General features: G+C 39.3%; 6 protein-coding genes and 1 long non-coding RNA gene across 11 annotated transcripts; 4 read left to right on the forward strand and 3 right to left on the reverse strand.

The window, feature by feature from the left end:
* The first annotated feature begins 283 nt into the window (after nucleotides 1-283).
* Nucleotides 284-36,391, forward strand: rab11fip5a (RAB11 family interacting protein 5a (class I)). 3 transcript variants are annotated; one of them, XM_044374720.1, is made up of 7 exons: nucleotides 284-386; nucleotides 4,150-4,876; nucleotides 23,019-23,530; nucleotides 24,818-25,403; nucleotides 28,475-30,811; nucleotides 32,819-32,975; nucleotides 33,563-36,391. In XM_044374720.1, exons 2-7 carry the CDS (start codon nucleotides 4,500-4,502, stop codon nucleotides 33,818-33,820), a joined length of 4,227 nt encoding a protein of 1,408 aa, XP_044230655.1. In that variant the 5' UTR covers nucleotides 284-386; nucleotides 4,150-4,499; the 3' UTR covers nucleotides 33,821-36,391. The 3 variants fall into 3 exon arrangements, with proteins under 3 accessions (XP_044230655.1, XP_044230654.1, XP_044230656.1); XM_044374719.1 differs by having other exon boundaries at nucleotides 285-386; nucleotides 28,211-30,811; XM_044374721.1 differs by lacking the exons at nucleotides 284-386; nucleotides 4,150-4,876 and adding an exon at nucleotides 6,998-7,141 and having other exon boundaries at nucleotides 28,211-30,811.
* Nucleotides 36,392-37,764: 1,373 nt separating this feature from the next.
* On the forward strand, nucleotides 37,765-61,128 carry sfxn5a (sideroflexin 5a). Of its 2 annotated transcripts, XM_044376029.1 has the most exons (14): nucleotides 37,765-37,946; nucleotides 40,439-40,507; nucleotides 43,024-43,101; nucleotides 43,513-43,539; nucleotides 48,000-48,054; nucleotides 48,667-48,692; nucleotides 48,904-48,957; nucleotides 49,720-49,776; nucleotides 49,869-49,934; nucleotides 50,994-51,084; nucleotides 54,552-54,667; nucleotides 54,817-54,902; nucleotides 59,250-59,367; nucleotides 60,882-61,128. In XM_044376029.1, the coding sequence occupies exons 1-14, from the start codon at nucleotides 37,899-37,901 to the stop codon at nucleotides 60,957-60,959; spliced, it is 969 nt and encodes a 322-aa protein (XP_044231964.1). In that variant the 5' UTR covers nucleotides 37,765-37,898; the 3' UTR covers nucleotides 60,960-61,128. The 2 variants fall into 2 exon arrangements, with proteins under 2 accessions (XP_044231964.1, XP_044231965.1); XM_044376030.1 differs by lacking the exons at nucleotides 37,765-37,946; nucleotides 40,439-40,507; nucleotides 43,024-43,101 and adding an exon at nucleotides 43,270-43,292.
* A 1,042-nt stretch (nucleotides 61,129-62,170) lies between these two features.
* emx1 (empty spiracles homeobox 1) lies at nucleotides 62,171-72,485 on the reverse strand. Its single transcript, XM_044375025.1, has 3 exons — nucleotides 71,037-72,485; nucleotides 68,262-68,446; nucleotides 62,171-66,148 (listed from the first exon to the last, which is right to left on the reverse strand). Exons 1-3 carry the CDS (start codon nucleotides 71,383-71,385, stop codon nucleotides 65,981-65,983), a joined length of 702 nt encoding a protein of 233 aa, XP_044230960.1. The 5' UTR covers nucleotides 71,386-72,485; the 3' UTR covers nucleotides 62,171-65,980.
* Nucleotides 72,486-82,588: 10,103 nt separating this feature from the next.
* Nucleotides 82,589-84,623, reverse strand: noto (notochord homeobox). The gene is made up of 3 exons (XM_044375024.1): nucleotides 83,270-84,623; nucleotides 82,973-83,160; nucleotides 82,589-82,851 (listed from the first exon to the last, which is right to left on the reverse strand). Exons 1-3 carry the CDS (start codon nucleotides 83,658-83,660, stop codon nucleotides 82,642-82,644), a joined length of 789 nt encoding a protein of 262 aa, XP_044230959.1. The 5' UTR covers nucleotides 83,661-84,623; the 3' UTR covers nucleotides 82,589-82,641.
* Nucleotides 84,624-100,214: 15,591 nt separating this feature from the next.
* Nucleotides 100,215-118,800, reverse strand: LOC122998250. Of its 2 annotated transcripts, none has more exons than XR_006407373.1 (3): nucleotides 118,758-118,800; nucleotides 107,204-107,284; nucleotides 100,215-102,318 (listed from the first exon to the last, which is right to left on the reverse strand). It is a non-coding gene; the product is annotated as an uncharacterized LOC122998250 (long non-coding RNA). The 2 variants fall into 2 exon arrangements; XR_006407374.1 differs by lacking the exon at nucleotides 118,758-118,800 and adding an exon at nucleotides 113,575-113,662.
* cdc25b (cell division cycle 25B) lies at nucleotides 109,979-118,063 on the forward strand. The gene is made up of 15 exons (XM_044375023.1): nucleotides 109,979-110,532; nucleotides 110,722-110,804; nucleotides 111,578-111,629; nucleotides 112,971-113,012; nucleotides 113,175-113,208; nucleotides 113,639-113,776; nucleotides 114,195-114,314; nucleotides 114,567-114,704; nucleotides 114,907-114,984; nucleotides 115,125-115,313; nucleotides 115,723-115,827; nucleotides 115,925-115,987; nucleotides 116,080-116,178; nucleotides 116,394-116,639; nucleotides 117,082-118,063. The coding sequence occupies exons 1-15, from the start codon at nucleotides 110,318-110,320 to the stop codon at nucleotides 117,220-117,222; spliced, it is 1,743 nt and encodes a 580-aa protein (XP_044230958.1). The 5' UTR covers nucleotides 109,979-110,317; the 3' UTR covers nucleotides 117,223-118,063.
* An 8,680-nt stretch (nucleotides 118,801-127,480) lies between the features above and the next one.
* ap5s1 (adaptor related protein complex 5 subunit sigma 1) lies at nucleotides 127,481-132,210 on the forward strand. The gene is made up of 3 exons (XM_044375979.1): nucleotides 127,481-127,772; nucleotides 129,523-129,814; nucleotides 131,314-132,210. Exons 1-3 carry the CDS (start codon nucleotides 127,591-127,593, stop codon nucleotides 131,440-131,442), a joined length of 603 nt encoding a protein of 200 aa, XP_044231914.1. The 5' UTR covers nucleotides 127,481-127,590; the 3' UTR covers nucleotides 131,443-132,210.
* Nucleotides 132,211-144,179: the final 11,969 nt, after the last annotated feature.

Raw genomic sequence — 144,179 nt, forward strand, 5'->3', positions numbered from 1 at the left:
AGCGTCTGCTGGTTGCTTGGCAACAGCTCCCGACCAAAAAATATGCCTACATAGTGGTAAATCTCCTGTAAAATGACGAATTGACGTTTTTACACTTTGGTTTTGTACAGATTAAACAAACAAAAATATAATGATCTTGAGGTGGGTTTAAAAGTGCAAGAGGATTTCAAATAACCTTTGGACAGAGAACGTTAGGTAACGTTAGCTGTTCCCTCCTGTTTCCAGTCTTCATGCTAGGCTAGCATGAAGACTGGAAACATGCTAGGCTAGCATGAAGACTGGCTAACTAGCTGCTAATTTTTGCTTCTCTTCTAATAACTATTTTCCCACTCAGAGGCATCATCCTTGTTTTTTTTTTTGTTTGGAGGAACTGCATCAGTAATAAGGTGGGTAATATTCCATATACAGTACTGTAACAAGATACATATTGTATTTTGACAAAATAACCTTAAGTCAAGGTCCACTCACTAGCTTTTTCTTCTTTGAACATTTTTTTCTGTAAGAATGACTCCAAACGATTAATCAATCATCAAAATAGTTGGCAATTAATTTAATAGTTGGCAACTACTTGGCAACTAGTTGGCAATTACTTGATTAATCAAGTAATCATTGCAGCTCAAATTTTAATATTTAATCTGTATATAAATGTATCTCTGGCCTCTTTATAATAATGCTACCGTATCTGTTCTTTCACCATTGAGTATGAGAGACTTAGTCAGTTAGTCGATTAATCAATTAGTTGATCAAAGGAAAATTAATCAGTTGGTGTATTCCACCTGTTCAGTGAATGTACAACATACTTAGTTGCTCAAAAACTGCAGAAGTGTCCTTGGGCAAGGTGGTGAACATCCAACTACTCCAGAGCTGCTGCTTTGCTTCCACACCTTCACTCTTGTGAGACTGTGAGATGATGTACATTTACTGTAGGAAGGATTCAAATACAGTTACTGTGTGTAAATTAATCAATTAAGAACTCTTAATCTAAATGAGTTATCCCTTTAAACCGTTTGTCAACAAACAGGCTCGGATATGAAGTACAAGTATAGTAAAGGGCATCCACTTTCTTCTGGTCAAGCAGTGGCAAATTCTTAACTACTTATTGATTTTCTCACATGTAATCTGTGCACAGTTCAGCGCTACATCACCAATACCAGCAGCAACGTTAACTGGCCCACTCCTCCCATCAGTCACTCCCATGGCGGACATAACCTCACACGCATCCCGGGTCATATGAGGACTTTCACAGCAGCAGGTCAGCTAAGTTCAGCCGGGCTGAACGAGGGCAAGTCAACTGGGAACGAATTCTTCTTCACTTTGACAGCTGGCGAGAGGCGAACAGGGTCTTCATAGAGAGGGAGGGACAAAAACAAAACCAGGAGGAGAGAGAACAAGAGTACCAGTTTGCGGATTTTAAAAAAAGAAAGAGCTGAAGACAGGAAACAGCTTGACATTTGACATAAGCAACCACAAGGACACGAACAAATCAAATAGCCTATGTGACAAATATAAGGCAGCGCTGACAGAGAACTTGACTTTCAGGGAAACAGTTTAATCTTTTCCTATAAGCTGTACACCAAAGTGAATTATTTAAGAAAAACTCTGCAACATGTGATAATCAGCTATCATGATGTTTGCTGTCATGTACTGGAAACCACTAATATAGCCCAGTCATCATGTGAGAACACTGACAGGATGTACCAAAAATATCTCAATATGTGGTTGACTTAATGTCGTGGCCATTGGTTCTTTTCATCCAGAATATGCTGCCTGCAGTGCTGCTGAAGAACTCAGAGTGAATGACAGTCATATTAAGCTTCGTAGATTCATCTTTAACCTTCTGCACCACACAGTCCATGGTTGTAATGGTAATATCAAAAACAAAGTGATTTGCCAACAATATAAATACAATCCGAGGCAAAAAACGTGACCTAAACGTGTAAAAGAAAGGAGAGAGAACAACCAATTGCTCCTTGTTGTGAGTTTACATGTTTTAATAGCCAGTGCAGGTTACATTTATTCACACAAGTGCTACAAGGTTTGCAGGTTTGCATGACGTGAAGCGAGACATTGGTGTGTAGAAACTGAAACGTGTTTTTTTTTAATAATAGGGAACTGATTCTTGGTTGTCACCTAACTTACTGATAATTACAAATTTAGGGTGTGGACTTTATGCTCAGAAACAGAGGAGGCTAAAACTAGTCAAGTTATTGCAAGAAAATAGCAAAAATGGCTGCCAATTACTCTGTTTGAGACATTTGGCCCATTGACAGAGCTTTAAGGAACTGGATGTTGCTGTATATTTAACCTCCACATATACAACAGCATCAGCAGATCCACTCACAGAGAACAAAGACTGCAGTACATCTTCACTGGGTAAATGTGTTGTAAAGGTGCAGAGTTTAACATCCTAGGAGATGTATCAGGATCAGAAAAAGTGGCAAAAGTCTGCGTATCTTCTTTAAATTGTCCAGATAAAGAAAATCAATCAGAAATACACTGATGATGACCATGTGATATGGTTAAAAGCTACTGAGTGGACCTTGAGATGAGATTGTTTTGTCAAACTGCTTTTTCCAAGGTGATGACTGATTGTCAAACCAACACAGACAGAAGCCTGAAAAGTGCTGTGGATGAAATTATAACAGCTACTAAGCTTGCATGTTAACAGATCCGTCTCCATGACAACTGAGTAAACTCTGCAGATAAAAACCATGTAATGCAATTGAAAGCTCTGGAAAAAGATAGTAATTGGACCTTGAGTTGGGACGGTTTTGTTAGTTTTCTGTCAATTTCCTTCCGAAATAAAAACTAGGCCCAGCTTAATCTAGATGTATGAAAACATGTACAGTTTATATGGTGGAAAGTAACTAAGTACATTTACTCAAATACTATACTCAAGTAAGATTTAATGGCACTTGTACTTTACTTGAACATTTCCATTTGATGCTATTTTATACTTCCACTCTACTACATTTCAGAGGGAAATATTTTACTTTCTACTCCACTACATTTATCTGACAGCTTTAATTACTTTTCAGATGAAGATGTGACACAAAGGATAATATAACAAGCTTTTAAAATACAACACATAGTTAAAGATGAAACCAGTGGTTTCAAACCTTTTTGGCTTTTGACGTCTTACAAAAAGCAGTGTGTAGTCGGGGTCATATTTCAGATGTCTATGAGTTGTTAACAGCTCCACCAAATAGTGATTTTTCCCTCTAAACTTCTCACATGGTTTCATTTCAATTAATGTTCAAATGATCCAATATTTCACCAAAAAGCAAAGATTAGAGAAAAAGTCCAAAAACTAAAAACAGATTTGTGTATCAGAACTTTGTTTTTTCTTCTTTCCTCTCCCATTAATCATCTCATGACCCCTCAGATTTATCTGGTGACCCTTTGGAGGGGCCCGACCCCTAGGTTGGGAACCACTGGACTTAACTAGCTAACTGTATATAAAGTAGTTGAAACTAGCTCCACCTCCAGCAGCTACAACAGTAACATGCTGCTCTAACACTGATGCTTCAGTATTAGTCAGTATTATCAGTCAGAGGGATGAAACGAGTACTTTTACTAGAATACTTTAAGTAGGCTACATTTTGCTGTTAATACTTCGTGCAGGACTTTTACTTGACCTGAAATGTTATGAATACTTTTTCACCATTGTATACGTGTATATATTATACACACACACACACACACACACACACACACACACACACACACACACACACACGCACACAAACACATCAGTGTGAGACTGATGCATCTCAGGTTTCACACATTATCAACACATTGCAAGTGTTGTGTGAGGATGTGGGGTTTATTTGAAACTGCATTAAAAAAAAAAAAACTACATGAAAGCCTCATTTGGCTTTCATGTAGTTCATGCCTTTCAACTACGGCATGTTTTTATAGATTATAATTCAGAGGCCTTTATTGGTGCAACGTGGACAATCACCACAGCCAAATAGAAACGAGTTTTACATTCCTTTCTTTTTTTGGGAGGAGTGCTGTTGATCTGGATGGGTATAAGTCGAGGGAAAACAGAGATATTACACCCTACATTCCAGCACATTTGTGTATTGTAGTCTGTGTACATAAAGCCCATGTGTTGTGGCGGTGCTGAACTTCCTTGTCCTGCAGAAGAAGGAGGACAGAGGCGTGACGTCGCTGCCCGCAGAGAGGCCCATACGGCAGGAGGAGAGAGGCAGGGACGCGCCGTGCGGGGACGGACGCTGCTGCTGCCGCAGAGCAGACTTGCTGCGAGACGTAAGAGCGGCCAGGGCACAAAACAACCGGCAACCACGGCAACTTTGCAGAGACAACAGACAGCCATAATGCGGCACAGCCCGCCAACCCCGGAGCTGATGTGACTGTTCACACCCAGAGCAGGGAGGAAGCGGCGGACACCACCACCACCTCTCCCCGGCGTTTGCCTCGCCTCGTCTCGGGTGTGCGCGGCAGGTCGCTCGGTCTGTCTGGAGGGGGGGGACATGTCCTCGCTAACCGTAGACGAAGACCAGAAATGGGTACCGACACACGTTCAGGTGACGGTGCTAAGAGGCAGGGGATTACGGGGCAAGGGCAAGCACGGTACCAGCGACGTGTACACCATCATCCAGCTGGGGAAGGAGAAATACTCGACCTGCGTGGTGGAGAAGACCACCGAGCCGGATTGGAGGGAGGAGTGCTGCTTCGAGCTGCAGCCCGGCGTGCTGGAGAGAGGCGGGCGGAGCGCATACCCGGCCGCGAGCAGCGAACTCATCCTCACCGTGATGCACCGGGCGCTCATCGGGCTCGACGTGTTCCTCGGACAGGCAGTGATCCAGCTGGATAAGGTGTTCCACGAAAGTAGATGCCTGAAAAACGAGTAGGTTAATCAGTTCACTGTCTATACGTATGTGCGTGTGCGTGTGTGTGTGTGTGTGGTTTCAGCATGTAGATGAGGGTTACTATGTGATCAGCTGCATGCATGTAGCTTTATCTGCAGCAGCTTCATCTGTTTTCCCATGTTCATTGAACTCATCAGGGTGTTTTTGTTCTTTTGTAGTTGCTACACAGTTTGTTCTGAGGTAAAAATACAGCTGTCACATTTCTGGTGCTGCATCAGGGCCCTGCAGACACACCCTCCCTCCTCCCACAGATATCAAACTAACTCCGAGCACATCTGACCACTACAGAGCAAAACTGAAGCTTAAGGTTTCCCCCTGAAACCAGACCTTCTAGAAACCTCACTTTCTCCTCCTCCAGGGGGTCAACCACATGGTTTGATTTGTTTGTTTTGTTGAAGGTTCTCAAAATGTTGTTGCCCAATAGCCGAGGCATGACGTAGAGCAGGGGGATTACTGCCTGTCCCAATTCCAGGGATTATCTGACAGTATCATGATCCGAAAGCTTCAAGGTATTTTTAGCATAACATGTTGTTTTACAGAAGCCCAGCAGCTGTAGGACAGGCCTGGCTGTAAAGAAGTTTCATGATGCATAGGTTCAACTTAAACATTGGCCAAATCTTAGATGGAATTTCCACCTTCAGATAAGTTTTATTTATGACCAGTATGTGATTTCCTGTGTTATTTAGTGGTAAACAATAACTGTGTTTTGTTGGTGCACCAACTTTCCCTTAATGTTAGCAAACACTGAGATGCTGAATGACTGTTGTTTGAATGTCCAATCAAGACGTCCCATAATGGTTCAAAAATACTTACAAAATGGAAGTTGTGTCCATGTCTGCGTCCCAGCAACGTTGAAATATGTCATCACCATCATCAATGGGCCTCTTCTACTAAAGTTTATTTACACAGTTTGTATTCAGCAGCTTTATATCCAGATTAACAACTTAATATGCTACACTTAATCCTGATAATAAATGATATATAAGCTAACACACAAGTACCTTAGTTAATACAAGACATATGCATATTGACGTGCAACAGTATATTATTTGGATAAACAGAAAAAGATGATCATCAAAAGTACAGCTTCTTGTAGGCAATCTAACAGTTTGAACTTTTAACTCTTTTAATTCCATCTGATGCACTTTTCTCCAGTTTCCACTGTAGCTGGAGCAGGCTAATGCTAATGCTAATGCTAACTCCAGGATGTAAACAGTCGCTGACAGTCCTCGTCAGAACTCTGTGAGGAAAACAGAGGCTCTAAATCTTTTAATTCTTCATCAACATCAGCATTATTCACATGAGATGACGCTTCGCTCATATCAAACATAAATGATCAAAAGTATGAAGATAATACGTTCATGATGAAGATAGGTAACTTAATAATAAACGCTTCATAACTTTTATTAACCCAGATAAAGCTCACATCATTGCTAAACAGTTAAAAACGTATAATGTCCAATGATGTTGATTTTTATGTGCGGAGGGCGTCTCTTTAGGACAATCAAAAAGGTGTCTGTATGAAAAATACAAAACGAAACACCCATAGATGTGTTGCACAGCGAAACTTTGAAGAATTGTAAGTGTTTTTGAAGTCAGGTCCAGGTGGATCTTTACTGAGCGTGGAAAGGACGACACCCTGTGACCCTCCGCTCACACCAGTTTAAACCAAAATTGGACCAGATCTGATTTATTTGATTTAGAAACATTTACAGTTGATGTTTTAGATAGCTAAAACATTTCCTGCTCTCAAAGTACACTGAGATGCGATGGCACTTTGTTTACATACGTGCGTATAATTACTCTGCTTCATCTTTGTTTACATATTTCCAGACATTTGTTGATAAAGGTAAATTACACCACCAATCATCAGATTTTAGCTGTCAATGGAATGGCATTGCCGAGTCCCAAATTGATTTTTGGGTAGATTTGTCCTTCAAGTAACATCACTCCAGTATTAATCCCAATTTTTACATAATCTCAAGCGTCTCTGCTCATATGACAGCCTGTCCCACCATCCTGACCCCCTGTTGACTGAGCACAGATTGAACATTTTGTCTAGATGATGAACACAAATGTTCTTCTCACCATCTTTTCATTTCTGTGTCCTTTTTTTTGAAGATTGATAGAAATGACTACCAGCTGACTCGACTGTTCTTTCACTCAGATAGACCTTTTGAATGTGAGATGAAAGGGGAACCAGTCTCCTCCTGATGGCCCCTGTTGAAGCTGGTCACTTGAAGGTTAGAGTCAGCTTGTGATGGTGATGTGTCAGCAGTTTGGTGTCTTGGTACATTCAATGTCTCCATGTGGTATTCAGTGAATCTGGGCTGGTCAATAGCAACGCTTCCTATGGCGAGCACAGCTTGTATATGTTTATGCTTCTCAAAAAACATCCTTGGTTGGACAAAGAACGTCCGACAGAATATAAACATTATTTTAGGAGAATGTTGTTCTCATGCTACATGATGCTAGTGCTACACTATTAGATGTTAAACCATACCCAGTCACAATCTCCCTACCGTTTAAGTTGTCAGTAAGCTTTTAAACCCGGCTTAATGTTGATTGATAAATTGAAATGTCAGCCAAATACATTGTACATGTGACAAGTGCAAAATCTGCACTATGTCATGTCTTTGAGCTCTAAACACAAGCAGTGTGGCTCTGATATTGTGAACAACGTTATTCCATTAGTTTAACATTTTTTAAGTAAAGACAGTTGTTATTGTGCTGCTGTCTGTGGGCTGAACTTGTTGCACTTTGGTCACACCTCAGTCAGTAATGAGTTGGGCTGCATGGGTATCGTTCAAAATGTTTCATACCAATGCCAACATGATGCCCGAGGTTTTGTACCAATACCAAGATTTTTTACTCATAATGTGTTTTTTTAGGTTAGAAATGTATCTTTTACTGCACAGTGACCACATGCAGCAATTATGGGATAATGGTAAATGAAAAAATGTAGTGTACAGTAACAGCAGCACAAGTTAAGAAGAGTTAAAATGTTTGTGAACTGACTCAGGAATATTTCTTATGCAGCAATATGTATTTAAAATGAGCTAACATTAGCTAGCATTCGCCACTAGAAGCTACTGCACATACCAGACCAAATAAGGCAGTAGCAATAAAACCCCTGAGTGTCCTGAATTGAGCAACAGTGCATTTTATTGGTCATTAGTGTAACATAAGATGGTGCAAGAATGTTATGAGTGTGCTATTGTTTCTTTCAAAAGTTATATAGTGTCACTTTAATGCATTAGCTTACCACATATGACTGTTTTTCTACAAAACTTACCCAAGCCAACTTCTGCAAATGCACCAGTGTTTTCATAATGATATGAAATGAAGACAACGGAAGTAATGAAACAAAATGAAAATTGTCTTAATACAAACAGTTGTACAAGCACTTTAAATATAATACAGCATAAAATTAACAAAAAGGATGATTAACATCAAGTAATATAAGCCAGTAACAGAGACTGCTAGCTTTCACTATTAAACCATATTAAACCACAATCATTTTGATTATATGCAATTTTGCTGATATTCACCACATCATAATGTATATCAAAAGCAGGAAAGAAGTTCTTATAAATATTGTGATATTGATTTCAGCCATATTACCTGGCCCAAGCTGCAGACCTAATTCAGTAAAGTATTGAGATTCAATGCCCAGCCATAGTGATGACACAGCAGTCATTTTGCCTTTCGGTAGCATCAAATGTTTTTATTTAACCAGGAAAGCCTTGTTGACATCAAAAATGTCTTTTTCAATAGTAACAGAGAGCACAATATATTGCACAAATCAGAATTAGACAGAAATTGGATTGTAAAATGATGAATACAGTTTTAAATACAACCATGTAAAAGATTTCATCCTTGAAATAACCTATATAACACCTCAAAACAACCCAAAAGCGATCTAAAAACCACAAACCCCCCCCCCCCCCCCCCATAAAAAAAAAACGCAATATCTGCAACAATGATTTTAATTCACAAAGGCCATTTTTTCCTAATATAGAGATCAGAAGATAAACATTCACAAGTAGAAACGGATGATCGGTTTTATCTCACTTTCTCTCGTCTCTGAAAACTGTGAACCAGATGGAGACTGGCTCGAAACAACACGGAGCTGTACAGTGTTGCACTGTTACAGTATATTTACACTTTTGAATGATGTGTGGTTTTGGGCTGTTCCCAGCAACACCCCTAATGTAAAGCTGTGTGATATGTGTTATCTCGAGGCTCTCGTGATGGAATAATAATAGGTTCTTCAAGGTTGTCGTTTTGTTTAAGGAGAGCTGGTGATAAAACCTAGAAGGAGAGATGAATGCTGGCCGTAAAATCTGATAATAAAAACGCACAGAAAGAATAAGTGCAATCAATAAGCTGCTCAGATGAGATGGAGGAAAGAAAAACAAGTGCTTTTTTTAAAAGAAACGCACCTGAACACAAACAAAGCAACAACAAATGATTAAGATGAGGTGTGAAGGTTTATTAAAGTCACTCTATGCACAGATGACCATGTAATATTTCATTTAATAACACAGAAAATGCACTCACTGGGTTTTCAGTGACAGTAGTGTTACATTTATTATTGCAGAGGTTGTAACCGAAATGTGTGTTGGCCAAGGCCCTGCCAAACCTCTTTCACTTTGCAACTTCTAATATTTATAAAGGCCTTTACAGGAGGTGGCGGCTTCTTGGTGATATAGTGCTCTGGGTCATATTTTTCATCAAATGAAGATATGGCAGGTTGAAATGGGCCTTTTTTACCAAACTTCAGACATGTTTTATCCTCTGAAGAATTCATCACTTTCAGTACAGTGTACTTCTGAATCAGCATGTTCCAGTCACAGTCAGGGGGGGAATGAAGGATGAGGTTTGAATCTGGATGTGGTTATGTTGGATGTCGGGGAGGTTTATTCCGCACATCAGATCTTGAAAGAAACAGTGATGATTAAACCAGAGGTGTGGACTCGAGTCACATGACTTGGACTGGAGTCATGAATCATATGACTTGACAAATTTAAACAGACTTCTGACTCTACATCCACACTACCAGCTGTGTGAGGCTGTACTTTTAGGGTATTTAGGACACAATGGTGCTTCGCAGGAAAAGTCAAGGGATCAACAAAGTCAGAGGGGTTCAACCTCTGAGGACCATGAATGTCTGGACCAAATTTCATGAAAATCCATCCGATAATGGTGGAGACATTTCCCTCAAAAACGCAAATGTCAACATCTTGGTGGCACCAGAGGAAACTCACCAAAGAGGATTATGGTTCATCCTCTAGGATCTATAAATGTCTGTACAAAATATTGTGTCAACCAGAGGAGATGTCGAGATATTTCACAGGAAGTGAAAACTTTGGCTGCCAGAAAAAGTAGCGCCAATGATTTAATGATTTGGACGGCTACCAAAATCGTTAGTATTCATCCTCTGGGCACCATGAATGTCTGAGAAATTTCAGTCTGGACCAAAACGGTGGACTGACCAACAATCTGACATTGCCATCCCTAAAGTCATGCTGCTAACATGGCTAAAAATGACTTAAATGATTAATCAGTTACCGAAATAGTTGCCAAGACTTGTGACTTGCATATCCCACCAATAGGTATTGATAAAATTATTAGTCAATTAATTGCTTAGTTGATGAGCAAAAAAACAGTTTTGACAACTGATTAACCATGAACAAAACAAGCAATTTCAAAACTAGGTCTCTGGGAGATTATGAAGATTTCTGACATCTTACAGACTGACTAAATAATTTATTAAAAATGAAATAAACAGTAGGATGTTGCAGTCTTATGATGAGACAAAAACACTATGAATAACTAATGTGCTAAGCATATATTTGGGCTCACAGATTAGCAGTTATAGTAGCAGAACAGCCGTATGTTTGTGTTATTCTGAGAATGTCCCCAGATATGTCTGATCTTTACTCAGCAACTTTCAGTTGCCCTCAAATGGGTGGCATGGGAGGATGCAGTGGCCTTGATGCATTTGCATGCTGAACTATCAGTGCAGGGCAGATTCCAGGAAAGGTGGGCGTTGGGTAAATTCCCCTACAGGGTCTGTCAGGAGGAAGCTACACAAAACACTGTCAGATTAGCACACTGTGGACGAAAGCTAGCAAGCAACCCACGTTATTAACAAAAGAAATCCTTTTGCAGTGCTCTTTGGGTGGATATGGAACTTAGGCTATACATTTTGCCCTCATAATCAAAATTCTTCCCGAGAGGATCATTTAAAATTTCAGCTCTTTTTTTTCCTGCAGGTCAAGGATTCACGATATCGGCTGGGTGGTTCTTGCAGTGCTGATGTTATGATTTAGATGTTAGATTTAGTATTTTACAACCCTCCTTTATATTACACTGCTGTCTCAGGCTCACTGCCATGTTGCGTATCTATAGAAAGCAAACCTCTGTTGTTTCAGGCCTGAGTGTTACTGAGAACTGAACCTCCATCTGCTGAGTGAGGAAGAAAGACTCTGTGTGTGTGTGTGTGTGTGTGTGTGTGTGTGTGTGTGTGTGTGTGTGTGTCTGACTGATTGTGTCTGTGTGTGTGTGTGTGAGTGTGATGCACATCCAGAAAAATCCTCTGCTAGTAGCTGCAGCCTAGAGAGAGTATAGTCTAATGGACATTGTAGGTTACATAACAGTGTAACCTGACAAGTCATCCTAGATAATATAAATGTGGCTCTGCGTTTTGAAAACAATTTTCTACGGGGATTTATCAGATTAACTCATGTGAAAAACGTTTTTATAGGCAGCAGGATATACAGCATCCCACATTTTACTCATATTGTTGCTATCCTATATTCCTGAGTCATGTAGAGGCTCTGCAGTTGCATCACTAATCTCCCAGCAGCCCCTCTGGCATTATCAAGGAGGTACAATGGAGTTAATAAGAGAAGACACATTCAAATGATTACTGTGGTTTAGGTTAAAGACATTCTACCAGTGTTTTTATCAGAGCAGAACAGCCAGATGAGGTTCAGATGAATTGTTTCCAGATCTAGGTCACTGTGACACAGCAGTCTAAACTGTCTTGTCTTATGTTTGCTAGCTAATTAGCCAGAATGATAATATAAGCAAAGCAGTTATTGTTAAAGGGGGCATAACATCCACATTTCCAGGTCTATATTTATATTCTGGGGCTCTACTGGAATAACTTCACAGTTCAAAAAACTCCTTATTTATCTTATACTGACCCTTTATGCAGCCCTTCAGTTCAGCCTCTGTCCGAAACAGGCCGTTTTAGCTACTGTCTCTTTAAGGGCCCCCTCTGAGCCCGCCGTTCTGATTGGTTACGTAAACAAACAATATTAGTTGAATTTTGCTTCTTTTTCTCGTTTTTTACTCAAAATACAAACTTCTCAAATACATCTGTACATGTACGAACCTGAATGTGAAATATGCGAGTGGACAACGTTAAGAGACGGCCAGTTTGTGGTCATGAGTGTACAGTCTGATAACAATTTGATGGGGAAGTGGAGGTAACTTTGCAAACAGAGCATTCACAGCAAGCTGAATCCCTGGCTTTTGACTTGAAGGTGACATTTTTACATATGTTCACCTCAAGTTTTGGATGTTTGACCATGTTTAACATAAACGTCCAACATTGTAACCGTACATAAATGACAGAAAATCACGAAAAGCATGTTATGTCCCCTTTAAGAGATGCTAGTACTAGTCACCATTAGCTTTTTCTAGATTTAGCAATTCCACAGATCAGGTGTTAACTAGAGGACTGTGACTTTTAGCTGCCTAGGTCTTCTTCCTTGCAAACTGCAATAAATTATAACTGGATAAATTCTATAAACAACTTTTTCATTAAAATAACTTTATTCTAAATTGATTCCAGTCATCCTTAGTTATTTGTGGTAAATAACAAAGGTGTAATACAAAGGTATTAATGGTAAAGATTAATTTAAATAAGTTTACTGTTTAATCACTGTAACCACATTTTTTTATGCTTACTTTTTAATTCTAAAATTAATCCTAGTCTCAAAACCACTCTTTTCACAGTTTGAGGATTTATAAAGAGGCTTGTTGTCTTTACTTTTAAAGTAAGAAAAAGAACCAGTACCATTTTTAAATGAATTTAAATCACATTTATATGTACATTACATAAACAGCCCACACATCTCTAAACAATGCATAAACAGCTTTAAAAAATCCCCTTTACTCCCACTGCATCTATGAATCAAGCCATTAACATATCCCTCAAACACCCAGCACACTGATACAGACTATTCATAGCTGTGGGTTTTTAATGAATAGGCTAATTACTCTTGATGTGATGGGGAAATTAAGGACGTTCGAGGGATAAAATAATGTCAGTTGGTTTGTAGTGAGACTCAATCATTCAGATATTGGATTAATTGTGTTTTACAAAATGTAAGCTTGGTTGCTCGCAAAGTATCAGTGATGAATTAACCAAACTTCAGTCAATATCAGCACTTAGTTTCTGTGTATTGAATTGTGTTGAGCGAGCAAAGTCACGCTTTAGTCGTCCTTCAGTATGGCCTCCAGACCAAAACTCGTTGGTAGAGTTGGAAAGAAATAGTTTTAGTTCATGTTTTGTATTTAAATTGTCAGACTTTTGTCTCATTTTGTGTCGTCCATAAAGATTATTTGAATGCTAAACTCACTTTAACGATTGTGACATTTCCTTGAATGTGTTAGTCATGATGTAAGAGATTTAGCTTGTGGTTATGGAACATAAATTTGTAGTTGAATGAGTAAAATCTGTTAAAATAGAGAAACCCACATATTATCTACACTCCCACATAGCTTGACACTTTTGCAGACAGAAGCATTTGGACACAATGTTTACAAGAATCTGCCTTTTTTTTTAAATTCCAGAAATTGGCCTTGAACTTCACAAAAGATGGCCTTGTATTAAAAGAGCACAGTCCAGTAGAACTCATTTGCAAGTTGATTACGCTCTATTATTTGCTGCAGTCTTTGGGAGCAAACAGACCATAATAGCCTTATTCTCGGATGCTTTGCGGCTGCTTTAAGGTGATCTACTTATGCTCATTGACTGTTGTATCTTTGCTTAATACTTGTGTCTAATGCATTTTAAATTCTCAGCCCTGCTTAAATGGCTTTTCAACAGCATAGCATTACTCAGCAAAAAAATGTTTATAGGCGGTCAGACAGATATTTTCAAGGGGAGGTTTACGCAGGTTTTCCTTCATGTTGCTATCATGAAAAAAAAAGTCAGAAAATCACTCATGAGGTCTCTGATTTTCTGTAATTTTCAGATGACTTTCAGTAAATGTTCATCAAAATGTTTAACTACTCAAATTTCTATCTGTAATCTTGGCCAACAGCTGTACTTAAAGTGACATAAAAACTTAATTAGCTGGTTTTATAGGACAGTAAATAAATACAATTTACTCCTCAAACAATTTTATATGCGAGCATTTCTAGCTGATACTTATTCGATCAAGTCATTTATGGTCCTCAGTCCTCTAGCAGTTGTTTAAAACTGAGTTTTTCACATTTTTAATATACTGCACAACTGTGGCTTGTATTTACAGAAGGTTTTCTATCACTGATCGTTAATGTGTGCCTGAGGATGTGTAGTTTTTAAGATAGAATGCTCAGTTGTGTGAAAGTATTATAAGGAAAATTGGTGGTAAGGTTACAGCTCATCACATCCAGATGTGGAATGTGGTTTGGGTCTCGCAGCTATTTCTGCTGACGAGGCAGAACTCCAGGCCACATTACCAGCAGCATTCCTCCTGGAGGGTTTGTTGGCCTACTTCATTAAAAGAGATGTAACGGGAAGTGTTCACTTGGCAGCTCAAACGAAATACCTTCCACTTACCTGCCTCGCATCTTCTCTAAGGAGCATCATACGTCAGGTCGATAGTCTGCCGCTGATGGGCGTCTTTGACTGCATTCAGTAGTTTTTGCAGTATGTCCAGCACTGTTGGCTTTATTTTGGACCTTGTTAGTGACTATTCTGCCAAATCAGCATGTTGAATCAGCTGGCAAGAGACGGCTCAGCCCAGTGAATCCGAGATTGAATCCTTTTAAGAGCGCAATTATGTTTATCAAAGATCTTATGCTTGTGAGTCCATATTTTGGTACTTGCTGAGGTTTATTTTGATTTTGGTATTATGTTTACCCCCATGTCCATAGCTGGCACCAAAATCCACAAAAATGTGTGAGATGCTCATGATTTAGGTTCATAAAGGTTTTTTTAATAAAAAACTTAATCTGCTGTATTACCTGTAAATGATAATAGCAATGGATCAGGAGGATGACGTGGTTTAATCAACAATAACATCAAGGTTTCAGTCCTTGCAGTATGTTGAATATTGTGAAACGCTCAGGAAACACAGCCTACCTCTACCTGAGTAGCACGTGTGTTGCTGAACTGCGTTTGACTTTGATAATGGCCATCAATAATATAATGTTTCATATCATTTCATTCTAAATTTCATTTAGATTTAGTTTAGACAGAAAAAGGTTCAGAAGTGTGTGCTCAATTGTGAAAAATAAATAATAATATGTGAGGTGAAAGCAGCTTTCTTTCTGACAGGCATGGTGGGGTCTGGTTGGGGCTACTTCTGTGTCAGCAACATCCTCTCTGGGTTTTTTTAATTGATTATATTGATTATTCAGCCAGTTAAACCCCTGCTGTCACCGCTCCAAGTGAAGAAAACCCCTCCACGACAACACCAAAATCCCTAAATGAGCCAAACACACAACTCCAAACTAAGTGTCAGGAGGGAAACTGACAACAAATAAAGAAAATAAGAACAGCAGATCTCCACCTGGATGCAGGTCAAATAACAGACTTTGAACTTATATCACAGAAAACGAGCAGAAGCCGAGAAAAGAAGCTCAATGTGTCACCGACTCTCTGCGCTGGAGTTCCCTGCCAGAGAGGCAACACTTTATATTTTTTTCATGTCTGTGACATATTCTTCAGATTGAAACTATAGTGAAAGGTTCAATGTTGTTATCATGTCAATATAACTATCAACGGATCATTTTCACTGTCTGTTTTTGCTGAGAACCAAAAAAAATAGGCGAGACACCAAATCTCTTTCCTTTTAGTTCTGTTTAGACCTTCATCAACTCTTGAGGGAAATATCTAGATCTTTAGCAGCTTAATACTCCACTACGTTCACTAGCTAGTTGCTAACTTTGTCTGTCTGTTGTTCTGCATGGCAGGTAGCATAAAGTGGGTTTTTAGAGCTTTTTCCCTGAAAACAGATGCCTGCTGGAAATGACGCTGATGAGAGCGGTGAGAGTGAACAAAAACAATAAAGTCATGGGCTGTAATGCCAAAACAAGGAGCTGAAAGAGGCTAAAAGGGGAACCTCAAAGTTGGGTGATAATTCTCTTTGGGTTCGTCATTCCTTATGAATTACACAAATATGATGGATAACAGGGTTTTATCTGACTATTCTTTGGAAAAATTACAGCATTTGATGATTTCAATTAGGATTTGCTGAGAAAAGGTTATTTTTACAACCATGGAGGTTTAAGGTGTGCTATTTTTTTTAATTGTTAGTATAAAGTTCATGTTTCATGTCCAGTGTACTTTGAGCTGTTGGAAAACCCCTCTGACTCCTCTGGGGGAGAAAAAGAAGTGTATCTCAGAGCAATGAGCAAAAAATAACTTTAAATACCAGTGTGTTTGGTGAATCAAGGGGATTGCTAAATTCCACAGTTGATACTGATCCTGCGCCCTTGGCACCAGTTTTATTTCGGAGAGAGTCTCTTCTGTCTGGCACTGATACCACCCAGGCTCACGCAGCCCCACAGAGACTGATGCTGGATAAAATAGGTTGATAGCCTACTTGTCTTGTGTAATTTCAGCCCTGTCCTGCCTTGAAGGGTGGTTTCTGGGGATCGACTCGTTCCACGGAAGACATATACTTTGTAAGCCGAAGCCTAGAATAAGACTTCTGGAAGAGTGAATTTTCCTGTCTACTCCTCAGTGGATCAGGGAGGGAGGGAGGAGGGAAGGAGGGAGGAGGGGGGGTGGATGAGGAGACAGTGTCATGCTGGGTTGGGGTGGAGTGTTGTGATTTCCTGTTTTTGCAAGATGGGGAAGCAGATATGCAGTTATGCTCTGCAGCTCTGGAATGGGTTTGTTTATGAAAAGATGAATTCTATGTAGACTCCCACAAATCCTAAAAAATCAGGCAGAACATTTTGATTACGAAGATTGTTGTGGTTCAGAGATGTTCATGAGCTATTCAGTGGATGTCTATAGCCCAAAATGCTTTACAGTATGAAGCTTGTTGTACTATTCAGGTATCTGTGTGGGATGATGCTTTTGGGACAGTGGGTCCTCTTCAGTAACAGACTGTGCTCCGCTAGAATACGAGGGCTTCGAGATGTGGGCCGCTGCTTTTGTCTGTGTTGCAGTTTCTGTATTTAGGCCTCATGTCATTTTACTTACATTCACATTTGTTATTGTCGGACTTGTTTATGCGTCACATGACCCACAAACCCAGGTGCATGTACAGTCCATAAATAGGCCTGAAACTCTTTTGCATCGTCTTCAAAAATAAAAGATATTAGCGCAGCTTTTGAATTTTTTTTTTGAAGTCAGCAGAAGCAGATGTGTGTTGTTTTTCTTTACAACTCAACCTTTTCATTTTGGACAGAATCTTATTATAATTCTCTATGCATCATTCAACTTCATACTAAAATCTAACCGCACAAATGCAAATAAGTCACACATGTGCAGGTTTTTCGCTCCGTGCTCTTCTCGGATATGAAAAAGTTGAGGCTAGAAGGGAGGTGGTTGAAAGATCCTTTGAGAATAAGTGCCCTAAATTGCAATCCCTGGATGGTCGACTGCATGATGACAGTAGTAGTAGCTGTAGGTTTGCAAAAAAAACCCAACAACCTTACATAGCTCACCGGTGCTGTGTTTGGAATGTGAACCCCACCTTGGCTACAGGGAGTTGCCTGTCGTGTCAGGAGGAGGACTGATACTATTGTTAGAGCATCAATGTGAAATTCGAGTCCACACCTAACAGGCATTTGAGGTAGAAGCACTGTTATACAACTTTAGACACCTTTAGCAAGAGTCTACTCAAAAATCTTTGTGTTGCTTGGATGCCTCCTTAAAAAAATCTTTGGAATTTGTTTGGTTTATCTGGATGATCTGAATTTGATTGAATGAAATGCTCCAATATAAATACCTTACTGGATTAGAGGAATTCAGCCTTTGTCAAAAAATGTAATACCGCATATTTCACTGCTTTCTCCAATGCCATATTTCCTGTGTCTAATGAAAACAACAACAAAAGCAGACATTTTTCATGTCTGTTCATGTGGCACATTTCCATTGTCGTCTATTTACTGGAAATGAAATGTTTGTTGTTCCTTTAGAGCTATAAAAAGCATCAGCATTCCTTTCTCTGACCTCGGGCTCCACCTGCGAGAATCATTTTGCGATTCTCAGAGTGAAGGAGTTTGATAGCTAATTGTTTTCACTGGCATTCTTCTTGGGTGTTACCGTGTTTTCAGGGCTGAAGTTGAGGTCGGTGGCAGGATGGTGATGACTTTTCTTTTCTCTACAGCCTACAATTATGTCAGTGTTTTTGCTGGAGCAGGAAATTATCCTGCCTTTTTTTTCCTATGTAGTCAAACAGCTAGAAGCAAGAATTGAATCATGATACCAGGTTTGTTTGTGGGTGGAAAAAGTTCACACAGAACTCAATTGTATGTGTGAATCCCAAGTTTACAGCTACGAATCAAGTCTATGAGGACAAATCAAACCTACAAGTACAAATACTTTTGTCCCACATTTGAAGCTTCCTCCTGAATAGCCAATGGGGATGCTCTAAAACTCTGGGGGCTTGTCCACTGAAGGCGGCCCAACTGAACAGCCTCTGAGCCTCTGAACTTGCTCATTATAAAAATACACAATTTAAAAGAGACCTTGTGTGTAGCTGTAGGACAAACAACATGGATGATATTTTAAAAATGAAGTAACGTTAGCAGTCACTGTTTAATTCAGCACTTATTTTGTAGGTAAATGTGGACTTGTTTCAGTAAAAATGTAAATCATTATGTTAAATTGTCAGTTTTTTCAATGGAGTTCAGTGTTAATGGTGTTGCTGAGCAAAAGAAAGGGAACTGAGCAGCCACACATTTCTCTGTTCTCTATTTCTCTGCTTAGTGTCTTCAGGTTAGGCTAACCCACTGTTTCTAACTTTGGAGCTAACCCCCTTCACTTTTCTAGCAGTTGGGGAAACAACAGACGTCACTTTTGGTCTTGACAAGCCACAGCATTTATTAACTGACACACTGTAATCTGTACTGTACATTTACTGCCAGACTGACAACTTCCTGCTAACCTTTTCCTCTGCTGCGCTTGCATTCACTGTCACTTTTCTTCCGCTCGCTCAAGGGGAAACACTAGTGATACACAACTACAATACATATGACCCTAATTTTATTCCATAGATACCTCAAACTGAATTAATCAGTTTCAGACATATTAAATAATTGTAACATCAGCATGTTATGTTTGGCTAGTTTGCTAAATGTTTCATGCTAACTGCACACATTGGATGCTAACATGCTAATGGCGGCATTCACACAATCAGTAGAATAGGAAGAACAGAAAATTAGACTTGTGGCCTTGTAGTCACACCAGATAAATGTCCTATTTTAGATATTTTTTAATTATGTTACATATTTGTAAAACCAGATACAAACAATATTTAGCTTTGACACAAAATGTCTACTTAATAGCTTTTCCTTGGGCTTTCAATCGCATCTCATAATATTCATGAGTGGAAAAAGCTCTTGTCAAAGCTAGTAAATTGACCTTAAGATTATTTTGTCCAACTACTATTTCCAAGGTTTGAAATTTACTTCACGCTCACCAGTATAAAGCTCCTGTTTAACAGCATTAAATTCAATTCAGTTTTATTTAGCCACCATTGCTGGCCATTACAGCCATGTTTGCCACATGTTTGTTGACTCTTCAGTAGTTCTTATCTCCAAGTGGGAGATATTTTAGCTGCCAGAGATTCCTGATATCTCACACTCAGAATTATAACCAAGAGGCTGACATTAATGTTTAGTTCCACTCGGCTGCTTTGTAATTTGCGGTCTGTGCTCTATGATGTGAATGTGGCATAACTGTTAGTTTTCATCAGGATCAGTAAGTTCACATAACGATTAATAGCAGAGGAGGGAGGGTCATTTTTGCCTTACAAAGCTGCAAACCAAGAATTTAGAATTTCATTCATTTGGGTGTCTTTGGAGAGTTTTAGTTGTCCAAATGCTGTTCTCAGAGGTTTTATACACTGTGCAGAATAAAGGGACAACTTTAATTGTTTTAGTATGACATTTATCAAACAATATTGGCACAAATAAGGGGAACCTTAATACACAATATTAATTTACGCATCATTTTTCAAAATCACATTGTGAACTACAAAGAGATCAGCAGACAAACTGACTGGCAAATTGAATTAACATTCCAGCTGCAGCCTGTTTGTGGCTTGTGACTTGTGTTAATTTCCTGCTTGAGCTTCTGCATAGTCATACTGTAGGTTTGCAGAAAAAGGAAAAAGACTCCTGTGGGGGAAATAAAAAAAGCTTTCTGGTTTCTAAGTCAACAATGCAGTTGATGTGTCAGATTCGTTTGTCATATCGTAAATACATCAGAGGGTTTGATGTAGTTTCTGTTCTCTTTCATGTAGGAGCTTTTATCTCATGTCTTTTAAGTTTAAATCTCTGATCATGATTTTTCTTTTTTTATACACCTGCACATTTAGTGACTTTCCACAGCATGACATTTAGTTTTTCTTGTGAAATCATTCAGCAGTGCAGGATCTTGTAGCTGCCAGCTGCATTTAGGCTACTTCACCTCTAGCCTTCAACCTCTCTGACATCCTGTTTATTTGTACAATAAAACTGAAGTCAGTACAGTTGAAGATCTCTTATCACAGTTTCACAATAACATAAAGTCATTACAAATAATGACATGTAATTGCACTCATTTAAAATTCAGTTAGACACAGTTTAAACCCTATTTTCAGCAATGGTTCGTGTTTGGTAAACGTGTGAATTTTAACATTATTCACAGTTTAGTGTGACCCACTGGAGTCAGAGTGAGGTTCGTTTTGTCACGTATTTTTGACCATTTAATCGTTTTCCTCTTTAATAAGAATTACATAATGATTATGATCTTTGGGCAGGTATGTGTCACTCATTATACCTATGCTAAACAATAGAGAAAGGCACTGTGGTCAGCGTGTAAGGTGAAAATGACTTCACAGCGCAGGAAGTCAAAAGATGAAAGCAGGTCTTGGTTTCAGGTCTGGGTTTCAGTCGTTCTCCCTGCACCGACAACTTCCTGTTGGCAGTACGAAGTGTCACAAACACATGTTTGAGTGGGGAATTTTTCTCAGTCATTATCTTTTTTTTTTTTTTTTTTAAAAGAACTGTCACGGCAGACCAGATGAGATTTTCCCATGAGTCATGGTGCGATCAACTCGTTGGCGACGCTCCACCCACTGCTGCACAGCATTTCTAAGAACTGCTCCTGCCTGTTTATTAAAGGAATTTACAGTTGGGCCGGTTTGTTTTTCAGTCTGAATCCGTTACATTTATTTAGGACGGTCACTGTAAAATCATAAATGATCATTGTCTTGCTTCATTGTTCTTGCTCAGCGGGTCTGATGAGTCCCCCCCCTGCCCCCCCCACCCAAAAAAAGTATATTGTGGGATGTCTGGCCACACACAGCCCCAAACATACACAGTAACACTCACACACACACACAAACTCTTACTCTGTGTGAGGACAGATTGGCCCCATTCATAGTAACAATACAGTCATTCACATTGTTTCACGACCCCACTCAATGTTGAACTAATTGATGACTCTGTGAAGTGTTTTGGAGAGTTGATTTTGTCTTGTGTGTGTGTGTGTGTGTGTTTGTTTTGTAGTTTGAAATGGTCAAAATATGTGTATTAATTAATTAAATTATTTTAATACCTGTTGTTTCCACCCTGAACTCAGCTGAAGCAGGCAGCCATGTTTTCAAAATCACACTAAGACGACTACAGCTGCGACGATTAGTCGATCGACACAAAATTCAACAGCAACTATTTTGATAATTGATAAATTAATTAATTAATTCTCTAGTTCCAGCCTCTTAAATGTGATAATTTGTGTTTTTTTCTTAGACATATGTAACAGTTAATTGAATATCTCAAGATTGTGGACTGTTGGTTGGACAAAACAAGCAAATCAAAGGCAGCCATTTTTTTTTTTTTTTAACATTTCATAGACAACAATCAATTAATTGAGAAAATAATGGGCAGATTAATCGATAATGAAAATAATCATTAGTTGCAGCCCTGATGATGTCCCTTCTGTTGTCTTAAGGGTCAAACATGTGACAAGACAAAATAATGAGAATTTTTCAGCATGATATTTGATGACTTGTCATGGACTAACCTCATCACTAGGATTTACATTTTACCAAAGCTGCCTACCATCAGGGTACAAAGATTGTCTCTAAGTTTTCTGACCTGGCATTTATAAAATCAATTACAGACGAAGTGAAGTGTAGATAAAAGATATAGCAACTATAAGTGTAGTAAAGAACACACCCAACCTCGCCTGCAGCCCTCACACATGCAAGCAATGCATCAGTATCTCAATTTAGCCATAAGTGTCAAAGTACAGGGCGGCACCTGAACAGAAGCCCAGTTTAGATATTAAAAGAATGATAATAGAGCTACAACAATTATTTTCATTAGTGTTCAATCTGTTGCTATGTTGCTGTTTTTGAGTAGTGATGAAACATTTATGCTATGAAATATCATAAAATGATTAAAACTGGCCATCACAGAGCCTAAAGCTTAAAGATTAAAGCTGCTTGTTTTGTCCAACCAACAAACCAAAGCCTAAGATATTAAATTTACAATGATGTAAAACAGAAAACACTGGAACCAGCATTTTTTTTGCTTAATACTGTAAAAAACTTGACCAGAATGGTTGCAGATTAATTATTTATTTAATTGATTGATTAACTAATTGTATGCACAGTGTATCCATTAATGTTGCTGATGTTAATGGATGAATCTGTGTTACAGGTGGTACAGGCTCAACTCCAAGACGGGGAAGAAGGAGAAGGAACGAGGAGACATTCAAGTCACCGTGCAGTTCACCAGAAACAACCTGACAGCGAGCATGTACGACCTCGTCATGAAGGACAAGAGCGCCTCCACGTTCCGCAAGCTGAAAGAGCGCATGAAGGGGAAGAGGAGATCCAGCGAAGAGGACTCCTCGTCGGCCGTCGTACCAAGCGGCTACGGGTCCGTGTACCGCATGCGCCACCGGCTGCCCAGCGACGGAGGCGGCGAGGAGGATTACGAGGACGACGAAGGGGGTGAGGCCCGTCGGAGCAAGATGAGGAACTTTTTCCTGAGAGGGAAGCTGAGGAAGTCGTCGGACACTCGCTCCAGCACGTCACTAGGTTCAGAGAGCAGCGAGTCATCGTCGCGAGGAGGGAGTCTCAGCCCCACAGCTGGCATCAGTGTGGTGGTCTCTGACCTCTCCAACTCGCCCAGTAACAGCAGCAACCTGACAGCGGATAACAGTCCAGGTGAGAATGACCAGCAGACGAGCTGTGTTAACACTCACTAAAGAATATGTGAAGTCTTCTTTTCTTTATTTATTATTTATACTGCAATTATAAGTGCTCAGCATGTCACAAACACATCATTTATGTAAAATACAAGGAAATACAAAAAAAACCCCACTTCCTTATAATTATTTCACACCAGTCTCCAGCTCACTCTGACTGTGTGAAAACTTCACAAGTAGCTCGAGAAGTTGTTTTTGATCTGTCCTTTATGAAGCTGTCAAACGTTTTTAACTCAAAAATGAATCTACAGTCGTGCGTCTACGGCTGTAAAAAGGATGGATGACTGTGAAACTGAAACTCATCTTGTGTGTGCTGCAGCAGTGCAGAGTGTAAAACAGGAATATGTTCCGAATACTCCCTCATATTCCTTTAATTATCTCTGCCTGTGAAGCTTAATGGAGTTTGTGTTTTCACTCCGTTCTGTTTGTTTGCTTGACGATGATCTAAAAAGGTTAGGAATGCATTTGCACAACAGTTTGTGCAACAGTCGAGCACTGGGCAAGAAGAAAAAGAAATTTCACAATTAAAGGCTCAAAATGGGAGGATGACATGTGGTGAAGAGATTTTATGAACACTTTGCTTTTCTATTGGCAGAAAGAAACTTTATGACCCAGTCAAAAAAAAACAAAAAAACAAAAACAGGGCACTTTTGCACTTATTTCTAACTGGAACATTATCACCGTGCAAATGTTTCTTCTTACTTCATGCTGTGGTTGAAGGGAAGCCTTAAAACCACACAGGGCTTGGCAATAAGTCAAAAGTAAATATTGTGACATATGGATATAGAACAAATACTGTCACAATATTAATTTTGTCCATACTATCCACCAGTGTTGCCATTATAGAATTTGAGTGTAAAGTCATGAACTGTGTGCACCTCCTGATATGAAAAAAGTTGATAATGGGCCATAATTAATTAACTTGAAGGGAAAGTCCAACATGTGGAGCTGCTATACTTTGACAGTTGCACATAGAAAGCAGGACTGGAGAGATGTTACACTTGAAAGGGCAGAGCAACATTTCCTATTATACTAGAAAACATCCAGCAACAACACAGAGGTAAATTAATCTATTTCAAGTGATTCTTGCACTGACATCTACAGGTGATACTGTCCAGTGCTGCTGTGAAAAACACAAAAACATTAACCTGTATCCATTTTTCCTCGCTCTCCATCTTTTTGTCTCACTACTCTTTCTTTTCCTTTTAATTAATCTTTAATCTTTTCATTTCCTCCACTTTTGCAGAGCACACAGCAGACATATCACCCAAGTCTCCTTCTCTCAGATGTGAGTTCGGTGATGAGCCCGGTGAGATCACCATCGCAGTGCCTCAGCCCACTGTGTGCGTTAACGGAAGCCATGCTTACCACGTCCAACACCTGGACCCAGGCTCAGGAAAACCTGCAGGTTCTTTAGGCGTGGGACTGTTGCAGAAGTCGTTGCCTCTCTCAATGTCTCTACAGAACCTCAGCCCGCGAGCCGCCACAGACCTCCCCAAAGGCACCGTCGGAGACGGACGCCGCTGGTCTTTTGACAAACCCGGCGAGGAGGAGAAAGCTGCCATAGCGGCGGCCCTGGAGCAAAGCGGACCCATGGTGGGTGACGAAGAGGAGTGCTTGGAACAGACTGCTCCGCCCTCCTCTTCCTCCTCCACGGCCGAGTCGGAGAGTCAGGGGAAAAAGCAGAAGAGGAACTTGTTCTCCCATGGGAGGAGTGAGTCTGCGGGGAAAAGGACGAGTCAGTCCAAGGATGAGTCTGAACAGGCCTCCGCTGGCGCTGAGGAGAAACACAAGGGATGGTTCGGATCAAAGGACTCACACAGCAAACCTAGGTGAGATACACACTGTGATCACAGAGACGACTAATCACTCACTGACAGGTTCGTTTGTTACTACATCAAACAGATGATGAATTATCATTTCAACATGAATATGAATCGATTCAGGAAGGTCAACAGCAGCCAACATGCTCACGAGTTTGTGCCTGCTGTTTAGATTTCTGCCCATCATCTGTCATAAGTTGAGGTGTCTAATTGCGTTAAACCCGTATACTTTGGTTTATTTGGTATAAATAGGGGCATGAAAGAATGTTTTTGATGTTTATTATTTTATATATTAGCAGCAGAGTTTAATACTGAGGTGTTTTATCACTTATAAGATAAAATTCCTTATTGGTTTGTTTGTTTTCCCAAACTTTCATGCTCATAATTTAAAAGCAGGAAAAGTAGCGTGGCTGAATTTGAATGAGCCATGCAAACAAAAAAACAAGACCCTTAAACTTTTACCATGAAGTTACATCCATCACCTCACTGACAGTCTAAACAACCATTTAACTTTAAAAAAAAAAAAAAGCAGTATGTATTGTAGGATTATTGCGTTGGTTGCTTAACACTGGTGCATCTTTCTGTTATTTTGTCCATCCTTCTAGATTCCTTGTAGGGACAGTCATCACCAAAGCTGTGGTACTTTTCACTAGTTTGACTAAAAAAAAAAAAAAATTTCCACTTACTAGCTTTTTCCAGAGCTATCAACTTTATCTCAGTGTTCCTCAGTGGATGGAGATAGCTTATCATGTGACATAAGTATGGAATTTGGGTCCCGTGATAACAAGTGGTTGTATATGGGAGGAGATCATAACTGAGGAAGAAATGAACTGATTGTAAATGAGGGAGACTGTGAGATGCGACTGAAAGCTCTTGAAAAAGCTAGTAAGTGGACCTTAAATTGGTTATGATTAGTTTGACAGTTTCCAAAATCAAGAATGAACTGAGGTGAAAGTCCAGATTATCTGTCGCGTACAAACAGTTTCCAATAAAACTTAGAGAAGCTAAAACTGAAGTATTGTAAGTAAGATACATTTGAATACAGTAACATTACATGTAAACAGTCACTAGAGTAGTTGTAAGTAGTTACGCTTCACTTCCTGTCTGCCAGCATGGCTACTAGAAGTTGTTTCCAGCTCTGTACATATCCGTCCTGGTCTCAGTCTCTGGTTACAGCAGGTATCTGCATTGCAGATGGGGGTGGGGAGCTGCTCCTGTGAAATTAGCTCTATCAAGCTAAAGCCTTGTGCACGCTGTAATATGGTTCAGTAATAATGTCAATTTCATTGGAAAGATGATGATGTGAGCTGGAACAAGCCACGGTCTCTTACAGATTTTGTGTGTGTGTGTGTGGGGTTTTGTGTGTATGCATTTGTAACGTGTGTGTGTGTGTGTATGTTTGTATGTGTGGGAGCAGATAAAGGAGGGAAGGAAACCCAATCTAATTTTATTTCCACTTCTAACACAAGCACATTCTTAAGTGGGTAATTTATTTGGGGGTGTCACATGCTGCACTGTACTCTCTCTCTCTCTCAGACTGCTTGAGTGTATCGCTCCTGCGCTTTGTATTGGAGTCTTATTTCAAATGAATCTTTAACTCAGATTTACAAAAATACTTAAACAGTTACTTTTATTTTTTATTTTTTTTATCAGTACTCTACCAGGACCAAAAAAACAAGCATCATAGTATTTTCATACACTGAGCAAAAACAGAATATTGGACATATAAGCACCGGCTGATTGAAGCGAGGTCAGCTATTCTGGACCATAGTACACTCAGTACTTTTCTGCCAGCTCTGTAACTATACATTTTCACAGCCTACACATCCACATAATCTCAGATCCTTGGGGAAGAATGCCAAGTTGGCACCAGGAGCACTAAGTAATCACTACACCCAGCTGCATCAACTTTTCATGCTAAATATTACATAATGGGCCAATGACAACACAGAGGAGACGTAGAAATTCATGCTTTGGATGCAGATATCAAAACATGTGTGATTGATTCCAACTGTTAATATTGTTTTAAACTTTTAGTGTTTGCTTAGCTGCTAAAGATTTATTTAATTATAACATTTTCCCAATTACTAAGTTTTTTAGTCTATAGAAAGAAAAATCCTGGTGAAAGTTCTCAGTCCATTCATCTCAGCATTAGGGTTAAATCTGTGGGTGGCAGTGGGCTAAAATCAAAAATGTTCCAATATTATACACAGGGGCTTTAAAGCTGCATTAATCAGTATTTATATATAGATACAATGCATTAAATGGCGATCCGTAACTGAGTGCTTTAGCGTCTTTTAGCTCATTGTTTTGGTTAGACTGACCACAACTTTACTATTTTGATTCACTCCCACTGCTCTTATCAACCTTGATTCCAGCTGCAGACAGCTGTCATCATAATAAAAAGCTCTGATAAACCCTAAAACTCAGCAAGAAACAGCCAAAGACAGACTCAGCCACTAGCTGGTGAACATAAAGGAATATTTTACCTGCTGAAGAGCCAATCGATATCGTGTTAACAGCTTGTTGCCCCCAAGTGGCAAAAAAGTAATTTATGCAGGTTTAAAGGTGATTTACAGACAGTGAAGCTGCAATAAACAAAACCTCTATTATAAGCAACAAAACAGGGTTTCAAATACTAAAAAGGGCTGTATATTAAGAATAAAATGGCTAAAAACAGATGAAACACAAGCCAGTCTGTATAATGCATAATGACGATTGAATATTTGGGACGGGGAAACCTTCTGCAGGCCTTTAGTTCAGCTGTGTGAACAATCCCCACTAATCAAGAGGACTGTGTGCCCTTCCTTTCACAGCCTGGTGGTGTCACCTAAACTAAAGCCCAGCACTGACCCTCACCCTCCACCTCTCCCACCTAGTCACCACCCTCCGGGTCCCCCCGTAGATCCTGCCTCTGCACTGCATCACTCTAACCCATTCTGTCACTCACAGACCACACCACCTCCCATATCCCCCTGCAACCCTTTCTTCTCTCTCCTCCAGCACAACCCTTTCTATGAAGACATGCTAACTGCTCAGCCCCTAAAACCTCTGCTGCCTCCTCTGCCCTATCTTTCCAGTTCCCGGCCCCCTATAGCTCAACTCTTTCCGCAGGCGAGTAAGCCTAACCCCACCCTGACCCACGACAGCCCAACCACAGGGAGCTCCATCACTGGCTCTGATACAAAGGGTGACGTGATGGCTAAAGTTGCGCAACGACCCCTTCCTCCTCCTCCCACACAAGAGGACAAACCTTTAAGAAAGAAGTTGTCCAACCCTTTTATGTCTGTTGGGGAGCTGGAACCGGATTCAGAGTGGGACGAATCCTTTGAAGCGTTTGCAGCTGGCAGGCTGCAGTCTCCCGAGGATCTGGCCACGGATTGCAGAACACAGCAAAACACACCCAGTGGCCGTTCACTGGAACACTGCAATAATAAAGGAACCTCATTAGCCAGAACAGGTGCTGATCAAATCAAAAATGTAAATGACTCACTACATCAGCGACCTTTAGGAATCACTTTAAGTAGTTGCACAGAATCCTCTTTCGAAGCACATAAAGCCACTTGTGTGGTGACCAACACTAACACGCATCACTTTGACACATTTCTGCAATATCTTGACACAATCCCAGAATATGGGAGCTTTGAGGATGACAACAAAATTTTCACTACTTCGGCTAACCCGCCAGAACTCGATGCTTGCACTGAAACTTCTCAGGCTAACAGCACTACTAACACAAACGTTTTAACCGACACTAATATGCATCAAGCCCCGTGCCACGCCTCGTCTCTAAAACTCAACAGCAACTCCCCAGATCCTGGTTCTTCAGGACTCGGCAGTTCAGCAGAAGATGATTTCTTCTCCTGCCTCTCTTCGTCAGACAAGTTCTCAGCATCCTCTTCAGACGATGCCGAGACGCAGAACTTCTTCGGCTTTGAGACGTCCGCTGAGTCAACTGTGGTAAAAAATCTAAAGCCATCAGAATCTGAAGATGACATTACTGACAGGTCCAATGAGCTGTCTTTAGTTGATGTAGACCAGCAAACTGTTACTCCGCACCAGGATGGTGACGGAAAGGTAGATTCGAACAATCCGGAAGGGTCTTTGGCACCACAGTCACCAGTCCTTACATATCAGCAGCCAATAATCACTGCAAAGGAGACAGAAAGTGAAAGTGCAGATACTCAGACATCAAACTTTTCCAATGTCATGTATCTTGACCTGCTGCCAAAACTCTCAGTCTCTTCAGAATCGGAACTACAGCCGAAATCTGACGTCTCTTTACGGTCTGACAATGAAAACGGAGAGAAAAGCAAAGGTGAATCTGTAGTGGATCTTTCAAAAGAGTTAAATGATTCCTCTGTAACTGCAAATAGCAACACAGATAAGACGATATCTTCCACTCCAGATGACGAACTCTGCTCCACACATCCATCATTGTACATCATAACCTCCTCCCCCGGTGTCAGCCAGAGTTTGTCAGAGTCACCCTTTGAGAGCACTAGCTTAGGAGGGCAGGCTGCCAGCCAGCACTCTCCTGTGCCATTCGGGCTTTTTGATGATTTCCTCGACACCAGTCATATCGAGAACAGTCCTGGACATGACTTTGACAGCAGACTCTCGCACATGTCCGATCAAATCGCCAGCAGCCTTCTCCAAAGCTTGTACGTGAGCACCGACTCGCAGCATTACCAAAGCTGCCAGTCTCACCAATCCTCCAAATGCTCCAGCGTCTCAGAGCCGGCCGAGACGCTGCACTCGACGCTCTGCGGCGAGTCGAGCGAAATTCAGACACCTGCCGACACCGCTTTAGGCCTTGACGATTCCACTAGTTGCAGACCATCTAATGGAGAAATAAACCACACTGACCCCTTTGAAGAATCCCACTGCGGGGTGGAGGACAGAACGGCAACACTTGAGCCGAGTTTCACAATAGGGGATGATTTAAGTTTACAGCTACTCCCTGCGGCACCAACAGACTCTTACATTAGCTGTAATCCAAAGCTGAGTGAAGGAGTTGTGGAGAGTCAGCACGCTGTCTTAGATGACATGTTCTCGCAATGCCCGAAGGCGCAACGTGCTACACTACACCGCTCCCAGTCTGAGGGCACGCTGATGACTGCTTTTGATGAACTCCTCCTGCCCTCCTTCGGGAGTGAACCCTGTGCGCTACAAGCCCGGCCGCGCTCTGACCTCCCCTCTCTGACCTCCTTTGCTCCTTTTCTAACTCCTGAAAGTAGTAGCTCCCCTTTAGCGCTGTGCCCCCTTTCTCCCTTTGCCAATGCCTCAGCGGGGTCACCACCCAGCATGGCAAGAGCCGCCGTGCCAGCTCTCGCCAATGCAAAGCCAATGCCTCAGGAGACGCAGCAGCAGCAGCAGCAGCAGCAGCAGCAGCAGGCAGCCAATCAGCAGAACAGGTGAGGTTGCACATGCTCAGTGCTCAGTAAAACGGTGGAGGAAGCACTTTTTCCCACTTCAGGAAATTTCTATCCTGTCTTCTCGTCTCTTCGGTCTCCCTCCGCCACTCTGCTTCCACCTGCTTTTCTCCTGTGCCGCCGACTCCCAAGAGGTTTCTCTTTTGTGGTGTGACCCACCCACAACACACACACACACACACACACCGATATACACATATACACACACACATCCTGGTGTTAACAGGACTCCGCTGCAGGTGTCTTGTGTGTGTCCTGGCTCTGTGGTTACGGGAGGGGAAACAGAGCCTCAGGCCAATTAGCAGTTATTATTTTGCCCTGATTCCTACCACACAACCCCTCCCTGTAACACACATACACATTCACACACACACACACACACCACCCCCCCTCCCCACAGGGCCAGCTACTGTTCTCACACAGACACACTCATTTGCCAGACTCTCAAGCAGAAACCAGGCTTTATTCGAGACAAAATAGGTGTTGTTGTGTCACTGATAGCATTTCCTTTTCACCTCGGGGTAATAACACACTTAACACATTTCTACATGTTTGATTGCACAAAGGCATGCAATTAAGTCTTTCAGTTTCATGCTAATTTAATTTCAATTTTCACTAGTATTTCTTTTTAACGGGGAGTCTTACAACTGTCTAATCTGAGTTTCTGGGGTTTTAAAAGGTCGACCTTTGGCGTCCAAGTCTGGTGTCATCCTCGAGGTCTGTAGGATCATCTATTGTGCTCAAATTACGGGATAATCTATAATAAATGGGCTAAATATGGTATGTGATGAAGATTGAGGTTGTATGAGTGCAAGTCACTGTAGTTATCATGAAAGTGAATGGTCTGCTATATATTTCCTCGTAAATGTAGGTCACTGACACAGGAAACTGTCTTTCCTGTGTTGTTGCGTTTTTGTCAGATAAGATTCAATCAAGTTAAGCCGAACAAAGAGCTGGTTTATGATTGTTTACCAGGTAACTGACCAGCAGGTACATGATTAATTAAACAGCAAGGCAGCAGCAGCGTCTTTTTTTTTTTTTAGCTGATTTAAGATTTTCAGTGTCAAAAAAAAAGAAAACAAAATTAATTTGATGATGTGATTTGTGTGACTTTGAGATTAGAAGCTCCCCTCTGTGTCTAAACCACTAAAGCTCCCTTTTTAGTGTTTTAGCTTCTGACCTGTTTGTACACAGTAATGTTTACTTGTCACCTCACCACAGGTTATTGCATCGGTGTGGACATGACTCATGATCACTTTGGAGAGTGAATATTGTCAGATATTTTCATTTAAAGCATTATCAGGTATGACAAAGTTAAAGAATCCAGTTTTTCGTGAAAAAAAACACTTTTTTAGTAAGAAATATATGTAGAAATGTAGTTTTCAGACTACTTATCCTTTTATTATCTTGGGGCCCTCTGAGGGGCCCCAGCAACTTCTGCTATGATCAAATAACATCTGAGGTTGAGACGAAAAAAGATGAAAAATGCTTGTACTGCAGCTTGGTGGTTAACTGTAATATGAATTCATTTAAATTAATGTTTATATGAAAATTAAATGTTAATCAGCACTAAAAGAATTAAAACATTATATTCTACATTTATCAAAATGAAGTATCATGAACAGTCACAAGCATGTTTAGTCTTTTTGAGTCTTAACTATGTGCTGTCTAAAAATCACGTACTATACAAAACAGAGGAAGGAAAAAATGATCACACATCCAATTATCTTCTTCATCAAGTGAATTTTGTACAATAGTTACATACACAGGATGAGATGCCCAAAATGTACATTGCTGAAATATATCTGGCAGTTTTCAGCTATGAATGTCCAAGAGACCTCCAGAATGACAACCAGACAGGATCCCTGACTGTACATCCCCCTCAGAGTCGCTGATATAAAACCTAAAAGCAACAGAGGTGTTGCAGTTGCATGAAGAGGGACACCTGACCGTCTGTATTGTACCTGTTGTTGTTGTCATCCCGTCCAGCCCCCACCTAGTGAAGCCCCTGACCACTGCCACGCAGGCTGAGGAGAAGCGGACCGAAGGCCGATCAGTGCTGGCCACCGGCCTGGAGAAGCTCAAGTCCACCATCCACCCGGGGAGGAGCAGCCAGCTCAGCGAGCAGGAGACAGACCGGAAGAAGGTAGAGTATCTTCAAATAATAAAACTACTGCAATACTGCCTTTCAGAGGCAAAGGGCAGTAACTACTGTATGTTTTTGTATTTTAAACGGTCAGCAATCATAACTCAGGAAGAGTTTAAGTCACTTGTCTCTTGTCACTTGTTTCACTACTCACACAAATATCTGCATACATTTTAATTCAAATCAAATTATATTTATATCACATTTGTTTAAATTATCAGAGGGAGGTAACTATAATATGAGAGGTGGTGAATAAGACAAGTAAGAGGTAAACAAAAACAGTGAGTTGTTACAATGAACCACTGATGTAAACAAAAATCTGTTTTATCTTCATGAAAATGTAATGATTCACGTATTCTCTTTTGTTAAATGACCATATTCTCATAATTTACAGTTTAATGATTATAGTATGATGTCCAGCAGCTGAAGACAGTAGTTAAAACCATTAATGTCATAAGGGACAGGGAGATGCTGCTTTGTTTGTTTGTTGACTCCAATGAAATGTAATAGACATCACCCTGCTCTTATAATTTGTTATCGCTTTCCTCCTTCTCCCCTCCTGTCCATCTGTTTCTCTCTGTCGTCAGCCTCTGACAGAAGGAGCGGGCTCGTACTACCACCTCACCCACAGCGAACTGGTGGCCCTGCTGGTGCAGCGGGAGTCGGAGCTGGAGAGGCAGAAGGCTGAGTTCCAGCGTCAGAGAGCTCTGCTGGCCAAGCGGGAGGTGGAGCTGAAGAAGCTGAAGCCGCAGGTCAGAGATCTGGAGGACTACATTGACACGCTGCTGGTGCGCATCATGGAGCAGAAACCCACTCTCCTGCAAGTGCGCTCCAAGTTGAAGTGACGAAAGGGGGGGAGGGGGGAAAAAGGGTTTGCGGTTCAGTCCACATCTGTTCACTCTAACCTCCACAACAGCTCTTTAGTCTTTTCACTGCTATGCTGTCCTTTTTGATACAAATATTTAGGCACTGAGAGATGTCGAGGCGATGTTTTCCAGCCGGCATGCTTTACTGTACTGAAACACGTCCTCGTCGAAGGGTTCGGTTCGGGCTGTTCTGAATGTAGCGGGTCCTCAGGTTGTTTTCAGGTCACACAGCCAGTTGGTTTTAAGCTCACGGAGAAGTGAGCCCAGTGGGTTCGAAAAAAAAAAACCCAGATGCTTCCATTATCGGGATCGTGATTTATAGAAACCTCGATTCCTCCTTTTCACCTCACCTGTCACTTCTATCACCTTATCACAAAAGAGAGAAATTGTAGGGTTTCAGTCCATAACGCTGTATATCCAACTGACTCCTCACTCAGTTTAAAAAAAAAAAAAAAGTGTTGATATTTTGGAAAGAGCTCACGACTTAAAGGCTGCACTGGTGGTTTGTGTTTTTTAGCCCATTTATTACAAATTATGAATGCTGTACATCAATGCTGACCGTTATCCAAAGCATGCCGTCAGCTTTGAGCCTGATGTCCTTCCTTCGAGGCAGACGTCAGTTCTGTGCGGCATGAAAATCAACTGGCAGACACTTGAAGTCTGCTCAGGACAATTATTATCTATAACAGTGAACATTTTGTCGGCTTTGTTTTTCTTTTTTTTTGTCATCGTTGTGTCTTCAAGGTTGTAACGCAGTTGAGAACATGCAAGAACACAATGACAACACATCACTGACCAAAAATAAATAAAGGCAACTAAATGTTCACTTCAAATGCTTTCAAATGAAGTTACTAAATTAGTCTCTGCAAGTTAATGTTCATGCTTAACTTAACCAATGGTGTGCTTTGGAAAAAGGTCGGCATGAATGTCTATTTAATGAGGTAAAACATATAAAACAACATTTATGTTTCGTGTCTCTTTAATAACTTCTCCCTCCGTGATTAGGTGTCACTTCCAGATGGTGTATATGATGTTTTGGATTGACTCTCTAGTAAATATCGAACGCTCTGACTAGTTTTCGAAACTATAAAACCAAATGTGAGACATTATTGGGAACCGATTGTAGCTCATGAATGTTCAAAAGTGTTCTTAGCCAGCCAGCAAGTGAATGGTTCTTACTTTGACACACATGTTGAGTGCTGTTTATCTTTTGCTTGTTCCTTCTTTTTTTTTTTTTCCCTTCCCCTCCTTCTTTCTTTTCAATGGGCATGTCTTGAAATTACCCATAATGCTCAGCCACATAAGCTAACTGATTCTTGTTCAGGTGTTATCAGGTGTGAAGACAGAATCACTCAGTATCCAATCAGTATCAAGATCAGCCGTCACAGCTTCTCAGATCTCATGCTTCTGCCTTCTCACGTGTGCGTTATCAACAACGACTCCACCACGTCGAGAAGATGCCTGCGATATATTCCGGTACTTGACTTCACCCCCCCCCCCACCCTCCCCCCTCCCTCGGTGTCTCCTGCGTCACACCCACTTTGGCTCAAGCATGCGTATTTGCTACCGCTTTCAGGTGTTACAAAGGGATATATACCGCATTTACAGCATATATGCCGTATTGAAATGCCAAATGCTGCCTTATTTTTGTTTTTGTTTTGACGTTCATTAAGTTCGTTCGGATCTAGCACTTCATTTTACTCGTCAGGGCTCGACGGGGAGGGGGGGGGGAGGTTTTGAAGAAGAAAAGCCATGTGTTCACTGAAGGTTTGTTTTTTTTTTAAATTCTTCTGATGCATACTATTGTTTAGATCACTGCACAATAATAAATTGTATGCATACCAATAGAAAATTAGCCGTTACAGTGATTTCCTGTGAAATGCCAAAAAAGGAAGAAAAAAAAAACAAACAAACTAAAAAAAAAAAATAGAAAAAGAAGAAACAAAAAAAAAAAAAAGAAGCCAAGCCTTGAAACTTCCTCTACGGAGCAGATTGATACACCATAAAGTATTCTGATATGATGCCACTTTTAACAGCATTTGTGGATGTTCTTGCACTACTTAATCGTCAGAACATAACTCTACTGTACCCGTCTGTTTGATAATCGGTATAGTCAGATCTACTTCACACCATACTGCACTTTCTAATCGCTCTGTATTTTAAGCACTTGGCCTACTCCCGACAACACGACGACGATTAGCCAGTGAGCTTGAAGCATACAAAAACATCCGAAACCGTCTTCGTCATCTCAGTTCTGCTGTGTGATCGCAATATCAAGTGCATAGATGACTAGAGACATATTAAATGTGACTCGGCACTTAACGAAGCGCAAGAAATAAACGTCCTCTTCCATGTCTTCCATTTTAAATGTTTTTTTTTTTTTTTTTATTTAAGTTTAAAAGTTTGATTGTGTTTTTGTCCTCGATTTTGTAGCCGGTGGAACGTGCTTAAGGTAGTATGTAAGATTGGAAAGTTTACAATTCGTGATGCAATTCTGTTTCACAAATTTTGTATATTTAATAAAGAATATTTTGTGTTTCTTGCTCACCATATGTTTGTCTGTAAATCTTTCTTTGGGGGGTGTGTGTTTGTGTGTTTTCCTGCAGGGCTGACATGTTGCATTCAGGGTTGGATTGTAACAGTTGGCTCCGTTTTTTTGCATCCGGTTTCAAGTTAATACCTGAGTTTGTTGAGCTCAGACGAGTCTATTGTCTTATTGTTTTTTCTTTCATATTAGCAGAGAAAAATGTACAAGACATTCAGGTAATAATTTAACTAAACAAGTTATCAGATTTAGTTATTTTAATGTGAAGTTATTAATTATTATCTCAAAGCTACATGTTCCTAAAATAAAGGATCATTGTTATAGGATTTATTAAAATGCTGTATGCATCGTTTAGCTTTAACTCAGTTCTGCTGTAAAAATAGGTCCACTCAATGTTCTCACTTTGATGTTTGATGCACTGATAGGCAGACCTGTTGCAATACTGACAGTGACTGTCTGAGAAATGCTGTGATTACATCTGAGTGAAAGTTTCTTTTTTATTAGTTCTTTAGTGAGGAGGGCCGATCAAAATCAAGTCTGGTTGGGATGTTTTGACTGGAAAAAGGTGATATAAGACGTTGGGTAATATCTTTAAATTCAAGCACTCACACTAAATGAAATTTAAACCCTAACCCTACACACATACACACACACACGTATTTTTTTCAAATGTGAAAAAAACACGTTCTTGTATGAAACGTGAAAATTGTGTATTATTAAATGTGATTTTTTTTGTTTTTGTTGAAATATCAGAAAATCACTTTTTTCTCCTCGTGTGATACGTGAAATGTGTTTCACATGATATGATAATTACTGGAAATAGCCAAAATAAACTTACCTCTATATGTAAGTTTTTAATTTTATAATATAAATCCCCCCCATCAGCAGAAAACTAACCCTGTTTACAGTTGCTCCAGCATACCACTGCTGCTAATTTCTACCTACAGTACAATAAAACCTAACACAGCTTACAGTGAATGATGATAATTTGACATTTATAAATCTAGTTGAGACTGGTGGGGAGAGATGTTTAATGTACTTTGTTGTACTGTGATCATTTTTGAGGCTGTAGTTTGGAAATATTGTTAGGTGTTGAAGATATTGTGTTCACCTCCTGCAGACTTTACTATGAATGGTTTTGATCCACAACCACCACTAGGGGGCTATGTTCTCCTCTCTAAACTCAAACAGCTTCCTTCATCGCTCCTAACAACAACATTATGACTCTAAATGTCTTTTTGATCTGTCATACTCAAACTGATGCACCTTTTCCCCTTTTGATCAAATGAAAACAATGCACGTTCTCCTGGGAAATGTAGTCAACTTTCCAACGATTCAAACCGCATCCTCTCCGGTCAAAGCAGCCTGGGAAAACTACATTACCCTTCATGCACCGCGGCCACTGAACAGCTGAATGTTGGCCGCGCAGCCCTGCAGCTGCAGACTCATAAACTGTTGATGGACAGTGTTTTATAATCGTTCAAAACTGGACTTGTTTGTTTTTGCAGCAGCATGTCTGAATATCCGACCTTCCTGTTTGGCAAGTCTCGTTTCGATCAGGTATTTTTTAATTTTAACTCGACTAAAGTGTGAAACAGGAACTCCTTCATACATGTGCACAGGCAGCAGCAGACATGTTATCTGTAAAGCATAAAAAACTCACATTTAGTAGTTTGACAAGTTGGCTGCTACCGTCTGTTTTTGCCGCAAGCCGCAGCTGAGGTACTAACACTGAATAAAAGTAAAACTCTTTTGTGGTGGTACAGTTTGCCTCTCTGCAGTATCTAATCCCAGTAAACAGTCTACACTTCTCACATCAGCAGGCAGGGGCGGATTTAGTGATTTGGGGGGCCCAGTCGGGCAAATGCTGTCTTGCTTTATTTCACCCTTTCTCTAACTGGGAATGTTGGTATTTGCAGTGGTAGAAGTACTCAAAACTTTTCTCCTAAGTAAAACCATTAACTATAAGTAGTTAATCTAATAATACCGCACAGTAAAAATACTGTAAAAGTGAAAGTCCTGCATTCATTTTATACTTAAATGTGAAAAGTAAAAGGGGTATTATTAGTACCATATATTTAAAGGACCAGTGTGTAGGATTAAGTGGCAACTAGCGGTGAGGTTGCAGATACAAACCAACTGAATACCCCTCCCCTCCACTTCCAAGCGTGTAGGAGAACCTACGGTGGCTGCAAAAAAACACGAAAGGCCCTCTCTAGAGCCAGTGTTTGGTTTGTCCGTTCTGGGCTACTGTAGAAACATGGCGGCCTCCATCTCTCTATGTAGATGTAAAGGGCTCATTCTAAGGTAATAAAAACACAACAATTCTTATTTTCAGGTGATTATACACTAATTGAAACATATTTATGAATATTATATTCCATTTCTGCCAATATAGCATCCTAAATCCGACACACTGATCCTTTAAATTGCTTAACATCTGTTCAAAGTGGACCTTTTCATTCTAATTATTTTATATAATGCAGGATAGTTTCATGAATAATAATTAGGGCCTGACGGTTACTGGATTTTTGGGGCAGATTCTGACATTAGAGAATAAAAAAAAAAATTCTGTCAATATATATCAGCTGATAATCTTATATATACCGAATATATAGAAATTAGTCAAAGCAGATATCTTTCAACGTTACAGTCTTTATAGTGTCCATGTCCCTCTTTTTGTTACTATACTTCCACCGCAGCTCAACAGGGAAACACTGTCTGAGGAAACACAAAGAGAGAATTTGATGCTAAAAAGACTGTAAATGTGTCAGATATCCACTTGATACGACCAACTCAGACTGCTGAAGCCTCATATAAGCTTCAGCATCTTTGCACGAAATGACTGTGTGGACACACTGTGGATTTTGGCCTCCATCAGTTACACTGAAAGCACATTTGAAGACGATCTTTTAACAGCCAGTATGAACAGGAGGAACGATTACAGCGAGGAAAAACCTTTTCTTAGCCAAGACAATTATCAGGTTAATATCATAGTAGTGCTTAGACTTAGAGTATTCATGGAATAAACATGGAAACTGAACAACACATGTTCAAAACATAGAGCAAAGTCAGGAAGGATAAAGTCTATAATGAAATGCTAATATCAGACCAAAATTAGCATATATGAGAATGTTTTGAGCACTGAAACCACAAAGTTACATTCATCATCAATATCACATTTAAAGTTTAGCATGTATCAGTGCAGTTTGAGTGACACATATGAAGCTGCTCTCCAGCTTTGGAGTGAAGAAGGTAAGACGAGTCCCTCTCCACCACTCTCACCAGTGTCAGCTCAAACTGGTCAAACTGGAGTATCACTCATAAATAATTGATTGTAACAGCTTTAAAAAAAAACTATTAGCCCACTCCATGTTTTTACCAACCATCCATATGTTCAGAAAGTCACAAGGCGCAGCAGTGAGTCAGATACCAGATTTTCATCCAAATTAGCAGTTAGTATAATTAAACCCCAAGTTAGTGAGGAATGGGTGTCTTTCAAGCCTGCATGCTGTGTTGCTGTGTATCTGAAATGATTCCTTATGCTCAGTTATGAATAAATGATCAAAAAGATATTTCTGGCACAGTCATTATAGAAGTAATTGCGAATGGTTTGAGTGGATTTTGGGTCCCTAAAAGATGCAGATAGGAAACAGTTTGTCAGATGTATTAATGAGGAGGCTCCACCTGGTGTGTGAAAACAGCTGGCACGCTGTAATATCACTGTTTACCGGGCGACAGCTGGAATCTCTCTCACTCTCACTTAAAGAAACAACCCAGAATTTGATTTGGCTGCTTAGCAAAAAAAAATTAATTGATTCAACCTGAATAATACATTAAACGTAGCGTTTTCTGAAGTTTTTGAGCACGTACTTGTGATTCCAGTGATTACACAGAGCCCACGGTGCATCTAATATCTCATCTTTATGCTTCGTTAATAAGTTTAGATGAAAAATAATTGTTCCAAATAAATGTTTTAGTGGACTCTCATTTTTGATCAGTGTGGCTTTTATTGTAAAATGTTTCTTTGGTGTTTTTTCTTCTTCTCTTAGAACACATTTCTTGGTCGGTTCAGACACTTCCTGGATGTGATTGACCCCAGCACTCTCTTCGTGACAGAGGTACACAGAATGCATTATTCACTGCATAGATCCACTTCAATGAAAATACACCAATATTTTGCTTTTTTTTAAAAAAGAAAAAACTGTACTTCTACATCTGAGGGATTGTAGGTAGCCCCTCCAACATGTGCAAACACACACACACACACACACACAATCTTTGGGAGTATCACTTGAATATGATCAAGTTTATTATTGTTCATACATATACATTATTCAGTCATATGACATCCTCTGGTCATTGACCCTCAAATCATGAAAAGTAAAGGGAGAAACTTCAAGTAGAGCATCAGAGTAGAGATCTCTCTCTTTCAGGACGGATAGAGATGCAACAGGTGTCTCATAAACACAGTAGACAGACGTAGCAATGATTGAATTACAAAGTAGAGAAGCAGAGGTTTACAGCCAAGAACTACAAAGTCGTAGAACTACGAGTACCAGAAAAGCAGAAAAACAGGATTTTATATACAACTGAATATTATCTGTATCAATGACCTCGACCTTGAAACCAGCTCTGTACCGCTGAGGTTTGGAAAAAGGATAAAGTAACTGTTTTTTGTTTGGAAATGACATTCAGATGTTGTCATGATGAATATGGTTGATTTGGAAATATGTACTAAACTCCATGTTCATGTCAGATGAAAGACTTGTTACAGTTTGAGAGGCCACTATCTTGTCTTTTTCACTTTACCTCCAGTAATAAATGCAGCTGTGCTGAGTTTTTGAGACATTCAGATGAAACCTGCAGAGGATCAGGAAGCTTTAAGCAACTTCCTGATCATTCCTGAACTGTTGCTCATAAAATGATTCCACATTGGTTGTGACAGGAGGAAAAACAGGAATCTGATTGGTTGTTGATGGCTGATGGCAGTGAGAATCTCAGCTGAGGATGGGCTTTGATTGTGATGTATGTCATCCACACATTATTATGAACAACAGGCAGGCATTCACCCTCATTTCTGAGTTTATTTAAAGGCCCAATATGCAACTTTTCCGCGTTAAAATGTCTAAAAACGACTAGACCTATGTTTATGTTGTGTTCTTCAATTATCTCAAATGTTTCCAACGATGTTCAAACGCAGAGAAATCTGTTTTTTTAATCAAGGTAAGGGTCTGTTTCATTTGGTTGCCTGTCAATGGTGCATGTGTTAGTGTTGTGGCTGACCGCCAGAAGCGGTTGATTTCTTTTATCCAGTTTTAAGCCACATTTTTACATGACACTTTTCAGATCTTTGTCGTTTTTAACTATATCTTTTAAACGGATGAAGGATTTAGTCATCAGACATCTGGATCTTCAGTCATCAGAGGAACAAGCTGAGCAAAACGTGGGGGGGGGGCAACTGGGTTCACAGCCCCTCCGGACATCCTGCGTCCGCTGAACTGTGTGGGAGAAACACTGGTTTTTAATGTGAAACTGCTTTATTCAGTGTTTTTTTTTTTTACAGTTTTTAGTCACCAGGTCCGTTTGTTTTGGAGAGGAGGAGATCTCTGTGGATAATTCGGCTCCTGGTAAAAACCTGCTGAGTGATGAAGGAATCCAAACTGGGAGAAGCAGACTGCAATGAAGGTGGCTGTTTAACACTGAAGACAACAACTCCCGTGATCCCACGCGGCTGCGCAACGTCATCAAACTCCGTCTTCTGTTATTGTTTTGATCGAGAGACCCACAGCGGCAGAAAATGACATACATGAAACAACATTTACTGAAGAAGGAAGGCATTGAATTGTCTTAAAATGTCCTCGACCTTGATTTTAAAACCTTTAAAAGGGGTTCCTCGCTATTTTCTCTAAAAGCTGGGCTGCCGTGTAACATTTCCCAGGTCTTGGGTGTGTTGTGGTAACTCTGTTCACGGAGTCATCAGTGTTCTGGTGCTCTGGGTAATGAAGCTGTTAGCGGGCTCTTTGGTGACAGTAATAGCGGCAGTAGCTCCTGGGATGTGATGAGGTGTGGACATGTAGGGCAGCTGTGAGGTGTGGAGAGCGTGCACAGTCACACACACACACACACACACACACACACACACACACACACTTCTTGCACCCTGCTGGGCCAGGCGTAGCCTCAACTTGCCCCTAATGACGAGAGTGGAACAGGGATGGTCGGGATTTTTGCATACGATCACACACACACGACCTCGTGTGCACACCCAACTCTGTCACACATAAATGCAGAGAAAGGAACACACACACACACACACACACACACACACACACACACACACAGAGACGGCGAGCTAATTAGAACAAATTGGGCTGCACGACCTTGTGTTTTGCTCAGCATTAGACAGCGATCGCACCGCAGAAAACGCTGCTCATTACCTTTTAGGAAACTCATTTGTCAACCGAAAATCAGCATGAAAGTTTTAGTGAAACACAGTCGTCGCACGTTGAGCCGTGTGGCTTAAATAGAGACGGAAAAAATATCTAAGCTGACTAAAACTGTCCAAGGAAACTTCTTTGACTTGACTTTACATGTTACTGACTTCCCCCCCTCCTTTTTTTTTTTCCCAAATCAGAAACGACTCCAGGAGTGTGTGGAGCTGCTTGACCGTTTCAAGCAAGGAACTCTGCCTCCAGGAGTGACAGATGCTCAGGTAAAGACACAGAAACCTGAGTTGACAAACTCTTTTAGGAGCAAGTAAGTGAGTTTCATCTGTTGTGGGTAAAGATATTTTTTTCTTTAAGACCCTTTTTGATGAGTGTAGTAAGAGCTCGGCCTCTTTCTCTCCTCCCGTGTTGTTTTTGAAAAAGGACACTGTGGTGCGTTCAGGCTTTGTAGAACCAGGTGTGTGTGAAGCATTTATCAGCCAAATATTTCCTACATAGACATTTAAATGCTACAACTTCTTTTTTTTTTTTACGTATTTAACAGACCTACTGTAGATGTCCAGTTTCCTGCCTCTGAGTTCCAAGATTACAAATATAAAACTGACTAGAAATACTCTCCACTACTGACAAATTAATGTTTTTTTCTAATGGAAGATATGTGTTATTTATCTTTACAGCTATGGCAGGCTCAGAAAATAAAGCAGGTGAGATTTCTTTCACTTCCTCTGACTCTCTCACTCTCTCCGTCCCTAACACATAAAGATAGTGATCGTAAACTGTCTTTATCGCTTTCTGCTTGTTGTCGTATGGTGTCAGTGAATGGGCAAACAAATCTGACACCATTCTTTGCACTTCAGCTCAGCACTTACCTGTTTACACAACAAATACAGCTGAGTGGACAAAAGTATGCGTTAAAAAAAAGCATCAACGTTACATTAAACAGTGAAGCAGACGAGAGATGGAAACTCTCGTGCCAATTAGCGGTGCGTGTGTGAGCTTCGAAAAGATGCCCGACAGTCTCTGAACTGCAGATGCACTCGGTCAAAGCGACAGAAAATAATTTTCGGTAATATGTGACGGGCTTTAAAGTCCTGAAAATATCTGGCAAAAAACAGGAAAACAACTTTGACATTCGAGCGCTCACTAACAGATGCTTAAAGGGACGTTTGCAAGATGGCACTAAATTACAGCTTCAAAAATAACCAAAGAGTTGAATCTTTGCCACTGTAGACTATAAATACTGTATACCTTAGATTCTATATAGCTGGTGCTGCATAAAACTTTTAGTTATTTTAAATACTGAATTAATTATTTATTGAATCTACAACTATTATCTTAGGTTTTCTTAAATGTATCAGCTACTTATTTAACATGTTCAGGTGATATGATGTAATGTCTCTCTTTTCCTTTTCTACTTTTCCACTCAATCTGTTTTGTTCAGACTGTTCTTAACACTAAAAATGCATCTGAGATTATTTGATTACAAGCTCTAAATCCTTCAGTTTAACGTTACAGAAGCAGTCAGCGTGTTCTTCACAAAAAAGACCGACCTCAACACTGGATGCAGATTTCATAGTCTCTGGGAAAGAACTACAGATTGTGTCTTGAGTTTAAATACCTTGGCATCACATGTGAAAAAAAAAAGTTGCAAGGAATGTTAGATTTAATCTGGTTTATTTCAAATTCACAAGGAACTGCATGACTACTAATGCGGCTAAAATGTTCATGAATACAATGATCCTCCCGCGCATCATGTACTGTTGACACGTCAATAAAACCACACTAAAGCCAATAGAATCCGTGTACAAACAAACAATAAAAACCCCCAGACAAGAAGCCACAAGGATACCATCATTGCAATACTTTGAAAAAGCAAAGCTTATTAAACTGGGAAAACACGGTTAAATACAGTAGACTGTGTCTCATTTTCAAGGTATTACACAACATGGCTCCTCCACCACTCCGTCCTTACATCACATTAAAAACAAGCCAAACTACCAGAGCAACAACAACTAGAGGAGACTGTCTTACTCCTGGAAGACAAAGTACTTTTGGCCAATTTTTGCTTTTTCTGTCGGAGCCTCTCGGGATTGGAACAACTTGCAGAAACACGTAAGAAACTGTGCCAACTGCCATTAATTCTCCACAACATTAAGATTCTGGTTCATTAGAAATCCAACTTGTGAACGCTTGAACAGTGAGGTGTTTTCATGTTGTTTGTTGTCTTATTTGCCATTATTATGCTTAGTTTAAGAACTGCTCCTGCTTAGCATAGGTTCTGTACATAATATCCACACTTCACCGGTCCTAACATTGTGTTGTCATGCTATTTGTTGATTTAATGATTGTTGTCATGTTATTTGTTGAATGTGCTGTCATGCTATTTGTAGATTTAATGATTGTTGTCATGCTATTTGTTGATTGTTGTCATGCAATTTGTTGATTGTTGTCATACTATTGTCGATTTTGTGTCTTAAAAGCCATCTTTCTTGTCGCTATGTAGCACACGCTCTGTTTGTGTCTGCATATTTTCGCTGCTTTTGCTGTTGATTCTATTTTCAATGTTTTTATTTGTAACATCTAGGTTTCCAACTACTTGCCTGCTCAGGAACTACAGATGAAAATGAGTCTTTCTGGCTAACTCTGGGATATTTTCAGAAATGTTATTAACATGCAAAAAATAAAATAAAATAAATACAGATATGAATGCACCCAAATCACATTCAGGAAGCATTGTGAGCTGATTGTTAAAACCACATTTAGGGTTGATCTGGGATGTATTGGACCGTAAAACAGTATGTTGTGAACATAAATATGTCTGTGGCTTCAATTAAAGTGCTGCCTAGTCAACAACTTCAGTGAGTCCATACATGAAGTGACTTCTGCTCTACCAACTGCATATGGCTGAGTATAAATGTGTCATTTTTAGCCATAGTAGTGGCAATGTCGGTCTGCCGGTTAGCTGGACATTCATGGTTTCCAGATGATGTATCCCACGACTTTGGTGATCTGATGATTGTACCACATGAGCCACCATGAGGTTTAAATTTGTGGTTTTAAGTGAAATATCTCCCCAGTTTCTGGGTGGATCACCATAAAACGTGTTACAGATATTTATGTCCCTCTCAGGATGAATTGTAATAACTTTGAAGATGCTGTAACTTTTCCTCTTGCGCCATCATCAGGTACCTGATATGTATTGTTTGACGTCAAAATGATTAATCCAGCCAGTGGAGACTATCTTTTAAATAGACTAACACGTAACCTGAATGTACTGTATCTAGATTCAAGACATTAGGTTTCAATGAGGCAAATGGTAGCTGCCAACGACTAAACATGTTAGTTGATCTTTAGTGTTGTAGGTTATTTTACAATACTATGTATATCCTATGAGGAAAACCTCCCATATTCAGACATGATAAAGCCCTCATACATGCTACTTCAAGAGTGGCTCTGTGAGCGCCAGGAAGAACCCTTGCGTTCCTCTCCAAACAGCAGATCTTATCGTCACTGAAGCACTAGGGGAAACAGATTTCCATCTGTCTTATCTTATGACAGAGAGGATACTGCGTTAACCGGATGCTGCTGTCTTAAGTGCGTACGTACAGTATAAAAAGACTTAAAAAACAAGAAAAATAGGTCAAAAAACAGTCATGTAGCTGAGATTTTTTTAAAAAAACGTACGCACCTTTACTTGGCTACGCAAGTGCTCTGTTGTACAAAAAAAGAGGTTAAAATGACTACAGCATGTCAGACTTTCATCAGTTCTTATACAGTAGATTCAGGGTTTCAGGTTATTCAATTATAGAAGACACAGGTGCAACCGATTAGACAATCAGCTCTGTTAATTGGAGAGAGGAAGTACTGTAATAGCACAAATATGTACAGTGGATTTTGAATGTTTTAATAGACTTGAAAGGCCCCTATTGATCTCCCAAATTAATAATGATTGCTAAATCATGTTAAAGCGACATTGTCATAATGCTATAGATCAAAACTGGTCACGGTTGCATATGATTTTGGCTAATGGACTATTGTTACACAAAAATTTTGGAAACAGGAAGTGTACAGAGACAAATGAAACTCATATTGTAAGTTCAGCATTTAAGTGGTTTAAATTGTTTCCTTTTCAAGATGGTGAATGATTTTGTGTTTCCTGTCTGTCTAAGTGGTGCTACAAGGACCAAGAAAAGACCAGACAGAAATGGAAAATGTAATTTTCATGGGCTCTGACGTTTTATGAAAACAACTGACTAACTCAGAGCTTTCAGACGGTTCTTGCTCAGACAGTTGTGAAACCACATCAGTAGGTTGTTCAAATGTTACCACAATAGACACAACTACCAACTAAAGGCACCATTTCCCAAAGAACTGGAGGCTTCTTGAAAAAAATTTCCCAATTTCCCGCTGCATTTCAGGAGCCTTAACAGCATCAACAACAGTTGAGTTAAAGGTGCCATATACTGTACGACACTCAGCCCCACTAGACGTCAGCAAACAACTATTTGCTATGTAAAGATATAGTGGAGTAATGGCGTCCTGAGCAGAGAATGAAGTCACGCTCCCTCGGTGTGCGTTGTTATCCGAGCTTCTCTGTTCATTTTTTTGATAGCCGGCCCGGCTGTGTGTCCATGTTAGTGCATGTGAGTCCCTCTCTGTCCTCCCAGCATCCGTCTTCAACATGGTGGCCAGGTCACAAACTTTCTCCCATTACAGCTAAACAATACACTAAAATATGTTTCTGAAAACATTTGAGGCAATAAATAGGCAATGCAGTAACAGAATCTTGATCTAGTTTGACAGATTGCTCTGAGTTTCGTGAACAGTGTGTTCAGATGCCGCTGTTTTTTTTTTTCTCCAACTTTATTGAGTAAACGACGTGTGCTCTAGTGTGACATCTAGTGGGGCTGAATGTCGTATATAGTACCTTTAAGTAATAGTCTTTTTCTTTTTTTTACTCCTGTGAATATCTGACCTAGTTTTTAGAGGTTTAAATGTACTTAAGGTTATGTTAATCCATTTTCAATAGAACACAAAACCTTCCTTCAAAATTTCACCACAGCTCAGAGAGCAACACTCTCTTCCTAATCCTCTTGAAGTGAATCAGCCCAAATCATTCTGCACTCATTACAGTCTGATTCTAATCATTATGCTCTTATTACAGGCTATCATCCACCCCGACACAGGGGAGAAGATCTTCATGCCCTTTCGGATGTCAGGTACAGTATCTTGGTGTGGAAGCCTTGAGGGGGGTGGGGGGGGGTTCTAGGGGCTTGTTATGTGGTCCAATATGGAGGCGTTGTTCGCCCTGGGAACTGTCACGGCTCAACGGGGCTCTTCAGGTTGTCTCAGGTCTGGAAAAGGTCACACTCAGCTGGGCGCTGATTAAAGGCTCGTTCCCACGGTGACAGAGAAGTTTTTGAGGCCCCCGGAAGAAGCAAACATAAGTATTTTGGTCTAGTCTCAAGGCACCTTTTTCAAATTCACTTTGAAGTGTTGGGAAGAAGGTTAGAGAGAGAGAGAGAGAGAGCGAGGGAGGAAGAGACAGCAGCGATTAACATGTAAGGACCAAAATACTGTATATGACAAATGGGAGTGTAGGCGCAGAATATTAGTGTGCTTTCTAACCTGGACAGAGAAACACACAGGTTAAGACAAACAGAACTGATGTGTTTTTGAGGAACTTGTAGAATTCTGGAAAATCACTGAACAAAGACTTGAAATATCAGAACAATTAGAAGAACTGTTACAAATATTAGATGAACCTAAAAGCAAACATTTATGATCATAAGGTGGTGGTGGTGATGACATCAACTCTCATCTCTTAACAGGTTTTATTCCATTTGGCACACCTGTGGTAAGACTTCTTTACATACATTTAAATAATGCAAAGCTACTCATCATGTTCATTTTAATCAGTCCAAATTCCAACCAAAGCTACAAAGACGTTTCTCAGCATATTGCATAACATAAACTGAGGAATATATATATAAATATCTCAATTAAAAGCCAATATTGGCCATTTTTTCTTTTTTGAAAAACATATTGTACTTTTGATCTTTGTGTAGGTTGTTGGCCTCCTCCTGCCAAATCAAACCTTGATGTCAACCATCTTCTGGCAGGTACGATAAAGTAAACCTCAGACTGATGTAATATTATCAAATGATCAATTTCATGTAATTTATTTTATTTTTAAGGACAACACACATTAATCAACATTTCTGTGGATGTGCCAGTGATAGCCAGACAATTAATTTTTGAACTGCAGTCCTTTGCAACATATTCTAAAACCAATGAAGTGACAAGTTAAGAAATGCAAACATAGGAAAGAAAGATGCTAAAGTGACAACAATGGTAATGAAATTGCGACAGAAAGCACCTTTCATCCACTTGACAATGATGTTCAACACATTCATTATAATACATACTGTATATTGGCATTTTGGCAATTTTCTCTGAATGCAATTTTGAACATAGTCCATCATCGAGCAGTGGTGTTCATGGGAAATGAAGTTTTAATTCAAAAAAATGGTACTGGTGAGAGACTATGACTGCTATTTTATGAATCATGGTCTCATTTCTGTGATTTAAATGTGAAACTAAACCACACTCAAAGCTTACTTACTAACTTTCTGGGAGCTTTCAACTGTTTCATTTGTCAGAAAAGGCTGTGCAATTTAGAATATTTTATTACAGATATGTAATGATTTTCCCAAATTGTTGTTACAGTAATTATATAAAGCATCACCTTTAATCAGGAAAGGCTAACTGTTGAAAATGTTAAATGTGCCACCTGTCATCAAAGACTGAGAAGCTCCTTACAGGTGTACAAACACATTTACTATCAAGTTCCTCTACTTGTCACTCTCTCCTCTCTTTAACAGTGGTTAAACCAGAGTCACAACGCTTGTGTTAACTACAGCAACCGCAACGCCTCCAAGGTACAGAATCTGCAATAAAACGATCCAGACGAATACTGAATGACATGTTTTCATATTATAATCTCACTTCCCCTCCTCCTCTTTCACTTTAGCCGGCTCCAGTTTCCAAATTCGTCCAGGGATACCTCGGAGCGGTGACCAGTGCAGTCTCGATTGCTGTGAGTTTCTCTCTGACTGAACAGGCCTTGTGACTTGAAAGATATGATGTCATCAGCTGGCAGTTGCTGAGACACTTATTGATCCATTATGTCAGCTGATATGTCTTTGAATCTGGGGGCAGACCAATATATCACTCTGGTGCTGGAGTTTTGTCTGCTGCAAACAGAGCTGGAAGCTTCTCCTCACATAAAGTCAGCACAGCTTGCAATCAAATTGACCTATTTTGCAGACTCACTGTTATATATGCCAAAGGTTCCCCTTGTCATCCTGCTAATCCAATAAAAATGTTATTGATCTGGGCTTCAGTTGCAATTTTGGAGGTTTTACTGTTGCTTTCTAGGTGAAACGCAAAAATATTTTTACTTGATTTGACAGGAAAGTTGTCAAATTTAAAGAATTCAAATATAAGCATGAACCTTTTAATGTCGGCCTTTAAATTACTCTCATCAGTTCAACCTTTTTTCTTAACTTCATGTCATCAAAGACTCAAATGTCAAGAGTATAATACAAGTTCGCACACCTGCCTGACACAGCCTTAGTGTGGACACGGGGCTCAAACCGAGCCAATTACTGGTCCCGCTGGGCGCTCATCCGGCTGCTGCCCTCAGGCTCGACAATGACAACAAGCACAGAAAAAAATCGCGGGGTGTCTGGAGGGCGGAACGACAGGCCGGGAGGGGGGCACGAGCTCTCCAATTAAACGACCGCTCTGGTGACGAACCCCTGCCGGGCTGAGGGGAGGCAGCGGGCTGGAGTGGAGTGGTGGCGTGTTATCTGAGAGCACATTTTGACTTCAGCTCTCAAGTGTATTAAAATACAGTAAAGTCACATTATTTAATCGGTTATGCACAGTGCTAAAAATATCTGCCAATCAAACCATTTCTGACATTTGAAGTTTGCTTTCCTGTGCTGAAAGGATGTTTCACAGCATTCTGCAGGACAGAAAACCTATTTATTGACATATATATTCCAAATATTCAGTGTCTGTATCATCGGCTTTTTGAAATAGAGTCAGTGACTGATTTGTTTGTGCTATTTGTGTCTGGTTTTCCCCTCAGGTGGGGCTGAATGTTTTAATCCAGAGAGCCAGCCGCTTCAGCCCAACCACCAGGCTTTTGGTGCAGAGATTCATCCCCTTCCCAGCAGTGGGTATGTTGTTCGAAAAGCTCAGTGAAACACTTCATGGCTCTGTTTTTGAGGTTGTTATCCATGTACAAAGAAATTATATGCTGAAGCTCAAACTGCATTAGCAAGCTAAAGTTAGAATGTTGAAATGTTAAGATATTAATATGCCTGTAGTTAGTAAGTGAACTATTGGATGTTGATGTTTAATATGTATTATTTAGAATGGTTATGTTGGCAAAATACACAGTAACAAGCTCACAGTCTACATAACATTTGACAAAACTGGTGGCAAAAACCATTTTAACTCAAGGTCGTTTAGTTCAGACTGAGGTAAGATTATTTGGTGACACGACTGTTTCTAAGTTCAGGAGTGAATTTTCACGCTCAGTTTAGTGTTTAACTTTAGCGTTAACCTTTTGCTAACAATAAGCCTATTAGTAGAACATGATAATGTTAAGCATGCCATATTAATATTAATCTCAAACTACATGAGGCTCACAGGTGTTTGATCATTAATATTATACATTACCATTACCACGTGGTGCTAGATGAAGAGTCTGGGATTATTAGGTTTTATCCTCTGGAAACCCTCGATGTCTGTCCCAAATATCACAGTTTCATTATATTTCACTCTGTAAGTGATGTGATGTATTGTTTTTAAAACATTAACAGTAGTAGTAGAGTTAAAAATGCTTGTTCTCTCTTCATGATGTGCAAAATGTAAAGAAAATCATTCTAAGACAGCAAGGAAGCTTAATATTAACCCGCAGATACAGTTTATCCTCGTCCTTAGTGCTGGTAAATGTCTCGTCTATGTTTTTATAACCGCTCTGTGATCATTGTAAATCGCTGAACGAGAGCCAAACGCAGCCGAGTCATTCGCCTCACTCCGCTCCTCGCAGTCCGTTTTCCTCTCTGCAGGGTTAGAGATGTGTTATGAGCTCGCTTTGTTAGACATGTGTGTAGCCACAAAGCCGATTTTTTTATGCCACTCTCCCGCAAACACAGTCACACCCAGGGGTATAGACCCGTGTCCCACAATGCCCCGGGCTGCTGGCTCATAATTAAATTGTTTGCCTGCCCCCCCTTCCTTGCCATGGCGGTTCTTCTAATTAAATCAACAGGTTTCTACAGCGCAGCCTTTGCCTGGTAATTGGCTGCTCGTTAGAACTCTGCTGCCGCAAACAAATTGGGTAATTACCCCTAAAGTGGCGTCTATGTCAAGGCCTCATTTACCTGATTTCTGTTTGTTCATTGTTGTTGCTGTTGTTGTTTTGGTAAGCCCATATAAAAGGTAATTAAAATGGCTAATTGAAGCGGGCAAAAGCAAAGTGCTGTTTGAATTTTCACCCGCTTGATTTTGTTTGCTTACTTAAGGCTAGATTTATTTGTAATAACCTAATCAAGCAGCGGCCTGTCATTCAATTAGATTATGAAGACCTTAACTGGAGGGGAAGCCACGCCGCCAGAAATTTGTGGGGATAATTAATTTGTTGTCTTTTGAAAATATTCATCATTATTCGTGATATTTAGGAATTAATTACGCAAAAAGTTCTTGGATGCATTTCCACGATTGTACCACTAGTTATTAGATGACAATTAGAATGTACATAAATGTAATTATTTCAAATAATTACAAATTACGGCCACATATTTTAGTATTTAGCTGTGCAGACATTGAATTCATCTATTTATAATTACTTTGATGCCTTTATTAATTTCATTTTAATCAGGTTTTTGAAAATTTGATCTGTTTGCTGTAGTTTTTGTTATTCCTTGCCAAAATTCTACTATCTGTCTCTCTATTAATTGGTCTGGAGAAAAAAAATCCCTTGTAGGTAAAAAGAGCTATTTACTCAGTCAATTGAATTCCCCTCACAAAGCGACCTGCCAGCCCTGCAGCCCTTAATAAAGATAACTCTGTACGCTGTTGTCTTAAATTAAAAAGGCTTGCGGCGCCACCACTAAACTCTCTAAAATGAGTTTTTCTTATTCCTATTAGAGTCAAGGAGAAAGGTCTATCTATATTAACATGCATTTGTGTTCATTTTGGCTTTCGTGAATAAATCACAGGGTAACAACACTGCTGTTGGTCGACCTATCAGTCACCTTGGTTACGTTGTCTGTTGCTGATGTGAGGGTTACCTGTGTCAGTGGCGTCGCGTTCAGTTTTGTGGATTATAACACAAATGTGGAAATGATGTGCTACGTTTGGGTGGTATCAGTACAGAAGGCTGTTATAGGTGATTTTCACAGTATAAATGCTTTAAATCACTTCACAGCTGCAATGATATGTCGATTAATCGACTAGTTGCTAACTTTTAAATGAATCACCAGCTATTTTTATCATCGATTTATCATTTTGAGAGATTTTTTAAGAAGAAAATTCTCTGACTCCAGCTTCTCAGATGTGAATGTTTTCTGGTTTCTTTAGTCTTCCAAGACAATAAACTGAATATCTTTGGGTTGTGGACTGTTGTTAACAAAACAAGACATTTGAGGACAGTTTTGGGAAACAGTGATCAACATTTTTCACCACTTTCTGACATCTTATGGACCAAACAACAACTTGATTGATTGAGAAAATAATTGACAGATTAATCAATAATGAAAATAATTGTTAGTTGCAGCCCTAAGCCTAAGATGTTTACAAATACAATGATAACATGCTGATGTTTAGCTGATGTAATGTATACTAATTAGCATATTAACATGCTAACACTTGCTAATCAGCACTAAACTCATTTGTTTTATGGGTATTTGGTCATAAACCAAAGTGTTTATGATGGTGCTGGATGAAAAGTTAAGGGATCACCAAAAATATCACAAAAGTCAACCTCTTGTTAGCGCTGGAGGAACAGTCAAGGCATCACCGAAGTCCAGTAGGATTCATCCGCTGGGAACCATGAATGTCTGTTCAAAATATAACTGGAAACCATCCAATAGTTGTTGACATATAACAGACTGACGTACATTGCTATTCACAGAGCCGTGTAGCAAGTGTGGCTAAAAATATTTGATCTCATCATAGCAGGCTTGTTTTCTTGAAGTCACAAAATAATTATTTCATAAACACAAGAGAACATTTTGTCCTGTTATTTCTCAGCATAACAAATAGTTGTTTTGTAAGCTGTCAAACGCATTTTCTCTTGGCTAAAGAATAATTATTTTGTCAGCTCAAAATATTGCCAGAACGTTATGTCTGGAGTTCTGAATAATTACTTCATGATGACTGCAAATACAAAAAAAATGTGATGGTGAGATCATGAAATACTGTAATTACTTTGTGAAAAAATAAAATCTGCGTATCCCACATCCTTACACTACCAGCCACAGTACCCTTGAGCAAGGGACTGAATCCCCTCTCTGCACTGCACGAGCAAGAGGGTGAAAAGACAATTTGCTCATTTGTGAAATAATAAAATATCTCAAATTTTCTCGAGTTGAGACACTTCACTTTCATCTTTATACATATTCTCACCTCTCCACAGCGAGCGCAAACGTCTGCAACGTGGTGCTCATGAGACACTCCGAGCTGTCGGAGGGCATCAGCGTGCTCGACGACAACGGGAACGTGGTGGGAACGTCAAAAGTGGCTGCCAGGCATGTACGTCGCTGAGCTCTGAAAACTTAATATCTGATGTAAATTCATCACGTGCTGTTTAGTTGGTTTATTGTTGTTGATCAGTAAGAATTGTAACGTCTGTAAATGCAACATAGTTTTAACTGTAAATCATTTTTGCATTTTTCTGACAGGCGCTTCTCGAGACGGCGCTGACCAGAGTGGTCCTGCCCATGCCGATCCTGGTGCTGCCTCCCATGATCATGGCTGCACTGGAAAAGTAAGAAATACTCCATCACTTAGTTTTTACAGCCTTTGTTTTTACAGAGCAACAATATTAGAGTTAGACTGATAATTTATTGAGCAATATTAGCTTATCAATGTATACATCAGCTGATAAGTGAAGAGGAAATCCAGAAGAGAAATACCACAAAATATGTTTGAGGTCCTTTAGAAACAGTTTCCCTGTTAGGTAGTTTTTCCACCAGAGAGCACTGACAAGTTAACTCATCGCACATCTTGGTCACAAGTGATCCTTAAAAAAAACCTGACTGTATACTGATATATCGTCCTCAAGAATCCAGTATCGGTCGGGCTATAAACAACAACCAAAATCTGATGGTTACGCTCTTGATGTGCTCTTTGGAGGTGACAGAGCTTCAGTGATGGAAGACAACCCCATTTTAACCTCAATGAAATACCTCTACTGCTATTTCCTGACTGTACAATCTGGATTCAAAGTTGGTTTAAACATTTTTTGGTTTCCTTCATTTGGTGTCACTGCTGTAGAGTTCTTCTGTGTAGACAGATAAATGGAGACACTCAGTAAAGACTGTGGCTGATAAACAACAGCAGATGTACCAGAGAGATAGAGCTACGTTTGTTTCGATCCAAAGGCGACGCAGGATTTCTAGTTTAGCTCCTCAAATATGAACCCATTTACTTTCCTGTGGGTTTTCTGCTGATGGAGTTTCTGTAGGTGGCGCCTTATTTGTTTGTCCATTCAGCTGTTGGTGTCTTTTGTTACTCTTTCTGTCTGTTTCAAATACTGATGTTGCTGCTGTTTGACGCATTGAACGCATCACTTGATGCGCCCCAGAGGATTTTTACAGGACAGAGAGACCAACGATTTCATTAACTCAGTATAATCTGAGTCATTGTTTGTATCAGTCCTAGAAAGTGTCAATGTGATTTAGAGGAATAAAAAATGAATTATTGCTTTTGTGGCAGTAATAAAAAAAAGACTTCTAATTAATAAATGAATAATAAAACTTTCTTTAAAAACTTTATTAAAAAATATGAGTATTAAAGAACTTCAGCTTCCTTCATCATTGGCTTTGCTGTTGTTTAATAAACCCACATAGTCAATGAACCCTTCTCAGCACTGAGATCCAGTGTTGTGTGATATGACTGTAATGATGTCTTAATGATGCAACGTGTTTATATGGACGTCCTGTGATCGATGGCCTGAATGTGCCTGCGGTGTGTCGAGGAATGCAGCCATCTTTGTAAATCCTTGACAGCACTTGTCCCGACCGCTCCGAGCAGGCGGGCTCAGGCAGCGGGGCCGGCTGCCCAGGTGTGTTTGGGATTCCTGGCAGTTGAATGACTGAACGGCGGGCGGGGGGAGGAGATGGAGAAAGAGGTAGAGTGTGTGTGTGTGTGTGTGTGTGTGAGAGAGAGAGAGAGGGAGAGGGAGGTGGGGGAGAAGGGGGGGGGTTGTGAGGTTGTGGCTGCAGGTGAGTAGTCCTCAGCTATCCTCGATGTCAGCTCGCCTTCACTGGCTCTCAATGGAGCGAGAACAAGGGGACAGAGATGGGTGCCTGGTCGGCCCCTCAATGATGGATTACACTGCTGAGAGCAGATTCAAGGCAGTGACAGCAGGTTCTATCCTCCATGTGCTGCGGTGGGAGTAAGAGGTTACAGACCCGTAATTGTACTTCTATTTATTTATTTTGTGTGTGTGTCTTTCGCTACGTCTACGTGCGCTGAGAATCTCAAGAAACAGTCTGTGCGTTTCTGTTAACAGCTTTACAAAAGAGGAGCGGGCAATATGGAAACAATCTCACAGTAGTTTTTTTTTTATTTTATATGGTTGTTACAATATATATCATGATATAGTTTAGTAGATAAAATACAACTGGTCTGTTTTCTGCCAAATCCTGCAAATATAACACCAGAAAAATCACAATTAAGTCCTCAATCAGACCCTGGAAAAACATATATACTTCTGTAAATTCAGAAGAGTGTGAGGTCTTATCTCTTGCTGCAGAAGTATAGGCTGTTGCTCCCAAACTCCACCAATTTAGGATTCTGATCTTTAGAGTTAGAGCTATGGTCATGTGTAGGCTGATAGGCATACCTGTCTGGAAAGCCTAACTAATAGGATTGGATAAATAAAGGGAACAAAGGTTGATGAACCATGAGCTCAGTTTAGGTTGTAATTACTAGGTTAGTTTTTCTCCTTTTGGCTTAATAATGTATCAGGAAGAACCCTGAAACACTCTAAAACACTGGAGTTTTCTTTTGAACAAACAAATACTTTGTGTCTATCAGTTGAGGCCTAACAAATGTGTTGAATGCTTTGTCTTCTTCGTGACAGATTTTTAAAAAATATGTTAAATCCTACATTGTTTACATCCATGTTTGCCAGCTTGCAATTTTCTTCTTCCTCACTTTTGCTGGCACATTGTAACGCTTGTCAGTGGTTTAGTGTGTGTGGCACTGCAAATGCATAACACACAAAAAAAAAAAAACAGTTACACTCTCAACAACATCACCCCGTACTGCTACTAGTAGCCATAAACTCTGTGGGGTACCTTTTAATGTTGCATAAGCAAATAAGCAAAATAAGCTACTGAAAAGAACTCGTCTCTAAAACAACCACAACATTTGAATAACGTTTTTTTCTGCAGCCAACAAAGAAACACTTTCTGACTTTTGCGTGTCATGTTTGAATCACCACCTCCGCCTCCTTCAGGAGCTGCTGGGTTGGTGTCGAAAAGATTTACCTGGTCGACAGTGTGATTGTTCCTATTCACACACATCTGTATATATAATATAGCTGGGTCCACAAGACTAGAACATAGCTGAACTAAAGCTGAAACAAAAGTTTAAAAATCACCATATTCAATAAAGGCTTTATTTCCTCCACTTTGTTTGTTGTCATAGACTAACACTTTGTTCGCCAACAGTAGCAGAATTTGGAAAAATTAGTGTTTTGTGATGCTCATTTGTTGGCATTTTGTTGTTTCTGTGTTCAGCACAACACAAGTCAGCATTGACACTCTATTAATTGTTTTTTTCATGCTAACAGAGGCTCAGTCACAGCATCAGAGGTTCATTTAAAACAGTTAAATCAAAGTGAGACCTCAACCAGAGTGTTGCCACTAGCCAGTTTATTCAGTGCATGTGAAGGCAGCTGCACAGAATTCTGTTATTACTTTTGTATAATATCAATTTTTTTTACCTGATTGTAAGATTTTCAAACTGCCCGAACCTCACCGCTCACATCTCACATACCTCACAACTTTCTCCCATTGACTTTTCTCTTTGTAATGCGGTTCCCTCTAAGATGTGTATCTGCACGTTTTGTGTGTGTGTAGCCTAATTAAACCATGGCAGCCATATGTGTTAATGAGCTCCCTCATTAGGCAGTAGCTCTCCTCGTTAGGGGGAGAGGCGTTGCTGGTGGAGGAGCGGCTCTTTCTCAAGCTCCTGCTGAGTTCGCTGTCCCACACACTGAAGAGGGGATTATCCTACGGAGGGCAGCGAGGAGGGAGGAGAAACATGGGCTGGAGAAAACATATTCCTAGATATATATCTGTAAAACCTCCTTAAAATGTCTTTTCTGATAGAGAGAGATGAGATGTGTTTTTGAAACTGATATATTTATAAGGGATTATACAGACTAAAGAGTCAATACACAAAACAAATGGCCGTGTAAAAATCAGAAGGAATGACAATAAAAGCAAAATTGCTTTCATGATCTCTCTACCTCAGACTGGTAGTGTAGCAACAAGCACACATTGAACTCTAAACTGGGATTTTAAGAACTTAAAGACAACTTTTTTTACTGTAGTATCGTTGTGCATTTCATTGGAGGTTGGCTGTAGAAGAAAAACCAGTATGTATTTATTTTGCAAACTCTAAAAAGAAAACTTGAGCTGTACAGATCCACATTCAAGAAATGTACCATTTCCACTACACCGTGGGGCGACCATATGACTTTTCCTCACTATGGGTTGATCATCTAGGGAAGACATCCTGACTTTGAAGTGTCACTTAATGACATTAATAATTTACTGACTGGAATGTTTGATATTTCCGCAATTTGGCTTAAATGGAGGGCGTACTTTGCTCAGATGCAACATGTTCTGCCAATGACCACACCTGACTCCTGAGATTGTTCTTGGCAGATCGAGCGAATCACCTTGGTTCACTCCTTTTAATGACATCTTAACATGAAGAAAAATAATAGCTATACCCTCTGAAAGCCTTATTTTTTGAGATATTTGTCTGCCTTGATGAATGAACTTTAAAATTACGATCTCCTGAATGCACATCATCATTGATTAGTGAATCAGCCCACCATAAATTGAACTGTGTCTCCTCCTTGTCCCACCAGACTTCCTCTCCTGCAGAGACAGCGCAGGCTTGTCCTGCCCGTCCACAGCCTGGTGTGCCTCGCTGCCTTCGGCCTGGCGCTGCCTCTCGCCATCAGCCTCTTTCCACAGATGTCAGAGGTACTTCATCTCAAAACCTTTCTTCTCCAATCCGCCAGACAACAGTGAATTGTGTTGATGATGAAAGAAAGCTGATCGTAGCGATGCAGCGTTGTAGTTGTGCTGTTTTTCTGTGAGATTATTGTTTTATTTCCTGCTGTTGTGCAGCCATACTGTCTGTCAGTCCTCATACTTGCTAGTGGGCTCTTCTTTGATTCATTATAAACAACTGTTGCTATTTTTTTGTCTTTGATAAAGCTGCCAGACACTAAAAACCAAATGTAAAAGCTTTCATGAGCTGGGTGGAACTATGAGGTACAGATTTAATGAGTTTAATGAGTTTTTGTTATATCAGTTGGATATAAGGGCAGCAAACAAGACAGAATGATATTAAATGTCTTGGATTCCCACTTTGAAACAAATTAATTGTGACACCCACTGTGGTGGTTATAATTACATTTTAATTAACAGTGATGCTCAGAGAAAAATTGTCTTAAAACAATGATTTAAGGTATTAAATACCAGAATACCAAGAGCTACTTCTGTGAATTCCTTGTTGTTGCCTCTTCAGATCCTGAAGATATTGAATATCTGCTTTGCTCTCAGGTCTGCCGTGACTCGGTTTCAGTGACTGATGCTGATGACCGAAGTCTCCTGACCTTCTTTAACGTTACCCACTGAGCTTCACAGAGCCGCCCTCTTAATGAGGCGTTTCCCTCTGAGACTGAACCTGCCCTGTTATGATCTGCCCAGAGCCTCTATTGCCTTCATTCATTGATGCTATCCAGGCTAGCAGGCTGAGATCTAACTTTAGCCTTCTCGCCTCAGTATTTGTCGTTCTACTCATTAAGTGGCCGTGGCATGATTTTGTTTTTCACTCCATCTCTCTCTCTCTTTGTCCTCTCTTTGCCAAATGACTTGCTGACACAAGCCAACCAGTTCTGGCTTTAAAATGTTTAGGATTTAATTACCACTGGAAATAGCTCAGACAGCCATATGGCGAAAAACTTCAGACATATGTGCCGCCAACAGTCTTGTGAAAAGCTGCCTCCCGTTTCATGGAGGGGCCTGTTTTTCTCTCACTACTCCTTTTTGCACTTTTGCAAGGATAGCAGATGAAAAAAAAAAGAACTCCCCAAAAAGCAACATGAATGCCCCGCTCCCCCCAGACCCCCGCCTTCTCAATTTGTCCCACTTCCCCATTTCACACCTTCCAAGATGTCTGATTAGGATTCTGCCTCCAACTCCGACAGCCATCTGTCTCTGGTTCAAATATTAGGAGATGCGAACCTCAAATTAGACTTTAATCTGCCAAATTGGCTCTTTTTGCACATTAGCGGTAAATACAGAACATTTACAGCCTTTAAGAATGATTTAGTTACAAATTAAACGCTTTGAAATCTTTAAGTAGCGGTTCATGTAGATGATTATGTACAGCATACACATACAGTATGTAAGCTTGCTATATCTGTCAGCTTGTGCCAAGTATTCCCATTCGCACTATTGACCTTTTTGTTCTGCTTTGACTCCCATAGATCAGCGTGAGTCAGCTAGAGCCGGAGATCGCCATGGCAACACATTGTAAGATTGTGACATACAATAAAGGGCTTTAAATGATCTCTACTACCCGACACATGAAGATATAACCTGCTGCTCATCATGGTTCAAGCCCTCTGAAGCTGCCAGAGGAAATGGATTATGGTAAATCTGGCTAACACAATGATGTCATGTCGTAATATAAGAAAATATACATCATCTCAGAGGGCATCTCACTGTTATACTGTCACAGCTCTGATCACGTGGTACGTCATAATCACTGCGGGAGAAAATATTTTAGGAAATCAGTAACCAATGTAAAAAAAAATGGTGCTTCTCAATGACTCAGTAACTTTTTGGAGTTTGATTCACTGATATTAAATTGGTTAGAAAGTCTTCAGTCTGTCGCCCAGTTGGCCTCAGAATTGTTTATTGTTGGTGGACAAGGTGAAAACAGGACTTTCAATTATTTCTCTCAATTAATCTCATCAAACTATTTTCTATGACTTTACATTCGACTGCAGTGTTCTCTCTCAATTTGGTCTGTTTGTGTCGAACACATGTCGAATCGAGTCTAATTATCCTAGAGTCTATTCAGGTTGCATCTTACTTTCTCTCTATTTTTTGTAAATAAATTCATGCACTGTGAGTTCAAGCAGGTTTTCCATTGGTCCATTTCGGATTGGGTCCAACATTTGAGACCTGTGAAGATCTGTACTGTGTTTTTAGGTCTAAATGATTGTAGTTGTGGTCTGGACTGCATGCATAAATAATGTGAATGAAATCAGAATCAATGACTGAAATGTATTTTTGTGAATGTTGAGGTCATAAACCGGAAAATGTTGTTTTCCTGTTTATAATTTAAAGGACCAGTGTGTAGGATTTAGTGGCATCTAGTGGTGACGTGGCAGATTGCAACAAACTGAACCTATGGGGGGCCGCGAAACTCACAAAAAATGTGAAAGGCCCTCTCTAGAGCCAGTGTTTGGTTTGTCCACTCTGGGCTACTGTAGAAACATGGCGATTCTTATTTTCAGGTGATTATACACGAGTTAAAACATACTTATGAATATTATATTCCATTTCTGCCAAGTCCATTCCACTAGATGCCACTAAATTCTACACACTGCACCTTTAATTCAGGGCTTTGCAACCCTTTTTTGCTTGTTACATTAATATGAAGCAATGTTTCCTTGTGACCTAATGTCATGTCTACATTGTAAGTTGTGAGCAGTTTGTTTCAACTATGTTATTTCACAAGAAAGAAGCAATGATTAGAGATTTTTTAAAAAACCCCAACACATTTTACATAACTTTCCTTAGAAGAATTACATTTTTCTTATTTCCTACCTGGGCAATTGTCATGTGACCCACTAGATTCATCTCTTTTTGTAAGGGTCTCAACCCCCAGACTGGACCCACCAATTTAACATCATCACTTTATTATCTGTTACATGATTTAAGAGCCTGTTAAACTAATCCTTATACTTCTACTAACAGTAACTTTGCACTTAAGATATGCTGCGTGATTTTGTAATAGTGCCCGAAAATGTGAAAAATTCCATTGACTGTTGTATTGTGACTTTTACTTTTTTACTACTAAGCCAGGTGGTGAAAATTATCATCGTTGAGTAACTTCAAATCCCAATATTTGCTTTGGCCTCCAGTTGGAATCATGTCATGTAGTAAAACAACTGTGGTTGTTCCAAGTTTGGTGCCAAGTGAAAAGATTCATCTTTTACTTTAGTTTCCGCCTGTGTGGAACGTTCATTTACTGTCTATAATCTGTAATTTTTTTCTTAACCAAACAAAAATTAAGTGTATTTGTGAACAAAGAATGTAAACAAATTTATCTTTAAATTCATCTTAACCTGAAGTAAGTTGTATTTCTTCTAAGTGTCCTCTGGTAGCGCTACATTAAAAATCCTGCTCTGTCTTTGTGTTTGTATTTGCACTTGATTTATACAAATTTTCTGTCTACACGTATTATCTTTTGTCATGATCTGTATGATTAGCATGTTTGAACGGTTGCCGAGGGAACGCAGCACGGTAGGCTGCGATGTGGTGTAATTCGACAAGAAGCCACATGCAGGATCAGTGGAGGATGCTGGGTGGAAGTTGTGCCACACAACCCGCCTAAGACAAATAAAAACAAAACCTCATTCATAAAATACATGGCAGATCACATAAAGTACATCAGAAGTGTTTTCCTGTGTCTTAAGCTGATAATTATGAATATCACTTTTACCTCTACCTGAAGGATTTCGCTCTATAATGGTAATAATTAGCTTATACTTAACATATGAATCCATGGTGAGTTCAGCTTTCATTTCAATAAACGCCAGTTGATGTTTTTTGCATTTTTAAAATGATGAATATCTTGAACAAATGTGTAGTTTTAACTGAGTGGTTTCAATATTCTGTACATTTAGGTAGAAGAAATGTAACCTGGTATCTAGAGGACTATAAATCAATAATCAACATATATCTGAAGTTTTGAATTGTACTCAAATATCAGAAACAATCCATAGTGAGCTGAATTATTTAGAAACTGTTTAGACATTCATATTCAAAAGTATTTAAAATGAGAATCTTTCATATCATTAATTAGGTTGGGATTTATAATTCAGTGATCTTACTGCTGCTTGACTGAAACCGATGCAATGTGACAACTGTGACTACACTGCATGATTTATCACTCAACATGCAATTTCATAACCAACAATAAAACACGTGTAATTTTTTTTAGTGCTAGCTGAGAAAACAGAAGCACTCAATCATACCACAAAAAAAACAAGTAACCAGATAATAATGATTAAACCAGTCACTGTGTTTCAAACTCAGCCTTCCAACACCTTCGCAGCAGCAGCAGCAAGGATCAGCCGGCTCCTCTTCCCACCTCGCAGCGCTCTGCTCCTCTGGAGAGACGCTTGTTTTTCACGGCGGATTCCCGTTCTCATCCTGAACTCTCCTCTCTGCTGACTCAGGCGACAGGAGACGCAGTGTTTAGGGAGACAGGCGTGATTTTCCTCTTAATTGTTTTCTTAACAGACAACTGAGAGGTGCAGCTCCGGATAATCGAGCTGACCTTTTACCTGACCTACATGTGACTGGCCTAAACCGCACCTGCTCTTCGAGGAGATGACCGTAGAGGTACTGTACTGGTTAAAATACACCTTTGATGTTGTTTATTTAGATAATGAGGAATGCTGAATCCCCTTTTTACTATGTATTTGCACCTGCAGTGAGTGTAGGATATCCTGAAACTCAAAACAAGCCATGTGGCCCCTTTGCAACTGCAGATGTCTGACATTTTGTGCGCCTGTGCTCTTTGTAAAAAGGTGAGAATACTGCAGCGTATTTTACTTTTCCGCCTCCTCCCCCTTGTTCTTTGCTGTCTCTCCACCTCTTAGCTTACAAAACAAGACATCAGGGTCAGACGTCAGGGCTCATCTCTAAAGCCTCGGGGTCATTAGGCGGAGATTCCTTCCGTTTCTTTTGACAGGTGATTACTGAGGCGGTTGGTGAAAGGACCGCAGCACAATAGTAACTACTTTCTCTCTTTTTTTCCAGAGGTTGCACCCTCTGGATGGGAATTATTTCTACGTCCCCCTTCTGCTGGAATTCTGAGGAAATACCGGCCGATAGGTAACACACCTGACACCTGTGCAACTGTCCTGCAACATTCCTGACACCTTAGTGGTTCCCGATCAGGGGGCCAAAAACCCTCCTGAGAGGTTTTGAAATATTTTGTCATCAAACATGTGTATGCTGTTCAAATTTGTTTTTACATTTTTTTTTTTTTTCCCTGAATTTCACTTTTTTGGTGGGAGGAATTTTATTTTAATGGAAAAAAAGTGTTCATGAGGAAAGGGGGGGCCCCGATGTCTGCAGGTTTTCATTCTAATCAAACACTACAGCAGCATTTTTCACACTGATTTGCACGTGCACCTTCAGCTGGAGAGGTGGAACAAATTGGTGAAATCCGCTCCTGTAATAGCTGATTGAGATGAAAACCTCCAGATTCTCGAGCCCGGTCGACATGATGTACAAAGCACACCTGAAATATACAAAAGCATTTCCCATCAGAGAAATAGTTTTGTTTTTATTTCTAAAACATCTTTTTTGTAATTACATGTTCTGCTTGAAAATTATGTTCTTATATATGTTTTATACTACACACGGAAATCTGCAAACATTCAGCAAATGGAGAAGAACATCAGGCCATGACTTCATCCATCACCCAACGTTGACAAATGTGGCATGGCAGAAGAAGCACATAGCTGCAAACTTGCTTTCATTATGTGGCACAACTCGCCCCTAACACCAGAGGTCTCTGCAGCTTCTCATCTGTCCCACAGTCATGCACAGCTAGTCATGAATCCCCCCTTCTGTGGAGGAGCTTCATTGGGAAACATAACAGAGAACAGAGCGCCGTAATGGCTGTCAAGTCACCAAGTAAAAATAAAAATCATGCAGAGGGTGATAAATTTGGATCTCCTTTGACACATGGTTAATTTCCTGTTTTGTTCTTATGGCCAGCCTGTGCTCCGACTCACTGGGCGGACTGAAAGTGTGCGACAACACATGCTCGTCACTGAGGAGAAATTTAAATTAACATGGTACACAGGTGGCGGAGTGGGTGGGGTGAGCAATGAAGTGTTAATGACCTAAGCAGGTGGTAAAAACAGCTTTAATGAAACAAATAGCCTCTTTCAAAAACAACCTTTTTTTTAAGTGGCCTATGTACAATTAAAAAAAAAAAAAAAAACAAACACTATGATAGAGGTTGACGTTGTTTCTCTTCATCTTTGGTTGTCAGACACCAAAGATCAATAAATGATGGAAGGATCTCTCCTCATCCAGAGACATTCAGGATGGATGTCATTAAATAAGATTTTAGTTTTTTTTTCCAGTGTCACTGAGTATAGCACCTTGATGAAGAGATGTGTGGTGATCACATATTTAGTCCTCGTGTCTTCCTCTAATGTGTCTAATTATACTTAATAATATTACATAATAAATAGCGTTGGTCCTCTTATGCGTCAGAAGGGGACGCAGGGCGTGGGGCAGCATTGTCGGAGGTTGGACCGAGGTTTTAGTCCTCTGAGGTCACGTCAATGTCCTCGGAGCTGGCCTGCTTGGTGGCGATGCGCCATCTGTTGATGTGGTGGTTGCCCTTCTTCTTCTGCTGGCTCTCGGGTCCCTCCTCCTCCAGCTTCTGTCTCTTGTACTTGGTCCGTCTGTTCTGGAACCACACCTTCACCTAAACAGAGGAAGAAATAGGTTTAATAATGACAATTTCACCAGACTGTAGTGTCATTTCAGAGAAGTGAACTCAGCGGTGGAGTTAAAGGTTCAGTCTGTGACCCAAGTGTAAACAACATGCTATTTAGAGCTGGAGTCGGCTAATGGATATTTCTCAAGGTGGACTTGTCGATGTGTTTAGTGGTTAACTTTATTTTTTACCATTGCATAAGAACTCCAAACCAATATAACCACCAGAATTTTTAAGAACCTTAGTCCTCCAATCACTCCCTCAGTCTCTCCCTAATTGACCCCTCCACTGACTTATACTTTTAATTCTAAACTTATTATACTATTTTTTTTTCTCCTTGCATCATATATCACCTCATCATCCCCTTTCACATGATGTACATCCATTTAATGAATTTAAATGCTGTCAAAATCATAATTTAAATCTTAAATATCAAAGAAAGGGCTCTAGTCTTAAAACAACTCTTTACATTCATGACTGAGCATGACATTAATGCATGTCAACGTGCTAAATAGCTTCCTGATTGGCTAGTGCTGCTATTATGACCTTGGAATATGAGCTTGGCTGCCTAACCTTATGTGGCCAAGATGCATTTTTCAAATAGCAACAAGAGCACTCGGCTTCATATTATCACCTTCCGCCTCTCGCACATCTCTCCGGGCTTCGGGCTAATTTTACATTGCAATAACTTGTTTCCACTCTCAAAGAGCAGCGATACAGTAGACTTTTAGACCATGAGAATTAAAGTGATGACTAGTTACTTGCCAAAGAGTTCATTCACCAGTCAAAGAGAAGGTTGTAGCAGTATTTGATCTCTCATTTTGATGACCATTTGAATCCAATTTCACTGCATTTTATAGTGTTTTACTTTGGTATCCATTATTTTTTCTCAGTTTGACCACTCCTTTACCTACTGTACTGTTACTTTGTGCAAGTTAATTAATATTCAGTTCACTGCTGTTATAATTTGCATAGTGCAATTGGTGTTTAATTGCAAGCTTTTACTTTTGACTGGTACAAAACTTTGACCTGCAAGCAGCATTTATCCATATAAAGCTGACTCAGGAAATATCTCTTTATATTGCCTATTAGGCCTAATTGACACCCAGATAGTGTTGACTCATTAAACTTCAGCATCAATAATATTTACACTCCTTTATCCTATAGCTTGCATGAATTAAACGCCTTTAAGAGAGGCTTTGACTGATTGAACTGCATCCATGTCTGGTGTGCTTGGAGGGAGGGGACTTTTCAAATTAATTAATATTTATATCTTAAAAGGTGTCTATAAATAGCATTTGATTTGCACTGACAGCATGAATTAGCAGTAATTTTCAGTATGCATAATAACTTCACACTGTTAATTTATTATTTTCTTTGTCAGTAACTTTACAATACACCCTCACATAATATGTTTAGATGATTTATAAAGATGTTTGTAGGCTAAATATCAATTAAACTGTAAATCGAATAACTGTAGTCTTTGTAACAACTAAATAAACAATTTAAAATGTCCAACAGATGTCAACAGTGTTAAAAGTAAAAATAAAAATGACCTTTAGTTAAGCTTGCTATCATTAATGTTGCTTGTTTAAATTAAATGAACAACATGGTGGTCATATTATTATTGACATTACAGGAGTCAGGGGTTATCTGGCCTATGCCACCTTTGATGGTAAACGTTTGATGTAAAACCACTTTGTTTGAATATATTTAACTTTGGCCACAACTTTGGCTAAATATGCAAAAATAATAATAATAATAGTAAAAGATTAATTTCCCCCAACATACAGTATATTAATTGTCTCCATGATTAGAAATGATTAGAAAGATTAGGCTAATTTCCTCAACGTTGAAATATTCGCGCCGTTTTGGTTTTAACGTACAAATAAATAATACATTTTTTTGTTTGTTTGAGTTATCGCGATATTTGACCGTAACGAGAACACCAACGGTTCAATTTAAGGGTGTAAAGGAAAGTAAGGTTGTCAGTATCCTTTGGTGCTTTAAAGGTCAGCCGTTATTTTTTGTTTTTGTTTTTGAAACAATTAGCAAACAACCAATAAAACAAACATGCTAGCATAAAGTTAGCTTAACCTACCTGTGTTTCAGATAAACTCAAGCTGTTCGCCAGCTGCTTCCTCTCGGCACCGACGACATAGTGGTTCTTCTCGAAGGCTCTTTCCAGCCGGAGCAGCTGGGACGGAGAGAAGGCGGTCCGGATGCGTTTGGGCTTCCTGGCAAAAGGACCGTGGAGGAGCAGGCTGTCCTGGGACACATCATTACCTGTTGAAAGACAAAAGAAGAAGTGGCCGTCAGTTTGGACTGAAAGGTAATGTTATTTTAACACCTAATCTGGAGTGGACGGTACGGTGCTGATTGGCTGTCAGTGTGTTGAACCTGTGTTATTGTTATTATTATTATTATTATAGGCGACTCAATCAGAAACAATATTAAAAGTATAAATTCGGCTAATGTTACTCTAATGCGAAGTGTAATACTGTGCGTAAAGACCAAAGGATGTTTTCTGTGGTGGTGTCAAGCAAATGTCAAGCAAAATTTTAAAAAATCATTTGCTACTATTATTATCATTATTATTAATCAACAACAATAATCTAATAGCTTTACTTTGCCCTGAAATTTAGTCTTAATTTAGCTGGTAAGTGGCATTAGAAACAATTCTCAATTCCTGAACTGACCCCCTGTCAGCGGTTTTAACAAAGCAGAGTGTAATTAAAAGTTACTGTTCTACTGCTTTTCCTCTTTTCCACCACTGTGAATTCATGCATTTTAACCCACCGTTCATATTCTGACCCTTCACAGGATCCTCTCATAATTAGTCTCTATCACAAATGTATTTTTCATTCATAAATACCTCATCAGGCGATAATAAAATGGTGATTAATCCATAATGACGTTTTTAGAGCGTTTTACATTATTTGTTTATGGAGAGAAAAAACTATTTACTATCACACTACCGTACGGCCGTATTTAACATAAAACAGGAGAACACGACAGCCATCATGATTTCATTGAATTTTATTGGATGTGAAATTTCTCAATGGTGATTTTAGAATTTTAATAAATACAGGTCAGATTTAACCAGATTTAAGCCTACTCTATGTATGTTATAAAACTGTGAACTAGCTGCACAAAAATAAAGCTGAAATATTTAAATTTTTGTGTATTCTGGGTCATTTCAGTACGTCATCAAAAGTCCTGCTAAAAGAAGGGTGTTTGGTAGTTTTTACTGCTCTTCTTTAATGCACGTAAAGCTAAATAGAAAAACCTTCTAACAGTAAAACATTGTAAGTTTCATAACATTTTGTAACTATAGTTAAGAGTGACAAAACAAAAATATTCTTTTGATAACGTCTATTATGTATGTGTGTAAATAGGCCGGTTACTTTTTAACCTCTTGAAAGAAATTCATCCATATTCATTTATGACCTCCGTGCGTAAAACGGATTTCCAGCGGTTGAAGAAATGCACAACAGATAACAACAAGCCCATCATAAATTGTCTATATTTATACAGTAATATAAATAGTTGAAAGTACTGGAGAATACGGCGAATAAATAAAGATAAAGCGATCGACTGTCTGTTGTTTGAGCGACTTCTAAATATCCAACAGTGAACATGTTTAATTAACTGACAACTTATTTGTTTTCACCCAGATCTCTTTCATAAGATTTTGTCAGGAAGGTGTCAGAGGTGAAGCTGAGAATATGTTTGGAGATGAGAAGTTTATTGTATGATAAAATATTCCTGAGGACTTCTGTGATTTTTGAATATTACAAACGTCTTTCTCATTTGGAGACTTCTTATTTTTATATTTATTTTTGTCCTTTCTCGTGAGAAAGTCTACAACAAAATCCACCACAGGTCATTGTAGGATATTAATTAATTATCTTATATTGTAATAAGGATACATTTGTGAAAATAAACAATAATTTTGCAGTTTTATGAGTTATCATCGTTCTGCTATTATTGTAATATAAACAAATAAAAAACATGTTCTTTCTAGACCTTTAGTAATACAATAAATGTCAATAATAAATATGAGTGAAACTACAATTTGTCTCAAGCAGTAATCATGCTATAATAGACACTAGAGTTGCATTTATAGGCCAGTAGTTCCTGCACAAGAGCGCTGACATTTTGCCATTTTAGCTTTCTTCTTTTTCCTGTCTAAATAAACCACTGCAGGCTCTGTTCAAATCCTTTCCTGCTAATACCTGTGTTGGATTTTCCTTCCCATTATACTGAAATTATTATCATGGATTTGATCTGTTTTGCATCTATAGCCTGGCTGCTGTTGTGCAGGATTTTTTTTTTTCTGAATGAAATGAAAAAACTGTAGCCTAACCTAGGGCGAGTTTCCTTGTATGAGGGGGAAAAAACAGTTCTTATCTTCTCCTGGCTGTAGCTTTGAGAGAGTAGCTGCAGGGCGAACGAGAGTGGAAATATGAGAGCAGCCTGCTGCAAACTGTCGGTGGCCTTGTTGTTTAAGCTATCTTTGGCTGTAATTTATTGTTCAGTTGAAAATATATTATCAGTGTAAACAGTCGTATCTTGTTCAAAATGTCATGAACGAGAACTGTCGTCATTAAAATGAGGAGAGACTGAAGCACGCTTTTAATTATCTAGAATCACACACACGCGCCTTGTGTGTTTATGCAGTAAACCAGTGAATCTAAATCCAGTTTACTCATCATTTTACATGCAAAAAATGTTTAATTTTAAGGCAGATTATTCATGTATGAATAAGAGCAGACATCCAAATGTTCTAAGGTGTATATTAGAAGATCTAAAGTGAAATAAAAGTCAGTTTTATTATATATTGATGCACTATAATTACTGCCTCTTCACTCACCTTGAAATCTGTGTCCGAAAAACCTGTTCCTGAGGACCCACGGGTAGAAGTTCAGCGGGTCTCGGTGTTGTGTCCCGAAGAAGTGCGGATGTTGAAGGTGGGAACCTCCCAGCTGGTGAGGAGCCACGGTGAGGGAGGGGTGGTTAACCGTCTCTGGGAACACTAGATCCGGGCTCTGGTAGAGGGATCTGGCCGGCGGAGCCTGGTAACTGTTCATTAAGGCGTCTGTCGTCGGGTTGGAGTAACTTAAAGCCGTCGGACGGATGGGATCCTCAGCGGTTAGAGGGTTCTCTTTGGCGACCAGAGACTCTATCGTGAAGCAACGCTTCCCTGCAGACGAAAACATCATCTCTTGATAGAAACAGAAACCAATACGAAAAGAAAGTGATCAGTCTTTTTTTTTTTCCTTCCTTCCTCTTGCTGGAGAAGATCACCTCCCTCTCAGAGATGCATGATGATCAAATATGGAGGGGTGTGGGGGTTTGCCTACACAAGCTCGCTGCTCTGGAGATGCTGCTACAAAAGTCAACAGAGCTGCAAATTGCTCTGATCCATGGAGTCTGTGCGCACTCGGTGGGTTTCTGTGCGCCAAGTAAAGTGCCTCCAACCTTCCATGTGGCTTGACGTTGCGCATGGAGAGAGCTGATTGGATCAGAGCACCTGCCAATAAGTCTTCTCAAGTACCTGCTTCATAGATCACACACGACCGGGCAGCTTAGTTACAGAAGCACGCTGAGAAACCATGTGTGCTCCAATTAAAGGGTCATTGTGTGTCGTATTCAGCCTTAATATCTCGTTTTTTTTTCTAAAGAGAAAACAAGCTGCCGGTGGGGGTGAGAAACTTGTTTCAGTGCAGCCGTCTCAGGAATTCTCTACAAGAGTCAATATCTGCCACTAACTGCACTGATTCATGAAAATGTGTGTCTCAAAGAAAGCATTGGATTTTTTACGCAATTGGCTGACTGATTGGCTGTTTTTCCAGATGTTATAAAAACCTTTATACCATTTCTTTCACCCGTATCATATAGCGTTATCACAGCAATGAATGGCCTTTAACTAGCTGAAATACTATGCGTCAAAAATATTAGATACAATGAAGGTTGATTTGCGGAAAGGTCACTTCCTTTTTGTGTCCGCTCGGTTCTTTCTTATCAGTTATAATTTGCGAGTTAAGGTTAGAAAACATCATGTAATCCATTCATATTTTACCAACAATAATCATTTGATCTCTTAAATCCGCATAAAACAATTTAAGCACAGTTTTGTCTTTTCTTTATTGTGCAGATATTTATGTTTGTTGCACTTTGATATTGTGCATCACATGTTCGACTTTACTTCTTTTTAACAAAAGGAAAAAATAACGAAACATTTGACCTGTATGCCAAAAAAATGCTGATAAGGAGTATGCAATAAAATAATAATAACAATGCATTTATTTTACCCTTGAAAATAATTCAAATTGTCACTCACTTAAATGACGATAATACATTTGCAGCTGGTGACAATAAAAAACAAACAAAAAAATCCTTCTTTTGAAATGTGTCCAAAGTTAGCGGGATGCTGGTTGCCTGCAGAGTCCATCCCAAGATATCATCTAGTTATTTAAGATTTTATTGTGTCACAACATTTAGTTTCGACCGTAACAAGTGGAAGATAAAGAGGTAATGGAGGGAGTTTTCTCTGAGTTTAAGCACACATGGACCTCTTGTAAAATCAGCTAAATAAATCCCATCACTCCACTGGTTTTCAAGAATTCGACTCATGCCCGCTTTTCTAAAAATGACCCCTGAGTTTCTCCTTTATGAGAACACTTTCCCAGCATGTAGTCCTGCAGGAGAAAGCAGCAGTTAAGAGGCAGCTTGTAATTGTCATTGGTGCTCCACGGCCTCCTTTCCCCCCTTATCCCTCGGCGCTGCGCTTCCAGCTTGGTGCACTAACAAAGTTAATAATTAGACTCTTAATGCGCTCGTTTGCGGAAAGGTTGCATTAGAAAATCATTACCGATGGAAATTATGAGGTAAAACAAGTTGTTGATTAGGCGTTTAGAGCTAAAGGCTTCTAAAGACAGCAGTCAGTGGGTTCTGGAAATGGGTCGATGTCCAAAAAAACTGCCCATTTCTTTCTCCCCTGATGTAATTATTCATTCCAACGCAGTCATCACTTGTAAGGATTGTTTGGACAGATAAATATCTACATTTATTTTTCTGGGTGTTTCTGATCTCTGAACTCTTAAGTGCGGTTTCCCTGGAAATGTTTTCCTTTGTTGTACAATATGACTCATAGCAGCCACGGTTGATAGCAGGCCTATAAATCATTTGTAATCCATTCAAAATGCTTGTTTATGTGTCCATCACGATTGCCAAAAAAAAAAAAAAAAGCCAAAAAATAACTGTTGCGTGTAAACAGGTTCTGTTGGAGTTATTTGCTTCAGAATGCTTTTTTATTTATTTGTACAGTGTATGAATATGTTTTGTGATAAAACGCCACCTTCTATTTTTTTGCAGTGACGGATAATAAGATTACAGAAGATTGTGGGGGGGGGGGGGGGGGGGGGGGGGGGGGGGGGGGGGAATTAAAGATCGACCAAAATCTCCAGGATTTTATATTTAAACCGTCTTTAACTCAGAGTGCAGCAGCAGCAGGAACTTGAGGGCTGACCGAGCCGGTTGAAAATGCAGCAGAGTTTAATGATGAAACCCTGTGGGCCTTTACGCACTGACCCTGATCGCTGCTGGTTAATAGGTGGCCAAATCGCTGCGCATTAACAAAAACAAAGCAGAGCAGTCTACCGTTGTTCCGTAGCTGTGTTGATTTTCCCCCCGAGGCTCCAGGGGGGAGAGTCACTGAGAGTGATCTTCAGCCAAGAACACGAGAAGCTCTTCTTCTTTACTAGATTGAACTTCTTCTATTTTTGATACAGTTAAATATCCTTGAAATATTCATGTGGACTGGATGTCCTCGCTGTTTTATCAATGAGTTTATCATTTACTTTCCTTGAACATTCCTGGGGAAGAAATATAATATGTTGTAATTAGAATTGTATGTTGTATGTGTTACACACTGGATGTTATAATGTCCTCAGATTATATATTAATTGTAGAGTCACTGCAGGGAGAACGCAGGTTACACATTGTACAATTAAGTAAACTAAAAGAGAGAAAATATGGCGAAGAATAGGTGACATCCACATTTCTTCTTTATTTTCACTAAAACATAAGTGTCACTGTTTTATGGTAAAGTAATTAATAAACGTGTTAATTAAGTCGTTTTGAAATCTGAGCTTCCCCAAAACTGCTGCATGTTTTTTTTTTCTTTCATAAACACACCGTCTCATCTTTGTGTGAGAAAGCCAGACATTTATGGGAAAGAAAGGGTCTTTAAACCGTCTGATTTTACACAACAATTACGAATAATTTGAATAGTTTAACGAGGAAATAACGCTGAGAACATCGGCACAGACACAGATCACACATTTCAGGTATCTGTATTTTCCCCTCAAATGATGTTACAATCGATCCCTGGAGATGTGTGACATGTAAAACTGTTCAATTTAGCATCTTCGCACATTGTAGAAAAGACGTGTGGTTGTAATTTATAAGACTTCAATTTACTTAATTTTACCAGGATAATTAGCTCAGTACTTCATTACAGGGATTATGGATCCATATCTTAAAACAAATATAAAAAGACAACTAAAACACACTAAACAGTCACAGTCTGTTGATCAAATGAGCAAAGGTTTGATTTTTCTGCTGATTTATGTCTTCTAATATTTTAGTAAAATGTTAAAGAGTCTTACAAATTACACTGAGCTTCCTTATCAATTATTGTCAATAGGAGATAACCAAATTACAGATATGATATATGTTTCTGTAATGTAACCTAATGTAACTCTTCCACCACACAACTGTTCAAAAATATTTACACATTTAAATACATTTCATAAGTGTATTCACAGATATTCTGCAATTTGTAAACTTCAAATATCTACAATGTTTTGGGGGATAAAAAGAAAGAAACGGCTACAAACAAGAGAAGAAGGCAGATGGTTGAGTTTAATAGAGGTGCTGCCCTCTGCTGGTGCTGTCTGATCAAAGTGATTGATGATCGAGAGTTTAATGACTTTTGCAGATGTTCTTACTGATGAAAACTATAACAGTGACAGTACTACAAGTAAAAGTTGTGAATTCAAAATTTTACATAGAAGTACAAAAGGATCAGCTTCTAAATAAAGTAACAAAAGCAAAAGTACTCATTCAGAATAATGTACCGGTATAATATTATTGGGTTATAATTTCTGGTGTATTACATCACTTTGATGTTGCAGCTGGTAAAGATGGGGTTAATTTTAATAACTACTGGGAAGCTTGCAAACTTCCTCCTTGGATCAATCAAGTCTTAGCTTATAATAATACACCATAATTTATTTGTTGATTGTATTTTAATTAACATGAATCTGCAAAGTAACTATTTAATAAATGTTGTAGAGTAAAAAGTACAATATTTTCCTCTGAAAAAATGGAAATACTCAAATAAACACAATTACCTACAAATTGTACTTTTGTCTAGTGACTGTGAGTTTATAGTGACTTTACATGACTTAATTTAATCTGCTACAGTAGTGGGACTGGATGTTTCTGTGATCCTTACATCACTCCTTATGTATTACTGTATTACCTATAAATGACTGGCTATTAATAATGATGTTTACAGTTATGTCTTACACCGTCTCTTTATTTTATGATATAGTTTAGACACGACAATCTTTCTACATAACACAGAAATGTTCCTAATTACTCTAAAAAGTGGCTAAAAGTATTAAGACAAGACGCCTTGATTAACATGATTTCTAATATCAAAGGTTTGCAACTTCTGTTCAGACAGTAGGAAGAAAATCATGTCCTGCTAGTTCACCAGCAGTTAATCCACACAGTTCATTGTGTTTTTAGATCAATGCTGCCATCTGGTGGTTATACTGAGGCAGAGCATGGTTAGGTCAGTGGGAGCCTTTGACCTCACTGGTTCCAGTTTGGTGCCCCAGCTGTGTCTGAGTGAAAAGAGGGATAGTTGTTATAACCCTGATAAGACAAAAACTAGGTTAAACTAAGTTTGTACAATACAAATGAATGGAAGTCATGTTATTTTTCTTAAAATGACAGGGCCCGTACTTACCCCAACTTTAAAAACTAAACCAAAACAGCCAAAATGTCACTCCTTATTGGATATGATATCACAATTTGTAGTTTTCATATGTACAATGAGCCAATGGTCATCAGAATATGTTTATAATGTTCATGTTTTCCTGCAGACATATCAATCTCAGTGCCAAACTATGTAAAAGATGAAATCTCCAACCGAGACCTTGTTGTCAACCTCATCATCATCATCATCATCATTTTTTTTTTTTTTTAGAAAAAGGCTCTAATTGAACTAAAAAACATATTAAGCTCTCTAGGAGAAATTATATTCCACTAACAGCTGTTGAAGAAGGGAGACTAGATCATCCAAATTCACTTTAATTTATAAAGCATTTTCTCCTGCTTTGCTCAGTTAACACAAACTTCTTAGCCATGAAATAATTCTACAGCAGTATTTATTTTAATACAAGACTTAATCGTTTGATTTTGAATGTTATTATTGATGTTAGACTAGTTTTTACAAGCTGTCTGATAACCTTTGACAAGGATCAATAGGACATTACTCTTCACACTTACTCATTATGGATTTATTGGCCCGTAGATATAATTGTTTTCCTGCCTGCTCTGCCTCCATAATGCTGATTAAAGCCATCAGATGAAAATCACACTCTCAGTCTGCAAGAGACCCGCTGACTCTGCACTTCTCTCTCGCGCCTCCTGCGTTCATTAATAAACTAATTGGCCATTTTGTTTCGCATTAGCGTTGTGTGTTCAGCTAATCTGTCCCACTTAAATACTTGGAAAATTTCACCCCATTATAACGAGATGGGAAAAGTAGCACATCGCTGCGTTTGTGCCACCTGCGTGAGAAGTGGGGTCGTTTAGCCACCTGTACGGCTGCAGCTCCTCCACCGGCTGCAGCTCCTCAGCATAAACAAACATCCACATTTGAACAGGGCCTACTTATCGGCTGTTTTTATGACCAAAAGTAGTGTTTTTAACCATTTTATGGCGCTAAACCCTCATTTAAAACTAGAATTTGAAGTGTATACCACTATGGCAGCCAAATGATATCCATAATATCCCATATGAGCGATATAAGAACACTTTAGTGATACTATAAGAGATAAAATGTCGTTAAAATAGCATAAAACAAAAACTACCCATATTAAGGGATTCATTATTTAGGGATAAAATAGGATAAAGGTGGTAAAAACTCATTTCAGACGGAGTGTTTTGCCTTAAAGACGCGTCGTGGATGAATTACGCGTCATTTTGGGAACCGGTTAATTCCCGGTGAGTCAGCTGCACCTCCAGCCCTCCCAACATGCTATATGTTCGGACTTTAACTCGCTTCACGGTGTCCTCTCTCGGTGAGAACCTTGTGAACAGGAACTGCAGTTTCCTACGTTTTTTTTTCAAAAGAACGAGTCTGTTCTCCAGCAACACCAGGATGACCACTTCACTTCAGGAGAGCTCTTCCAGTCAGAGCCCGTGTCAGAAGTCATTGTGCATCTCAAATGCGGCTCTTTCACGGCGACACAAAGGGCAGCTCCTACTTCAAACGCTTGTAATGAAAGCTAATGACTATTAGATGGAGTAGAGGGGCTTTGGCCTCTGCAAATAAAATGCAAAGGAGGAGGATTTTTTTTTTTTTTTTTTTACAATCGCCTGCCCTAAAACGCGCGTTGGTCAAATGAAGTGCACTCTCCTATTGGAGCGCAGGAGGTTATTGCTCTCCATGAGAACTTTCACACCTTCTCAGAGCTGCATTACAATCTGACGGTGAAGACCAAGGACTCATCTGAGTCATATGACCAGCAGCGTTTCAATTTAGGTGGAAGAAACAGAGACTTGGAGAAGTTTTAAGTGTGTTTGTTGGTATTTAAAGACACAACTGAGTCATACAGACATTTAAGATCATCATTTATTTGCTTGGAGTGCTGATAAAGAGATAAACATTCAGAAGTATGTCCTTCATTTTGTCATTTTACAATAAAGTACACATTAGAGCTGAAACAAATTTAAACAATTAGTCAATCAACAGAAATTGAATCTATTATCAATATTCTATTTATCATTTCTGTCATTTTTCAAGCATTAGTGCCAAACATTCTCAATGGCTCCAACTTCTCTTTTGCTTTCCTTCATCATATATGATAGTAAACTGAACATCTTTTGGTTTTGTTCAGACAAAACAAGCAGTTTCAATATGGTGCCTTAAATTTTGGGGAAATTATGACAAGCATTTTTAACCCTTTTCTAACATTTTATAGGAAATCAGCAGATTAATCAATAATCAAATTAATTGTTAGTTGCAGCTCTACATTAGTGCAACTAATATTTAAGAATGTATTGATTTGCTTCTCCTTTATCCCGGGTGTTAATGCCTGTGAGCTGCATGCTTTGTGATTCTGATCAATTGCTAAAAAGCTGAATATCTATATTTATATTGTTTATAGTCTGTTGTCTTTTGCATTTACTCTGAGAATGAGGTCTTGTGTCCTGGTAGCATTTATCTGTGTGACTACATATTAATATTCTTTTAGTGTAACTACACATTCTTGCCGTAAAGGGTAGGTTCACAGTTTTTCAAGTCTGTCTTAAAACAACAGTCAGGTGTCCAAATGAACACTGACACAGGTTTTGCTTACTGTAATCATTCCTCCTGTTTATACCGACCATTAGAAGATCCTCTCCAAATGTGCTTACAATTAGTAAGTGATGGGGGACAAAATCCACAGTCTTAAAAGTTTATCTTAAGCTTATACGAGGCTTCAACAGTCTGAGTTTGTCAAATCAAGTGGATATATTCCACAGATGCAGTCTTTTTAGTAAAAAAATTCCGTCTTTGTGTCTCGATGGACAGTATTTTCCTGTTCAGCTGCAGTGGAAGTAACAAAAAGACAGACTTTGGCACTAAAAACACTGTAAGTTTGAAAGATGTTGACATGATTTGACTTATTTGGACGACTGAAGCCTCATGTAAGCTTCAAGTAAACATTTTTTCACGGAAGGAGGACTGTGGATTTTGGCTCCCATCACTTACATTTTAAGTTATGAAGGGGTCATCTAATGGTCAGTATGATCAGGAGGAATGATTAAGGCAAGAAAAACATGTTTCAGTGTTCATTTGGGCTTCTGACTGGATAGTCATTTCAGATTTTTTGAGTGTGTCTAGACCTGAATTACAGCACAATTTAGAGACAATATGAGTCAAGATAACAGAAAATAGAGTACAATCCAGCATAGACATAATATAATACACCTAATGTCTCTGCTACCACAACACATTATTGTGTTTTAGTTGTGTAAAGGGCTGAAATGCAACTTATACAAGTTAATAAGAGCAACAAGTCAAGAGGCAAATGAAGATGTAACAGTTTCCTTTCATAAGGAGCTTCACTTCAGACCCTGAGGAGAGCTTTAAGAAACCCAGCCAGCGTTGGCCTGTTTCCAGCCGTTAAGGTGCCCTTTGCTAATTGAGACGATGAGCCCGGTGACCCCCGCCCCTCCCCTCTCCAGGACTCTCCAGGTTTTCCCAGGCCTCTGGCTGCTTCTTTCTGTCCCTCAATGGGATTACGTCGGGCTGTGGAGAGAGGAGAGGAGGGGGGAGATCTGATTCCCGGCTGATCACATCAGAAACGGCTCTCTGGGGTTTTTACACAAATTCTGCTCCTTCAGCAGCACTGAGCAGAGGCACCGGGGGGAGAGCAGACGGGGGGTGTCGGACAAGAGAAAGAGATCAACTCTGTTACTGTTTATTAAACTTCTCTCTTTGATACTGTTATCTACTGTCTTCTGACCACTGCTTTGGAGTTTCTTTACACTTTTATGAGTTCATTTCAGCAGCAGTGAGAGAAGAGAAATCATTTCTATCTACACCAACACAGAAGCAGCCATTAGTAAAGAGTTTTAAAGTGAAAGTTTACTTTCTAAATCTTATATGATATGACTAAAATCACCTCTTCCTTTACATCTAACTGATCAGCTCTCTGCTCAGTTTCTCATCTGTTTTTAGTCAATTTATAAGAGTTTTTGCAGAGTGGATTTAATGTGCTGAGTTATGAATAAATACAGTTGTAGAAATAGGAGAAAAAAAGAGCAGATTGAGCCTTTTTGCTGTGGTTTAGTTGTCCAATAAGTAAGTTTGCTTAGTTTGCCATTTCAACTTGTGACTTTTAAACACAGTTTGTTGTTGTTTGGGTTGACAAATGATCACATTTAAAATGTCAGTGTGGATGGTTGAGACAGATTGTCAATATTATACATAACATCTGTTTACCTTTTTGATTACTCTCAATAAATCTCCTGTAGCACTGATTGCCATGAGAGAGAAATATATGTATACATATTTATAGATCTTTATATGGGTGACAAAGCAAAAGTAAAACCAGCAGTGTGTTAGTAAGGTGCACCATCAGCCTCCAGAACAGCTTCAATGATCCTTAACATAGACTCTCCAACTCAACACCATCCTTGCAAAAGATATATAGATATATAGATATATATAGAGAGCGCTGTCTGGGTTGAGATCTGGTGGCTGTGAAGGCCACAGCATATGATTTACAACATTTTCATTCTCATTAAATCATTTGGTGACCCCTTGGTCCTCGTATGGAAGCTTTAGTATTATGTTTCTGCACTCGTTTATTAATGTTTTCCTTTAATTTCTCACCTGTCTGTATAAAAGTTATTTGTTGATAGTGTCCATTTTCTCCCTCATACGAGCACTGATTATGATCATTTACATCTTCATTCATCATCAAGTCTTCTGTTACATCGTATTATGAGTAAATTAGTTGATGTTGTCTGAAAAGGGGAAACAATTCAACAAAGCGCATGTACTCAAGTGCTGCTTTTGAGCCACTTGTACTCTGAGTATTTCCATTTTCTCCCACTTAATATTTCTACTCCAGTCTACACCAGTAAGAAGTACACAACATTAATTTGGCAGCTGATACTTTGCTGAAAAATATTTTACATACAAAACATGCAATCATCTTATAAAATATGATGCATCATTGTGGATAAAACAAACATAAAACCAACAGTAGCAACATCACAGGACCAATTTTTCTGCATGATTAGTACTACTGCAGTATATGTAAATATAAATATATATATAAATATATATATAAATATATAAATACTGCAATATATTTTTGTACTTCTACTTAAGTAAGACTTTGAATGCAGGACTTTTACTTGTAATGGCGTATCTTTATATTGTTGTATTGCTACTTTAACTCAAGTAAAGGAGGTGAATATAAAAAGATTTTAGGATTAAAGAGATGGAAACCTCCGCTCTGTGTTCCCATCAGCCCTTCTTTGTTTAACGTGATGGAGTTAACCACAGGACAGGAGTTTCAGGTTGACCACCCCAATTAGCTGCTCTGATGGACTAATTTGCTACATCCCAATCCTTTATAAATGCTGTCGTCTCTCCTGTTTTATCCCTCATGTCTGCCAGGCAGACTTCGGCAGACAGCATGGGTCCCTTTCCGCCTGGAAGGAAAGACGTGGAGTTTCAATAGAGCAGAGACAGGACACCTGCCGTCGGAGGGTGGGCGTGTGGGAGTCCTGTCCATTGAGAAGCAGTGAGAACAGGCGTATTGACCATTTAAACAGATTAAACAGTGAGACCCAGCTCTCTAGCCCTGAGACAGACTGACCCCTACCACCCTGGGTTACAGATATCCCAGCTAATCCCCGAGCTGGTTATTTATTTGCTTAGCTTAATCAGAGGGGAACCAGAGTCTGTCCCAGACTTCAAGCATAAACTGATCAAACTCTGGAGGAAATGTCTTTTCCACGTCTCCATCATCTTCAAACTGGGCTCAGAGTGGGATGAGAGTGGTAATAAATGGAGGTCAAAGGGCATGATGATGATTTCATAGAGGAGGAAGGTTTTCTCTTCTTAGCAGATTAACAAATGCTCACATTTATCATTAGGCTGATATTCAGTTATAAAAGTTTTAAAAGTCTCATCTGGCTGTTCAGTGAGTTGTTTTTCCATTTTGAGAATTTTCCTAATTTGTGAAAACCTTCATCTGTTGAGAAGAAAACCAAAGAATCACTTGAACTCACTTTAAATCTCTAGTTTTAAGGTGGATTTAAGTGATGGACAGTGTGTGAGATTCTTTGTTTTGTTCTTTTTTTTGATCCTACACACCTACGCAAGACTTTGAAATTTAGTCATTTAAGTTTCTTCCTCTGAAATCTTTCTAACACTCAGTGGCTGAAGGAAAAAAGGAAACAACAGGACACATTTGCCATTAATGTCATAAAATATATTTCTGAAAATTTCATTCAAATGAACACATGAACTCATCAAAGAGCAATAAATGTAGAAAATTAAATATATAACTATACATCTATTAAATATTCATAGTTGGAGACATGAGGCCTCCTTTCTCAGCTGTATGTACAAAATGTCTTTTTAAAAAGTCCAGTGATGCTGTTGATCAACAGTGGTCAGTGGAGTCATCAGACACGTCGATATCCACGTCTGATGAGTCGGAGAACTCCTCATCGTCATCGCCTTCATCTCTGTGGCCTTGGGATCCGGGGCTTTTAGGCGGAGCAGCCAGGCCCAGTTTGGCCAGCTTGGCCTGCTGCTGCTCCAGACTCTGTTTGCGCCACTTGATGCGTCGGTTCTGGAACCAGACTTTGACCTGGAGACAGCAAATAAGATGCACATTAGAAATATTGCAGCATATTTCAGGGCTTCAGGTTTTTAAGGCTACTTTTTAAAAGCCTAAAATTCACATAGTCATCTTATATTTTTCTATTTACCTGAGCTTCTGTCAGCTGTAGAGCAGAGGCAAGGAGGAACCTCTCCGATCCGACCATGTACTGCTGCCGTGCGAACTCCTTCTCCAGCCGGGACAGCTGCTCGCTGGTGAAACTGGTGCGCATCCGTTTGGACTTCCCACCTTTGGTTTTGAACGAATGAAGGCCTGCGTTGACTTTGGACATCGAAGCTGTAAAGAATAAAAATTAAACGTTTAATCACATTGTCGCATGTTTAGGGTGTAATTTCTTACATTTACACACATCTGGCACCGATAGTTCCATTAAATAAAGACTTACCTTGTGCGTAAAATGCTCCACGGCACGATGACTGGTAGGTGAAAGGCGGGCAACAGTAGACAGAGTATCCAGGTTGCGTGTGGACCGCTGAGTGCAACATGTTTGGTGAGTAGACGTAAGGTGCTGGTGCTATCGGTAAGCTCATGTGCCCGGTGAGAGGGAGGACCTGTGCTGCTGGTTGATATTTCACTCCGCACTGAGTGGGACTCGTCCGGCCGCTGGTTGAGTCGTCCGGCTTGGCGAGCAAAGCATCAATAGTGAAAGATTTTCCACTGGGAGGCTTCGTTGAAGATAAGCACTGGCTTCCCTGGTACTGTGGGTACAGAGATGCTGGTGCGTAATTACGCACAGAGTATCCATAAGCTCCGACTGGTCTGTTCGGTACCTGCATTCTCTCAGATGTTTTAAAAAAAAAGTGGAAAAAAGAAGATGTCGAAGGTCTTTGCGGAAATCAAGTTGTTGCTCCAAGTGCAGCAGAGACGTGAATGCTGGTCCTCTGCGGAGACTCCTCATTTATACTCTGGCCGGACACAGAGGTGTCAACAGCCCCCCATCGATCCTTTGTCTTTCTAAGTAGCAGATGAGAGAAACGAACATCCCGACAACGTATCCAATTAATTGGTGGAGTAGTACAAGCTGGGATTGTCAAACATCCTAACCCTTTGAATGACAAGGCTTTTGAAGAGTCGTGGGGGCAGGGAACTCGGAGATTTACTGGGCTACAAATTCTTGCAAGGATCTTAAGTCCAAATGTAATCATTACCGCTGGGAAAGCCTTGATGTTACCAAATCATCTTATTTGGACCCTTTAAGTCCTGCCTGGCCGACAGATGCTTTAAGCAGCGTGACAAGTAGCTTCACAATTGGAGGCCGACTTCAAACTACAATTTACAGAGACTCTACTGTGTTGATTTAGTTTGACTCCTTTGTGTCTGCTTATTTTTTTTCCCCCAAAACATTTTGTCCAATTTAGGCATATTCAGTGCTTTAACTTGTATTTGTCTCGACTAGTTGCGAATGAAGAATCACTCCTGTATGTAAACAGTCCATAATGTTTTTCCTGTATAAAATGAATGCGCTCTGTTTCCAAAGTGTGTCTTTTAACAGCAGCGGTGTCGCTCTTAAAATTGAATAACTGCCCTGCGTAATTGAGGCGTCAAATTCAGCGGGTCGGGTGTGGTGACAGAATGGTGCTGCTGGTTTTACCAACTGCAACTCCACTAATCTAAGTCACTGCGTTAATCCACAGGTTGATCCATCCTTTGAATGTAGTCTCTCTGACTGGGAAAGGCCTCTGGTTGATTCCTAAAAAACAAGCAGGGACTAGTTAGTTTAAAGCCTTAAATCTGACGGTGGATTTATTTATCGTGTAGAAATACAAAAAGTGTTGTGATGTAAATGAAAGCAGGTCTCATTATAGGCTACTTAAAGTCTATAAAGACTGTCACCAACTCTGCCATTTGATCAAAACTTTACATTTACGCGTATATTCTGTTCATCATGTTCGTCATGTTGGATTATCTGCGTTTGAATTTGATCGTTATTGGAAAATCTGAAATGCATTTTTCACAGGAAATAATAACCTAAAACTGTATTTTTTTTTTTATTGGCTCCTCATTAGAGGTTTAAAGATGAAGCGCTGCGCGGCTTCTTTAAAGGAAGTGATTTTCTTTCTTACACTACCCACAGACAAAGGCATCATCTCTTTCAACTTGGATTATTGCCAGCTCTGCAAACTTTCCAGGCTCATTTCCATCATTTGGAAGTGGCGGAGAGCGTCTCCCGAGCCTTAAGTAACTGTTAAAACACATTTAAACACCGAGGCGAAGCGCTCATTCCCTTTGACCTCCGAGCGTTTTATTTATTCTCTTTAGCTGACACTAGAATGTCTAATGAAGAGGGCAAACACAGACTTTCTTGACGTTGCCTGAACAATAAAGGACGACTCTTCTGATGCCTCTACGACCGGACCACCCACCCCATGGCCGGTGTTTGCTGGCGTGCACTGCTGAAAATCTCTGTCTTGACAAGTCATTTAATTCACATTGAGTCTTGAAACCCTTTCAAACAAAGGAGGGTTTCTAATCCAAGTACTTTTTCATTGAATAAAGTTGAGTGTTTCAAGATATTCTACACGTTTCAGAATATTTTATTAGGAGAAACTAATCAAAACCAGAGAAATGATCTCAAACTTTTCATGCTTGTGTGATTTTCACATCAAATGGGAAAAGCTGAAGATGAAAAGCACATTTTCAGCCTCCATCGGTCATTCTTTCTGCATCCACTGACATGTCTTTACTCCCAGAACAGACACTTTTTTCATGATATTAGGAATGAAACCTCCAATAACTCCAGCTCTGTGTCCTCTGATGCTGCAGGAGAGAAGGCAGCATGTCCTTCTTGTGTATTGGAGCCAGACAAGGAATACACGGACCATTGTCCCGGAGAGTGTCCTCTTTTCATAGTCATAGCCTGAGAGGAGAAAGAGGCTGAAGGGCTGCTCTCTAATAGCTCGATGGGCCATCCTGCACAAATGAGGCTCTCACTAAAAGCTTGAAACTCCCCAGCAGCACTTTATTCATTCAGTATCTGTGGTGGGTTACATGGTCGAGCTCATTATTTTTTTGTCACCTCTTGGTATTTATTTTACTTCTAGGGATGGTGCAGAACTTTCACATTTAAATATGTGACTTTTCCTAAAGTAACACTCTGCACAAACCAAAGTACAGTTATAAAACCACATAAATTATAGTTTTGTATTTATTACTTAAATTGACAGCTAGTTTGTGTGATCTTACTTTCTCAGTTTTTTGCACACTGTAGTATATAAACAAAAATAAATCTTTTTGTATACGTCTGATATTAAAGGATACAGAAAGATTAATATATACAACTCAGTTAAACCCTAAAAAGTTCAATGATAAAAGAGAAAATTATATAAAAGAGAACTTTTAGCAGCTCTGACAGTTGTAATTTAACATCCTGTTGAAATGCAACTATCAATTGAGCAAGTAATTCCCTTTTTTATAATAATTTCACAATTTGTCCTGATGTAGTGTCTAACCTCTTTGCCATTTAACTTTGCTCACATTCTCATATTTTACATGTGAAATCTTGAAACTGTGGCTCTTATCTACAGCAAGGTGCCAATCCAACAGTTCATTAAAAACTTATTGTGAGAATTATAAAGATCAAAGTCATGACCTCCAAACAACTGATGCTACACATATTCTTATAGTTATGGCATATGACAGAGAAGTGAGAACCAGGAGAAACGAGAGCGACAGTAGCTAGTTCACACATGATTGAATGAAACAAAAGCATGGAGAAACACTGTCATCATTATTATTATTGAGGTGAAAGGGGATAGTTTTCTCACCTGCCCGACACATTTAACAGGCACTGTAATCTCAGCCTTTCCTGTCCACGCACATCCATCGCTAATGAGTTTATGAAGCCATTTACAGAACGATCCAGAACGGCCTGCCTCTGTCACCTTGCTGCTGGGACTGAGGGGTCATTACAGGGACCTGCTGGGCCTTGGCCCTCACCTTGACTATGAATGGGAGTCCGGTAAAAAGGCCAGGTATGGTCTGTCTGGCTCCAATACACATCCGGTCTCTGCTGTAGGCTGATACATGTGTGGTTGAGTCTTGTTTCAGCAGCAATAATGAGCCTGATTGGACTTGAAGTTGCAACTGAAACACCTGCTGGATAAAAAACACACAAACTGTTTTTTAAAATGAGTTTCTGAGCATTTTCCTTCTCACTATGTCTTTCTTTGATTTCTTGAAACAGGTTAAACAGCCACTATATTCAAAAATATACTTTGAACCTCTTTAGACAAGGTGGCAGACATCACAAGCAAGGTGCACTAACTGTAAATAAAATGTTATCTGCATACACTTAGCGAGCACTTTATTAGGAACACCTGTGCAATATAATGCAATCCAACACAACAGCTCTGCTGTAAATTCTACTTTTACGAAGTTTATACACTTTCAGTTTTTGTTGACATCGTCAGAAAGGTGATGATTCTACTTTATATTTATTAAATTACAATTATACTTTAGGGAATACTTTTCAATATATATTTATGTAGACTCCATAACAATGTTTATATAAATCACCTGGTCTTCTATTTTTTTCTAATTGGATAAGAAAAAAATGACTTTCCATGTTGTCATTGAAAGAAAATCCCCCACTTTCTTCTACCTTGATAACTCACTCAACACCTACACTCATATGTACCAAAACAATCCAAAAACATGTCTGAACACGCAAACTATGTACAGTCTACTGTATGTCCAGCTGTAACTTTTTATCGTGGCTCCATAATTATGTAAATTAAACATTTCTTCTCATGTTATATGATTTTCTTTCACAGTTTTTACATCACAGATACACAAAATACATTTTTAAAAAATCATTGCTGTCAGTTTTTTCTGAACATGTCCAGTACAAGTCTCAAGTCTTTGAGGGCCAAGCGAACAAATTGCAAATCATTTGCAAGTCTTTCAGGTCTTTGAATGTTTACCATTACAATGTGACGGCATTTGAAACTTTTCCCTTTCAAAGCTGTGTTAGTGGTGTTTTTACAAAGCTGAGACCAGAACAAAACTGTACAGACTTGAATCTCTTTAATGAGTCTCATGTAAGACAGATCTTAAAACCAAATCAAGTCTCAAGTCATATTTTTGACTTTTGATATTTGGCTTGACTTGGATTTGGAAAACTGCATCTCCATGACAACTGAGCAAATTAATCTGTCAAGGAAGGCTTTGACTTTTGTTGACTTTTGCTCCAGTAGAGCTGCAACAAAGTCCATCGACAGAAAGTTAATCTGCAACGGTTTTGATGATCAAATAATCGTTTAAGAATTTTTTTTGAGCAAAAAGAGCAAAATTTCACTGGTTCCAGCTTTCCAAATGTGAATATTTTCTGGTTTCTTTAGTCTTTGACAGTAAACGGAATATCTTTGAGTTGTGGACTATTGTGAACAAAACAAGACATTTGAGGACTTTGACACCTTTGGGAAACAATGATCAACATTTTCCACCATTTTAATTGTGGACTCTGTGCACCCTGTTGCAGCCCTGGACTCAAGTCAAGTCTCAAGTCTACAGCTCTGTTAAAAATACCTTACAAACTTGATAATTAGCACCTCATTAGCAATCAGCAGTTCATGCGTCATGCACTGTGACTGCATGTGGTTAATTTCACAGTACAGCACTGAAACTTAAAGTGATGAGAGAGAGAAGTGTGAGTTTACATCTCTCCACCAATCTTCTCAAAACTCTGCAGCTCTGCTCTGTTTTCTGTAAGATGGGCGACTGTCAGACCTGGTGTCTGTCTATTTATCTGTGAATACACTGATCATGTTTTAGTTATAGTAATGTAACTTTATGTACAGTATATATCAAGTAGAGACAAGCCGAGAAAACTGGTTAAAAGTGCTGATGTGGGGCTTTCACACAGTATCTCATTTACGTTTGTAGACCATCAAGAAATATATTTTTAACTGAAATATTTATATTTTCAGGTATAAATATGAAAAAGGCACAAAATAAAATCACATTTACAAGTAAACAGACGGTATTATAACTTAATCTCTTTTTGCTGTATTTGTATGTATGGATAGTGAAACAATATTTTTTACAACCTTGAATTGTTCCATAATAGTATTTTCAGTGATTATAATTAAAGATTCATACATTTACAGTCAAGTATTCAGACACCTTCCCTTTTTTCATATTTTGTTAGGTTGCAGCCTGATGCTAAAATCATTTAAAGGAATTTTTCCCCGCATCGTTCTACTCTCAATACCCCATAATGACAAAGCGAAAACAGGATTTTAGAAATTTTTGCAAATTAATTAAAAAGGAAAAACTGAAATATCACATTGACATAAGTATTCAGACCCTTTGCTATGACACTGGAAATTTAGCTCAGGTGCCTTCCATTTCTCTTGATCATCTTTCTACACCTTGACTGGAGTCCACATGTGGTAAATTCAATTGATTGGACATGATTTGGAAAGGAACACACCCGTGTATATAAGGTCTCATAGCTGACAATACATATAAGGAACAAAAACCAAGCTATGAGGTCGAAGGAACTGCCTGCAGAGCTTGGAGATAGGATTGTGTCGAGGCACAGACCTGGGGAAGGCTACAAAAAATGTCTGCTGCATTGAAGGTTCCCAAGACCACAGTGGCCTCCATGAGTCTTAAATGGAAGAAGTCTGGAACAACCAGGACTCTTCCTAAAGCTGGCTGCCCAGCCAAACTGAGCAAACAGGGGAGAAACTTCCAGAAGGACAACTATCACTGCACTGATCTGTGCCAGATGGATGGCCAAGACAACACAGGAGTGGCTTAGAGACAACTCTGTGAATGTCCTTAAGCGGTCCAGACAGAGCCCTGAACATCTCTGGAGAGGCCTGAAAATGGCTGTCCACGTACAGTCCCCATCCAACCTGACAGAGCTAGAGAGGATCTGCCGAGAAGAATGACAGAAAATCCTCAAATCCAGGTGTGCAAAGCTTGTCGCTTCATACCCAAGAAGACTTGCTGTAATTGCTGCCAAAGGTTCTTCAACTAAGTCCTGAGTAAAGGATCTGAATACTTATGTTGTGATATTTCAGTTTTTTCTTTCTAAATTTGCAAAAAATTTAGGGGGGGGGGGGGTTAAAGGATTTTAGCATAAGGCTGCAACATAACAAAATGTGAAAAAACTGAAGGAGTCTCACTTTATATAGGTGCCTGTGTCATTTTCTTGCAATTTGGGTTTCTGTTAGTTTTATACTTAAGTTGACATTGTTGCTATAATTTGTGGTGAAAGCAAGGACACAACTCATGTTGGGTAATGACAGTTTCAAAGGTGCTGAACAAACACCAACATAAATGCATAGAAAGTCAGCAAAAATATCTCCAGAGGGTTAACAGTGTTAGCTAAATCGTTAAAATGTGAAATGAATCGACTAATTCCGGCATTGAAAACTGTCTCTTTTGCATGTCACTATGCAGATTTTGTGTGTTTTTCATTTGCACGTGGCAGGAGGGAGGACCTCCGGTCACTGCAGCCCTGTTCTCCAACTAAGCAGCCATTAGCATCGACACCAGTGCTGTGAATTGCTACTGTACGAGCCGCTCTCCTCTGGGCTAATAGTGGCTACTTAGGCATAGAAAGTCCTCCATCCATTCACAGAAATGACCGTCCAGGTCATTACCAACTTAATGAGGGATTAACTTTCTCTCTGAACAGTATCTGTTGACTGTCCCGTCCTGGGAACGGAGCATGAGTGTATTCGAGCTGTCTGACACTAAATACAGGCCGGCACACCACCACGACCTGCAGTAACAGCTTTCTAGTAGCTTTCTGCCATCAAAAAGCAGTGGATTCAATGAGTTATTTGTATTAAAAAATCTTCAATAAAAACAGACTGATCTGAACAAAGCAGTACTTCAGTAACTTTATAGGGTAGCTTCCTTTTCAAGACAGATTTTGATAGACTGGTACTTCTGTGTTGTCTCTCAGATGATGGACAGGATTATTGGACATTTAGATAAGTAAGGGTGGTGCAGGATGGCAAATTAAGAGGAAAAAAATAGTATCCACACACTGCATGATGGTGCCCAAACTTTATTAGATGGAACAAGCAGCATTTCAACCCTTTTGCCTGATGCAAACCCAGTGGAGTCAAAATATTGTCTTAAAGGAATAGTTTGACCTTTTTGGAAATATGCTTATTTGGTTTCTTGCTGAGAGTAAATCACATTCTCATGTTGGTACACTAAATATGAAGCTAGATACCAAACAGTCAGTTTAGCTTAGCATAAAGACTCGAAACAGGGGGAAACAGCTAGCCTGGCTCTGTCCAGTTCCAATAAAAATCAGCATAGTCTGTACAAAAACTTAAGTGTAAAATTGGCAAGTTGTGGTTTTACGGGGGTTTCTGCACTGGAACAATTATTCTGAGCACACAAAATTCCAGGAAATCACTGCATCCAGCCAAGAAATAGTCTGGCACATAACCCCTTGTAAAACTACAAATTATTGTCTTTACATTCTGCTTTTACACAGATTAAACAAATGTGATATAACATGAGCTTTAAAAGATGCTGGTAGGCGGATATTTTACTTTTGGACAGGTTCATGCTAGCTGTTTCCCCTGTTTCCTGTCTTTATGCTAAACTAAGCTAAACAGCTGCTTGCTGCAGCTTCATATTTTCTATACAGACATGAGAGTCGTGTCAATCTTCTCACCTAACTCTCAGCAAGAAAGCGAGTAAGCATATTTCCAAAACTGTCAAACTATTCCTTTAGGTGTAATAAAGTTCAGGAGCCATAACTCAGTGTGCAGACAGTCTCTGTTTTTTTCCATTTTTTTCCATTTTTTTTAAGGATCAAGGTTCATGTTAATTGTCACACACGTTTCACAAATAGACAATGTATTTACAAATATTGGAATATTTTAAATTAGAATAGAATAAAACTATCAAATTGATAATAAAATAGAACAAAGTATATAAAAGTAGCACTAAAGAAGGAAAAAACTTAGATTTATAAGGATTATACAGTTACATGTTGTGTATATACTATATATATACCTAGAAGTTTTTACAGTATGTGGAAAATAAATGTAATATGCAAGTTATAGTGCAAAAAACCCCTCAGGTAGTAGTGGGAGTGTGGGTAGTGCAAATGTTATGGTTTGCAAAGTGCATAAAAAGACCAAAATAACAGAATATTTCAATATCATATATAGAAGAGTTTTCTTGTAAACTTTGGCTTTCTTTAACTTTTTCATGTCTTTACTATGCACATGCATTAACATTTGTAGGTCACAAGTATTAATGGTTTGACTGGAAAGCTTATGAAGGAGTTCATTACGCAGTTAAACCTAAAATATGGTCACTGTCAGACTGTCAAACTGTTAGTATGTGGTCAGAAAAAGCCAAAGATTTGTTTTTTTTACATGGTAGATATCAAAATTTAAATGAAAGTCAAAAATAATGACCAATGGTTTCTTGATAAATGCATATATGATATTGACATTTCATGACTTTGCTGATCTCTGAAGCTGCTTTATGAAGGGTTGGGGGGGGGGGGGGGGGTGCGCTTCCCAGGTGCTTTGAGGAGTCTGTAGAGACACCCCCTTTAATGGAGGTGAGAATTGGAGGGTTGGACTTTAACACTTGACCTCTGTTTACACTTCCTGTGGGTGTCAGGGCTTGCCCATAAACCGCTGCTTGCGGGGCTCCGCTGCATTGAAAGGAGACAGAGAAAGCGGCCGAGCACCCCGGCGCTGCGAGCTGAATGCACTACTGCTCCTGGGCTGTGATTATTAGGACAGGCCATTTCCTCTCTTCACATTCTCTGTTTGCTTATATTACTGCCACACTTCCTCGACCCCCCACACACCTCCTCAGGCCTTTTATAGGAAAACGATGACAAACCTGCATATTCAACCTGCTGTTCTCAGCCCCAGTCTGGCTGGTAATGAGGATTTAATGGATGTTTTCAGATAGAAAGTGAGGTGGGATGACTGTGACTCTTGTTTTCTGTGTAACTTCCAACAAGAAAATGAAAACATGTCTCTGTACCTGCTGTACACTTGCAGTTTGGGTGGAATCTGTGGTTGGATACCCTCCCAATTTCACCCTCCGTCCCATCATTGAGTCTCTTTGTTCGACCTCCCAACCAGCCAGTCTGAACATACGGCACAAATACACCAATAAACAATACAGAGAAAAAGTGGAAGGCCTTAATTGTCACCATGTCCACAATAAATGGCATAGAATTATTATTGTTATTTATTATTATATTATATGAAATATTTGTCCTTCAGACTACAATTGTTTAACTTCTCTTTCATCGTTTTTGCAGATGTTCAGCCAGATACTGAGCTCATGCACATCTGCTCAGAAAATCCTGAGCTGACATCTAAATAAGTCTCTAAAATATTTGGATTTTTTATTTAGATTTTATTTATTCAACTGTGCAATCACATTTTCTGCCACTTTTATTTTCCAATATAGAGGTCTTAATGCTATTCCAAAACCTTCTTTAAACTGCTGAGGCTGCAAATCTTGTGGGAAAATCCTTTGGTTTACTAATTTTAGTGGTTTGCGTGCTAGTCAAATGTAAACATATTGAGTCTAAAAACACTGGAATCAGTGAGAAATACAGGGAATATGACTTCAGTATCTTCAGCAACAAGCAATGATCCCCAATGAGTAAAAATACAAAATAGCACCAGCTGATCTTTAACATGATGTAATTTATTTGACACAGAATAGACTTATGGTGTTGAAAATGCCAAACAAAACGGTTGACAATATAATATGAAAGATGATTCTTCCTGGTTCTGGTCACCTGCAGGGTTTTTACCTGCAGGTGATGAAAACAGTTTCTGTCACACTTGTAGAAAAGTCCAGCATGTGCTGTTATTCCTCTGTGTTACAGGTTCATATTCAAAAACCTACAAACTCTGATCAGCTCTTTGTGTCCCAGCATGCAGTTTTAATAGCTTTGATTTACTATTTTAAGGCCTTGATATGTTGACTTCTTTCTGGTCAGTCCGAACAGACGAGAGACATGAAAGTGACGTTCATGTTGAAACATGTTACCAGAAAGCGTCAGAGGTTTATTTTCTGTAGTTGTTCTTTTAACCTCATTAACTCCGTTAGGACACCAGCATCCACTAGTTGTCCTTCTCTTCATCTCTTGCTTCACTACATCACACCCCATGTGTTTCTGCTGTAATCAGAAAGACCTCATGTTGACAAAAATATGGAGTCTCCAAATGTCTGTTTTGGAAATCTGCCTGAATCATTTCATAAAACAAGTACTGAATTGTCACACTTTGTGCTATTTTCTTCAAATTTGAGGCAGGTATTTACTGGTATTTTGTTTACAGCCCCACACTGCCCACAGCCTTTGCAGACAAAGCAACAGGCTATTTTTAAAACTGGAAAAACATTTTTAAAGTATAGGTGCACAATTTTTCAAGTCTGTCTTAAAACAAATGATCACTGAAAAAGGTTTTCCTTTCTGCAAATATTCCTTCAGATACACTTTGATTGTAAGTGATGGGGACCAAAATCCACAGCTTCATATTAGCTTCAGATAAACTTTCAAATACATTTTTGCACAGAAGGAGGACTTTGGATTTTTGCCCCCATCGCTTTGTAAGTGCATTATGAAGAGATCCTCTAATGTTCAGTATGGACAGGATGAATGATTACAGCAAGAAAATATTTCAGTTCATTTGGGCTCCTGACTGTTGTAAGACAGACTTTGTGAACCCGTCCTTATGTGGACAAAATCCTTCTGCTCTGTTTCTGTATCACCTTGAGTGTTTTTCACACTTTCACAAGAAACCTTAGGAGGTTTCCTTTCTGGAAAGACCTTGTTTATGCATATAGTCAATGTGGTTCAGGAGCTGCAGCCATTTTAATTTTGGTATCTTTTTATTTTTTGGAAGACGTTAAAAATGAGAAAAATTAGACATAAATCTGTCTGCAAGTTGCTTTGTGTAATTATGATACAGCTTTAAAGACCCAAATGTCTAATTGTTCTGACCACACAAATTACAAACTGTAGAGTTGAAGAGATGAAAAATAAGAGTTTTGTGGGTTTTCTCCACAGATGACAGAAAATCGAGGCCTGAAACAAACATTACATCTGGAAACAAACCTTTAACAGCAACAGAAAACATACTAAACACACCCAACTTTCAGATTTTTGTTGTTTTTATTTGAATTGTGCCTTTAAGTTGTTACTTACTCTCTCTTCAACAAGGGAGACCTGGCCAAAATGGCATAAAATAGGTAAAATAGGTAAAAACAAACTCAACTAACACCACAAAACAGGACTTGAGAGATACAAAAAGATCAAATTCGACTAAATAGAACAATTACATTCCTTGTGAAACATTTTTTGAATGTGATGCTTCAATCTCTAATTTGTAGGCAGTTTTTCTAGAAGAAGTTTATCTTGTAAATCAGCTCAGGTTTTAGGGTACAGAGTATGAAAATGCAGTTTTACCATATTCAGAGTAGAAAATTAACCATCTAAATGATCTCGTCTCTTAATGGTTTTCAGATTTCTATGTAAATCCAATGTCTTGTATGTATACTGTGTTTTCTGTTTTGAATAGATAGACCTGAGGTTTGTTGTATCCCCAGTGACAGAGGTTTACAGTCGTTCCACCTTAGCTGTAGTCTCTTGTGTGCGTCCATGAGCACAAGACAATCAGAGCCTCCAGTGAGCAGATCAAAGCGTCGGTCTCCTTGGAGAAACCCCAAACAAAGACAGATATGACTTTGTGGGCCGTGATGGACAATAATTAACACAGACAGCCCACCTAAAGGCACATTACACCTCACTTCCCTGTCTTTTAACTTATGCAAAGAGAGAGGGACACAGCAGCTAATTTAGTGTTTTTACAAGAGCAGACTGGGCACTTCAAACAAGACCACACACACACACGGGCTGACAGGTAGATGCCAGAGCTGCTGAACATCTGCTGACATCTGGTGGAGGAGATAGGGAGAGGCAGGCCGGGTGATGACAAAACTCACCGACGTCCGCTCATATAGACATGTTTTAATCTGGAGATGCTCAAATGTTTTTCACTTTACCAAAACGGAAACACTTGAAACTACACACCAACATTTTGTAAGATTTTGAACTAAAAACTAAAATATCGACAGAATTTTCTGGTAAAAGTTGAGTAAACCTCTTTCACAACACTTATCTGAAACTAATAACATCATTAATGCCATTAATTACACCTGTATCAGATTGATTTGGGAACAATAAAGTACAAGATGGAGAGACTTTTGACAGGGAAGAAAAGAAAAAACTGGTGATGCTCATGAAGCAAACATGTCACTCAAATCCAAACTATGTAGAGGCGTCTCTTCCTCCTAGGTTCACTGTTGGTATAGCGGGAGAGACTTGTGTGTTTGGGCAAAGTTTAACATTCATATTTGCATTTGCTCAACATAAACTAATGAAAAATGTGCATGAAAAGACACATGCAGTTCATGATAACTTGGCTCTTTTTGCTTCTAGTTTCTGCCTGTCTGGTTTATAAGCTGACAGAAACTGTTTGCTCTAACTTTTGTAAAATTCAACCATTCTTCATTTTCCTGGAAAGCCTCCTCTCTGTCTTTGTCTCTCTCCAGTAGAACTTTAATTGTTCTGATGGGTTTAGTTGTTGTTGTAAGAAAACTGAAACAGTTGTCCCAGAGACAACTGATCCAGTCTGTGATGCTTTCAGTCCTTTCCTACAGGAGCATTTTGCTGCCAACGTGACAGAAAACATGCTTAGGAAAATGTTGGCTATTTCCTTATTACCAAATTCCAAGTTTTCTTACAGGCCTAATAGTCGGTGCCTTTACTGTGACAAACAGACTAAAGCAAAACAGACCAGTCACTGAATGTTTAATAACAGATATTTGATCTTAACTGCTATTAAATCCATCTTCTGGACATGAACTGTCAAGGAGGAGGTCTTTATAAGTGGAATATATAACTCTGGTAACACCGTCAGCAAGTCACTTACATGGATCATTAGATTAATCTGACTTTATTTTACCAAGTTCATTTGATGTAATTATATTGTTTATGGCAAACACATTTCAACAGCACAAAATAAATGTAGTTTTCCTGATTTTATTTGTATTACCTTTATATGATGTAAAATCCCTGGTCATGTATCTAAAAGCCTGAAGGAGACAAAGAAGAAGAAGCTGTCAGATGTAAACACTCAGAACAGCACCAACACTGCCCCCATGTGGTTTTAAAACGTAATAACATTAAAATGACCGTCTTGTGTCCAACCTGTCCTGAGTAAAACTCCTGAAATAGTTGACAGAGAAATGTGTTGAAAATAGAAATCTGCATCCGGGTTTTTTTTAAATCTTTTTTAAAATGCAAATAATAATAGAAAAGTATATTATATTATATTATATTATATTATATTATATTATATTATATTATATTATATTATATTATATTATATTATATTATTGTGTTACATTACTACACAGACTTGCTTATTAAATTACTGTATATCTAAGTCACATTGGTCTTATATTAAACTGCACTAATGGTTAACTAATTGCTTCTGCTCATAATTACTGTACTTTTATGTTCACTGGTCTCATCTTGTCTAACATTTCTGCTTAGAAAAAATAATATAATTCTTCCACCAGATGTGTTGCCACAAACTGTTTCTGTTTTTATCTCTGTCTTTTGACTGAGCTGTCTTTAATTTAAGTTCTCTTTTTTATTAATTAAAATTAGGTCATTGTGTAAGTGACCTATGAGCCTCTTGCTATTTTTAAATTTATTATCTTCACTGAATATGAGCATGATCAAATGGAAATCTGGAGCCTGTTATTATGGACCAAAACTCATAAATAAAGCCCATAAATACCTGACCTGCAACATCTACAGCACCTTTTAAATTGTGCTTTTAAGGAGACTTAAATTGTTGTTGCCTATTTTACTGAGTCTCACTGAAATATTTCAATTTGTTTTTGTTTTTTTTTTACTAGTTTTATTGTATTTTATTGCTTGTTTGCAATGTTTGATTGAGTACCTTAAATGTTTTCATGTAATTTATGTGAAGTACCATGAACTGCACTTCATGTATGAAAGGTGATATACAAAGAAAAGAAAATAACAACATCAACAACAACTACTACAACTATTATTATTATTATTGTTATTATTATTATTATTATTATCATTATTATTATTATTAGTAGTAGTAGTAGTAATGTCTCTTTTTGTTAGGAAAAAAAGTGTCTGAGCTGCCACCATTTTTGTAGTCCATAATTTGTTGTAGTCCTAAATTTCGTTCTACTCAACCTGCAGTCCAGAAATTTGCCAGCAGGTGGCGCCATACTGTAAATAAATAAGTAATCAGGGCTCTGGACTGCTGCTGCTGTCACACACTGTATCACGTGTTGATTATATTCAGTCTGAAGATCAATTACATCTGGTAAATCAACCAAAAATTAATATATAGAATATCAAGAAGCATTTCCTTTGCATTGTGAATGCAGTGCTTTTGTAAAATTTACCACCTTTTTGCAACTTTATAATACAAATTACAAGTTACTAAAAAGATATTAGCAACAGTTTGGAATTTGTGTATTAATTTGTGGATAAAAGATTAATTACAGTTTAGATTACTGTTGTAATTAACAACCGGCGTTGAGTTCCCCATGAAATTAACAATAAGTAAGTTTGGTTTTCTAATCTTTTTATCAGCTGTGGTTGAGGCAGTGTGTGTTCTGTGGTTAAATGGTAGGTTCACCGTTTTTCAAGTGTGTCTTAAAACAACAGTCAGGTGTCTGAATGAACACTGAAACAGGTTTTTCTTGCTGTAATCATTCCTCCTGTTCATACTGGACATTAGAAGATCCCTTCATAATGTACTTACAATGTAACCAATGGGGGACAAAATCCACAGTCGTCGTTTTGACCAAAAATGTATTGAAAAGTATATTTGAAAATAATACGAGGCTTCAGCTGTCTGTGTTAGTCATATAAAGTGGATATCTTCCACAGTTACAGTCTTTTTAGTAAATGGACAGTGTTTTCCTGTTCAGCTGTAGTGGAAGGATCGTGACAAAAAGAGGGAATTTGGCACTAAAAAGATTGTTGGTCAAGATATTGACCTGATTTGACTAATTTGGACAGATGAAGCTTCATATTAACTTCAAATAAACTTTAAATTTTTGGTCAATATGAACAGGAAGAATGATTACAGCAAGAAAAAACAATTTCAACGTTAATTTGGGCACTAGACTATTGTTTTAGGACAGACTTGAAAAATTGTGAACTTATCCTTTAAAACATAATGTCATAATTTTATAAGTAACTCAATAAATGAGTGTTAATACCCAGATGAGGAGGCTTTCTGTGACCTTCACAATGCTCTGCTCTGGGACACTTTTACAAATTGGCTGAAGCTCTTATAAAATAAAAACACGTTACCTAAATGCCCCCTGAACAGGATGTTAAACCCCTGCAGGGAAGACTGACATTGCACCCAATTAATTCAGTATTAAATAAAGAATCAATCAGTCGGGACATTATAGTCAAGTGCTGCTAATTGTTGAGTTTATGAACATTTAATAACGTTACCTTTGATAATTGTTGAACTTATTAACTTTTAATCCCTGACTTCATCCATGATTAATAACTCGGTGTCTGATCCTTTTCAAATGAGGCCCCAGCACTGCTGCTGACAGATGGGCAGCCCAACTGCTGCCAACTGCTTTCCATGCAATATTCAAGTTAACGCGTGCATACACACACACACATACACACACACACACACACACACACACACACGTGCCCATCACTCAAATTAACAGTCCAACAAAGGGGGTAGTCTCTCTGACACAAGGCCGGAGGGTTTATTTCTGGACAGGATATCAGTCTTTTCACTGAGTTCATCAGCAAGATGGAGACACAAATGTCATTTACATATGAAAAGCTGGCAAGTGTAATAGACTATTAAAAATCAGTGCATGAGACGTTCAAGTGCATCCTTAAAGAGAAAACATGAGTTGCAATGTGAAATATGTCACCTGCATGTGTAAATAACTTCAAAACATTGACAAAATGCTTCATTTCCTCACAGGAAATCACAGGATTTTTGTAGTTTTGTAGTTTAATAAATGAAAAATGTATCCAAAACATTTTTTCCTTTTGTCACTATATGTCTGATTCACCAGGGGTGTTTTTTTTTTTTTTTTTTTTATATTAAACTAAGTTACAAGTAACAAAATGTTAAACACTTTACCCTGAGCTTAACAAACACATTTTTACCTTAAATCCCTAAAAGAAAAAGTGAAAAATTAGTGGAAGTTTTATTGTTATTTGACAAAAAAAGATCTGTGGAGTTCAGTATTTTTTTGTATGATATTGTACAAAAAAATGTGTTTTTTTGTAAGATACGTATGAAACAATCTAGGAAAAAAACGTAATAAAGTGAGACAAGACAAAATATTACAAATGGACAAATAAAGACACAATAAGGAAGCTTTTTGTTGCTCTCTGCATGTTTAACAGGTCAGGATTTTTTAATTGCAGATGTTTATATACTTTCCCAGTCTGTGCTGGTTGAAGAGACATTCAGATCCATGCATGCTGGGTGGAGCAGTAAGCATTGGGTGCTGCACGGACTAATGATCAATACATATCTGCAGCTGTACCTTTAGAGGTGGTTGCCTTTACGTTTGTCATGTTCTGAGCAAGAGGCTGTGGCAGTACCGTCCCTGAGAGAAAACTCAACTCAACAGAAGAAAAAATATACATAAAAGTTGTTAAAACTACCAGGAAAGACAATCTGTTCTCCCTCCCTGTGTCTGTTTACTCAAATCTACACATAAAAGCTGCAGAATGTGAGAAAAACAAGGAACTCCTGATCATAAAACTGTAACTACAGTTGATGATGATGGTGATCTTCCTTCATCTCTCAGAGTTTGAGCCCCCAGCACACAGGCTGCATAGATTAAGATCTGCTAATTAAAGGCTTTAAACAGCCGAGTGCTTTTACACACAAATTCTCATTGAGGCAGTTTTTTTTCAGTTCAGAGCAGCGAATCAACAGACAGATACTTAACAAGCTGCTCAACACAAACGCACCAATCCTGACTCAACACATTAGTAAATTTACAGCACAGTGAGCAGAGCGGAGGTTTTACTACACATGTACATATGAAGAGAGATGAGATGTTTGACTAATTTAAAAGGCGCCTCCTCATTAACACTAATGAAGGTAGTTTAATATTCTTGATGAGTATAAATCTTTATAAATGTTGGCTCTAAAATGGATCAAGTGTTAACTATAAATATGACTGATTTTGCATTTAAAAGATATATTTTCTATTTTTTAATTCATCTGTTATCTGTTTACTGTTTTTGGTTATATCTGCACATTTCTTCACATTCAGAACAATGAAATACTCTTATCTATATTCTGTTTTATTTTAATCTGTTTTATTGCTTTATAAATCTTACTGTTCTTATTGGTTAAAATAGTTTTTTGTTTATTTCAGTCTATGTATCTGCTTACATAAAAGCTATTGTTTTCTAGCTTTAAAGTTACTTGCTAAGTTGCTACAAAGTTTGCCTCATCTTAAAACATTATTGCTTTTTTTTACACAGATAGTAGATTGATGATAGCATATAACACAAATCTTGTGCAAATATTCCATTATTTCATATTTTTATGGCTGAGAATATTGGCATTTTTCAATGCTTGTCCCAATAAAGTTTTAGTAATGCTACTAAAATTATACTTTTGTTGATTTCTTACTTTGAGAAATATACATGTTTCTCCATCCAAATCCATTTTTTTCCATTTAATAAAAGAGAGACAGAGTTTTAAAATGTCTTGTATAATTGTATTATTGAGTTGTAAATGTCTGCAAAAACTTTGTCTGAATAAAATAGCCTGTAAGTGGCAAAATTATGGTTTCATTCAGATACTGTCTGATTTAAGAATAAGTAAAGAATAAAAAAAGCATTTATTTCTAACTTTCAGTACTCGACAGTAGTTCCTGATACTTGATTGGTACCAAAAAAAATCAGATACCTCGTCCTTCGATTGATTCTTTTGAATGTTCATCTCCATCTTCACCTTCTCTTTTTTCCTCACCGGATCATATTAAAACACGTTCACAGCTTTGTCAGGATATGTCACTTCACTCTATAAACCCCCCTCCCTCCTCCTCCTCTCCCTCCTCCTTCTCCTCTTTTCTTTATTTAGCCCCCCACATACAGCCACCACAGCCTCCCGTCTTCGTCCCCTCCTCATCTTTTGTCTGCGTTTCCCTCCAGAATTCCTGGCCGGAGGCTCGAGCTCTCTCCTTCTGTGTTGCTGTCCATCTGTCCGCTGCCGGGGCCTCCTGCAGGAGCAGATGTTTACTCCTTCCTCGACCTGAGCCTGGAGGTGAGGGGGTTGGTTGACCGGTGGAGGTTTGACCAAGAGAGAGTTTGCATTGACACTAGTAGAGACAATCAGAGGGAACAATAGTATGGATGAACACCAGGGAGGTGGAGGGGCGAAACAGTGGCTGACTGACCGTCTCCATGCATACGTACCCTCCGTTCCTCTGTGAAGTAAAGGACTGTGAAGATGTTTTGGTGGAGGAGTCAGTGTTGTTAAAGTTGTGAAAAATCTCAATCGGTCTCAATCGCAACTGGTGTCAACCCCCAAAACTGAAAAGAAACACAGATCCTACACTAAAAAACTCTGATAATTAGAATACTTTATTTTATAGGATTTCTTAAAAAGTATAGTATAAAAGACTGGGGATAATCCTGCAATAGATGGTGTCATTCCTATGCAGCAGTGGCCCAAATCTTCCTTTGGTTTACTATTCACATGAGAAACTCAATGTTTTGGCAACGTGTCTGCATTGGATCGGTTTGCAACTGCTTATCTGGAAAAAACCTCTTATCTGAAAAGTCTACAAGCAGGAAACCAGTAATCTCATTTTAAGGAATTTCTGTTAATAAGAAAACAAAACACTGCATGAAGCACCTTTTTAGGGTTGTTTTCCTCACATTTTTTTTAGGAAATACACTTGCTGCCAGCTGCTGATTAGCTTAGTTTAGCATAAAGACTGGAAACAGGAGGAAACAGCTAGCACGGCTCTGTCCAAAGTTAAAAAAAAACAAGCCTATCAGCACTTCTAATGTTTACTTATAAACAGGTTAAATCTTGTTTGTTTCATTTATGCACAAACAGAAATGTAAAACCAACAAGTTGTGGTTTTACAGGGAGTTAGATGCTAACCGGCTTAAATGCAGCTTCAGAGGTTTTCTATGTTGGCAACATTTGTGTGTTGTTTTATATTTCTGTTTTCTCATTCATAGTCAGATATGTACATGCTAGAAGTATGATTACTATCATATGTTAGCAAATGTAACTCCATGCTGTGCACTCTTGCAATTAAGTATATACAATATTTTAAAAAGTAATGGATCTGAATGCTTCTTCCATCCCTGTGCTGACCAGAGCTGCAGAAGCGTCATCTGAAAAACTTGCAATTAAAACTTTAAATGTATTTAATATAAAGCCAATATTGCTTAGAGATCTTTGATATAACATCTGCGTGTCTGAGATGAATTTCATTGGTCTTGGTTTCGTTGGACAGTTGTCACATGCGGATCTAAATGCAGCAACTTGTTGACAACAAGGATAAAACCAGCTGACACTGAATACTTGTCACAGCTGGCATGAAAATGATCAAATTTTGTCACAATTTCCAAGAGAAACAGCTCCAGCATGTACCTTCCTGTAAAACCACAACTTGCCAAAGCTGTTTGTGTATGAATTAAACAAACAAGATATAACATGTGGTCATTTGTACTTGTAACTTTGGACAGAGCTCGGCTAGCTGTTTCCCCTGTTTCTGGTCTTTCTGGTAAGCTAAGCTAATCTCCTGCTAGCACAGACAGATCCTCTCCAAAAGACAGCAAATAAGCACATTTCCCAAAATGTCAAACAATTCAAGTCCAAACGCAGTGCAACAAGAATGAAAAGTGAAACATTATGAAAAGAAGTGAAATAAAGTCACCACAGCAGTAGCAGTCCAAACTGAATACACTGTAGCACCATTTTAATGGCATTTTGAAACTTCTCAGTCTCAGTCAGCTTTTTTCTGCTATATTTCTTTGCTGTGGTCTTCATCTTGAAGCACTTATCTGGGGTTGAAAGGTGCTTTATAAATCAATAAAGAGTATAATCACTCATTCACTTGATAACGCAAAGGTCAAAGGGCTGAATTAATGCTACTTTTATGGCCGTACGGTTGATTATTGTATGAAAGAGCGTAAGGTTTTGTAGGTTAATTTTGTGATTACATAAAGGGATGGATCAACGTTGGGAAAATAAGGATTACCTCCCTGCAAAATCTGCTGCAAATCTGACTGCGGGTTGCACTGATATTGATTCATTTTTGATTGTAAAATTGTCAGTTATCAGTCAGTCCAGGGGTGAAATGCTTCATTTGCAGCTCTGGCAGAAACACAGCCATAAACAGCTTTGATCACGCCACAGAGAAAAACACACACTACTGTGGAATGAAGCTCTGAGACTTTTTTCTTTCTGAGCGGCCTCTTGATGTTAATTAGCCAAACCGTGGTGTCAACAGTTTGTGGCAGTGTCTCCTCCGTCCAGGTGAGAGTCTGGGTGCTCAGTGTTGTAGCTGCCAGTGACTGAGGTCTGTGCTAATGACCTGTTTGAACTAGCGTCAATGTTAATGCTGCTGCAACAATACATTTCCAGATAAGACAAATGCAAATACTGAAGTAAGTGTCCAATTAACTGCTCATCGATCATTCTCCCATCAGCACCCTCAAACCCTGCCTGTCAGTCCAGTGTCGATGAGAAAATCCCTCTACTGAGCCATGAGTGGAAAGTACATTTACTCAAGTTCTGCACATAAATACAGTTTTAATGTACTTGTACTTGAGAATTTCCATTTGATACATAGGAAAATGTTGTACTTTTTACCCCACTATCTAAGATGTATACTCGGTACTTTACAGATTAAGGTTTTACATTCAAAACATACAATCAGATTATGAAATATAATGTATCCTAAGAGGTTTAACTACCCAACAGTCTATAGACTAGTTAAATTACCCACCTCCCAATCAGCTACATGTTTAAATGCTGCGTAAATGTTAATGCATCCATAATAATGTTCAAAAACCATAATAGCCAGTAAAATAACACTGACATGGGCCATTCTACATGTATAAAGATTGATTTTACTTCTGATACTTTAAGTACATTTTGCTGTTAGTATTTGTTTGTACTTTTACTTAAGTAATACTTTGAATGTGTGACTTTTACTTGTGTATTTTTACATTGTGGTATTGCTACTTTTACTTAAGTACTTTTAATTAGGTCTGTTTTTTCTGTATTTTTCCCTCTTAATATATTATCTTCTTTCTTACCATTTTTTAATTCATTTTATTTCCTTGATTTCTCATTCACAACAAAATATGTAAATGCTAGGGGCATGGATGCTATCATATGTAAACAACTGTACATCTACTGTATGTGGTGCACTTTTGCAGTTAAGTATATATTTTAAAAAGTAATGGAGCTGAATACTTATTCCACCTCTGTGCTGACCAGAGGAGCAGAAACTCTATTTGACAAACTTGCAATTATACACTTTCTATTCTATTTAGATCTATTCTTTTTCTATTCTATTAATATAAAGCCAATATTATTTTTCAAAATGTCTATCAGAGGTCTCTATCTTAAGACGACATCTGCTTATCTGAGGTGAATTCCATTGGTCTTGGTTTCAGTGGATAGTTTGAGTCACATGAGGGTCTAAATGCCGCTTCAGAGGTTTTCGATGTTTACAGTAAGAATAAAACCAGCTGACTCTGAATATGTGTCATTTCTGGCACGTGAATGATCAAATCTAGTCACAGTTTTCACAAAACATCTGCAGCTTCTCTAGTAAAACTACATTTGTCATTCAACAGTCTCCTTGAGAATGGAGCTTTACACCTACAAGACTATACAGGGCAGCTAGTGAGTGTGTATGCATGAGTGTGTGTGTGTGTGTGTGTGTGTGTGTGCATGGGTGTAAACACTCCCTGCCTTGTAGCTACACTCCTAACCCACAGCTGTAAACAAAGGTTTTGAAAACAGTGCAGATTGTGGAGTAATGAGGTCATCGGAGGGGAAGAATCATTTATGAGCGTCCCGATTACAGGATACTACAATCCAACATAACTGCAGTTTGCCACTTTTATTTGTTTAAGTGAGTGACATTGTGAGATAAATAGAGATTAGATTGGGTGGAACAATAATACGCTGTAGTAATAAACTTTATCCACAAGCACTTTTTATAGCAGCATTTACGAAAGCTTAAAAGGTGATATTGATTCTGTTTCTGTTTCTGAAGCTGTTTCAAAGCCATAGTGCTGTTTGGGAAAACTATTGCTCACCTTAATTTTACAGGACCAGACAAGTGTGTTCGCAAATTTTAGCTCTTTAACAACAAATTATGTATACTTCAAATGCATGCTGTATAGTTTTAGATTGATTTTTGAGGTGGCCATTAGTTTCAGCTACACACTGACCACAAATTTATTAAAGTTTTGATCGCATTTGGAACATTTTCTTTAATTAAACATTCAAGCTCACTAGTATCGCCAATGTGTCAGCAGATAGGATCATTTAGCTTTGCAAAACCATGCTTTACAAGTGATGAATAACTCAGACAAAACAAAACTGACATCAGGCAACAAATAAAACAATACTTAAGATAACAGATAACAACAGGCTAGTATAAGTTATACAATAACAGTTAGCAAGGAACTCATTTACCACAGAATTTACAGCATTCTTGATAATATTCCCCAATTTGATGACCATTTGCAGACTATTTCAAGAGGCTGGATCAGGAAACATTTCCCTGTCCTTACATTTATCTTTACAGGGAAAGACGGAAGATATTCTGTGGGTTTTATGATCTCAGATAATGATTCCAAGGTGAACTCTGTGAAATATGTTTGCAGAGATATGATATAGTGTTTTAAATTCAAAATATAACAATGATAATACAAAAGAGATAAGTGAGTGGATGAATGAATGCCAGAACTGGGCCATGAAAGAGAGTTAAATGGTTCTAAAAGTGAATAAATAACTTTGCATACTTGTTCTGCATGGCAGCACCAGTAGCTTCAAATCAAAAAAACTGGACAAAACTGGAAATCTTGCTCCTTTGTCATTTGTGAGTTGTTGGTGTGAGCTTGTGTAAGGATATCGGTTAGCAGTGGGGAGCCAGTGCAGGTTTGGTGGGAACAGAAGGTGTCGGGAGGTTTGAGGTGGTTTTATTTGGGGTGAGTTACCGTCTTTCTCCCTCCTTTTGTCTCTTCTTTTCAGATGTGGGGTGGGGAGCCCGGAGTCACAGGCCTGTGCTCGTACCTCTCCTGGGAAGTTCATTAAACTTAATTTACATTCGTGATGCCAATCACACAGATACTTAACTGAACAAAGACTATTCCAGTGAACAGTGGTTATTCTACAATCCAAAGGTCACATCTAACACCCTTACCTCCCTGCTTATAGCCACAGGTTTGCTAAAAATGATACTGAAAGACCATCTCGTTGGAATACTAAAGCACTGTTGTTGTGCTAAAATGGGTGCTGCCTGTTTGATAAGTGATTAGATTCTGAGTCACACATAACTGCACACATAGCATGATAAATGCAATCTGAACTGTGCATGACAAAACCTGGACTTCTTGTGGAAGAATTAGAAAACAAAACGGAGACTTGAGGAAAAGTTGCAGAACCACAAACAAAGAATAAACCTCAGGCAGAATACTGAGGTGTTTTTACTGCTAACTTGTGTCTGGTTTTGTCAGTTGGACGGCCTCAGCAGGCTGGTTCAACTAGTTACAGGCAGGTATGTGTCTGTTTCTCAGTGATGTTGTGTTTGAATCTAAAAAGAGTTTTGGTCCATGTTTGTAGAGTAAATTAGTGCTAGAAACTTCCAAAATGGAGTCTTGAAATATAAGCATGTACGTGACTCTTCAGCCAGACAGCAGGGCCACATTCAGTGGAATTTCCGTGTGAAACTTCTGAAATTATTCAAACCTGCAGAGTGTATGAGTCAACAATCATTAATAGATTCAAATCAGATTGGAAACAAACAGAATAAAATGTCTGTGTTGAGACCAACAGACACAGGCAAGTAGTTTCACAATTACAATCCATGAAACTAAACTATTTAAAATCCAGTACCATATGTTCCATGCTTCAAATGAATGGGTAAAGGTATTACTTTCTTCTTTTATGAAAAACTAGGACGTGGGAATGTTTTAATTCTACTTTAACGGATTTCTGAAATTTATAGATGTAATTTCAGCCACACATGAGACAGGAAGTGGCATCAACGAAAACATAACTAAAACCACTTTAAAACTTGCTCCCCCTCAAACCACACACGTTCAGAAACAGTAAGCTGCATTCATTAGAGTTGATCTTTCAGTTCATGTAGTTAGATTTTCTCTCTATGTCCGTACTGCAATCCACAGCTTACAAATATTCATGAATTTAACATAAAGTTTTCAGAAAGGAGAAGAGTGTTGACGGGACAGAGATGAAGAAATGACAGAAACAAAGTGTTGTCCTTTATAATTCACTATATTACATCAGAAAAAAACTGATTTCCTTTGTCTGAGTCACTTTGTGTGGGAGGCATAGGCTGTCATCACGCAAGCACACAGCCAAGACATAATGTGCTTCACCAAAACTTTGTACAGATCAGAGACCCTGAGAGACAGCTACCTACCTACCTACCTATCTAGCTATCTGTTTTTCAAGATAATGCAATAAAATGATGCAATAATCTTTGATTTCCCTTGCATGTGTGAATCAGCTTAGAATCAGGTTTATTGGCCAGTATGTTGGCACACAAGGAATTTGATCCTGGTTTCTACTGGCACACAAGGACAAGATAATTAAACATAAACATATTGCTATTATATACACGCAAATATATAAAGTACATATAGAAACAACAAATGGACAACAACATACAGTGTCTATATACAAGTAAAACAGTTTCTGTAAACTGTAAACGGGATACAAATAGTGCAAAGGTGTGTAAGAGTGCAAGAAGTGCTGAAATAAATATTGTATGGGTTATAAGTTGTAAGTAAATATTGTATAAGTTACTTTATACCTGGACCTTAGTTTAGATAAATGATCAGTGTCTTTGTGGATTTGCATACAGGCATGCAAGGAAAGCCATTTTGTAATTGAGGAGAGGTTTTTTGCAAAACTCTGTCTACTTTTTGTTCAGTTTTCTTCCAAATCTCCAAGTGAACTGTATTCCACCACATTAGGTGTGTTTATCAGTTTAAAAGATTCATTTTTTAACCTATTACAGTAAGTGATAAAAGTTAGAGTCTGTGGTTCAGAGTCTGAGAACCAGAGGTGGAAGGTAACTGAGTACATCTAGTCAAGTACAAATAAGGCCTAAATAGGTAAAACTCTCCGATATTTCACAAAAATGCAAAGATTAAAGAAAAGTTCTGAAAAATTAATCCAAATTTTTGTAGCAGAACTTTGTTTTTTACAACCCAAACTATCATCTCAAGACCCCTCAGATTTATCTTATGACCCTTACAAAGCAAACCTCGAGCAGCTACTACAATAAAATGCTGCTTATGCACTGACTCATCAGTATTGATAATGTTAAATTTATTTAATATATCAGTCACAGCCTGATTTTCTGCATGATGAGCACTTTAACTTTAGTACTTTAAGTACATTTTGCTGCTAATATTTATGTACTTTTACTTAAATAGGGTTTTAAATGCAGGACTTTTACTTTTAGTACATCATTTTTACATTGCTGTATTTATACTTTTACTTAAAGTACTTTTACTTTTACTTTCTACTTGAAATACTTAACCACATAATCATACATAACCACCACAGCTGAGAACAAAAGATATGTGAGAAGAAAGATGAAAATTTAAAGGATTGTGTCACATCCTGTCTTCTCCCTCATCCGGTGAGAAAACAACAGGCAGACTCGATCCGCGCTCTGATTGGTTGGCTGGATGTAACAACGGCGCTGATTGGCTTAGAGATTGCCGCTCCTGAGCTGCTAGTTTGAACATAAATACAAGCAGCTTCGGTGTCTATTTCTCAGAAATCAGGGGCTGTCAGAGAGGGAGGACGCTGTTCTGCAGCTCTCTGACACAAGTAACAACTATGTGGCTTTAGTAGCAAGACTGAATCGAAATTTTACTCCACAAGGAACCCACCGAGTCACGTCCAGGCGGTGTTTCGGATCGTACGTTTGGAAATGTTCTGGGTTAGCTTGATGTTTGGACCGTCTTGCTAATTGGCTTTCTCTCCGACCCGAAATTCAAACCAAATCTTCCACTAAGCAGTAACGTCTGCAGGATTTAACCAAATTGGACAGCCAGAAAAACAAAACAAAAATGGAGTCGGTTAATGTTTTTGGCAACAACAGTCCTGACAAATCCGTTTTGAAAAGTAGGCCCGACGGGATCCCCGGGCTTTCCTTGCTCTCCTTGCCCGAGCTGAGTACAAAGACAACGCACTGCAGGGATCTGTTCTCCCCTGGACCCGCGACTGTCCTGTCTCCTGTCACCAATTTGGCTCTGGACATGAACAATTTGGCTGGACTGGGAAGGTATTGTTACAAGTTTAATGTGTTTTTATTCCCTCCTGTTACTCGTTTAAAACTTAAGTTACTATCGCTGCGGTTTTTCAAAGCCACTGACAAAACCTCTCGACTCGTAACGTTACCTATCATGCGAAGTCTAGTATAACATTAGTGTTTACATCACTGATTTTTCCTGTTCATCTTTTTCCCACACAGCCTATGTGATACACCGAAAAGGAGAAAGCATGCACCCCTTGAGAAGGTTCCCTCCTTTGCCTCTGACGTCTCATCTGATGCTGGTGAGGCTCCCTCAAAGCTATTGTCTGCGCTAATTGAAGCCATTACAATTGATGCCTGAGGGTCCTAATGTGTGTGTCTATATAAGTAATGTATATGGCACCTGATTTTATGGTCATGCAACTTAACTTCACATGTGGTCATGAGATTATGAGTATTGTTAATTTGTTAATCAACAACTAATCTGGCATTTTTGCCCAGAAAAAAAATATTATTATTACATAGGTCTCAGCCTCTCAATTGTGGGAATTTCTGTCTTATTTCTGTCACTCCTTTTTACAAATTGAACTAGTTTGTAGTGTAAAACTCAAATCTAGGGCTGCAACTAACGGTTATTTTCATAATTCATTAATGTGTTTATTTTGTTGATTAATCATTAGTGGTTTGGCCTAAAAAAATGTTTAACTGTTTCCAAAAGCTCAAGATGACATCCTCAAATGCCTTCTTTGTTCCAACCACCCAACCAATAGTCCACAACCCAAAGGTCTTCAGTTTACTATCATAGAGGACAAAAGAAACCAGAAAATAGTCACATTTGAGAGGTTGGAAATAATTAATCAAAATAGTTGGTGATTAATTTAATAGTTGGCAACTAATCGATTAAGCACCTAATTGTTGAAGCTATAATCAAATCCAAATTTACAGTTGAGTAAATTTACCAGCTTGAAACAGCTGAAATACCCGAGCAGTCAGCTGGTTGTCTGTGCCAGTTTCCCTTCTTGTGCTGGGCCACCTGGTGCCTGTATTGATCTGTGATAAATATCTCTTCCTTCAGGCCTCGGCATGGATCTCCCAAGCCCCATGGATGCCGTTGAAATTGAGGACACGTAAGTCGCACTGTCTTTCTCATGTCTGTTCTAATCAATCAGCCTGTGCCCCTCTTGTCTTACCCCTCCACCCCCTCCTCCACCCCTGAGCTTGGGCTCAGCTGAGCCAAGCGCCATATCTCAGCTATAGGATTATTGTTTCTACCGTTGGCTTTAAGATGACAGCTTCACTCTTTTTTTTTTTTTTTTTTCTTTTTTTTTCCTAAGCAGATTAGGTGATAAGGCGGCATGTAAGATTAACTTTCTTTGTCTTGAGGTTAAGTGAGAAAAGACATGGTGGTCTGGTTTCTTTAATGCTGTTACTGTTACTATGCTGTTTTTGGCAATTTTGTTATTTTTTCTAGAAAGTAATCCTCAAGACTTTTGACAAGATACACATGGATAAGATAAAAACGTTTAGAGGAAATTGGTTTGTACCAATTCCTATGAGCACAAAGACAATTTTCACATCTGCTCAAAACTTGACTGCTGGTCGAAAGGAAACTCGACGTACACATTAGTGCTCAGCAGTCTTATCTTGACCAGATTGTCAGCATATCATCTGCTGCCTAATCTTGGGTGGCCCTTTTTTTTTTTATAATTCTCAGTTGGGTGAGTCTCTGTAGACATCTGCCGCCGTCTGATGTGCGAGTTCCTTTACAGCAGCATTTGGTCACCAAGTCTTCATTCACCTCCTTTACAGCTGTTTGGTTGCTAGGAGTTTTGCAGGTTGGGGGGAGGACATGCCCCGCGCTTGGGGTTTAATGATAGCCCACCCCCTCTGGTTTTTGGCACACTCTTCCTATGCACTGTTATTTCAATAGGAACAAGGGGGGCTGGAGTTTTTTTTCTGCGTCAGAGTTATTGAAATGAGGGCACCCCCAGAGGACAACCGCCCTCCCTTTCTGTGGTCTGCATTGAATGGGACACGCTCCCCCCTTGACAAACAAAGGGTCCTTGCAGAAAAGGGGTTTGGCGGCGTTGGCTCCAGCAGGCATATGGTAGATTAGCTGATCTCTGCATCCCCTCCCCTGCCCTTCCTCCCCACCCTCCACCCCTGCGCTGCACACTAAAGCTCCCCACTTCACTTGTTTAGCATACAGGTGGGCATTACTCCAATGCAAGGGCAACTTCTTGCCTGTATGCATTCACCCAACTTCCTCTAGTCCAACCGTTCCTCTTGCTTTCTCAATAGAGCTCCAGATTCTTTGTCTTGTAGTTTATGAGCACAGAGTGTTACAGAGCCTTCCAGCCACTTTCCAAAGCAGATTTTATTACAAAGACATGTTCCTTTTCATTCACCGACAGTTTCTTTCAACTTTTTTTCCTCTAACTTTGAATTTTTTTCCTCTTTGTTTACAGATTTGAAAGAGCCATTCAACAGTCAAGCAGAGTTGTCAACGAGTAAGTTGCTTTCCAGTTAATAACCTAAAATTATTACCCGGTGTCTGGCTGTTATTGCCCTCCAGGGACTATATTACTCATCAAACTGAAACCACCTGTCTGCCTGTTTAATTGAATTTGTACTGACAACAGTTCCCTCCTCTCCCTTTCTACCAATTATAGCAAGATGCCAATTCGAAGAATCAACTCATTGCCAGTAAGTAGATTTGTTATATTTGTCTCATGTGTTCCTTGTTTTGAAAAGCTTATGTTTAAGAGCTGAGAGATAATGTCAGAATGTGGCCTGTTGTAGTCCTGATTCGGCTGTCATGCATCCAAAACACTAAGATGGAAGAAGAGCCAGAAGAGTTTGAAATTAGATTTTTTTTTTTTTAAAAAAAGATCAAAACACCCAAGGGACAGGAGAAAGGAGGACTGTGTAAGAAGGATTTAAAATAACTGTCTCAGCCTCAGAATACAGTAAAAAAAAATAACCTCAAACATCCAGCTGGTTTGGGTAACAAGATGTTTGTACTGCAGTTTTTCATATCAGTTCAAAATCTCCTCTATTGTAAAAACCCACCACAGGACAGCTTGTTTACAGTTGCTGAGCCCCTGCTGACTGGCTCCTTGTTGTTCCTTCCCAGCTCCACCTGCTGTGTTACAGCCCGTCTCTGAAGGGACAGGAAACAGATTCTCACCGCTACGGAATATTTGGCCAGCAACCCTCCCAGATAACCGCCTCCTCCACATCTCAGTGTGACAACAAGGAGAACATGCCGGAGGTCAGTGGTGCAGTTTGTATCTTTTTTTGGTAGAAAAACATCAATGAGAAGATGTCTGACTTGGTTAGATGCAGAAACTCCTATAGAACTTGATAGTGATGCAGGCTTAGAAAGCTGATTTGTTGCCATGGCAAAGGCATTGCATCTTTTGGCATACCATTTTAAATGGCAGTCCATCTTTAGATTTTATTTTGCAGTGTTTGTAGGTATTAAAGAGACTAACCACAACAAAATATAGTTTTCTTAAGTTAATCGATAAGGTGATTAACACTTTGTCATTGACTTATGATAGTCTATATCATAACATGTCTATATCATGTTTTGGCTTTAAATCAAAGTTACAACCAGGTGCTGTGAAATACTTCCTCAAAAGTGTTGAGCATTGATTCACTTAATTTTTTTTTTTTTTTTCTTTCAGGAGGGTTTTGAATTCAAGAAACCAACCAAGCCAGTGTCGCGGAGTCGTGTGCGCTCCTTCAACAGCGGACAGTCAAAGGACGCATTTGCCCACCGTCCCAGCTCTGCACCAGCACTCATGGTATGTAAACATCACAAGAGTCAGAGTGACATACAGTGAGAGCTACACTTCATGTTTTGTAGCTTGTGCATAATTACATTTCTATCTTCAGCATGGCAGATTAATACAAAATTAGATTGGCCAGTTTACTAAGGATGGCTTGTCAATGCTGATACTTATTGATACTCTTAATAGTTTTATGACCTGTTGTAAAGCACACAAGGTTGTGACCTGATTCCAACCCTCATATATTGATTTTTCCCTCCTGTACAGCTGTCTTCACCTCCTCCAGTGCAGCAGCTCGAGTTCTACGACTCCAGCCCCATGTTCCTGAGACGTTCCTCCCTCACCACCTCTCTAAACGACGACGACGATGACGGCTTCCTGGACGTACTCGACGACAACATGGAGGTGAGACATCCTTGGAATTATGTGTATCTTGTTAAAACCGATTTTCATCAGGGATTATCAGCTAGTGTATATATTTTTGTAATCATTCCTCTGTCCTTTGGAGAGGCTACAGTTTCAAGATGATTCAATGAGCCACATGCCCCCCCCCATCCATTTCCATCACTTATTATATGTACTATAACAGATTATTTGTCACTTTCAGAATGACTCTGAGATGCCGATGGGAATGGCCAGCTTGCTCACTGCTCCGCTGGTGGCCGACAGTATAGCAGAAGACTCTGTAAGTTTCTCTACTAACAACAGAAGAACACATGATTGGCTGATACAGATATCAATCATATTCTGATTGTTAATCATGACAACTAAAGGCCAACGAAAAGTGAACGTTGTGTTCAAATGATATTTCTCCTGCGTCATCAGCCAGTCATCCGCTGCCGGCCGCGGAGCCTGTTTCGCTCGCCGTCCATGCCCAGTCCGGTGTCCCGCCCCTCTGTGAAGCGTCCCGACCACCCTGGAGATGAAAACACACCAGTCAGAGTGAAGAGACGACGCAGCCTGGCAGGAACACAGGTCACCACCACGGAACAAGATCCTGAATCCCCGAGGATGGTGAGTCCTGACTGCCTGGAACACCGTCGTCTTTATGCTAAGCTAATTAGCTACTGGACGTAGCATCACATTTAGCATACGGACACGAAAGAAGGCAAGCAACAAAACGCATGTCCCCACAAGCGGTACCATTGCTTTTAAGCTGGGGAAAAAAACCCCTCTTGATGCTTTTGGGATTCAGAGAGTGATCAATCTGATCACTGTCAGAAACCTGTTGGTAGAATAAAGCCGCAGGGCGAAAAACAGACACTGACCATCTGTCCCTTCCTCAGTGGAAGTGGAGAGAAATGGCTTGTGAAACACCCATTGAGGCCGACTGGCTGTTATCACTGGTTTTACAGACAGTCTCATTTTTACTGCATTTTCTCCTTGACTGCCCCCTTAAGTCTCTTTCCTCCTCTCCATGCAGGGCTGTTCACTGCTCCAGAGGTCCAAGTCCTTCTGTCAGACTGAGATTGAGAAGCTGCTGGACGGCGAGGATGCTTCTCACGAGCTAATAGGAGATTTCACCAAGGTAAGGAGGACTTGAGAGTGATTGGCTGCTTATATTAGTAACTTAATTATGTGACATTACTTTTCTAATCCAATTTCCTTCCTTTTTTCGTTTTTAGCCTTTCGTACTACCAACAGTGGAGGGCAAACATCAAGACCTCAAGTACATTACCTCAGACGTGGTGAGTTTAGACGCTAATAAATCAAATCAGCAGTGTTTTTACCGCCATAATTTTTGTTTTTCAATGTGTAATGTTTCTCTGTGCTCCTCCAGATGGTGGCAGCTCTGACTGGACAGTTTAATCATCTAGTTGAGCGAGTCATTGTCATCGACTGCCGCTACCCCTACGAGTTTGAGGGAGGACACATCAAGGTGAGCTAACACCTGCCAACATGTCTGCCACTTCCTGTAGAAATGTTTATTATGTGGCACGGTACAAATGTTTCAGAAAAGGTGTTTTTCTTGACACTGTAACTCACTGACTGCACCACTACAGTACTTTTTTGATTAGTATTTCTTCTAGCTAACCTCCAGAATAACTTTCCATGTTTCTAAACAGTTTATGTAATATTGTCTCGTCATCTCAGGGCGCTCTGAACCTGCACCAGGAGGATCAGGTGCAGGACTTCCTCCTCAAGACCCCCATCACGCCGTCCTGCCCGGAGAAACGGATCGTCATCATCTTCCACTGCGAGTTCTCGTCGGAGCGCGGCCCTCGAATGTGCCGCTTTGTCAGGGAGCGAGACCGCGCCATGAACGATTATCCCAAACTCCACTACCCAGAGCTCTACATCCTGAAGGGTGGATACAAAGACTTCTTCCCTCATTTCCAGGTCAGTTTGTTTTTGTTTTTTTTAAAAGACAAATAACTTTCCATTTTCAGCCTGTGGGTTGCCAGCTTGGAGGTTTTTGTTGCTGTTTCCCGTAGCAACTGTGATTATGAGAAGGGAAACATGTAGATAGCTCAGTGTTCATCCACTGAGTCAGACTAGACATGAGAGTTGATTGAGATCAGTATACATGACAAAATCTCAACTCAAGGTTCGTTTTACTAGCTTTTTCAGAGCTTTCAACCACTTCTCATGGTCTTGAAAGCTCAGAAAATCCTAGTAAAGTGGACAATGTCACATGTAAAGAGGTTACTTTTGTTACATCCTCAAATCTCCTTTCAATATCAGACGTTTAGTAACAGTTGTCTCTCATCATAATGGCTAAACGAAACCGTTGCTATGGCTCTCCAGTGCTTTGAACTTGTCTCCTTCTCTTCCCGCGCAGTCACAATGTGAACCTCAGTCCTACCGGCCCATGCACCACGAGGACTTCAAGGAGGACCTGAGGAAGTTTCGCCTCAAGAGTCGCACCTGGGCCGGGGAGCGCAGCAAGAGAGACATGTACAGCCGTCTGAAGAAGCTGTGAGCTCGACCCTGCCTCTTCCTCTCGAAACTGCCTCTAAAACACACACACTGCCTCCCCCCCCTCCCCGAACACACTGATTTAAAACCTCCTCACAGAGCCTGAGGCCTCGCCCCGCCGACGAGGAAATACCTTGTGGGACTTTGCCAGCAATAGGGGTTTGTTTTTTTTTGTTTTTTTAAAGTCCCCGTGATTCATTTAACTATAGCAAAGTTGGATATTTATTCAAATTTAAGGAGGGAAAGACGTGAAATGATGAAGCCTTGACTGTCGATGAGGTGCAGTGAACAGATCTGTAGCAATATTGATCGTTTTAAAACCACTTGGACCTACTGCCTGTTTTACCTTTTTTGTATTATGCGGCACAAAATCACTGCCAGATTGCAATAGAACATCGTCAAACCACACTGCCAAGTCTGAAGTTTGTCTTTCAGTCTCCTCACTGGGTGTTTTTTGTTATTTTGTCATTTCCAACCTTTTTATTTAAGCACTTAATTTAAATACCTTGAAATGGTGAGGTGCTTTTTTTTTTTTTTTTTTTTTTTTGATACTGCTTTTTATATAACTTTTAATTAACTGAGTTGACCCCTGTTTAAACTTTGTGATTTGTTGAAAGCTTGCCTTTCTCTAGGCTGCCCAAATTGTAAATAGGATATTTTAAAGACATCTTGTAAAAGTGTGGGATTGATGTGCGTATTTCTTCCTGATCAGTTGCAATACTTGGTAACTTTTTTTAATTTTATTTTGGATCAGAAGATGCCAAAGCAAACAAGCTACCTGTTAACTTTGCAGTGAGATTTTTCGAATGCTGCAGGTCAGCAAGTAAGGATTTTTGATTTTTTTTTTTTTTTTTCTTAAGAAAAATACCTTGTTTGTTTGTTTTGTTTTGCTTTGAATCCCTTCATTTTCAGAGATAAAATGTCTTCCCCTGTCTGTCTATAATGAATGGGGTGGTTTGAATTTTGCTACAGGCTCGTGGGGGAGCTGATGAAATAAAGATCCAATGTGCGTTTAAATTTTGTGATGTAGCTTTTTATATCGTCATAATTTCTGTTTTGTGCTGTGGTTGTTTTCTTGGACAGGGTTCATTGTTGAAACTTTTTAAAACTATTGACAATAAGAGTTTTGATACCAAAACAAATTGTTTTCATTACCCTTTAAGGAATATAAATGTTTTCCTGAGAAGATTTTTTTTTTTTTCATTAACAAAAGAAGCAAACACACAAGTCTGAAATTCGTCAATCAGGATTTAAAATACACACACAGTCTGATCAAAGAATAAGTAAAGACAAAAATGACCAGAAATTTGGCGAGGACACAGAGTGCATAGTAAACTTGGCAGTCACACATTTCTCCGATCTGTATTTCTGTTTTGTGTCTTCAGGTTATGCTAACCCATTGTTGCTAACTTTGGAGCTAACCCCCTTTACTTTTCCAGCATTTGGGGAAACAACAGACGTGACTTTTTAGCATTTATTAACCGACACACTGTAGTCTGTACTGTACATTTCCTGCCAGACTGACAACTTACTACTAACCTTTTCCTCTGCCTCTGCTCATCCACCGTCACTTCTCTGCCCCTCGCTCTTTCCCGCTCGCTACGCAAACATACTCCTTAAGGGAGCCACGCGACCAGTGGTTTCCCAGGCAACGGCAGAGGTTGACTCACGTACCGGAACAGCGCTGCACAGAGACTCCCAAACACTATCGAATGAATATCCATTAATTCGGATATCAAATATTAAAAAAATATTTTTTTCGGCCTGGCGGGGGTTCTTCTTGTCATTATGGAGAGACACAGATTTAATAAACGTTAAGTACGTTCAGTAAACGTTGAGTTCAGTTAGACCCAGCAGTCTCCATCAGGTTGGGGAGTTCAAAGTTGTGAAAACAACGGGGGTGTTTTGAATAATTTGTTAGTCTGTCCCTCCCGCCGCAGGAAATAATGGATTACTCCTGGAAAGCTATTGATGTAGCACTTTTCTCCTTATGAAAATAACACGGAGATTATTCGACCAATGAGAATTTAGTCGGATGAGAGCATATGACCAACTAATCGACCAGTCGACCAGCAGACTACAGCCCTATTTATCTTCTGTATTAGCAGCAGAAAATACCTGAATAACTTGGTAAAGTGAAACCATTTCATTTCAACATTCTAGGTATGAAACTTTTTTACCGTATTGTGTCTTCAAAAAAATCCTCAAAAGACTTTCTGCTAAAATACTATGATCTATCAAGTTAATCAAAATACTACAACACCTGTCAGTGATTCACTAAATGATTCATAAATGCTTTACCGCTCACTAGTGTGAACTTAGTGTTTCGGCCTTGAAGCACGTCAATGTTCCAGTTTTATTCAGTTATCCAAATAATTTTTGTAAACTTGCTATCAGGCCTCGATGTGTAATTTCAGCAAACTCTAGAGCAGTGGTTATTAACCGCCTAAAATAAGTTGATATGAAATAAAAGGACACAAATTATTTTTTTCTAAATTAGTGCTTAAAATACTTGGATGATGGCAGTATGTAAAAAAAAAACTCACCAACTCCTGATTGCACCAGAGTTTTGCAGAGTCAAAAGTTCAGAAGAAAAGCCACAAGCAGGAAATATTATGAAAAGTATTTCAAGTACTTTTGTTTAACTCTTCAAATCTTTGTCAGGATCTCAACTTCTCACAATTTGTGATATTAACATTTTCCAAATGTGCACTTTTATATATAAGATACAAGTCATAGAGGGAAATCTTCTAGATCATTTCATCATTTCCTATTTTGAAACTAATTCTCAGATTCATTTTTACTCAACCAGATAGTCATCTGATTTTCATCTTCACAAGCAAGCAGAAGTAAATTTTCAGTTATCAGATCTTCATCATTGTCAGTTTTCAGTTTTAACTTCTGGAACTACTCTTCTTGTTTGAATCAGATTTCTTCCTCCTGAAAGTCTTTCTGAGCATATTTAAAAAGGTTTTTTTTCTTTTCTTATTTATATAAGTATATAACAGAGGCCTATCTAGGCTTTTTTCCACCCCGTGCATGTTTTTTTCTTATTTGTGTGTCTTGGATTTGAACCTGTCTAAATAAGCTTGACATCACATAAATTCTTCAGTGCTGATGTATCTTAAAAAAACAAGCACAGAGGCTCAACTTCCTCAAAAGGGAGTCACACTCACAAAAAAGTAAATTCTGAATCACTGGTCTGGACTAGACAGAGTATCACATGTCCTGTGTTGTTTGGTCTTGTGCTCTGCATGGCGGGGACACTGGTTTTCCTGCACACAGAGCAGTTCCTGTTTTTTCAAATTTTCCCTCTCTAGCCGACCTTGGGAGTGGCCTATCCGCTGCAGCACGTGTCCATGCGTACACACTCACTCACTCACTCACTCTCACACACACACACACATTCCTCTCTGCAGTGAGACTGTCTCCGTTGAGGGAGAACCTGGCAGCCAGCCGTTCGCCTGACATGTTCTGACAGGAGTGGGGGAAAAAAAAATCTGAGCCGCGTGTTGTAAACACGTGACCGTTCTGATGGAGAAGAGGTTATAAAAGCACAACTCCCTCCCCTCTGGCGCTTAACCAAAGTTTGAAATCAGGCAGTTTCCCAGTGGTCATGTGGGTATGGGAAAGGGGAGGGCAAGCATTTGTTTGCATAATTTACAGCCAACTGTTTCTAGCAGAAACAAGTGTCAGTGTCTTGTCTTGTGCAAGTGGGACTTAACTGAAGACACTTCTTAAACCTGGAATAAAGTGTTGGCAGTCAGGACAGTAAAGATCAAAAGTATACAGATGCTAACAAAAACCCACAGCTGAGTAGGAAGACTGCATAGAGGAAGAAGGTGCAAAATCATAAAAAAACACACACATTTTGTTTGAGTGATCTTTACATGTACTTGTCAATGGGTCTGTACTCATCTCAAGCTGGCACCTTTTTCTGAGCAAGACAGTTTCTGAGGTTTAAGGGGCCTCGCACCTTTTAGATGTGGCATACATAATGCAACACTTGCAAGAGCCTTTTCAAGACAAGCTTCCTTCTCCACTTTAGCAGTCTGTTTTAAAATGTAGATGAGTTCTTGGCAGGTCTCCAAAAAGAATAATGAGCCAGGTTTTACAAGTGGACCCATCCAATTAGGAGCTGGGGATTCAACAAATCAGCAAAGAAAGTGCGAAACACTTGAAATTTAGCAAAAAGTGGAAGAGCCTCCAGAAATGTACTGAAATAGTGTTTTTATTTAAGTTGCTTGTTCTGGTAGGTGTGCTCTATCCACATTATTAAATCTAAAATAAAAACTTGAAGTTCGATACTTGCTTGAAAAAGTTTGCAGTTGTAGTTTTGCATGTATTCCAGTGAGATGCCAAACCAGTTAGGCAGATTAGTCAGACAGTCTTGTTTTGTCTTGTCTAGTTTTTTGGCTCTTAAAATTCCCTAAATTTGATTTAGTGAAATTTGCAAACACTTGTGATCGTTTATTCAAGTTCATTCAGATTTTGAGTTGTAGCTATTTGCCTTCTTGCCTTTCTTTTACACAGGAAATGCATTGCACATATACAGTATATAAGAATACAGTGATTAGGAGTGAATGATATGGAGAAAGATCTTTCATAGTGCTATATTATGATGTATAAGACAAATAAACATTTCTAGAAATTAAATTGAGAAACTGTTAAAAGATGAAATAACCAGATGTGAGTGTTACTGATCCAGTAAAGTAAATAAATCAAGATACTTCTTTGGTTCAAAAAATCCTGTAAATACAGTATTTCCATAAAATAGTCCAGCTCATTGATTTGCAACACTGCCCACAAAAGCTTAATACAAGCAGGATAGCTACCATGGGAAAGACATTTGGCAAAATCTGTAAGAAATTTCTATTTTCTCACAGTATTTATCTTATCATCCATCTTCACTGTGAATGATGGACCTGCTCCCCACAGATCTGTCTTTCTGTCTGTCAAAGTGATTACAGCAACAACACTGAGCAGTTTTCCTGAAAACTACCTCACCCTTCCTTTAACTATTTCACCCCAGCCTGTTCTGTTTGAACCCCACCACCACCACCATCACCACCACCCTGTGATCTTGCAGGCAGCTCTGGTTCAATCAAAGCTGCCCTCACACAAAGCTCCAACCTGGGTGTCACCTTTTAAACCTCTGTTTGCTCTGACCCGTTGACACTCGCAGAAAACTGACAAACCATCCTGTAACACAAGGTGCCAACACCCCGACAAGGGCGGTGAAGCATAGAGCATAATACTGTGTTTTCAGAGGATGGGTGGGTGCAGGGGTTGTGGTTTTGTGAGATGAATGTTTATTTCAATGTTTTTGAGGATTAGAAACTTCAACCTATTTTAGTTTTTCACTCACATGTTTCTGTTTTATGCAGGCAGAGGTGATTTCATAAAAAGTTGAGGATGTTTTTTTTAATTTCCCCCTGCAGACAATGCAGAGCAGACGAAACGATATTTTTATCTTTAGTTTCCTTTATTTCAAAGTCGCGGGCTTCACCGTTATTGGTTCGTGTATGAGGCCTTCCCTTCACCCACATCCTGTTGTTGTTCTTATTCAGCTGTTCATTTCATCACAGGGAAATATGACTCATAGTTCAAAAACACTGAAACTCGCTCAGACGTTTCTTGTGGTGTTCGTGACACGAGCGGCCTCAGATTGTTCACACGCGCTGCTTTTGCTGCTCCATATTGAAAATCTGATCTTGTGCATATATGTGAAGTTGAAAAGTTGACATTAAACTCTAGCTTCACTTTCACATTGGATTCTCACAGTGATTTTGGCTAATTATTACCTGCAGTGATCTCTCTCATTCACTCCTTTATTATTGAAAGGGAATGTGTGCAAACCAGTCCAGGCTAATCATTACATATAGTTTGGGTGTTGCAGAAATACTTCTCGCCCACACACACATTTTCAGATGAAAAGCTCCATATTACCAGACTGAACATTACAGGTTAGTTTCCTGGCCATAGTGGATCAAATCAGGATCAGGTTTAATTTGAATCATCTACTAATCGGCTACAGTATCCTTGACTGAAATTAGATTCATTTCAACCACCTATGTTTGTCCTCATTAGTGAGAATACAGTATGTGTGCACAGCAAATACTGATAAAAGATGGAAGTTTTTCAAAATGTTATGGATATAATAACGAAAAACCAAAAACTGTTTTTGAGATACATTTGACAATAACACAAACCTGCGATCCAGCAAGGAAATTTGCATTTTCACCTGCAAAAATGGTCCCAGAAACTTGATTTCATCCAAATGATTAAGTGTAGATCAGTGTTTGTCTGGCAAATGTTGCTTGTTTGTCTTTATTGAAATAGTCTGAACAAGACAGACTACATTAATCTCAAGTTAAACTTGGTTCCTTGGAGGTTCTATTTAAACTGGCATCAGTCCTGGAGAAAAGTTTTGGAAATGTTTACCTGATGATGGCATTAGGTGAAAAGTCAGGGGATCACCAAAGAGATTACAGTTGAAATCTGAAGGCAAAATGTCAATGTGCTGGTGGGACTAGATGAAAAAAGTTAGGGGATCAACATAGTCATTAAAATTCATCCTCTGAAGATGTTGAATGTTACTACCAAATTTCACATTTTGACCATCAAAGAGCTGTCAGGATTATAGAGTTTGAATGCTTGTATTCAAAGATGTCTTTGACAATGCTGGTTGAAGAATGGGATGCCATCCCACAGCAATGTGTGAGCAGGCTGGTGACCAGCATGAGGAGGAGGTGCCAGGCTGTTGTGGCTGTGTATGGTTCTTCCACATGCTACTGAGGCTCCTGTTTGTTAAATGAATAAATTGTTAAATTGCCAATATGTCTTATTTCTTCAAACTTTAATCATCCAATCCACCAAACACAAAACAAGAGTCAATGGCAGAATAAGCTGTTTGGCATTGGCAGAGAAGATTTGGCAAATTTTTCATGGGCGCAACCCACATACTCAGGTCTGCTGCTCATTCCATAAATGCATGTTCCTTACAAATGTGGCACCATTTAAAAGGGAAATAAACACATTGAAACCTGATGATGGCATTAGATGAAAAGTCAGGGGATCACCAAAGAGATTATGGTTGAAATCTGAAGGCAAAATGTCAACGTGCTGGTGGGACTAGATGAAAAAAGTTAGGGGATCAACATAGTTATTAAAATTCATCCTCTGAAGACGGTGAATGTTACTACCAAATTTCATATTTCAACCATCTAAGAGCTGTCAGGATTATAGAGTTTGAATGCTTGTATTCAAAGATGTTTTAGACAAAAGCATCTGCCAAATGAATGTAACGTAACACAATAAAGACATTTCACACTACAGCCACGCTAGAGGCCCTGTAAGGTTGTCGAAAGTAGCTAAATGCTATGTTATAATGTTCACAATGGCAGTGCTAACATGCTGATGTGTTGCTTCCACCTTGATTTAGCATTTTAGGGTGCTAACATTTGCTAATTAGTACTAAACACAAACTCCAGCTGACACATAGCAATAATTTTGTAGATATTTGGCCATTAACAAAAGTATTAAAGATATTTACACTTTGACCTGCTAGATGAAAGGTCAGGGGATCACCAAAGTCATAAACATGTACCGAATTTCATGGCAATCATCCATTAGTTGTGGAGCCATTTCGACCTGCTGCTGGGACAGGTGAGGGGATCACAGAAAAGATTCACCATCAGGGAACCGTGAATGTCTGTACTAAATTTTGTCCCGATGCATATATTTCGATAGATGTCACTGAATAATTGAAGACTTTGACCTGCTGGTGACAGTAGAGGAAAAGTCAGTCATTAGGATTCATCATCTAGAGATCATGAATGTCTGTACAAAATTTTATGGCAATCCATCCAATATTTGTTGAGATATTTTATTCTGGACTAAAGTGGTACACCGACTGAATAACGACCAACATTTCCACATGTAAAGCCTCACTGCTTTCACGACTAAAAACATATGCACTCATAAGTAGCTGCTCTCATCCAGCTCTTACAGCTATAACACTGGAACAAGCAGAATATCCTCAAGAAAGAAAGGTTTCATCCAAAAAACATATGAAATCCTCCAACAAACTTGACCCGTCACGTCCTCCAGACTTGTTACAGAGTGTTTTAGTCTCAGCTGGCCTGTGCAGGGCAGAGGGTTAGGAGGTTAACGGGACAGTGGAGTGAATGTTAACAAAGCTGGGGGAATGTTTTCTTTCTTCTTTCTTTTCCCTCCATCACTGCTGTTTCTTCACACACACTCACACAGAGAGTGCACAGGCCCTCTCGGAGTAAAGAAGCGTGACCAGCAGCAGCTGTTGGCTTAGCAGCTGCTTCTGTTTGTCTGCTCGACCTTCTCTGCAGCCTCATTCTGTCTCTCTCTTCCCTGTTTTCATCTTCTTTTATTCCTACAGCCCTGTCTCACAAACACAGTTTCTCTTTGGCTCTTCGGTATTTCAGGTCCATTCGGTTCAGTTGAGGTCAGTCTGATTCAGCCGTAAAACATTCATAGAAACTGATCTCTACTGACTTGTCTGACAAACAAATCAATCAGTTCATAAAAACATTAAAACATGCCAAAGTCTCCAAAGATGTGAGGCTGTATTTTTGGAAATTTTTGCACAAAAAGGTATCTATTATGGTGAAATGGCACAGAAAAATAAATAAGATAAAATAAAATAAAACCAGTCATCATATATATGATAATAATAATAATAATAATAATAACTTTATTTGTATAGCACTCAAAATCACAATATTACAAAATGCTTCCACAATAAACATCTCTGAAGCAATAAAAGACTATAAAATTAAATTATGTAACTTCAGTGGATGTTGGCATAATTAGATATGTGTGGTGCTGTCATAATTGAGGAAATTTAAAGAAACTTAAAGTCTCCCTCCACTCAAAAATGTGGTTTCCTTCTTGTTCCATCAAGTGGATGTTTGAGCTTCTCTGTGCAGAAGGTTGACACTAGAAGGCTGTTTTCACATTCATCTGCTGAGTGAGGAAAGTGTCTCTGTGCTCATCTTAAATCTGAGTTTAAAGGACCAGTGTGTAGGATTTATTGGCATCTAGTGGTGACGCTGCAGATTGCAACTAATTGAATACCCCTCTCCCCCTCACCCTCCCCTTCCAAGCATGTAGGAGAACCTACGGTGGCCGTGAAAAACGTGAAAGGCCCTCTCTAGAGCCAGTTTTTGGTTTGTCTGTTCTGGGCCACTGTAGAAACAAGGCAGTGCAATGTGGCGGCCTCTGTGGAAGAGGACCCGCTTCCTATGTAGATTTAAAGGGCTCATTCTAAGGTAACAAAGACACAATGATTCTTATTTTCAGGTGACTAATTTTTAAGTGACTAACTAAAACATATTTCTGAATATTATACTCCATTTCTGCCAAGTTTGTTCTGCTAGATGCCACTAAATTCTACACACTGGTCCTTTAAGCCTTTTACCTACGAGCATGATTTGAAACATCACAACTAGATTAGAACCAATTGTGGTCCAATATGCAACTTACGCAAGTGTAATGTGGACACTTGAGCCACCAGTGTGCATACACTGAGAATTGAGTTTTCAGTGAAGTAGGAGACATGTTGTGTCCTGCGGTTAAACTTTTGAAATGAACAATATTTGCATATTCATAGATTCTGGAATTTTTAATGAGGCAGAAGGTGTATATCATTTTAACGATTTTAAAGTGATGCATTTTTGTGGAGGGTGTCTTTAAGGCATGTACCTATGAGAATACTTTGTGAAATCACAACTAGTTTAGAGCCAATCATGGTCCAGTATGCAACTTACACAGATGTGATGTGGAAACTTGAACTGAGAATGGACATCTTGTATCCAGCAGTGAAACATTTGAAATGAAAAATATTTCTATATTCATTCATAGACTCTGGAATTTCCAACAAGGGATATTGAGTAATTTGCAATATTTAAAGATTTTAAACTTTTTTGTGGAAAAGCCATATCAGACACAAAATATTAGTGTGAGAGTAAATTATTAAACTTAGTAATAAATTCAAATAATCACCTTCACCTTCCTAAACATCTTATTGGTACAAGAAGATGTTCACTCAGATTTACTTTATATTGTATTATTTACATTGACTGATATTATCTACAGTATATTATAATATCTACAGTTAAACACCTTTGTGATGTTATTAATGTTGTTTTTATGTTTTCACATATGTACATAAACGCTGAAAGCTCTGATAACTAAGATAAATAAAGCTTGTCCGCGAGCGCCGGCACGTGGTTTTTACAACGCCAAGCAACGGTCAGCTGACCAACGCGGAAGTGAGTAATCAGCTGACTGCGCTCCAGAAAAGAAAGTGGCATTTTTATCCACACATGACAACATGGTTCGTTGTTTCCTGATCCACACCGTCTGCCCGGTCAGTGCTCTCGCTCCCGGGGAGAGCAGAGTGCTTTACTCCCGCGTCTTCGGCCCGGACGAAGGCGTCCTGTCCGCCCAGCAGCAGGAGCTCAGCCCGGAGGAGAGACGACTCCTGCAGGAGGAGAAGCTCGCTGTGGTGGCGAGGTGAGTGAGTCTGCTCACCCCACTGCCTCTGACTCAACTTAAACATCTTCCAAATGTTATTAAAGATATAAAACGTCACTTGTCGCCTGGCTGTTATGTTTGATACTCAGATCCTTTACTTCAGTAAAAGTATCAATACAGCAATGTAAAAATACTCCATTACAAGTAAAAGTCCTGCATGAAAAATCCCACTTAATTGAAAGTACATATGTATTAGCAGCAAAATGTAGTTAAAGTATTGCAGTAAAAGTAGTGGTTTGGTCCCTCTGACTGATATATTATTATATATGACATCATTAGATTATTATTACTGAAGCATCAGTGTTAGAGCAGCATGTTACTGTTGTAGCTGCTGGAGGTGGAGCTAGTTTCAACTACTTTATATACAGTTAGCTAGTTTAGTCCAGTGGTTCCCAACCTAGGGGTCAGGCCCCTCCAAAGGGTCACCAGATAAATCTGAGGGGTCGTGAGATCTGAAAACATCTGTTTTCAGTTTTTGGACTTTTTCTTTAATCTTTGATTTTTTTGGTGAAATATTGGATCATTTGAACATTTATTGAAATGAAACCATGTGAGAAGTTTAGAGGGAAAAATCACTATTTGGTGGAGCTGTTAACAACTCCTAGACATCTGAAATGTGACCCCGACTACACACTGCTTTTTGTAAGACGTCAAAAGCCAAAAAGGTTGGAAACCACTGGTTTCATCTTTAACTATGTGTTGTATTTTAAAAGCTTGTTATATTATCCATTGTGTCAAATCTTCATCTGAAAAGTAACTAAAGCTTTCAAATAAATGTAGTGGAGTATTAAGTATAAAGTAGCATTAAATGGAAATACTCAAGTGAAGTACAAGTACCTCAGAATTTGAGTAAATGTTCTTAGGTACATTCCACCAGGGCTTATAATCAATCTCCATAAAAATACATTAACATAATTTATAAGAGTAGAAATAAGCAACATATGCAGGTTAAAGTCTTGGTATGACATTTAGCCTATTATCACTGACAGAGGAACTGTCATCCCTTTAAAACAAACAAACAAACACATGAGATTGTTGGGATGATCAGCAGCCTCAGTCTCACATTTTTAACTTCTTGAGTTAAATTTTAGGCAAATTAAAACCACAGTTCCCTTAAACCAGTGTAGGGATGCAACTAATGTACGTATTGCATACATTTAGAGCTGCAACAATTAGTTGATAACTATTAATTGATAACTGATTAATCATTGAAATCACATTTCAAGCAAAAATGCCAACCATCGTCTGGTTCCAGCTTCTCAAATGTGAAGATTTACTGTTTACTGTCACTTACATTATAGTGAATTTCTTTGTGTTTGGACTGTTGGTCAGACTAAACAAGACATTTGATGATAACAAGTTGGGACCTGATGGACATTTTTCACCGTTTCCTGTTATTTTAAAGACCAAATGATCAATCTACAAAAATATTTGGCAGACGAAAATCATCCTTAGTTGGAGCTCCACATATATTTACATATTTGATTAATCTGTCAAATATTTTTACATTTGGTTTTTGAAATTCTCATCACAGGTTCCCAGAGCTGAAGGTGATGACTTGCTGGTTTTCCTTCATTAAATTTCTCTGTAATTAAATACATTTTAAAAAGCTGGATTAACCAAATAATAAAGATAATCATTAGTAGCACTAATTCCAATAAAATGAGGGTGGTAATGGTGATTTAGTGGTGATCTCAATGTTTCTGAATGTACCGTCTCTCTGGCTCAGGCAGGTCCGCAGTGCCGTGTCTCTGTCCCGGGAGGCGTCGGGGCGGCTGCTGGTGGAGACGGTGCCGGGCGAGGAGGCGCTGGCCCTGCAGGAGGCTGACAGCGGCGTGGTACGGCTGAGGGCTGGAGACCCCTTCTCTGAGGAGATGAGTGTGCTGTGGCTGGGCGTCCAGAGTTTGGGCTTCGCTCTGGTCTGCGAGCCCCACGAGAACCTTCTGCTGGCTGAAGGAACGCTGCGCAACCTGACGCGACACTGCCTGGAGCACCTGCACATGTTGGGGCAGGGGAGCGAGGTGAGGACAACCCCAAACCCGACAGGTTTTCATCTTCTAGACGTGACTGGGACCCTTTTAGAAATTAAAATAAACAGCTGGCAAAGTATTAAAAAAATTTGGCACCAAAAGCTGCACTAGGAAACTTAATGTAACATCAGCTCCAAATAGCAGCAAGGGATAAATATTTGCATATTTTTACATAGCCCAAAATTGTTTAATTAAATTATGATGGTTGGGCTGATTATAGTTAAGTGTTGATGAGACTGTACTTGTCAGACCTGGACTAGATTATCAAAGAGACTTGATCTAGACTTGATCTGATGTGTTCTGGATGGAGAAAAACCAGTGAAATTGCCCCTTTTTCTATTTTTACAAATAGAATAAGGTTCCACAAATCTAACAGGTGATTTTAAACAGTGTTAATGCTGTTACTATGATGTGCATCTCTTTCACAACTTTAAGTGGTGTGACAACTTGGAATCAGCCTGTTTCAGACAGAGGCTGAACTGAGGGGCTGCATAAAGAACCAGTAAAAGAGAGTTTATTGAACTGCATGTTAAGATATTCCAGTAGAGCCCCAGAATATGAATATAGACCTGGAAATGTGTAGTTATGTCAACTTTAGGTTACCTAACTTTCCCACGAACTCCAACTTCAGTCTCATAGATTTTGGATAATATCTGACTGATTTTTAAAACATGTTTGCTGTTTTTTTTTTTGCTGGGGGGGGGGGGGGGAATTTTTATATAATTCTCATGGAGATCTAGAGAAAAGCTCAATAAAACAATCTGAATAGTGAGACGTTTGGACATCTTCTGGCAGCCGGCTCTAAGAAACCTCAACTGTCGTTACTATTTTAGTGGGTAAAAATAAGCCTGTATTGGCTGAAGAATAAGGTTGGTCTGCTGTGTCTCCTCCCTTTTCTAACCAGTTTTGTACTTGAATGTAACAAGATGGAGCGTTCGATTCCCTTTAACATGGGAGAGTTCAGCTCTGTCATTGCAAAAATTAAAGTACATACAGTATTTGTGGCCTGTTTTTTTTTTTTTTTTTTAAGATTAATTCATTTCTTCAGTTGGAATCAGTGGGTTTTGAAGCTGAAAGCCACAGACACGGTTGGGAAATCAGAAGGTATTGAGAGACGGGCTAATGCATTGTTGGTTTGAGTATTGATTTGTCACTCCCAAATTTTACTTGAGTAATCAAGTGAGCTGGGACATGTGGATGTATTTTCTTAAAATAATTTATTGTCTGGTACATCTATTCATATTAAACCGTTTGTGGCATCCAGACATGTTTAAAGTGCCTCATTAGACTAGAATCAATTCATCGAAACAGAAATGAACACAGACTAAGCATTGCTTGACAAATGCTCAACAGCAGCAACTCATCACATGTTCTGGAAATTAAAAAATAAAAACAGTAATGAAAGCAGATTGCAACCGTACAGATTTTATTACCATCTGTAAGTAGCTGCGATCGTTAAAAAGTCATTACTAACAACGTTTTCTCTCCAGGTCCTGCTGAAGAGCAACCGTATTGACGTTCTGCTCAGCCGCCTGCTGCCTCACGGGCAGCTCCTCTTCCTCAACCACCGCTTCGCCCAGAGTCTGGAGAAGGAAGTGGCGGCCTACATGGCCAAGTGAACCCGAGCAGCCCGGCGGACTGAGGTCACCATATCGGGGTCGCTGCTATCGCTGCACTACGACCTGACTTCCAGTCTGAGCGAGATTATTGCTAGTTTCCATGTTTGACAAACAAGCTGTTGTTTACATTTGGTGACATTTCTGCAGCAGTAGAAGAAGAATGGACTACTGGCAGCTGCTGTTTCAGATTGCATGAGGTGTAAACACATACAGTGGTAAATATCTCCCGCAGCTACTTGCAGCTCACTGTTGGCTGTTTACTGTGTGGGAGGCTTCAGTTCAAATCCTGTTTGTCAAATTGAAGAGTGGAAAGGAAAAAAAAATGTGGCAGATTAAAGAAGCAGTTGAAGAGGCCAGTTACAACCTACTTATCAACATCAAAGTGGCATTTATCTGATTCACAATACTTGAAATGTCACGATGCAACCTTGAGGAACCAGGCGCAACCTGTTTCTTGTGTTTGCATTCGATTACGTTCTTATTAACTGCCGCTAAAAGATGAAAATTCAGGGTGGACAAATGAATCTCACTGGTACATTGTGTTACTTTTTTGACTTGTAATGGACCTTTTGTTCCTGAAGAGGAGTAGGAAACCAGAGGAGGTTTTTTTTTATGTGTTTTTGCAGTATACAATACTATACATCATCTCAAAGTAACAAACAGCTGAAATGGAGTAAAGAAAGATTAAAGTTAGACCTGTTTGATGCCATTTTGAAGCAGAAATGTTATGATTGTGAGACTTTGACAATAAAAAAAGGCAAGAAATGACCTGAAATAATCATAAAACCACAAAAGATGATACATACAGAGATATTGCATGCAGAATACAGAAGAAAACAGGAACCAATGACGAATACACAATCATTAACGGAAAAACCCAGACAACAAATGACAAATACATTCCTGTGTCTTGTGAACATCTGTTGTACCTCCGACTGTGGCTCGCAGTGAAGCCAGACTCTCCTGCTCCTCCTCCTGTCCTCATAAAATCCAGTTTTGTGCTGTCAACCAAATCCAAACCAAACTGGTGATTTTTATTTTAGCAAAGGGAGGGAAGGGGATGGGGGGGTCTGTCTGGATGCCAGCGTCAGTTGCTTTGATCTTCTCTTTTTTTTATATGTATTAAAAAAAAAAAAAAACTAAAGGCACTGAGGGATAGCACATTAAAAATGATTAAACACAAAGAGGAGGATTTAGAGTTTGTGTACATCTGGTGGTGGAGGGAAAACACAAACGATGTCAGCAGCTGGATAAAAACACCTGTGAAGTAACACCAGTGAATGAGGTGACTGTTTCCACTGAGACCAGCAGAGGGCGATCTTGTTCCTGTGAGAGTCAGTCTGCAGTGGAGAAAAAACCCAACTCACCAACTTGCATTTTGAGTGTGAGTTTCCCATAAAAACAAAGTATTTGAGATTGTAAAATTTGAATTGTCCTTGCTGTGCAACTTGAGGCTATATTTTACACTATACGGCCAAAAATATGTCAACAACCCTGCATCTGTTTACGTAATTATGGTCTGTGGCTGTTTTTCATGGTTTGGTCTCGGTCCCTTAGTACCAACGAAGGGAAATCTCAATGTTACAACATCCAGAGATATTTTACACAATTGTGTTCTTCCAACTTTGTTGCAACAGTCTGGTGAAGGCCCCTTCCTCTTCCTCCCTCCTCTACAGTGTCCTCATGCAAGTGAGGCCAATAAAGAAAGGTTTTTTTTTAGAGTTTGGTGTGGAAGAACTTGACTGGCCTGCAGACACTCTTGATGAGGAATAGCTGCAAATCTCTGCAGCCAGGGTCCAAAATCTTGTGGAGAGGCTTCCCATAAGAGTGGAGGCTGTTACTGCAGCAGATTAATGCCCATAGTTTTATAATGAGATGTTCATTAGTCACATTTGGGTGTAATGTTCATGAGTCAACATACTTTTGACCATGTAGTATATGTAAAATTAGCAAAATACTACACTTTTACCAGTATTTTAAATTAGTTCATTTATTTCTAGTTCATTAACTCCTTACTCAAAGTAAAGTCATTTTTTTCTGAGCAGGTGTCACTTTGGTGAATAATAAACTAAAAGATAACATTTGGAGTGTTAATATCACCACTATAACATCTGACATCAGCTGTTTGAGCACACAAAAAAACTTTGCATTAACACATGTCAAATCCAAATAGCTTATATAAATAAAAAAATGTGTGTGGGTTTTGTCATCTTTAATCTGAATATTCAGCAATTTCTTAAATTGGATTTGACTCCTTTAGCTCACAGCACACACTTATTTGGCTTCATCTACGTGACTGTATCAAACTTTGCACAACAAAATCTTGTATGAAGACTGACAGACCTTGATTTCCCCACTAGGGGGCAGTACAGAGCCAGACAGGATGAGAGCTGCAGTCTGTATTGCTGATAAGAGACAAATAGTGACACCAAAGCAAAAAATTCACCAGGCTACAAAATCATGAATGCTGCTGCTGCTGCTTGAGACAGTTTAAAATGAGCCGGTAGACATCAAACAAGCAACACACAGATTGTTTTCACGTGTGTGGAAACAGTTTGTAATTACATCTAATTAGTGATTCACAGGCATAGGAGGCTGATCTTTGCCTGCAAACAGCTGTTTGATAAAATGCACAAGTTAATGTCAAGTGGAGATTAAAATTACAGTATCTGCTGCAGTGTGTGTGTGTGTATGTTGTGCTTTTATCCCCTGTGATTGTCATTCCAGTGCAGCGTGGTTTGTAGGCAGGATTATCAATAAAAACATGTTACACATCGCAGTGTATAGAAAAACATGAGTGGATTAGAAAAAGGGGAAATCAGGGGGGTTGAAAAAAAATTGCTCTGTATAATTGCTCAAGGAAATGACAAGGCTGGAAAATGAGCCTGTTTAGTTGTCTGCATTTTGTAAAGAGGCCACTCCAGGGTTAAAATTAAGAGATTAAATGGATTAAAGTTATGAAGAGGTTTTCAACTAAGTGCTACAGAAGCCCAAGATTGTGCAAGTTTTCATGCCAGCCAAACACTGCAGGTGATTACACCTTGATTAGCACGAGGCACAAACTCATCGGTGAAATCAGCTGCTTAAATGTGTAGTCGAAATGAAAACCTGAACACTCCTGGGCTTCAATAGCACTTACAGAGGGAATAAATGGAAGGCCATTAACTGAAGTACATACAATTCTCATAGCAAAAACAATCTTGTACCATTCACCAACTTTGCAAATTGTTTTTTAGCAGCTCAACACTGAAAAAAAAAAAAAAAACAGCCAGATGGAGAGTTGGACGAGTTTTTCGATGGGACCCAAAGGTCAAATTGCATGAGGCGGCGGTGCCAGTAGATCAAAGGCAAAATCTGGGTAGTTGCTTTGTACATGAGCTGGAGTACACTGCTGACTCACCGAGTTAAGAGGGAAGGCCTTGCAGAGCACCTGATGCTTTAAATGGAAGGGGAGCAGAGAGAAAGCTCTTCCAGGTCAAGATGTGAACCGGCAACCTTCGGGGGCTGTAAACCGTCTTCTCCAACCAATTGGCAACCACCTCCTGTTCTGCTTGTGTGCTGGAGCCCCCCCCCCCCCTCCTGCCTTTCGTCTTCAAGCAGCCCTTATATTCACTCATCGTTTGTGCACACTGACCAGACCAAAGCTGACATTGTCACAGCCCATCTCAGTCACTCACTCAATCTTTTCCTCTTCCTGCATTTTTTTTCTCTCCCCTCCCACCAGCCTGAAGCTTCAACAAAAGATTTTCTCATTGAATTTAGAGGCTGGCTATTGAATATGCCAACTGCTGAGTTTAAAGCCACTGGAAAACCAAATCCACAAGAACCTTCTAACTATGTATTTTAGAGTCTTAAGTACATAATAGTAAGCATCTAAAAAGCATAAGAAATTAGTTTCAATCCACATTTGAAATATTGTCAAATATTTAAGTTTTTGTAAACTTCCCTGATATTGGGTTTGAACTGAGTGTGGCTATGTTCAGACATTTATTATGCAAATTGCACAATTAATTTTGCAAACCAATCATAAATGATGTGACGTGCTGCAGTAAGCGTATTGTCTCATTTGCGGTTTCCAGAGTTTATTGGTAGTGTCTCTGCATCTCAACCCAGTTAATTTTGCTATATTCTTCATTACTGTGGCTAATTACCCGCCGTACATTTAAACTTACACTAGTTCTGCTCAAGCACTCTTAGCTCTCTCCTTCTTTCAGTGACTTTCTCGCCAATCACACAGCTGTTTGCACACTATCCAGATCTGCTAGTTACTTTAGCTTAGCTGCTATTGATGGCTTCCCTCTCTCCCTCTCGCTCTCCTGCTCTCTCTTACTTGGTGTGTCTTATGTTTAGCTTTTCCTCTGACTTCTTTAGTGATAATGCTGCATGTAATAAATGTAGTTTATTTACTGTGTTGGAGGTGAGGCTCAGTGAGTTAGGAATGTGGCTCTGCACCATGGAAATTGAGTCGTTAGCTACTGTAGTTAGCCAGCCCCTGCAGGTGTTATGTCACATCTCGTGATCTGTCACGTCTACAGTCTTGAGAAATGGTCTAAACAGCAAAATGAGCTTCATTTTTAACTAGATTTTCTAATAGTTATAAATGTTTATTTTCGCTCAGACCTCTGTGGTCATGAAGTCTTTTGAGCCTCTTGTACTGTCCCACCTTAAATCCATCACGGACTCACTCCTAGACCCCCTGCAGTCGCCTACAGAGCCAACAGGTCTGAGGACAATGCGGTGAACATAGTCCTCCACTTCATCCTTCAGCATCTGGACACTGCAGGAACCTACACCTGTATCCTGTTTGTGGATTTCAGCTCCGCCTTCAGTACCATCATCTCAGCCCTGCTACAGGACAAGCTCTCCCAGCTGCTCATGCCTGACTTGACCTGCAGATGGATCACCAACTTCCTGTCTGACAGGGAGCAGCACATGAAGCTGGGGAAGCACATCTCTGACTCTCTGACCATCAGCACTGGTTCCCCTCCAGGCTGTGTCCTTCCTCCACTTTGCAGATGACACGATCCTCACTGGGCTCATCTCTGGTGGAGATGAGACCACCTGGTGACTAAAGACAATGGAGATGGTTGTGGATTTCAGAAGGAATGCAGCCCCACCCACCACCATCACCCTGTGTGACTCCCCAGACGACACTGTGGAGTCCTTCCTCTTCTTGGGAACCACCATCAGCCAGAACCTCAAATGTGACCTAAACATCAGCATCTGCACCAAAAAGGCTCTGCAGAGGATGTACTTCCTGTGGCAGTTGAAGAGATTCAACCTGCCAAAGGCAATGATAATGATGCACTTCTACACCACCATCACTTGAGTCCATCCTCACCTCCTCCATCACCACCTGGTATACCTCTGCAACTGCCAAGGACAACAGCAGACTGAAGCGTATCATCAACTGTGCCAAAAAGGTGATTTGGTGCAATCTGCCGTCCCTCCAGGACCTGCACGCCTCCGGGACACTAAAGTGAGCAGGAAAGGTCATGGCTGAACCCTCCCACGCTGGACATAAACTTTTTGAAATGCTCCCCGGCAAGAGGCTGAGGTCAAGACCAAACCCTCACACAACAAGAACAGTTTCTATTTGATATTTATAATTTTAATCTGCAGCTGCTCCTCTCACCAGAACATATTTTATTTTTTATTTTTCTATTGTAAATTCTTCTTTTTATATTATGTAGGACCCATTCATTTTGTATATATTTTGGGTATATTTTTGAATATATATTTGTTATATTTTTGTAACAACACCAAGTCATATTCCTCGTATGTAATCTGGATGCTTACTGAGACACTCAACTTTTATATCATATATGCATTTTTACTATTTCAAGCTAAATTTACAGAAGCTTTAAGGACTTTCCCCTTCATATTTTTTCTCCTGACTCATTATGCTGGGCTCAGGAGTTTTGGGCTGATTTATCCATGATTCAATCCTCCTGACAATTGGAGGAGAAGTCTGGTCTGGGACCTCTGGTAATGTGAGGGGTTTACAGATCCAGTCTTAAACCTCAAGAACTGCTTCCAGACTCATCAGGGCTGCCCCCCCCCCAATAATTTCAATGATGTTTGATATTTAGGATTCAAAATCTGGATGATTACGTCACTACTTTCCAAGCGGGACCACAATAGCCATTGAGAGAGACGAGTCTATAAGGAAGTGAATGAGAGGACTTTTGAAATGGCAACTGCGAAGAAACAACAAAAGGCTGTTGAACAGGTGTGTTGGACAGCTGAGATGGAGGAAAGGCCTGTCGATATGTGGCCCCATGTAACGTGTCTCCCAAGACATACCATAACCGTACGGACAAAGAGAAGAGCTTTACTAAAGCAAGTTGTTGCACCATTGTCAATCTCCATTTTGTTTACATCTGCCTCCCCAATAGATGACTTGAGGTGGTGCATTGCTCCCTCTGGCACGATAATCCTAATAATATCCTGTAGTGTGTGAAGCGCCATCATTTTCAAATCTGTGCTTATTTGAGATTAGAGAGAAGAACATCTGTGAAGATTTTAAAACTCCTGTGGTCTGAATCCGGCTCAGACATCTCCCTGGCTATTGTGTGGCTCACGGCACAATGGAGAAAATGTGCTCAGCTCCAGCCAAGGATACAATATGAATTTCAATGCGAGTTGACGACTTATTCACTTTAGCCTCTGTCAGGGCATGCGGTGTGAAATACCTGAACGCCACAGCTCCCATTCATATACATTAGGCATCATTTCTATTCCCTTTCATGCGTACATTCCTAGAATTTCAAATATTCCTCTCACAGGCGAAAGCTAAGTGGACCTTCTATTGGAGTGGAGGTTGAGCAATGCTCAGTGATAACAGCTAAACGCCACTCATATTGGATGTCACAACAGATCTGTGTGATCTGTAAATTTCAGCATTCTTCACTGTCTGTGTAGGAGGGAGATTATATGTTTGAGGTACAGTGCGTAGGTGTTGACATAAGCTTGAATTAATGGCCTGAATGTAATAATAATAATCATAATTTCTTCTTGGTTCTTTAACATAATGTTGCAAATTATACCTGGACTTCTCTTTAAACACTTCCTCTTGCTTGTACAAACACACACACACACACACATATATACACACATTTACATAAAAACACAGAGAGAATTGCCTTTCCCTCCTAGGCTCATCGAGTCTATCAGACATCAGAAGAGAGATGTTCTCTCTTAGCATCTCAAATCGCGTTAGATTTCTAATTTCAAGGCATTTATTTCATGTTTTTCCCAGCCCCTGAAAAATGTATTTTTCCCATTTCAACCAATATGCATGAGGTGCCTGGTGTCTAAAGGTATAGCTTGTCAGTGTGAGACTATCGCACTACTTCAAACAGCTCAATTAATTGAAAATATAAGTCAATTATTCCTTAATTAAGCTCCCTCTGCAGTGTGATTCCTCTGTAGGTTTGCTGTGTTGCTCATTATCAATGAAAAAGAAGTGCTGTCTGCAGGGAAACAGTCAACTAAATAACAACCTCGCAGAAAGAAATGAAAACAAGGACTTTCATATCTTCGATTTTCTGCTTTCTCTTTGGTTCTTTTTGTTTTTCCCCCACAAATTGATTTGTTGATCTGTAAATAAGCTAAGTGATAAAGTAGTCTAGACTGAAAAAGGCCACATGCTCCAGATGCTCTGATCGCAACTCAGGGGCGATTATATGGTAAACAGGATGCCATCTGCCTTGGAATGCACGGAAGGCAGTCTTATTATTTTTCATCGTTATTTAAATCCAGACAGACAGACAGATACTTTCATACTTGTCTTTCTCTCAAAAAACACTGTGAGAGGCTTCTTCTAATACCGTGCCATCTTTAACTGCAAGCCAATTAGTCCAACATACTCATATTTTTATCATGCAAGAAGCCTTCTGCTTCTTTATTGCTTGCAATTGGTCATTAACTGCAATTTTAACAGTAATTAAAATAATTCTACAGAGGTTACGGCTTGTCTGGTAAAACACATTGTCTGGGATCATAATCTCAATAGCTCTGAGCAAATGTGATCATATCCAGTACAGAGTACCAGCTGTAAAATGTTACGACCTCTCAATAAATTTACATCCGAGAATGGCTGACTCTTTTATGGTAAAATTACAGTGAGGCTTTGTGTCACTGTATTTTACTCAGGCCTGCAGGGTTTAATGGGTCATACTCGTTTATTACATGAACGCTCCCTTAAGTCTCCTCCCTACTCCTCAGCTTCACTATGTCGGAGGCTGAGGTAGGATTAAACCGGGTGAAGTTCAGTTATCTGTAATGTTTTTTTTGAAGTAAATCCTTGTACGGTTAAATATGATACATATAATTAATAATTATCAGAAATAAACCAGCATGCAGTGAATGAAAGTATTTATTATGTAAGAATCCATTAAAACTTTCACATTTGTTTTAATAACACAGCACGATACTTGGAGATCTACCAGATTATTGAGCACAACTCGCTCTACATTGCAGTCAGTGTTTTTTTTTTTGCTCAGGTTGAAACATTTTTGAATTCATGACTAATCTCACCCACTTGCATCTTTCTGTTGACTTTTAAAACAAGACTTGACTATGCTATCACGTCTCAAAAATTCATCTTGCGTTCTGTCTGAACCACAGACTGAATATAAAAATGGATGTTGTGTCACTCATTGGTTTCCACTGGAGCTGGTTTGAAGCCCAGAGTTGCAGTTTATGATCTGCAACGTGTTTCCAGAGTGCTAACTGGGAACACCAAACACTGCACATATGGGCTAACATTAGCTAATTTAGCTAAATTGTGCTGACAGGGCAGATATCGTAATCACGTAATATTAAACCTTGTGAAACATTGTGACAAATGTCCAACTCAGTGTGAATCCCAGAGCGGGGGAGAGCAGCAGGTAAGCCAACTGTCAATCACAGCTGTCAATCAACACCCACATGGCAGACATCAAAGCCTATATAACGCCTGTGTGAGCAGTGCATGTCTGTTGGAACCTCTTTTCATTTTGGCGCCCATGTTAACAGGTTAGAGCCGCCACACAGCCTGCATGAGCCACGTGTGAACAGCAGCGCATCATCTAGAGATCTGGCGTCTCACCTATTTTTTCCGCATGACCTGTGCTGTTCTCAGAAAAAATAGACAGTGAAAATGATAGTAATATTGACATCATACCAGCAACATTACACCTTTCACTATGGTTTCAGTGTCTATATCTGTAGAATATGTCACAGACATGAAAAAAAGTGTTGCCACTGCGGGTCAGCCTCCCCATCTCGCACAGCAGCAGGGAGCCTCTCTGGTAGAAAGCTCCAGCGCAGAGCGACAGAGACACATGGACCTTCTTTTCTCGACTCCTGCTCGCCGTGTGTGATATTAGTTTAAACCGGGACTCCTACCTGTTGTTTTACCTCCTTCCAGACAGAGATTTTGGTGTTGTGATTTTCCTTATTTGTTGTCAGTTTCCCTCCTGACAGTTAGTTTGGAGGTTTGTTTGTCAGATTGTGTTTAGCTCGTTTGGGGAACTTTGGGACATTGTGGAGGGATTTTCTTCACTTGGAGCAGTGACAGCAGGGGTTTAACTGGCAGAATAATCAATATAGCCTGTAAAAAAAAAAGCCCATTCTGCGTGAGGAGGGTATGTGGCTGACACGGAGGTAGCCCCAACCAGATCCCGCTACGCCCATCAGAAAGAAAGCCGCTTTCATCTCACATATTATTTATTTTTCACAATTGAGCACATACTTCTTGACCTTTTTCTATTATTGATGACTATTATCAAAGTCAAACTCTATGTAGAAAGATAGAGCTGGGAGTAGCAGCGCCGCAGCAGTTCAGTGATACACATGCGCTGCTCAGGTAGAGGTAGGTTGTATGGCCCGGACGTCAGTCTTCAGATCTTAGTAACACAGAATAATTTCAAAATGACCACTTATTAGAGTGCCCAAATTTAGAGACTGACACATACTTCTAGAGAGAAGTTTGGAGAAGTTTGCACTTTAAGGTACTTCTGCATTGGCTTCAGCCGCCTGGTCTGAACACACCTTTCATCTTGTTGACTTATGTTTGATCAGGTGTTAGCTGATTTATATAAATAATTTAAACAATAGATTTCTTATGCTAGCTGTTCAGGGAGGGTAGAAAATTATTCATTCACATTCCCGTAAAACCTTTCCCTGCTTCTGCTTAGATTCAAGCTTTCAGATCACATTTCTGATCCTCAAGCTGCTGCCACTCTGCATTAATTTGCGTAATAAAATCAGTCAATTTGCACCTCCTTAAAATATGAATATTATGTACGTCTCTTGCTTTTTGCCCTTTCACCAGTTTACGACAGTCCATTAACAGCTTCAGATTCAACCACACAGTGCTTATGGCACGTGAGAGCCCAGAGTGGGGGAAATACTGTGTAAAAGTGCCTCATTACGGCTGCTTTCCAAATTAAATGGAGAAGATGTATTATTCATTTGTGGAGAATCCCCTGTGTGTGAGGCCCAGCAGGAAAACAGGAAGTGTTTCTCTCTGCCAGCCACGTAGCAATTGGTTGATACACCCAGTTCTTCATTTGGGACCCAGAGAAGTTGTGCAGCATTGCTTACATAAATTACAGGAATGTCCAGGAGGTCTTTTCAAATTAGATGTCTTCCCTTCTTACCTGGTAATAGTATCTTTCCTGTGTCCATGCGCAATTTTTTTTTCCCAATGGCATGTTATGAGAAACATGCTGTAGCCCAATTTAGGATCTGGATCCTCTAGTGGTCTGCATTTTTAGACTGGAACACAGCATAACAAGTCAACATCAGATTTCAAAGCTTCAGAGAAATGTTACCTGCTTTTGCCTGAATTTGTAATTCTGCATTATTCACATTCCCCAGTATCCTACAGTCTGTGATGTACTGATAAGTTGTTTAATAGAGCTTTCAGGACTGAGGATCTTAATCAACATGTAAAGTGGAGATATATCACAAGACCACATCATTTTACCAGGATGGATGCGTGCGGTGATCAATCACTGGTTCACTTGAACTAGACCAATGAAAAATTCACCGCAGGTTGTTAATAATTGAAATCCAGGCAGTTCTTGTTAGCAGCCTGGACATATTGTTAATCACATGGTTTCACAGTTAAACAGAATTTACAGGATATGGATCTATTTACCATTAATCTTGTACCCTATTGGTTGAATGTCACAGCTCATACTGTAAACCTGGGTATTTTGGAAGCTGTCTTTACATTTTGTTGGCCATTTGAGGGCGACTTTGTGGTTATTAATGTGAAAATTTTGGGGTTTTGGTTTTTTTTAAGTTGACAAGGAGTACACTAGTTTTTGTCTCTGGAGTCAGATGGTCTCATTTGGGTAGAACAAGCAGGTCTAACTTTGTCTTCAGGTCTGCCTGTTGGCCATGTCCTTTATCATACCCCCAGATCACACTTAATCTTAGTATATGTATAAGCAAAGGGTGTGTGTGTGACATAGAATAGCATTGTAAATAATATGTAACTGTTGTCATTCAAACTATTACATAATAAACACACTCTACTTCTTTGATGATAAAGACTAATAACTTGCATTGTGTGTGATCCGCTGCCTGTAGTTGCACAATGAATCCTCCTTTGTGCATACTAATACACTTTTAAAGAAGGAATTGCAATTAGAGGGGGGGGGGGGGGGGGGGGGGGGGGGGGGGGGGGGGGGGGGGGGGGGGGGGGGGGGGGAAAGTGGGTCACTCATGACACCAAGGGAGTGCAGCAGAAAGCACTATGTGCTTGTCATGTCATCTCTCACTAAGCTGCAGTCACTCAAGAGGGCCCCCCAGTGTCAGTTGCGTCAGTTTGGGCAGATTGAATCCACTCTAAAAGCAAGCCTGTCCAATTTTCACCTTACTGGCCATTACCTTTCACAGTGAAAGCCTTCAATATGTTGGATGACAGCTGTCATGTTTTATGCCGCCCAACGACTGCATGCATTTAAGGAGATTAGAGCTCTGTCCAAGCTTTATATGTGAAAGGAATCATTATCAGAGCAGCATGCAACATTTTGAAACACCAGCCTACAGGGTGCAGACATTTCAAGCATCCAAACTTTTATTTTTATCCCCTATGTCATGGATGTGATGTCTGGTTATTTGAGGATACAGAGTACAAATCATATTCATTTCTAATGGCAGCTTAATAATTACTTGTGTGTGCATTTGGGGGTAGTTACATTTGTGTCAACCATGTGATAGTAATTGCTTTGAAAATATCTTTGAAAGCAGCAGCAACCTTATAAGAACCCATCACAGGTTACACTTTAGACTTATGCCTTTATGCCTCAGTGCTGACCAATGTCCAGGTCTTTATGATTCAGTATACAATTTATTCCAGTTTGAAATGATGCAGGAGTTATGGAGCCCATAATTCCTACTTTATGTGCAGGAAATGTCTCTAGAGCCCCCTCTATATTCCTGTTGTCTATACATCACCATTATTCCACCTGTGAGAAACATCTACGCATAATATGTGTTCCTTCTAAAACAAACACATTTACTGAAGAATCATTGGCCACATCACTAATGGCCATTATGATACCACTAATCACCTCCCTGTTCCCTGTTCAACATTTGTCCAAACCATTGCCAACATTTTACTTCTGCTTGTTCCAGTTTTAATCTGAAGCAAAGGAGCAGCTGCAGTTTGGGGGATTTCCACTAAAAGGCAGAGTGAAATGAAAACATGAAATATTTAAAATTCACACAGGGGT

This window comes from Thunnus albacares, chromosome 15 (genome assembly GCF_914725855.1).
Source record: "Thunnus albacares chromosome 15, fThuAlb1.1, whole genome shotgun sequence".
NCBI lineage: Eukaryota > Metazoa > Chordata > Actinopteri > Scombriformes > Scombridae > Thunnus > Thunnus albacares.

Coding starts and splice junctions, on each gene's coding strand:
- rab11fip5a (XM_044374719.1), top strand. CDS start 4,500: ATGTCCTCGCTAACCGTAGACGAAGACCAGAAATGGGTACCGACACAC. Junction 23,531..24,817: donor GACAGCGGATAACAGTCCAG/GTGAGAATGACC, acceptor CCACTTTTGCAG/AGCACACAGCAGACATATCA. Junction 32,976..33,562: donor AGGAGACAGACCGGAAGAAG/GTAGAGTATCTT, acceptor CTCTGTCGTCAG/CCTCTGACAGAAGGAGCGGG.
- sfxn5a (XM_044376029.1), top strand. CDS start 37,899: ATGTCTGAATATCCGACCTTCCTGTTTGGCAAGTCTCGTTTCGATCAG. Junction 40,508..43,023: donor GCACTCTCTTCGTGACAGAG/GTACACAGAATG, acceptor TTCCCAAATCAG/AAACGACTCCAGGAGTGTGT. Junction 59,368..60,881: donor TCTTTCCACAGATGTCAGAG/GTACTTCATCTC, acceptor TGACTCCCATAG/ATCAGCGTGAGTCAGCTAGA.
- emx1 (XM_044375025.1), bottom strand. CDS start 71,385: ATGATGTTTTCGTCTGCAGGGAAGCGTTGCTTCACGATAGAGTCTCTG. Junction 68,447..71,036: donor TTTCGGACACAGATTTCAAG/GTGAGTGAAGAG, acceptor GTCTTTCAACAG/GTAATGATGTGTCCCAGGAC. Junction 66,149..68,261: donor TGAGTTTATCTGAAACACAG/GTAGGTTAAGCT, acceptor TCCTCTGTTTAG/GTGAAGGTGTGGTTCCAGAA.
- noto (XM_044375024.1), bottom strand. CDS start 83,660: ATGCAGGTACCGAACAGACCAGTCGGAGCTTATGGATACTCTGTGCGT. Junction 83,161..83,269: donor TGGAGCATTTTACGCACAAG/GTAAGTCTTTAT, acceptor TATTCTTTACAG/CTTCGATGTCCAAAGTCAAC. Junction 82,852..82,972: donor TACAGCTGACAGAAGCTCAG/GTAAATAGAAAA, acceptor TGCTGTCTCCAG/GTCAAAGTCTGGTTCCAGAA.
- cdc25b (XM_044375023.1), top strand. CDS start 110,318: ATGGAGTCGGTTAATGTTTTTGGCAACAACAGTCCTGACAAATCCGTT. Junction 113,209..113,638: donor GAAGAATCAACTCATTGCCA/GTAAGTAGATTT, acceptor GTTCCTTCCCAG/CTCCACCTGCTGTGTTACAG. Junction 115,314..115,722: donor ATCCTGAATCCCCGAGGATG/GTGAGTCCTGAC, acceptor CTCTCCATGCAG/GGCTGTTCACTGCTCCAGAG.
- ap5s1 (XM_044375979.1), top strand. CDS start 127,591: ATGGTTCGTTGTTTCCTGATCCACACCGTCTGCCCGGTCAGTGCTCTC. Junction 127,773..129,522: donor AAGCTCGCTGTGGTGGCGAG/GTGAGTGAGTCT, acceptor TCTCTGGCTCAG/GCAGGTCCGCAGTGCCGTGT. Junction 129,815..131,313: donor TGTTGGGGCAGGGGAGCGAG/GTGAGGACAACC, acceptor TTTTCTCTCCAG/GTCCTGCTGAAGAGCAACCG.